General features: G+C 44.2%; 6 protein-coding genes and 1 pseudogene across 13 annotated transcripts in view; 5 read left to right on the forward strand and 2 right to left on the reverse strand.

The window, feature by feature from the left end:
* LOC139022917 (cadherin-related family member 5-like) overlaps positions 1-14,014 on the forward strand; it is a 23,064-nt gene extending 9,050 nt beyond the window's left edge. For both annotated transcript variants that reach the window (XM_070434626.1, XM_070434625.1), the window contains exons 7-15: positions 286-396; positions 2,107-2,280; positions 2,511-2,601; positions 2,788-2,894; positions 3,067-3,267; positions 3,394-3,525; positions 4,842-4,920; positions 6,586-6,776; positions 12,112-14,014. In XM_070434626.1, the coding sequence (XP_070290727.1) occupies positions 286-396; positions 2,107-2,280; positions 2,511-2,601; positions 2,788-2,894; positions 3,067-3,267; positions 3,394-3,525; positions 4,842-4,920; positions 6,586-6,776; positions 12,112-13,017 (1,992 nt within the window). In that variant the 3' untranslated portion in view covers positions 13,018-14,014. The remainder of the gene's footprint in view (positions 1-285; positions 397-2,106; positions 2,281-2,510; positions 2,602-2,787; positions 2,895-3,066; positions 3,268-3,393; positions 3,526-4,841; positions 4,921-6,585; positions 6,777-12,111) is intronic.
* A 20,586-nt stretch (positions 14,015-34,600) lies between these two features.
* On the forward strand, positions 34,601-35,315 carry LOC111956150 (glyoxalase domain-containing protein 4 pseudogene; annotated as a pseudogene).
* Positions 35,316-51,544: 16,229 nt separating this feature from the next.
* Positions 51,545-61,418, forward strand: LOC111950925 (interferon regulatory factor 5). Its single transcript, XM_023968869.2, has 9 exons — positions 51,545-51,872; positions 54,432-54,665; positions 58,284-58,470; positions 58,662-58,687; positions 58,835-58,862; positions 59,008-59,469; positions 60,012-60,401; positions 60,769-60,890; positions 60,992-61,418. Exons 2-9 carry the CDS (start codon positions 54,489-54,491, stop codon positions 61,160-61,162), a joined length of 1,563 nt encoding a protein of 520 aa, XP_023824637.1. The 5' UTR covers positions 51,545-51,872; positions 54,432-54,488; the 3' UTR covers positions 61,163-61,418.
* Positions 61,419-62,520: 1,102 nt separating this feature from the next.
* On the reverse strand, positions 62,521-82,353 carry LOC111950917 (transportin-3). Its single transcript, XM_023968856.2, has 23 exons — positions 82,093-82,353; positions 78,741-78,941; positions 78,304-78,377; positions 77,891-78,047; positions 77,206-77,349; positions 76,734-76,909; positions 76,376-76,514; positions 76,145-76,291; positions 75,834-75,941; positions 75,645-75,736; positions 75,314-75,453; positions 74,862-75,053; positions 70,708-70,799; positions 70,474-70,550; positions 70,257-70,317; positions 69,833-69,973; positions 65,158-65,274; positions 64,958-65,052; positions 64,581-64,737; positions 64,150-64,317; positions 63,758-63,870; positions 63,045-63,136; positions 62,521-62,892 (listed from the first exon to the last, which is right to left on the reverse strand). Exons 1-22 carry the CDS (start codon positions 82,204-82,206, stop codon positions 63,076-63,078), a joined length of 2,766 nt encoding a protein of 921 aa, XP_023824624.1. The 5' UTR covers positions 82,207-82,353; the 3' UTR covers positions 62,521-62,892; positions 63,045-63,075.
* Positions 82,354-88,768: 6,415 nt separating this feature from the next.
* LOC111950931 (putative violet-sensitive opsin) lies at positions 88,769-90,649 on the forward strand. The gene is given in 6 exon segments (XM_070434629.1): positions 88,769-89,108; positions 89,235-89,403; positions 89,733-89,898; positions 90,015-90,163; positions 90,165-90,252; positions 90,418-90,649. Coding segments are annotated over 6 exon segments (1,002 nt in total). The 3' UTR covers positions 90,508-90,649.
* Positions 90,650-91,946: 1,297 nt separating this feature from the next.
* Positions 91,947-100,233, reverse strand: LOC111950936 (calumenin-A). 2 transcript variants are annotated; one of them, XM_023968896.2, is made up of 7 exons: positions 100,124-100,233; positions 99,094-99,315; positions 93,740-93,933; positions 93,373-93,539; positions 93,188-93,248; positions 92,214-92,413; positions 91,947-92,077 (listed from the first exon to the last, which is right to left on the reverse strand). In XM_023968896.2, exons 2-7 carry the CDS (start codon positions 99,312-99,314, stop codon positions 91,973-91,975), a joined length of 948 nt encoding a protein of 315 aa, XP_023824664.1. In that variant the 5' UTR covers position 99,315; positions 100,124-100,233; the 3' UTR covers positions 91,947-91,972. The 2 variants fall into 2 exon arrangements, with proteins under 2 accessions (XP_023824664.1, XP_023824669.1); XM_023968901.2 differs by having other exon boundaries at positions 93,752-93,933; positions 100,124-100,225.
* Positions 100,234-120,501: 20,268 nt separating this feature from the next.
* On the forward strand, positions 120,502-142,432 carry LOC111950952 (regulator of nonsense transcripts 2). 6 transcript variants are annotated; one of them, XM_023968916.2, is made up of 23 exons: positions 120,502-120,588; positions 122,220-122,588; positions 122,726-123,505; positions 123,686-123,846; positions 124,046-124,234; positions 124,327-124,482; positions 124,969-125,072; positions 125,232-125,317; positions 125,606-125,714; positions 125,871-125,984; positions 126,779-126,895; positions 127,451-127,636; positions 129,049-129,252; positions 129,789-130,064; positions 130,228-130,411; positions 132,011-132,171; positions 132,541-132,645; positions 132,715-132,813; positions 132,946-133,119; positions 134,042-134,183; positions 140,819-140,939; positions 141,900-141,947; positions 142,108-142,432. In XM_023968916.2, exons 2-22 carry the CDS (start codon positions 122,221-122,223, stop codon positions 141,904-141,906), a joined length of 3,843 nt encoding a protein of 1,280 aa, XP_023824684.1. In that variant the 5' UTR covers positions 120,502-120,588; position 122,220; the 3' UTR covers positions 141,907-141,947; positions 142,108-142,432. The 6 variants fall into 6 exon arrangements, with proteins under 6 accessions (XP_023824684.1, XP_023824689.1, XP_023824675.1 ...); XM_023968921.2 differs by having other exon boundaries at positions 142,111-142,236; XM_023968907.2 differs by lacking the exon at positions 141,900-141,947 and having other exon boundaries at positions 142,108-142,223.
* Positions 142,433-144,179: the final 1,747 nt, after the last annotated feature.

The raw sequence follows: 144,179 nt of genomic DNA on the forward strand, positions 1-144,179 counted from the left end.
AGTTAATTGACAGCAGTCAAACTGTATTTTTACCAATAAAACTCCTCGCTCTCTAGTAGGCACTTCACCACAGTGTTGAATCCTGTTGTCATGTTCCTGTTTATTTCAAACAATGACCCAATATATACACTTATAGTGACAACCCAACATCTATTCAAATGAAATCTATTTTAAATGCTCCTGTACCTCCTAACCTTGCTGATTACACCTCTGTGTCAATCGCTCGGTAGACCATCTGTGCACTAAATTAATGAGCATTCATTTCCATGTTTCCTCTCATCCCAGCCTGATGCCAGTTACTTCAGGATAGACCTACCCAACAGTGGTAAAGTGATCCTGGACAAGCCATTGGACTATGAGACCAAAACCCAGCTGCAGCTAGTCATCTACGCTGTGGTAAGACCTGCTACTTATCAGAACTGGGTTCAAATAGTATGTGTTTTCTTTCAAATACTTTGACCGTCTGATTGAGCCTGTCTGAGGTACCAGACGGACGGGGTTGCACTTCTTGGACTATTTAAGTGAGCTCATTGAGTCAGACATGCTCAATCAAGCACAGCTGAAGAATTTGAAAGAAAACAAATACCATTTGAACCCATTTCTGCTACTAATCCCCTTTTTCATTAATTAACAAGAACACATTGAGGCCAGAGGCCAATAATTCTGAAAGCCAGAGGCTATTACTGTGTACTCCCTGCCTAGTCATATAATATAATTATAATCTGAAAATATGTAATCTATTACTACTCAACTATTTATGAGTAAAGCCATCCTCAAATACTCCGTGGAGAGCAACCGATCATAAATAGTTACAATGCAAAGCACATTGCATCTTACAGGCAGCATCATTCTCTAACTTTAAATCTCAAATGCTGTGGAAGGACATGGCTGGGCTGAATACTGGTCTCCCGACCATGTCTTTGTCTTCCCTTACAGAAAAAACACATGAATTTCATGTGATTTTGTGTGATCTCATGTGATCAAATGTAATTTCATGTGAAGTTAATGTAATAACATGTGACAACATAAAACTACATGTGACAACATGTGAGCACATGGAAGAATATTATCTCATGTGAAACGAATGTGAAATAAAATGTGACAACATGGGGAGGAAACATTCCGACATGCAATACCATGACACTACACATGTAGTGACTGTATTTTCTTGACTGTATTTTTAACAAGGTTGGGATTTAATTTTAAGTCCAAAGTGTAGCAATACAGTCGAAATCGGTTACTGACACAGACACTGTGGCATAGCAGGAAGATCGGAATGCTGTAAACCAAGAGGTTGTGAGTTCAAATCCCAGGTAAGACATGTTGAATAATAATTACTGTATAAATAAACATACACAATGTAGTATTGTTTGTTAAAGTACGTCAAATATGTAAGTTAAAAGTGTTGTGTGTATCACGACTCTGGATGTGGCCCAGATGCAGACACAGGAGGCGGATAGTTAGATTCTCCGAATATTTATTATAACAAAGGGGCAGCCAAAGGGCGGGTCGAGGACAGGCAGAGGATCGTAATCCAAGTCAGAGTCAATCAGGGACAGAACGGCAGGCAGGCTCAGGGTCAGGACAGACAGAAAGGTCAGCACCGGGTAGAATAGAAAACAAAAACTTGAGAACAGGAGAAACGGGAAACATGCTGGTAAGACCTGACAAGACGAACTGGGAACAGACAAAGAGATAACGCAGGTATAAATACACAGGGGATAATGGGGAATAATAGGAGACACCTGGTGGGGGGGTGGAGATAACCACAAGACAGATGAACAGATCAGGGTGACAGTGTGTGTATCATAACAACTCATTATTGTTCGCAGGGCATCACCTGTGAAATCTCATGTGATCATGTGAACATCCACATGAGAAACTTCATGTGAAATATCATCTCATGTGAAGTGTTCCAAAAACACATGGTTTCACATGTGCAAAACATGTAAAAATGTCAAATGTGAAATTGTGATTTTCCACATGTGAAATCAACGTGGTTTTTCTGTAAGGGTTTGCTCTCAGTCTTGCTAGGTGGAAGAGTTTTCCATTATATTGGGCATCATTACTGAAGCTTAGATAAAATAATAAAAATATCTACTCCAGGAAACCAACACCAAGGAGTGGTACAACACTTCCGCCTCTCTGACTGTGAACGTGAAGGACGGGGACGACCAGTACCCTCAGTTCCTACCGTGCACACCTATCTCCCAGGACAACAACCACGCGATTGTCTGCACCAATCCCATCTACGCAGTCAACATCACAGAAAAGGACCAGGTCATGACTACTGCGTAGTTCTTTCATTGTAGAATTTGAATTATATGGGATGTGCATACTGCATACACTATAGATTTTTTTTTAAATTAACCCTTAATATATTAAGCAGGAAAGACACTTGAAGTTAGAAATCTCTTTTGCGAGGGCAACCTGGCCGGAGTCAAGATCTAACAATTGATTGATTGAACAATCCATGTGGATTCTAAGATGCAGTAATTCTCTGGTTTCAGGACATGTTGCTGAATTTCTCTCCTGGTCCAATTCATGCCGAAGATGGAGACAGAAGTCTTGATACGCCTTTGCTCTACTCCATTCTCTCAGGTGTGGGCCTACCTAACAGTGTCTGCTTAATCCATAGTCGCCTATTGAGAGGCCAGCAGACTGCTCTAATGTTTCTTCTTTGAAAGGATTGCATTGCAGCCTTACACTTGACAGAAGTGAACTCATATGGTCATTCTGTGTGACATCCGGTGGCCTGTGTATTTACCTGTAACACATGTGCCTCAGGTGCTGACAAAAACAGGTTTCAGATTGACAACCAAACAGCAGAGATCACATTGACTAGACGGGTGGAAAACAGACACCTGACACCTACATTCCGACTACGCATCATGGTAAGAAAATCTTGAATGAAACAACGATAAAAGCACTAGTATCAAAAAGCCACAAATAAGACGATAAGCGCCGTACTAAGAGCCTTTTAAAATCTAATTTGGTAACCAAATAGACCTGAAATGGGATCTTCCTGGACTGTTTGACATTGAAAACACCATCAATCATCTACAGGCATCTCAGCTGAATGACCCAAAGAAGTACAGTGTGGCGACAGCGCTGGTCCGGGTGCTAGCAGAGAACCGGTTCCCTCCCCTCTTTAACAGAACCACGTACAAGGGCTTCATCRTCGAGAGCTCCAGYCCTGCCACGCTAGTCTCCACCTATGGGAACGAGGTGCTTCTCATCCAAGCCATAGACCAGGACTTTGTAGATGTAAGCGGTGGGATAATATGTGTGTCTGACTAAATTTAGTTCGTTTAAAGGGATAATAAACAAACGTTTTTTCATCCCATGGTTCTTGGTACATCCTGTCTTGCTTCACCTTCCCTCCATTTGCAGGGGGTGAATCCAAAAATGCATTACTCTCTCCCGCCCACATCAGCCACAACTGCACTGTACCACATCACCCAGGAAGGGGTTATCATCGCTAAGACCGACCGCCTACGACCCTTCGAGAGGCACATCCTAGAGGTACGATCATAGTCAGACAAATACATACTGAACAAAAATCAAAAATCAAATATAAAACGCAACATGCAATAAGTTACAGTTGATATGATGAAATCAGTCAATTGAAATAAATTAATTTGGCCCTAATCTATTTATTTCACATGACTGGGAATACAGCTATGCATCTGTTGGTCACAGAAACCTTAAAAAACGGTAGGGGCGTGGATCAGAAAACCARTCAGTATCTGGTGTGACCACCATCTGTCTCATGCAGTGCGACACAACTCCTTCACATACAGTTGACCAGGCTGTTGATTGGGGCCTGTGGATTGTTGTCGCACTCCTCTTCAATGGCTCTAAGAAGTTGCTGGATATTGGCAGGAACTGGAACTCGCTGTCGTACACGTCAATTCAGAGCATTCCAAACTTGCTCAATGGGTGACATGTCTGGTGAGTATACAGGCCACGGAAGAACTGGGACATTTTCAGCTTCCAGGAATTGTGTACAGATTCTTGCGACATGGGGCCGTGCATTGCCATCCTGAAACATAAGGTGATGGCGGCGGATGAATGGCACGACTATGGGCTTCAAGATCTCGTCACAATATCTCTTTGCATTCAAATTGCCATCAATAAAATGCAATCGTGTTCGTTGTCCATAGCATTTGCCTGCCCATTGCATAACCCCACTGCCACCATGGGGCACTCTGTTCACAACGTTGACATCAGCAAACCGCTGACCTCCACGACGCCATACACGTGGTCTGCGGTTGTGAGGCCGGTTGGATGTACTGCTAAATTCTCTAAAACGACGTTGGAGGCAGTTTATAGTTGAGAAATGAACATTCAATTCTCTGGCAACAGCTCTGGCGAACATTCCTGCAGTCAGCATGCCAATTGCACACTCCCTCAAAACTTGAGACATCTGTGGCATTGTGTTGTGTGACAAAACTGCAAATTTTAGAGTGGCCTTTTATTGTCCCCAGCACAAAGTGCACCTGTGTAACGATCATGCTGTTTAATCATCTTCTTGATATGCCAGACCTGTCAGGTGGATGGATTATCTTGGCAAAGGAAAAATGCTCTCTAACAGAGATGTTAACAAATTTGTGCACAACATTTGAGAGAAATAAGCTTTTTGTGCATTTTGAACATTTCTGGGATATTTTATTTCAACACATAAAACATGGGACCAACACTTTACATGTAGCGTTTATATCTTTTTTCTGTGTAAAAACCTGGATTTGTTAAACAGTTGGTTAGGGTTAGAAATACACATAGAAGCCTTTTGTGGCTCGAATCTACAGTTCTCTGTAATATCATTATTTATCCTATAGGTGGTCGCTATGGATGAGGAATCAGGTGAGGTTGCTAAAGCCTCAGTCGACATAGAGCTGCTACAAAGAGGCCAGCCAGGTAAGTACAACATTACTGACACGTCAAGGGGGAAGGGACGGGATAGGATACAGGAACCCCACATACAGACCACACCCATAAACACACAGTATCAGCTCTTTGACAGGTAGGGAAAGTCACAATGACAGTACTGTGCACACACAACATATGGATCTGATCAACACTGGTTAATCCACTAGGGCTCTCTGAATGTCAACAAAGAACAATACTATTTTCTTACAGTGTAGCCTGTAGATGCAGGAAAGACATCAATTGAACTCGACCAAAACAATGGAAATGCCATGGCATGCCAGGCAACTATACTCACGCGTCCCCCATGGGAGAAAGATCCAGAATCTCCTCATTGCCCCCCATCAAAAGTAGTCTACAGTTAGACTATGGTATTTCACACTATTTTGGGATAAAAATCAGAATATAGTGCTTGTATGGATGTCAACCCCAATACATGTCATTGTCACCAACCAACCCCATTACACTTAAGATGTCAATATGCCTAGCTATGCTACCAGCTTACACGAATGGCAGTTAACAGAAATCTTTTCTAACCCCGAAATTGACTATATCTAAATATTATGCAGCAAAAACAGGCAAACTGTTTAGTAACCACATTGTGGGCCTGTTAGAACACAAAAATCATGACGGATTTGACAAACATCCACTAAAATCAGTTTCTGGGATATGCGCAAAATGACGGCGTCCTTGTTCTTTCCCCCACGGTCTGCATTCCAAATTATTGACACCCTTGATAAAGATGAACAAAAATGACTGTATAAAATATATAATTGAAAAACGGAGTTAGAGTATATTGTATGTTCCAAAAAAAGGGAAATTATATTATTTTATACTAATACAATTGCTCAGAGAAAGAGATTTTGTTTAACAAGTAATATAATATATATATTTTAAGCTAGGGGTCAAAATTATTGATACCCTGTTTTCAATACCTTACCTTACGAGGATAACGGCACAGAGCCTTTCTAAAATGTCCTTTATATCCTTCCTATGCGCTTATGGACTGCCCTCTTCAATTCAAACCACAGGTTTTCAATGAGTTTTAAGTCCGAAAACTAAGATGGTCATTGCAAAATGTTGATTTTGTGGCCAATTAACTATTTCTTTGTGGCTTTTAATGTGTGGTTGATCTATTCATTAAATATTTGTGACCTTATTTCCATAAGAGGTGATAAGAAGCATAAGAATTTATCCATGCTGGACTACTTAGAACAAACCCGAATGACATAATGCATTTATTCTTTAGCTACACTTGTCATATTTAAGTGTGATGTTGAAGTTATTGTCTTGCTGGAAGATCCACTTATAATCTCCCAGTTCATCCCCTTCAATGCACGGTCAATCACGCCACTCCAGACAACATGAATACAATATGATGATGACCAGTCAACTGGTTGGACGTCAAGCTGCTCGAATTCCCCAGAATGTATTTTCTCCCCATTCAAAGAAGTGTAGACCGAGCGACTGCTTACAAAACAGACACAAACTTTCTCTTCATCTGGGCATCAGGCACAACGTTGGGATGAATGAGTAGGACTCCGCAGGGCTATGAGCACGAGCCGGTGCAAAGTGAAGATAATGGACCAGTTGTGCGGGCAGTTGGACTTCATACGCTAAACTGTCTCTCCTATCCTTCCATCCTTTCCTCCATAGTTCCACGGACACCTTTCGGAGAAGAGCGGTTGTTCAGAGACATGGATGTGAGGATGGCTGGAGGTATCATGGGTGGGATGCTGCTGCTGTTAGTGACCACCCTATTCCTGCTGATCCGATGGGCCAAGAGGAGACGGAGACGGGACCCGGCCAGACGAGGGGCTGTCGCCCTGGGGAAGCACCCCAATGTGGTAAGGGCTGCTCCATGTACACATAACACACACACTGTATCCACACACATGACTCTCACACCCACACAGGGGCAACTAAAGCACGCACACAAGTGAAAGAAAGATATTGATCCAGGTGTTGAAATATTGAATGACCATTTGCTGGCCAGTTGAGACTGAATGAATGCCCAGGAATGGCAAAGAAACAAAGTATAAGTTTGGAACAACATTTAAACCCACTGAGTATTACAGTCAAACACAATGAAGCAACTAAGTAGTTCGCTTATACAACCCTAATCTGAGCTAAATGTGTCATTAACCAGGTTTTCATCCAACCTATTTATGCAAGTAAAAAAAAAAAAACGTTGTTGGTGGACTTTCCAAATGTCGGCAAAACCAAATACGCTACATGAAGTGTGATCTTTTTGTGTCGTCAAATTAATTATGCGAGACATGCTGGAGGAAACACCTTTATGCGCAAATATTGATACAATAACCATCATGTTGAAGTAAACTTGGGAGTCACGCGTTGATATGCTGTGTGGTCCTCCCACTACGACTCGGGAAGCTATGCCGTTTATTAGGCTACTGATGAAATAAATGACGATGAACTTCACAGGGTGGTGAAAGTGCACGGGATCTTGATGCTCCTTTCCAATAAATATCAAAGTGGCTGATTCTGGTGACATGATGATCGATGCCTGACTGCCATTTGACAAATAAAAATATCCTCACTTCTTATCTATAATAATCTCATCACGTAGACTAGCCTACCCGCACTGTATCTGAGAGCTGTTGGCTAGAACGCACGTGACAATACCATAGTAGGCACATTTGCTATTTAACACAACAGTTTTTGTGAAAAAAACTACATCTGATTTTTATCCGCAACAAGTCCATTTGGTTGAAACGACACTGGTGGGAAAATGCACATATTTTCTATATATTTTCTATATGCAGATTTTAGAATACTGGTATGACAATCTGTCGCCAATTGGATGGAAACCTAGCTACTGTCAAATCTAAACTAATCAACCACTTATCTAAACTACAGAGTAATCCAAGGCAAAAAAACATTGGGACTAATATATATTTTTTTTAAACATGTCTGTAACGCCATATCAACTACAATCTTTGAGCTCTGACTCTGAAGTTAAAACTCAGCATATCAGACAGTCTTTCTTTCCTCCCGTCCTCACTCTCTCCCTCTATGCCCCTGATGTCTTTTTTTCACTAATGCTGTTTATGTAGAGCTTAAGGGGGTTCCAGATGGTGAGTTTTCATGAATGCATTGCTTTTACGTATGCACTAGAGTGATGTTGTGGTTGTGACAGTGAGATGGTGTCATGTGTGTTAAATGTTTACATGTGATGCACTTCCATTGCATAATTATGCAAATTAAAGTATGGCACCTGTGGTTGTACTCTGACGTCGTGGTTCTGCATTGTGTTTTGTTTTCCCAAGATGCAGGAACAAGAAAATGTAGTGCAACTTGAGAAAATGTATTGTGGTGAACTCTGTAAATGTCGGTGATGTGTAACAGTAACACATGAACCATAATAGTTACATGTACAGTACAGCTCCAAAAGTATTGTGACAGTGACATTTTTGTTGTTGTTTTGTCACTGTACTCCAGCACTTTGGATTTCAAATGATAGATCGACGGAGGTTAAAGTGCAGACTGTCAGCTTTAATTTTGCACCATTTTAGGGGACCAAAAGTATTGGGACAAATTCCCTTACGTGTATTAAAGTAGTAAAAAGTTAAGTGGTCCCATATTCATAGCACACAATGATTACAGAAAGCTTGTGACTCTACAAATTTGTGGGATGCATTTGCTGTTTATTTTGGTTGTAGTTCAGATTATTTTGTACCCAATAGAAATTAATGGTAAATAATGTATTGTGTCATTTTGGAGTCACTTTTATGTTTCTAAACATTTCTACATTAATGTGGATGCTACCATGATTATGGATCATTCTGAGTGAATCGTGAATAATGATGAGTGAGAAAGTTAGACGCACAAATATCATACCCCCAAGATATGCTAATACAATAACAGGGGAGGCTAGCATTTTTGGTGGGTATGATACTTATGCCTCTGTACCTTTTTCACTATCAGGTGACAGGAGACAAAGGGCTGTGATACATGGTTTTACATCTAGACACATGAAAAGTAGGAAGTATACGGAGGGTACGGGACAACAGAGGACGAACAGCAGAGGGGCTAATGATTTTGGAGCAGGGGGGAAAGGTCTCAGTTTCCGGGGGTGTAGCCGCGGGGCTATAGCGGCGTGCCAGCACATCCGGCTTGACTTTCTTGGATACCGGTTGGTGCTGCGGAAGCGAAGTGGACCGGTCCTTACTGAACCCCTCCCGGAGGTCCTGGTACTCCATGGGGTTGGCGAAGAGGTCCAGAGCAATTTCCAAGCCCCTAGGAAGATGTCCCGGGGAAGGCAGAGCTGACTTCAGGCAATGAGTGTGGCAGAACGGGCTCCAGCCCACGATGGCACCAGTAGGCCAGTCAATTGAGGGATTGTGTCGCTGAAGCCAAGAGAATCCAAATACCACAGGAACCTGCAGAGACTCAATTAGCAGGAATTGTATCATCTCGCTGTGGTTCCCCGACACTCGAAGATTGATAGGGGTGGTTTGGTGGGTGACCCGGCCTATAGAGTGCCTGTCCAGCACTCGAACACCCATGGAAATGGAGAGGGGTTGAGTGGGGATGCCCAGCTCGGACGCCAGGGTAACATCCATAAGACTCATATCGGCCCCCGAGTCGATGAGTATCTGGAGAAACTTGGACTGGTCGCCCCACAGCAGGGTGGCATGGAGAGGGGGGTGAGTAGGGGGAGAAGCAACATTATCCTTAAGACCCATCAGAGTACTCATTCCTACCAATGAGCTTGGTCTCTTGAAGGGACAGGTAGACACATAATGACTGGCAGTATCGCAATACAGACAACGCTGGGTGTTAAGTCTGTGTACGCATTCGGCTGGAGACAGCCTTGCCCTGCCGAGCTGCATCGGCTTGGGAAGGGGCAAATCAGCAGTCTTCGGAGGCTCTTGGAGGAACTCAGGTAAGCTCGAATCCTCTCGGAGACGAAGATGCCGGGGACTTCCAGAGTTCATCAGATGCAAGGTGGGATCCTTGAGTGAGCATTTGGGACCGCAATCAGACCTCTTCTCCCTCCTACGGACCCGTAGCCGACCATCGATCCAAATGGTTAAAGCGATGAGTGAGTCGAGATCCGTCGGAAGTTCCCAGGCTGCAAGCTCGCCCTTTACTTCCTCCGATAATCCGTGCAGGAACTTGTCGAACTGCGCTTCCGGGTTCCAGGCACCCTCCGCTGGTAGCGTGCGGAAATCCACCGCATAGTCTACCACACGGAGGGAGTCCTGCCGAAGCTGGAGTAACTTCCGGGGAGCCTCTCTCCCGGACACCGGAGCCTCGAAAACATCTCTCACCTCCGCCACGAATACCTCCAGACTGAGGCAGACGGCGGATTGTTGCTCCCACACCACCATGGCCCAGGCGAGTGCCCCCCTGACATCAGCATAATAATGTACTCTATCTTCGAGCGATCCGAGGGGAACGAAGAAGGCTGCAGCTAACAAATGAGGGAGCACTGGGAGAGAAAGGCCCGGCAGGTTCTGGAATCTCCATCGTAGTGCTCTGGGAGAGGTAAGCGGGGTTCCTGGGAATCCGGGGTGACGGGGCTTCTACCAGCCGGGTTACTGAGGGGCATGGAGGTTACCGTTGTGGTAGGCTGCCTAGTAGGCAAACCACGGAATTGCTCCCGCAAAGTGTCCAATGCTAGGACGTGACATTCGGCCACGTCCTGAAACCCTTCCATCAGACCACGAAGCAACTCCTCATGTCTACCAATGAGGGCTCCTAGGGAGGAGATGGCGTTGCGGAGCTGGTCCAAGTCTGCTGGGTCAGTCATGGCCAGTTCATACTATCAGGTTTCAGGTAAGGTGCAGACTGTGTTGAAGTAACAATGTGTACTGCAGCAACAGGGGCAGGCAAACGACAGGTCAAGGCAGGCAGGGGTCGATAATCCAGAGTAGTGTGGCCAAGGTACAGGACGGCAGGCAGGCTCAAAACCAGGAGGGCGAGAAAAAGAGAGACTGGGGAAAATCAGGAGCTGAGAGAAAACGCTGGTTGACTTGAACAAACAAGACGAACTGGCACAGACAGACAGAAAACACAGGTATAAGTACCCAGGGGATAATGGGGAAGATGGGCGACACCTGGAGGGGGGTGGAGACATCACAAGAACAGGTGAAACAGATCAGGGCGTGACACTCACTCATCCTTACTCATGATTCATTCAGGATTATCCGTAATCATGGTAGCATGGTAGCACAGAGCCAAAACAATAAAAAAAATGTGTCACTGTCCCAATACTTTTGGAGCTCACTGTATGTAATAGTATTGCATATGTAATTATTGTGAGTTTGGTGATGAGGTGAAATACTGACTTGCTTATGTTTTGCATCGTAGACTGTAGCCGATTTATGGTCAGTACCCAATCCCATGTGTAAGCGGAATATCATAGATTCAGTCATAGAATAGATCTAGTATCTATCTATATGGATTCAGTAAGCTAATGTGTGGTGTTTTAATATTTCGAAAACGGAGTGGCTGCGTGACCAGATTCTCTGGAAGCTTCTTCCCGATAGCTAAACAACCGTAACTTCTGCGTATGTGCTAGTTCGGCTGGCCAGAGCTGAACAGGCTACTCTGGCAAATTTCAATGATGTACTGTCTATCATATCGTTTGGTGTTAGGCTACATGTTATGTTGTCATGTAGCCTAAATGCATTTGGTTTCACACCACATTTAGGATAAGGATATTGCAAAAAAGGTTTGCGTACTGCTTATGTTTGTGCTACTGCAATATCCTTAGTTACAACAGACAGAGAAGGTTGTAGCTACATGTCAATCATGTCGTCTTAAATTAGCCTACAAAATAGATATTTTGGGGGGAACGCTCGTTCAAAGTGCTACAGGGTTTTTATTTCAGCTGTTAAAAAAATGTGTTGCTTAAAGTAACACATGAACAGAATGTGATACGGTTGTTCAGCTCTGTGGAAGAGGCATCCTGGGAGGCGGGGTATGGGCGTGGAGGGGCGGTTTGATCTGGTCGTACAGCCTCAGCTTTTCAAACGTGCTGAAATTGCTTGTCCATAATTGTCCAATGTACTTTTGAAATTCTGAACGAGACCAATGAGACTTTTGCGCGGACCAGGACAACGCTGCATCAGTTGGAACATAACAAGTCACAAAGCAACCATTTCAACTCAAAGCAACCCTCTAAATGCCCCTTCTTTCCATGATCGACAGGTGAACTCGGGCCGGCCCATGATCCCCCTGATCGAGGAGGTCTGCTACCAGAACAAAGGGTTCAGCATAGACTACGAGGCCTCGGGAGGTTCCGAAAGCCTCCATGGGAGACATGGGGTCTACACCAGGAAACAGTCACTGATCCCACCACAACCACGCTCCCACAGCAGCCATCCAGACTGCGGCTCCAGGACCGTAACAGGCGACATGCTGCCTATACTGGTGATGCCAGAGCCCTTGGTTAAAGACCTCACTCCCACCCTCATCTCCAATGGCAGGAAAGCTGACAGCACCATCAGCATGGGGGCTGTGACGAAAGACGAGAAGGAGAAGGAGAGGAATAAGCAGAGGGATATGGAGAAGAAGGAGGAGGAGGAGGAGGAGGAGGAGGAGGAGGAGGAGGGGGAATGGGAGAAGGAGTGGGAACAAGCCGTTGACACAAAAGAGAAGAGATATTCCGAGGGGGAAAGGACGGATAAGTCGAGAGATGTTTTGGGTGCTTCTAGTGGTACTTCTAGTGAGACCGCAGATGTAAGCGAGGCCTCTGAGGACCAAACAAACACAGAAAAGCCTCAGAGCCACAGGATGAAAACACACCAAATCAGAGATCCCAAAGACGGACACAAAAGCACTTCTGAAGAGGAGTCTGAGACAGAAAACCAATATAAGAATATGCACTCTGTGATCTGTCTTTCAGACGATTATGACATAGCCATGGAGGATGAAGCTGGCGCCAGGTCCCGTTGCTCCAGCATCAGGACGTCGGCGGGGGGATCGCAGCGCAAGGGCTCAACGAAACAAACCAGCGACCAAGCAAACAGACGACCAAGTAACCCACAGATGCACCATTCAGACTCACACTCTGGGCTTCAGACTCACATTGAGGAAGATGCAAAAGAACTCTAACCATTTATTCAAAAATAAAACTGACATTATGGAGCCAAACGAACACTGTACACAGACAAAAATGTTTATAAATTGTTTTGTTTTCTTAGTGTTTTTTCTCTCTCCAATTCCAAATGATTATTTTGGGCCTAAAAGAGCTCAACCACTTTTCAGGTCTTGATTGAGTAAATGGACGAATGTAAATCTGAAAACAGAAACGTGTGTTTTCTGTAAAACATTGTGGAACGAGACTTAATGTGAATGAAGTCATTCTGTATTACTTTCATTTGCAGTGTTGAAGAACTAGTATTTCAGAAATTAAAGTCATAATGTAAGCGCAATGCAATGTAACTACAGTGCTAGGGAAGTGACTCTGAAAATATAGTTTACCGAGCTACCAATTACTTCACACTGGAAGAAATTAAGCTACACTAAAGCTACTCTTAAGAAAAATAAAGTGAACTAAAGTTACTTTGAAAAAGTAGTTCATATCTAAATCTGAAATGCCACAGACTACATATTGCAAGAACAAATCACTCTGGAATCAGATGTTAACAGAGTGTGTAGTGAGAATTAGGCACACAAAATGTGTTTCAACTGAGAATTAGGCAGGTCTGATGCCAAAAAAGAAAGAAAATTCTCACCTACTTCACCTATATTTTATTTTCTCGTTGCAACAAAGTAGCGTGTAGTTCCAGTAGTTAGCTACACTGCTACCTGGCAAAAAAAAAGTTATTAACTACTGAAAACACTACCAAGATTACAATTTTGCTACTGCAAAATGTAATTATATTACTTGTTGTACTACACGTAGTTCACTACTCCCGAACACTGTGTAACTATAGTGTACAGTGATTATGTTGCGTCACTAGTGTTTGCTATAGAGTGTAAACCGATGTTTCATACTGTAGATGTCCACACACGAAGACATTAGTGTTGTTTCAAAAACAATGGTTCAACCCCGCTCGAATGATGTGTTCAGCACATTGCAAATAAACACATTTTGTGATTTCAGTAACTGTTTCTAAATTGTGTTTTCTTAGGAATAACTGGAAGGAACGGATGTATTCCATGTGCAGCTATGACAGAATGATATTGGGTGTATATGTAATTATGATATTTGTGTTAATGTATAATTGTAGCTAGTAATAACTAGCTAAAAACTACAACACTTGTCCTAAACATAAAGGCACACTTTCAATCACTGAGAAAAGTTAGGTTATATTAGGTTGATAGGCTTTTAATTGCCCTTGGGCTTCCTGAATCACTCGTCCTGTCTGCCACGAGGCTCAGCAGAAGCCATGTTGACTTCCACGAGCCTGAACGATTGAACGAGTAGCGCTACGTTCATAAAGACTTCCCTAACAATGGCCAATAGGGAGTGGAGAATGGCCCTGACAGCCCATGAGACGTTGACGAAACACCTGGCCATGGGCTGGAGGGTGTGGCTAAACAGTGCCCCGAACAGAGGTGTGATCACCTGTTCCCCTAGCACTACGACTAGTCCCACCACCAACACCTGTGTGCACACAGGTAAAGACAGGTGAACTAAAAGCAACCTAATATAATATCCTTTGAAATAAGTGAATTCTAGTTATTAATCTGAATATACCCATGCACATCATTATCCCTCGGAGAGCAACTTTACCTTGATGACATACTGTGTGATGAAGCTGATCAGCTCTATGATGAAGGCAGTAGCCAGGCTGAAGGGGAAGCTGATGGACTGGAAGATTCTGCGCCAACAGCTGTGGATCATCTTATTCCCCCTGCGGAGACAAAATTAAACCTCAGCAAGATGGTCAATTTAAACATGGATAATGAACAAAGTGTGGCAAGAAAGGTTGCCACTACCTGTGCAGGGAATGGTCACAGGCATCGTCATCCTCTAGGCTCATGCTCTCTCTGTGATGGGGTGACATATGGACAGGTCTGTGAAAAGGAAACAAAAATCTCAAATACTTTATTAATAATCAAACAATAACATTTACATTTACATTTAAGTCATTTAGCAGACGCTCTTATCCAGAGCGACTTACAAATTGGAAAGTTCATACATATTCATCCTGGTCCCCCCGTGGGGAATGAACCCACAACCCTGGAATTGCAAGCGCCATGCTCTACCAACTGAGCCAGACGGGACCAAATTGAATACTCAATGTGCACAACCAAACAACGCAGAACAGCCAAACAATGCCTGAGTCTACATCCTTTGCAAGGGGCTGTGAGCTGCTGTGTGCTTGCTTACCTATCCGCCATGTGGTTGTTGGCTGTCCTCTCACCTTCTGCCTCTCTCTGTCTGTCCCCAGGATTTGCATGAGCCCTGTCCTCCTCTCCAGGCTCCTTAGAGAGGGAGAACACACATCACTCACACCACTCTGGACATCAATCACACATCCACAGACTGGACTGCTTTTAATTGTGATTCATTTTCAGTTATTATGTCTGTATGACATGTACTGTATATACTGTAGTACTATCTCTTTAGAAGCACTGTTGCCTTTAGAGATGTGTCCCTTTTATAGAGGTTAAGGGGTGGAACATACATTAGTACTGCAAGACATTAGACATTAGTACTGTAAGTACACCCATTGGTTCGTCTCGCTCGCTGCTGTATTGCCATCTAGTGTCTTGCCCCGGGGGGCCCTTCATAGTGTCCAGTTTCAGGAGAAGATGCTGGAGTTTGTCCTTTTTCAGAGAGAGATCTGTCAGAGAAAATAAAAGAATACATTAACTTTAGCTAAACGCAAACCAAACATGAACTAGGCCTACATTTTGAAGAATAATTTTGCATCCTAGACAGTGAAAGGCCTAGTTCTTAGGGTCATGCTCTGATTACTACCACATGCTGTGAAAAACATGATTCAGGTACATTAGTATCAACAAATCCACCCAGTATATTTCCCCTTTGCCCTGTCAAAGACCTCTGACATTTCCCTCTGACCACTGACCTTTGACATGGCGTTCCTTCTGGGCCCTGAGAAGGGAACCGGCCTGCTGTTTGAGATGGAGTAGGTACTCGTGGCTGCTGGGGGGATTGTTGGAACTGTTGGGTCCTACATCATCATCTTCATCATTCCCTTTGGTGCTACAGCCCTCTATGAAAACACAAAGCTTGTGATGTTTTGTCTTGCCTCGAGAAAATCCTAGTTAGTGGTTTTTGATTGAACAGGGCCCTCAGTCAAGAGATACACTTCAATGCAATCTAGTGTTTGGAATATAAGGAGTGTCTCACCCTGATCAATGGACAGGAAGTTATCATCGATGACCTCATAATTCTCTGCCCTTTGGCTTTTGCTGTGACTGGTGGAGGTGACATTGACAGGTGTGCTTGGACCTATACTTGAGAGATGTAAAACCTGCCCTGAGACAAAGGCAATACCCAAAAGGTAATCACCTTTTGACAGTTGTTAGGCCTAACTTAACATGACGTAATCCATTCAATCATCAATCGCCTGCAGTATTTTTTGTACCAATCATTTGTCATACAAATTCAGTGCTCTCTTTTACCAGGGTTGAGATTGTTCTCCCTAGGCTGTGATGGGGGGATAACATGCCCTGACACCAGTTCTTTCTCCACGTACTGAGGAACATTGCTGATCACCCTCTCAGTGGAACATCTGAAAAAACACATTAAACCATAGTGTTGCGCTCATAAGCCAGGTATCCAATTGGTGGCAGAAGAAAAACAACAGATAAAATACAAAGCAAGTTAAGCCATGGCTGTGATGTTGGGTGTTGGTTGTAATAGAAGGCTACAAACTACAAAACAAATAAACAGTTGGCTATGATTTATTATTCTACTGTAGTCGGCATGTATATTGTGTCAGTAACTGCAATGCAGTTACATGGTAACAGGTACACTCAGCAAATACATGATCTCTGAAGGAACACTAATTTTGCCTCTACACTGTCTCCACAATTTCTTTCAAACATTCAGCAGGGGGTCTACTACCTTGAAGAATTCAAAGAGTTCTGCTCGGAGGCAGACACAAGGTCCTCTCTCCCCGTTTCGATCCAGTCCCCATGAAATGATGCCTAGATATGGGGGAAGTGTCAGAGAAAGAAATTAAAAAACAGCATGCTGGTGAAGTCAATGGATCACATTTAAATTATTTGACTCACCATAGTGAAAAGTAGGTCAACTCTAGTACACTATGGTATTACAGACTTGCATTCACAAAGTCAGGGCTGAGATGAGACATATGGACATTAGTGAGAGATGACAAACAAGAACACATAGAACACCATTTTAAAGTAGACGTATGGATCTATGCACATTGCACAATTGTTCGTTCACAATGGGCAGTTGCCATGGGGATAGAATATCAAAACATTCAAGGTGAAATCTAAAACTTCAGACCTGAAAAGATTTGGGGGTACAGAATGTTTCCTGCTATAATTATATGTGTATGGAACCACTTGTTGAAGTGGATGGATGAATAATGGCTACAATACCACCGATCGACTATATCAGAAACCATTTACTGTTCTCCTAGCAGCAGGATCATATGGAAGCACATTCCCGCCACTAAAGTGTCAATACTATCTAAAAATGTCTCCTTATTATAGACATTTTTAGATACCTAAGTAAACATTTCTAGATAATATCTAAACATGTATAGATACTGAGTCGAAGTTTAGCATGTCTTTGCAGGGAGACTGAATGTGTTGCCGGCATAATATCCTATGGAAGCCCATTCCCCCCATAATTTTTTAAAAATGTCAATACTATCTTATAGCATATGTTTCTTCATTTGTAACATTGTGTGATTACATTGGGACGGGAGGACGGGGTTCAACCTGTCAACTAACAACTAATCATGAGTCAACTTGTCAAATAAACATCAAGCCCTTGATTGGGTGAATCAGATGAACTAGTTCAGGGCTAAAACAAAATTGTGAAACATCTGGGCGTCCCCGAGGAGGTGTTTTAGAAGCACTGGGCTAACCTAATCAGGTTAAACTCCAGACCCTAGTTGGAGGGTATGACATAAAATGGTTTTATATGGGCTATGATGAGACCATATTTTTTCTAATTAGGTCATATGGTAAAAAATAAATAGACAACTGCAATTGGACAATAGAACCAACAGGGCTGCGTTTGCTTTATGCAGGGTTTGTCACGATCTTCGTCGGGCGAAAGAGAGGAGGACCAAAATGCAGCGTGGTACATATCCATAATGTCTTTTAATGAGAATGAATACAACAAAATACAAAACTAACAAAGTGAAACAAAATGAAAACCGAAACAGTCCCGAATGGTGAAAACACTGAAACGGAAAATAACCACCCACAAAACACAATAGAAAACAAGCTCCCTAAACATGGTTCCCAATCAGAGACAACGACTAACACCTGCCTCTGATTGAGAACCATATCAGGCCAAACGAAAAACCCAACATAGAAAAACAAAACATAGATAACCCACCCAACTCACGCCCTGACCACACTAAAACAAAGAAATAGCAAAAGAACTAGGGTCAGAACTTGACAGGGTTGCATCATGTAGGCCTTTGCATCTGTAATAAAAAAAGTTACTCACACAGAATGTCATCACTATTGTGTTAATTGATTAATTCCAGTCAATAATTGTGGATTGAAGGTCTAGGTAGACTAGCTGTCACGACTTCCGCCGAAGTCGGTCCCTCTCCTTGTTCGGGCGGCGTTCGGCGGTCGACGTCACCGGCCTTCTAGCCATCGCCGATCCACTTTTCATTTTCCATTTGTTTTGTCTTTGTCTTACACACCTGGTTTCAATCCCCCAATTACTTGTTCATTATTTAACCCTCTGTTCCCCTATGTTTGTTTGTGAGTGATTGTTATTTGTATTGTGGTCTGTATTTGTGGCCTTGGTTATATTGACGTGTTTTGTATTATTATTATTGAGTAAAATTGCGACTTTACTCTTATCTGCTGTCCTGCGCCTGACTCTTCTACACCAGCTACACACAGACGCATAACACTAGCCACCCGAAGTTTGAATATGAACCAAATTTGATCACATTCACATTTTCTCTTAACACAAATAAATAGGTCCATTTTAGGCTATAAATACATAGCTTAGATTACAAATACATGACGTTACTGATTCTTCTCCCCTGGCCAGAGGGGATCAGAGCTTAATAAGCTTCTCTACCTGCAGCTGTGGTTGTTATCAGTAGGCTACCGTTGATCAGATTGAAGTACAGATAAATTGTGCACGAGTTGACAAATCATGATGCAAATCAGTCTAAACAACTTCACCTTTCCCTATTTTCAATTTATTCCGTGTCAATATGTTTTATCAAACCGAATCAAAAGTGTTGGGGCATATGCCAGCTCGCCACACGTTTGCCAGCGGCCCTACTGTGCTGATCTCTGCAACATGGTTAGATTGAGATCGCCACATAATTTTGAGAGAGTATCTCAAACGTTTTAGATAGTGTTGACAAAAAAATATATATATGTGTGGCAGGGCTTCCATAGGATATTATGCGTTTTCTGTTTGTCTGTTGCCAGTTCGTCGTGTCCCGTCAAGTCCTACCAGCGTGTTCCCGTGTTTACTATGCTCTAGTTTTTTCTAGTCTTCCCAGTTCTAGTCTTCCCAGTCTGACCTTTCTGCCTGTCCTGATCCTGCTTGCCGTCCTGTACCTGCCTGACTCTGATTTGGATTACGACTCTTTGCCTGCCTTGACCTACCGATTGCCTGCCCCTTGTACTGTAATAAACCCAGAGTAGTCTGAGCCGTGATAGTACGAACTGGCCATAACTGACCCAGTAGACTCGGACCAGCTCCGCAACGCTGTCTCCTCTCAAGGACCCACCATTGGAAGACACGAGGAGTTACTGCAAAGGACTAGAAGCTGCATCCCTGCGCCTCCTTTCCCATTGTCTTAACCTCGCTGAGATGAACTATGACGTGGGAAATCGAGAATTACTCGCAGTTAAGATGGCGTTATGGGATACTTATTGGCTTGTAGAGAGAACTTTTCTACCTCTCTCAGCTAAAGTGGGGTGGGAAATACTCAGTAGGGTCTATACTAACCAAATATGGTTAGTTTTGGAGGGGGACTGCGTTGTACATACAGCACTTCATTCTCCAACCCTTCCATAGTCCCCAATGCAATACACTGTAATAGATTTTACATGGGATACATACTGTTTTGAAAAAATAACTTTTCTACTTGTCTCAGCTAAATTGGGGTTGGAAATACTCTGAGGGTCTCGACCAAACAAATATGTGTTGTTTCGTACATATCCAGCAACACAGCTTTAAATGACCTGGTAGCCTACTATCCATGGTCCTGAAATCAATACACAAGCAACAAACAACAAAAAATAAACACAAAAGCGAAAAAAATTTTTTTTTATCAAAACAAATGTTAAATGTAATGAATACTAACTAGATTATCAGGACACAGTATAATCACACTTTCTGAACAGCAATGGAGAATATTATTTACAAGTTGTAGGCCGATATGCGCTTCTTATCTATCAAGGTTTGCCTATTAACTAGTTAAAAATAAGAGAGACACGCTTATTTACAAGCTATATTGTCATGATTATCGATTAAGGTCAGCAAAGGCACTTTTTGTAGAGTTTAAAATGTTTTACATGAGACAAGGCTAACAGTACACATATAATCAAGCTTTCAGAACAACGATGGAGAACATTATTTACAAGGTATGGGCCTCTGTGTTGATTTCCTATCAATGTTAGCAGTATACTACTGTAAAGGCCTATTACCCAAGTTTTCAAAACCAATAGCCGAGACAAGTCTTAAGGGTCAAAAATGTCCCGCCGCTATGTTCAACAGCAGAGAAAACCCCCAGAGAAAATTATATTTTTGAAACTTGAAATGTGATGACTTTTCCTAGAGTGACCACAACATTAGAAAAAGTGAAACATCGCCTTTGTTCATACACTGCTCAAAAAAATAAAGGGTACACTTAAACAACACAATGTAACTCCAAGTCAATCACACTTCTGTGAAATCAAACTGTCCACTTAGGAAGCAACACTGATTGACAATAAATTTCACATGCTGTTGTGCAAATGGAATAGACAACAGGTGGAAATTATAGGCAATTAGCAAGACACCCCAATAAAGGAGTGGGTCTGCAGGTGGTGACCACAGACCACTTCTCAGTTCCTATGCTTACCTGGCTGATGTTTTGGTCACTTTTGAATGCTGGCGGTGCTTTCACTCTAGTGGTAGCATGAGACGGAGTCTACAACCCACACAAGTGGCTCAGGTAGTGCAGCTCATCCAGGATGGCACATCAATGCGACTGTGGCAAGAAGGTTTTGTCTGTCAGCGTAGTGTCCAGAGCATGGAGGCGCTACCAGGAGACAGGCCAGTACATCAGGAGACGTGGAGGAGGCCGTAGGAGGGCAACAACCCAGCAGCAGGACCGCTACCTCCGCCTTTGTGCAAGGAGGAGCAGGAGAGCACTGCCAGAGCCCTGCAAAATGACCTCCAGCAGGCCACAAATGTGCATGTGTCTGCTCAAACGGTCAGAAACAGACTCCATGAGGGTGGTATGAGGGCCCGACGTCCACAGGTGGGGGTTGTGCTTACAGCCCAACACCGTGCAGGACGTTTGGCATTTGCCAGAGAACACCAAGATTGGCAAATTTGCCACTGGCGCCCTGTGCTCTTCACAGATGAAAGCAGGTCACACTGAGCACAGTTGACAGACGTGACAGAGTCTGGAGACGCCGTGAGAACGTCTGCTGCCTGCAACATCCTCCAGCATAACCGGTTTGGCGGTGGGTCAGTCATGGTGTGGGGTGGCATTTCTTTGGGGGCGGCACAGCCCTCCATGTGCTCGCCAGAGGTAGCCTAACTGCCATTAGGTACCGAGATGAGATCCTCAGACCCCTTGTGAGACCATTTGCTGGTGCGGTTGGCCCTGGGTTCCTCCTAATGCAAGACAATGCTAGACCTCATGTGGCTGGAGTGTGTCAGCAGTTCCTGCAAGAGGAAGGCATTGATGCTATGGACTGGCCCGCCCGTTCCCCAGACCTGAATCCAATGAGCACATCTGGGACATCATGTCTCGCTCCATCCACCAACGCCACGTTGCACCACAGACTGTCCAGGAGTGGCGGATGCTTTAGTCCAGGTCTGGGAGGAGATCCCTCAGGAGACCATCCGCCACCTCATCAGGAGCATGCCGAGGCGTTGTAGGGAGGTCATACAGGCACGTGGAGGCCACACACACTACTGAGCCTCATTTTGACTTGTTTTAAGGACATTACATCAAAGTTGGATCAGCCTCTAGTGTGGTTTTCCACTTTAATTTTGAGTGTGACTCCAAATCCAGACCTCCATGGGTTGATAAATTTGATTTCCATTGATCATTTTTGTGTGATTTTGTTGTCAGCACATTCAACTATGTAAAGAAAAAAGTATTTAAAAATAATATTTCATTCATTCAGATCTAGGATGTGTTATTTTAGTGTTCCCTTTATTTTTTTGAGCAGTGTATTTCCATGAAAGCTGTACACCGCCAGGGTACAAAGATTGTCTTAGGGTCATTTTTGACCTGACAGTCATAAAATCATTTACACACCACAAAGACACACACACACAAACACACACACACACACAAAATGAGAACATGTGTGTGTCACGCCCTGATCTGTTTCACCTGTCCTTGAGATTGTCTCCACCCCCTTCCAGGTGTCGCCCATCTTCCCCATTATCCCCTGTGTATTTGTACCTGTGTTCTCTGTTTGTCTGTTGCCAGTTCGTCTTGTTTGTCAAGTCAACCAGCGTTTTTGTCTCAGCTCCTGCTTTTCCCCAGACTTCCTTTTTCTCGCCCTCCTGGTTTTGACCATTGCCTGTCCTGTCTCTGAGCCCGCCTGCCTGACCACTCTGCCTGCCCTGACCCTGAGCCTGCCTACCGTCCTGTACCTTTGCCCCACCTCTGGATTATCGACCCCTTCCTGCCTTGACCTGTCGTTTGCCTTCCCCTGTTTCTGTAATAAACATTGTTACTTCAACACAGTCTGCACTTGGTTCTTACCTGAAGTACGAACTGATAGTACAAACTGGCCATGACTGACCCAGCAGACTTGGACCAGCTCCGCAACGCCATCTCTTCCCACGTAGGCACGAGGAGTTGCTTCGCGGTCTGATGGAAGGGTTCCAGGACGTGGCCGAACGTCACGACCTAGCATTGGACCCATTGCGGGAGCAATTCCGTGGGGTGCCTACTAGGCAGCCTACCATGACGGTAACCTGCCAGCCCCTCAGTAACCCGGCTGGTTGCAGTGCCGTCATCCCGGTTTCCCTGGAACCCCGCTTACCTCCCCTGGAGCTCTACGATGGAGATTCCAGAACCTGCCGGGCCTTTCTCTCCCAGTGCTCCCTTTTTTTCGAGCTGCAGCCTTCTTCGTTCCCCTCGGACCGCTCGAGGATAGCGTACATCATTAAGCTGATGTCCAGGAGTGCACTCGCCTGGGCCATGGCGGTGTGGGAGTAACAATCCATTGTCTGCCTCAGTCTGGAGGTATTCGTTGTGGAGGTGAGAAAAGTTTGAGGCCCCAGTGCCTGGGAGAGAGGCTGCCCGGAGGTTACTCCAGCTTCGGCAGGACTCCCTCCGTGTGGCAGACTATGCAGTGGATTTCCACACGCTAGCAATGGAGGATGCCTGGAACCCAGAAGCGCTGTTCGACACATTTCTGCACGGATTATCGGAGGAAGTAAAGGACAAGCTTGCTGCCCGGGAACTTCCGACAGATCTCGACTCACTCATCGCTTTGACCATCCGGATCGATGGACGGCAACGGGAACGTAGGAGGGAGAAAAGGTCTGATCCCAATTGCAATCGCTCACTCTAGGATCACAACTTGCATACGTGTACACAGACTTAACACCCAGCGTTGTCTGTATTGCAGTACTGCAGGTCATTATGTGTCTACCTGTCCCTTCAAGAGACCTAGCTCGTTTGTAGGAATGAGTACTCTGGTGGGTCTTAAGGACAATGTAGCTTATCCCCCTACTCGCCCCCCTCTCCATGCCACCCTGCTGTGGGGTGACCAGTCCAAGTCTCTACAGATACTCATCGACTCGGGGGCCGATATGAGTCTTATGGACATACCCTGGTGTCCCAAATCCCCACTCAAGCATTCTATAGGCCGGGTCACCGGCCATACCACCCCCATCAACCTACGAGTGTCGGGAACCACAGCGAGATGATCCAATTCCTGCTAATTGAGTCTCCGCAGGTTCCTGTGGTATTGGGATTCTCTTGGCTCCTGTCGTTTGCCTGCCCCTGTTGCTGTAATAAATATTGTTACTTCAACACAGTCTGCATTTGGGTCTTACCTGAAACGTGATAGTGTGCTACTGATTGAACTCAGCCAAAACGAAAACGTTTTTGTGCATTTGCAGCACCTCCCCTCCACAACACCACACATGACTCAAGTTCACAGACAAAATAAAAACCATTTCAGACAAACTAAACAAAATTTCAGACAAAATAAAAATGCATTGAAGCATTGTTTACTAATGGGGAATGCAGTCAGAGGCTATAAAGGTCCTGCAGATGACAGTCCCCCCACAGTTGTCTCTTTGCTGAAGCCATGAGTGCACGTTTCAGTGCCCAACAGGTTGTAGATCAGCTTTTTTCAGATGTCCAGGAGGAACAAGAGAACAATGACTTAGAAGAGGAGGTATCTAAAGAAGATGATGGGGAAAAATACAACCCAGAGCACAATCCATCATCCTCAGATGAAGAAGAAATTCCCCAAGCTGAAAGAGAGACATTTTGTCAAAGAACAGCAAAACAACATGGTCCTTGTCACCATATGACAACCAGGGCAGGATGGCAGCACAGAATGTCATAAGGATGACCCCAGGGTCCACAAGAAATGCAGTTGCCCATGCCCAGGTCATCGTCTCGAAATACCACATGTTCATCACACCAACCATCAAAAAATCATCCTGGAGATGACAAATTTGGAGGGTTTCCGTAAATATGGAGACAACTGGAAAAGTATGGATGAGATTGACCTGCGTGCTTACATAGGGCTGATAATCTTAACTGGTGTGTACAGGTCCTGAGACGAGGCTACATGTACTCTCTTGGATGCAGAGAGTGGAAGGGCGATTTTCCGTACCACGATGCCACTGAAAGTCTTTCACACTTTCTCAAGAATGCTACGATTTGATAACAGTGAGTCAAGACTTGCAAGACATGTGAGAGACAAACTGGCGGCCATAAGAGAGGTCTGGGAAAAGTGGGTGGAGTGTCTGCCATACCTCTACAACCCTGGGCCTGAAGTACCAGTGGATGAGCAACTGGTTCCATTTAGAGGTACATTTTTATTTTCATATCCGTAATGTAAGTGATTTTCACTGTTCATTTTATTATGTATTGCTGTAATATCATTGATTTATGTGATTGTTTTATGTGACACTGATACTAATTAGTGATAGTAATCTCTTTTGTCAAAAAGTCGCTGTCCTTTCCAGCAGTATATGACCAGCAAGCCAGCAAAGTATGGCATCAAGATATGGGTGGCCTGTGACGCACAATCCAGCTATGCTTGGAAGATGCAAGTCTACACAGGGAAGCCGACCAGTGGAGGCCGGAGAAGAACCAGGGATTGTGGGTTGTGACAATTTCTTCACTTCTTATGAACTCAGCCAGCAGCTCCTGAAGAGGAAGATCACCATGGTTGGCACAGTTAGAAAGAACAAGCCTGAGCTCCCCCCAGCACTCCTCGCAACAAGGCGGAGAGAGGCCTTCTCATCAAAGTTTGCCTTTACCCTCACCACCACTATAGTTTCTTACCTCCCAAAGAGGAGGAAGAATGTGGTCCTCCTGAGCACACAATGGCTGAGATCAGTGATCATGAGGACAGGAAGCCAGCCATCATCCTGGACTACAACCACAACAAAGACAACATGGACAACCTGCACAAGGTGATTGGAACTTACAGCTGCAGGAGGATGACTGCCCACTGGCCCCTGGTCATGTTCCATAACATCATTGATGTGTCCTCATACAATGCCTTCATGATATGGAACAAGATCAACCCTACCTGGATGCCTGATAAGCGGAACAAGAGGGTGTTCCTGGAGCAGCTGGGAAAGGCACTTGTAACCCCACGCATTGAAAATAGGGATCGCCTCCCTCGCACAGCAGCCTCTGCAGTGCTTTTGAAAGCTGTTCAGAGGGCTGAATATTGTCCTGGTCCACCTGAGGCTGCAGCTGGGGCAGGCAAGAGGAGGATATGCCAATTCTGCCCCCCAAAGAAGAACTGTAAAACAAATACTATGTGCTGCACATGTGAGAAATACATCTGCAAAGTCCATGCAGACACACTTGCATACTGTCCTACATGTGCTAATTAGTGGATTGATTTATGTTCTTCATGTTTTTGTTTTGTATCTATTATCTTATTTTATTCTTATTTATTGTTGTTGTTTACTCACCTTGGGGGTGGGGGCAATGGTTTAAAAAAATGGAAGAAGACTAGTATTTTGTAGATTAATTCCTCATTGTACAGTATATAAGAATATATCACCATGATGCCAAAAAAATTCAAGACTGTTATTGTTTCCCTTCAATAAAATGCATTCAAAACTACTTTCTGCAGATTTCTACTACTTTCTTACGCTATAGAAGTGCTATCTCTTGCTAAAAAATGTATGTTTACACCTATGCAGTACCTTTAGCAATAATAATAATGAACCTCTACTTTAGTAAAGAAAACAATTATGACAGGTGTGTTAAAAACGAGGGGTGTTCACTGATTAAATGCAGTCTTTCTGCATTGTGAAGAGGGAAAACCCAGATATTTAAAGTTTGTGATGAATGACAGGTTGTTTCTTCATGCAAAATAGATTTGGGGTTTAAAATTCAATTAAGCTGCTTTATTTTAGGGGTTTAGTGAAGGCGGGTCATTTTTTACCCTTTGGACAAGGGGAGTATACAGAATGTTAAGACTACACAAGGGTTAAGCTATTCTCTGCTTCAATTTGGTCTCTGCGTCACACCATCCATACGTCTCCTCCGACCACATTTTCAGATCAAGCATAAATCACCTCTAATGCCATCATACTGTAGTCCAGTGGTTCCCAACTCCGGTCCTCGAGTACCCCCCCAACAGTAAAGTTTTATTGTAGCCGCAGACAAACACACTTGATTCAACTTGTCAACTAATCATCAGGCCCTCAATGCGTTTAATCAAGTATGTTTGTCCGGGGCTACAACAAAAGTGTAATGTTGGGGCTACTCAAGGACTGGCGTTGGGAACAACTGCTGTAGGCCTATGGCTGCATTGGCGTTGCATGCCATTATCAGCTGCATAATTGGTTCACATAGCTGAAAAAATTGTGACAATCAAATAAAACTAATTGGAGAGCTTATGACTTAACAAAAAGGTAATGTTCATTTGAGAATACAACACAGAAACAGACAAATTAGAGACAGATTCCCTTCTTTATTGCAGGATTGTCAAATCAAATCAAATTGTATTTGTCACATGCGCCGAATACAACAGGTGTGTAAGACCTTACAGTGAAATGCTTACTTACAAGCCCTTAACCAACAATGCTTTAAGTTTTAAGAAAAAAAGTGTTAAGTAAAAAATAAAAGTAACAAAAAATGTACAGCAGCAGTAAAATAACAATAGTGAGGCTATATACAGGGAGTACCAGTACAGAGTCAATGTGCGGGGGCACCGGTTAGTCGAGGTAATTGAGGTAATATGCACATACAGGTAGAGTTAAAGTGACTATGCAGTAGATAATAAACAGAGAGTAGGAGCAGCGTAAACGAGGGGTCTGGGTAGCCCTTTGATTAGCTGTTCAGGAGTCTTATGGCTTAAGAGTAGAAGCTGTTAAGAAGCCTTTTTGACCTAGACTTGTCACTCCGGTCCCGCTTGCCGTGCGGTAGCAGAGAGAACAGTCCATGACTAGGGTGGCTGGAATCTGACAATTTTTAGGGCCTTCCTCTGACACCGCCTAGTATAGAGGTCCTGGATGGCAGGAAGCTTGGCCCCGGTGATGTACTGGGTCGCACGCACTACCCTCTGTAGTGCCTTGCAGTCAGAGGCCGAGCAGTTGCCATACCAGGCAGTGATGCAACCCGTCAGGATGCTCTCGATGGTGCAGCTGTAAAACCTTTTGAGGATCTGAGGACCCATGCCAAATCTTTTCAGTCTCAGGGGGAATAGGTTTTGTCGTGCCTTCTTCACAACTGTCTTGGTGTGCTTGGACCATATTAGTTTGTTGGTGATCTGGACGCCAAGGAACTTGAAGCTCTCAACCTGCTCCACTACAGCCCCGTTGATGAGAATGGGGGCATGCTCGGTTCTCCTTTTCCTGTAGTCCACAATAATCTCCTTTGTCTTGATCACATTGAGGGAGAGGTTGCTGTCCTTGGAACACACGGTCAGGTCTCTGACTTCCTCCCTATAGGCTGTCTCGTCGTTGTCGGTGATCAGGCCTACCACTGTTGTGTCATGCAAACTTAATGATGGTGTTGGAGTTGTGCCTGGCTGTACAGTCATGAGTGAACAGGGGGTACAGGAGGGGACTGAGCACGTACCCCTGAGGGGCTCCCGTGTTGAGGATTAGCGTGGCGGATGTGTTGTTACCTTCCATTACCACCTGGGGGCGGCCCATCAGGTGGTACCGCCCTGGGGGCAGTCCCTCATTTAAGTTCAACCCTGTTCCATGAACTGAACTCTCATTTTAATATGGTGAAACTTCTTTTTAAAATATTTTTTTTCAAAAGAAACATTGAACATACTCAAATCATAGTGTAAAAAATGGTTCTACTCTTTTTGGCCATATGCTGGTGTTTTGTGGTGGAAAACTGAGCGGGTCGAGTATAACACGTCAACCCTGTTACTCATAAAACATTTTATGGGTGAAGCATGCATTCAATTGCCACTCTCGGTTGTTCACAAATAGCTGCCATTCCCCATGTCACAAGGGAATCTATGGTTGATGTAGTCAACCGGTCAACCCTATTACTTTATTTGGCACTTATACAACGGGTGGGTCTAATCCTGAATGGTGATTGTTTAAAACCGCATTCCAGCCGGTGTCTATTCCACAAGTTACAGCCGGCTAAATCTATGACGTTAAAATGCTATTTACTCTGTTCCATCTGACTGCACTGTCTCATCAGCCCAGCTAGGCACTTTATAAACTTGATCTCCACTATAAAGATCTAGACATTATTTTACATTTCTTTTAGACTAACATTCTGTTTTGAACAGCGGAGATTTGTATAAACCTTGCTGTCCGTCTCGCCGACATTTGCAACATAGTTTCGATATTCAAATTCGACCTCCAGCTGTCCCATAGTAGTCTAGTGGGGAGGCTTCTCTCGGGCCTAACACCCATGCCGATATATCCTCCAAACACGGGCTTCTCTGGCATTATCACTTAATTATAAGCACTTACTATAGTCTTTAAAAAAAGATGACTTCTTGAGATGTGAAAGAGTTTATTTTTATTTTTTATTCAAAAGGTATAAGTTTTCTTGTTTTTCAGTCAACAAAGAAAACACAATACACATTCACAGATGTGGCAGACATAAATATTAGAATAAAAAAAAATCGAATGAAACAAACAAATTTGCAGCAGCACTATCAGTAATCGTGTTAGATATTTCCATCTTAAGCTGAGATAACGAGAACATCATTAGTTTTATAGCCCCTTACACATCATGTATACAGACACATTTCCTTAATCACCACATTCACTCTGTCCAGTTTTAAATATAGTTTTGTAGTGGAGACCGACCCTGGGTGTTCTCTTAGAGGTCATAATTGAGCTTTTCAAGAGGAAGAAAGTCAACAATCTGGTCAATCCACATTTTAAACGTAGGAGAGGAATCAGACGCCCGCATTAGGAGAATACATTTGAAAACATGTTTTTTCACAAAATTGAACATGTGCTCTTTATGACAGAATGTTAAAATTAGTTAAAATCCCCCCCTAAAATTTACCAAGTTACACTTCTCAAAAGGCACAGAATTGGTAGAACAACCCGTTTGTAGTTGGACGTGACTTGTCTGAATGGATGGGGGGTGTTGATGAACACTTCTGAATTTGAACCTCTCTTTCTTAGGGATGGAGTGAGAGACCCTAACTTCAGTAAAATCCTCTACGCTCTCAAGCTGTCCAATAATGCCAAAGTCTATTCAGGAGTGGTGAACTTCAAACCAAAGGTAGACCTACAACACTAGCCTGGTACAGAGTTATATTAACATATGGCCCTGGCCTGGTTGCTTTAGACAGGGTGTAGGTTGGCCAACTTAACTAAACAGTGTGCCAGGGCGATTCCAGGGTGTACAGTGCCACTTTATGGTGTTGCCAGTTAGGTTTAGCAGAGCCCCACACACACACACTGTGGTCTATTGTGTCTGATGGTCACATGTTAGTGGGTGGAACTACTAACTCAAAAGGGTCATTGGGTTACTGTTGTGTTCCTCAACCCGTTCACAAGTTGTGCGTGTGTCCCGGTTCAAGATCAGCCAACACCCTCCCACACCCTCTCCAGCTCAGCTTTTACAACCTGTACCAACCTGGCAATCAATACCAACCGCATTCTGGTGTGTGTTTCCGTATGTTACAAAGTCAACATTTCCAAACCGAAATAAAAAAGAAGACCGAAGTCCAAATGACTCTGCTCTGATAGCAGATATAGACATGGCACTAGACTATGGAGGCGAAGGTTGAATTTGACCCCTGTGTGTGTTGGTCTGCAGGTGAGGGAGTTCTGTCAGGACCAGTGGCAAGGACCCCGGGGAAAAGGGCGTGGCCAGAAGCAGCAGGGGGCATCTAGCTCTTTTCCTGTTCAGAATGGAGGACAGGTTAACGAGGTGGGGCAGAAGAATGGTGTTTGTGTGAGTGGAGGGTGTGTGGCGCCCTCACCTGGCCCAACCCAGACATCACACACACCCCGGAGAGACTGGAGATTGGCCAATTACATCCTCAGGAAGTTCAACTCTGACAGGTGATTGGTCCAGACATGGAGCTGTTTGTTTTTACCTTTATTCTTCATTCGTCAGGTCCTTATGGATCCTCTGTAGCCCAATCCCAAATTCCCTATGGACTGACAGGATTTGATAGGTATATGCAATATGGTTAAACTTCCACCTAGCCTTTCAGTGAGCAAGTGGAGCTATTATCATATTGCTCACATTTTTTCAAATCCTCTCCGATCTCGACAAGTGCATAGGGTCTAGGGGTCTCTTTGGGATTGGGCCTCTGTAATGTGACTAACCTGAACCCTGACCCCTACCCCGTCAGAGCTAAGTTGATCTCAGACCGTGGCGGTGTAAGCATCACTTCTGACCACCTTGTTGTTGACAGCCTGATCAAGTTCACTCTGGAGAGTGAGACAGAGGTATGACCAGAACTTGAACCGTGACTCTGTCTGACCCCAATGTTGCGTTCATAACATCTCGTAAATTCGTAAATACCAGCATACGACTGGGAAAAATCCACTTGAACGCCCCTCCAACTGGTAATTACTAGTGGGAAACTCGTCTATCATTTCTGAACTCTGACTTCTTCTACATGCTTAACTCTGAAGTCACATACTAAGTAAATGACCTCGATAACAGCATTTTCTGCAGTTAAATGCAACAAAACCTTATTTACAAAAAATGATCTATTCATGTTTTTTGAACACTAATTAGTTTGCCTGCATAATATCGGTACTTTTAGTTTATGTTTGTCTCAGCAGCCAATTGGCGTTCTCGACGCAGACAACTCGTTCCTCCCAGTTTACAAGTAATATTTTACGAGTTTCCCACTTGCTGTGAATGCAGCATTACCCTAGCATTGTTTAAATTGGGGACACGGGGGAACGCCCAGCACCCAACATCAGAGTTTTTCCCCACAAAGCCGACATGGAATTTATACTGGTGTGTTAAGAAGTACGCCATGCTCAACCATCCGATCAACAAGACTCTCTTTCAGAAAAACCACCACCGCTTTATTCATCTGCGACGCATAAGTAACATTTTCATAGACTACCTTCTCTCCTACGGCGACCGGAAACTCCTCCACGGTGACAATAGCCGAAGTGACAGGGACAGCGTCCCCATGTGGGTAGCCATCGCCACTAAAGCGAAATAAATCCCAACCAGACATGAAATATACCTAGTTCTACCACAAAACATTTAAGTAATGATAACCTTAATCATGCCTAGAAAAATGAAAATCACCAAGAAAATGAAACAAAAAAGAAAACACAGGCGATCTAACTCCACACCAAACACTCAGACTCCCAAAAAACTCTCAGCATGCACTGAGCGGAAAAGGAGGGAGGAGTTTGTTAGTTTCTCCTGTAAAGTCATTGAAAGAAAACAGCTACTATTTTGTCACAGGTCTGGTCTTAGGGTGAAAGTAGATGTCGGATGCCTTTTATTCCCATTCTCCCAGATCTTGTCGCCTGCTATCACTTTAGATTTGCATGTGCCGCATCTGACCATTCAAAACTTCTTAGGGCTAGGCCCCTTTTTTCTCCATTTCCGCCTGAATGACGTGCCCAAAGTAAACTGCCTGTAGCTCAGGCCCAACAGCCAGGATATGCATATAATTGGTACCATTGGAAAGAAAACACTTTGACGTTTGTAGAAATTTTAAAATAATGTAGGAAAATATAACAGAATAGATATGGTAGGAGAAAATCCAAATAAGAACCAACCAGATTTTTTTTTTTGAGAGACCATCCTCTTAGAAAAGCAAGTAAAGGGTCATATTGAAAATTATCTCCCTGGATGCAATTCCTATGGCTTCCACAGCAGTCTATGTTCAAGGTTTCAGGCGTGTAACTTCAGAAACGAATAAGAAATATCCGTTTTAGTACAGGGACACAGTCTTAGAAATTTGTGTTTGCGCGTGCCATGAAGACAGTACGCACCTGCTAAAATCGGTTTCCTATTGAACATACTTCTTTCCGTAAGAAATATTATAGTTTGATTACATTTTAGGGTATCTGAGGAGTAAATAGAAACGTATTTTGACTTGTTGAAACAAAGTTTAGAAGGTAGATTTTCGGATTCCTTTCTCTGCATGTTGAACGAGTGGATTAATCTAATCGATGGCGGCAACTAAACTGACTTTTTGGGATATAAAGAAGGATTTTATCTAGCAAAACAACACTACATGTAATAGCTGTGACCCTTTGGATGACAAATCAGAGGAAGATTTTCAAAAAGTGAATATTGAATATTTAATCGTAATTTGTGAATGTATGAAACCTGTGCCGGTGGATATTTATATTTTGATGTGGGGCGCTGTTTTCAAACAATCGCATGGTATGTTTTCGCTGTAATAGCTACTGTAAATCGGACAGTGCAGTTAGATTAACAAGAATTTAAGCTTTCAGCCGATATAAGACACTTATATGTACCTAAATGTTTAATATCCATATTATTTATGATTATTTATTTGAATTGCGCACCCTCCAGTTTCACCGGAAGTTGTCCCGCTGGCAGGACGCCTATCCTTAATTAATTTTAAATGTATGTTTATTCAAGTTACGCCGCTTTTTTTCTCCATCAACAAGGGTAACGATTTCGGATGTGCCACCGTTTATTACCAATGAGCTATTGGAGCGCAAGTTATTGCGGTTCAATTAAGATTGTCCCGTTGGATTGCAAACACCCGGCTTTGAAACAGGTTATGTTGTTTTGGCGACAGGTGTTTATGTTTTTGGACTCACCGGAACAGACTTTGGAGGTATCGTTTAAAGTCAAGTATGACAACAGACTATATGGCTTATGCTAGTATGGATAGTCAACATTGTTTTGAGTGTGGGGATGTTGGCCATCAGCGACATGCCGAAAAGGAAGAAGGCGGAGGGAGGGGCGCAGGTGGTCCTCGTAACGCCTGGGCCCACTGACGTAGGGAGAGGTGGGTCGACAGTGGTATAGCGGCCACAAGCACCTGTTGCTGAGTAACAAGCTGTCTGTGTTGAGGGTACGGAGTTGCACCTTGTACCAGAGGGAAATATAGCGTCTGATGTGCAGCAGAAAAATATTGTTGTAGGAGGTAAGAATGGATCTGGGGAGCCAATTCCCCAGACTGGAGAGGAGATGCCCGGTACGAGTGGGGAGTGGGGAGTTTTGCAAGTGGGGTCTGTGGCCTCAGTTGAGGAGGATCAGTAGAAGGATATGGACGTCTCTGTTGATATGGTATCATCTGGTGACAACTCAATTTACAATCTAGAGGAGGTAAACTGGTTCCTGGATCAGACTTTTGGGAAATCTGTCAAATTGGCAGATTTTTTAAAATGTTGATACGTTTGTGAGGTCAGCTGTGGGGTTATAGAAGACGGTAGGGTTAGATCAGTTGAGTGTTAAGAAGCGTTTCCGCTTGAGGACATTTTTTACTGCTGTCACGGCAGCAAAAGGTAGTGAGAAACGTGGTACGGTTAAGAGAAAATGAAAATAATATGATGATCATGCCTCATAGAGTATTTTTCTCTCTGTCTGGGTTCTCTGTGGTTTCAGATGATTTTCCTTTCTCCTTTCTATATGGCAATCATTTGCAAGGATCCTCAATCAACGTAGACAAACTGAGCGTGATATATAATCGTATAGTACAGAACAAACTCACTTGGGTTATCATGGCTTTGAGGTGAGCCTTGCAGTTCGTTTTCAAAGTGAGTGACAGAAGCAAAACAGCCACCTTTTACCGAGATGTTCTCGGCATGAAGATTTTGTGTCACAAAGAGGTTGAAGAGGGATGTAAAGCAACATGTAATGGCCCTTATGATGGAAACTGGAGCAAGACAATGGTCAGCTTAGGGCCAGAGGATGGTAACTTTGTGGCTGAACTGATCTACGATTATGGAGTGGGAGAATATTGCCTAGGCAACTACTTCCTGGGTCTGACTCTACAGTCTAGCCAGGCTGTCAGCAATGCTAAGTAGCTTTGTTGGACCCTCACTGAGGTTGGAAAGGCCCTCTATCTGGCTGAGGCACCAGGAGGTTATCTCTTCTACCTGGTGGACAAAGAACAGCATCCCAATGATCCTGTACAGAAGGTGTGTCTGACAGGGTCTGACATGCCGGAATCAATAAACTACTGGTCCTCCCTTCTGGGGATGAAGGAGAAAGAGAGACATGAAGAGAAGAAGACTTTGCTGACGGGATTCGCATATCCTCAGTGTAAACTAGAGCTTCAGAACATTGTTGGGACAGCCTTTGGACGTATAGCATTCTCCTGATGACAAAAGGAAACCAAAAAAATTAATTAGCCTAGACCCCCCTGGGAAGGTTACAGTAGAAGTGGTCATTTGGGCTGATCCAGATGCCCATGATATCTGCTTTGTTGTTTGAGTGTTTGTTGTGCTGTGTGTAGGGTTGCAAAGGGTCTGAAACGTTCTGGTAAATGTTAGAATTTTGCTTAAATTCATCAAAAAAGTTAGCTTATAACAGTGAACCTTTTTTTGTGGGATACACATAAGGCAATTCTAGGTCTTGTGGCATATTTTGGTTAAACTATTCCCAATTCAATGGAATTGTAACCCTCTGCATGCACAGTGCATTCTTCCATCACATGTGCAGTACACTCTTCCATCACATGTACAGCTGATTCTCAAGATCTTGCACACTAATGAGATGCTATTGAGCCCACACTACTACACTGTCTGAGCACTGGACAACATGCTTTCTGGTAAGTTTTGATTACAATACTGGGTGGGGTGAATATATTTTATATGACATACATGATTTTTTGTTAACTAGTAAATAGTAGCCTACAGCAAAGTGTGTTTAAATCATTTCTAACTTGTTAATTTCTGCTACTTAGTTTGTGCTACCATGTGAGTTTTAGCTTGCTTGAGCCTGCTAACTGAGGAGTGTTAATTCACCTGTTTCCATACACGTTTCATTTTAAAACATTTATCTTACAAAGAAGTTGTTTAATCTAACTGCTTAACTATTTATCTGTACATGGAATTGTATTTGTTGTTTTTTTTACTCCTTTTTTTCTAATCTTTACAGGAAAATGCCACAGGCACTATCTGATGTGTGGAGACATTTCACTGCAGCTAATGCAGAAGGAAAAGCTGTGTACATTTGCAAATACTGTGCCAAATCATATGTGAAGAATGCAACAAAGATGTAGAATCATCTGGCCAAGTGCATAAAGTTTCCTCAGCGCTCACAACAAGCAACCTCAGACAAAAGTCCCTCTACTTCTATTCGAGGTGAAAATGATGAATCAGAAACCTTATCGATAGCAACAGCTCATGGTCCTCCTAGAATCAGAAGTTTTTTTGACTCAATGGAGGAACGTAGTCACAGAAATGCTGATGAATGTCTTGCTCGAGTTGTGTATGCAACTGGTTCACCTCTGATGCTCACAGGCAATGTGTATTGGAAGAGATTTCTGAATGTTCTTTGCCCAGCATACACCCCTCCGACCAGACATGCTTTATCTACTCATTTGCTGGATGCAGAGTTCAAGTGTCAAGGTCAAGCAAATCATAGAGAAAAAAGACTGTATTGCAATCCTCTCTGATGGGTGGTCAAGTTTGTGGGCAAGGAATAATTAACTACATCATCTCCACCCCTCAACCAGTATTCTACAAGAGCACAGACACGAGGGACAACAGACACACCGGTCTCTACATTGCAGATGAGCTGAAGGCAGTCATCAATGACCTTGGACCACAGAAGGCATTTGCACTGGTGACAGAAAATGCTGCGAACATGAAGGCTGCTTGGTCTAAAGTGGAGGAGTCCTACCTTCACATCACACCCATTGGCTGTGCTGCTCATTCATTGAATCTGCTCCTCAAGGACATCATGGCACTGAAAACAATGGATACACTCTACAGGAGAGCCAAGGAAATGGTTAGGTATGTGAAGCAACATCAAGTTATAGCAGCAATCTACCTCACCAAGCAAAGTGAGAAGAATAACAGCACCACATTGAAGCTGCCCAGCAACACCGATTGGGGTGGTGTTGTCATCATGATTGACAGTGTCCTGGAGGGGAAGGAGTCTCCAAGAAATGGCCATATCACAGTCTGCCGATATGGACAGCCCCATCAAGAGGCTCCTCCTGGATTATGCATTTTGGGAGAGAGTGGTAAGCAGCCTGAAACCTATAGCAGTAGCCATTGCACGGATTGAGTGAGACAATGCCATCCTGTCTGATGTTCAGACTCTGCTTGCAGATGTAAGAGGAGAAATCCATACTGCCCTGCCCACTTCACTGTTGCTCCAAGCAGAGGAAACTGCAGTTCTGAAATACATCAAAAGCGTGAAGACTTCTGCCTGAAGCCCATACACGCCACAGCGTACATGTTGGACCCCAAGTATGCTGGCAAGAGCATCCTGTCTGGTGCAGAGATCAACAAGGCCTATGGTGTCATCACTACCGTGTCTCGCCACCTTAGCCTGGATGAGGGCAAGGTTCTTGGCAGTCTGGCGAAGTACACTTCTAAGCAAGGGATGGAGATGCAATATGGCAGTTGTGCTTACATACCTCATCAGCCACCTGGTGGAAGGGACTGCCTGTATTTGAGGCTCTTTCCCCTGTTGCCTCCATCATCCTCCAAATCCCACCAACATCAGCTGCCTCAAAGTGCAACTGGTCCTTTGTTTGGGAACACACACCAAAGCACGCAACAGGCTAACCAATACAAGGGTTGAAAAATCGGTGGCCATCTGGGCAAATTTGACAATGAGCCATCCTCAACGAGCCATCCTGACAATGAGCCATCCTCAACAAGGTTGGAAAGTGACAGTGAAGATGAGGCCTCAGAGTCTGATGTTCAAGAGGTGGACATGGGGGAGTTTGAGGGAGAAGTCATGGAAGCCTGAGAGGAAGACAACCAAAGCTTTAGTTTCTAGACTATCATTTTACAGATAGATGTATGTTGAAAACGTTTTTGGGAGATGCGATGGATCATTGGGTATCATTCAATATTCCCTTTTGTTGTTCAGTGAAATCATCTCAAGTGAAGAGTCAACTCATTTAATTAAAGTTCAATTCGTAACAATTTATTTTTTATTATTCCTATTAGAAGGATTTAATCATTGGCAATTATGTCTACTTATGATAAGGTAAAATGTTTATGTTTCTGTCTGCATATGATATGGTAAATATATCCAATGCAAAAAACATCTACATTTAAATGGTATTAATATTAATATATATTTCTGTTAATTCCCATATATTCCACCTCTGAATATTACCCTAAATGTGCAACCCTAGGTGTGGGTTCCCAGACCCAATAAATGTTCTTTAAAACTCAAAAAAACTCTCTCTCTTCCCCCTCCCTCCGTCTTTCTCCCCATCAGTCTCTCAGCCAACAGCCTGAAGCCCATGGTGCTTTCCAGGACTACAAGGTTCCAGGATATGCCAAAGATCTGATCAAGTTCCTCAATGGATACTCCTCCTCCTCTACTCTTTTACTGGATGCTCAGTGAGTACCTCCTCTGTAATCCTAGACCACCCTGCCAGTGTACAATATGGGTGCTGTGAATGTCTCTTTCTCTCTCACCCTCCCTCCCCCTCTTCCCCCAGGTCTATCCTAGAGTCAGGTCTGAGTAGAGAATTACTCTAAACGGTTCCAGCTGCTGCTGTATCTAGAGGAGCTACAGATGGAGGTGGACATTAAAATATACAACAAGCCCAACACTCCCATGGTCAGAGACAATACACTACTGGTGCTAGAGGTACACACAAACACAGATGTACGCACACATGGTCAGAGACAAGACCAACAAGACACTACTGGTGCTGCAGGACACACACACACAAACAAACATTAGGAACGTATCTCCTCCTCTACTAGATGGTGCAGGGTTTATTTCCAGCCCAGTATGTTGTGTGCTCTTGCAGGTACCAGGTGTGTCAGAGAACCGTCCGTCTGTCCTGCGGGGCAACTCCATCCTGGTGACGAGGTCAGGTGACGCTAATAAGGGGGGCGTGGTCAAATACCATGGTTACGTCCACCGTGTGGAGCTAGACTCCGTCAAACTGGGATTTAACAGGAAGTAAGGACATGATTGGAGGAGGCTTCTTCCTGAAGGGATCTTATAAATCAAAGCTCTCTATCTTCATGGTTGTCTGGTTACATTCCGATTCTCTACTCTTTCTTCAAAAGTGTGCACTCATTCACTTAAAAGTACTGGATTAGGGAAAGCATGGCTGGAGGGAGTTTCCACCATATTCCTTATACTAGTTAATTTCTTTTAAATCCATGAGGTGGTGTGTACACTGCCACTCTGACCCCTCACACTAAATTCTTACGCTGCTCTATCATTTGTTAGACTTTAACCTGAATCTTCCATCATTGAAAGTTGTTTTGTGATGTCATTTGTGGTGAAAACCAATCACAGTATCAAAGCCAATTACATACTATGAAAACGCAGCTTCACCCAGGTGTGTTCTGGCTCTGGCCCAACACATTGGTTTCTGGAAGCAATCAGAGCCCAAAAGGGTCTCAAACAAACATCCGTGGGTGTGGCATTGTGTTTGAACAGATTAAGGAGTCAGAGTAGTAGTGGTGTAAAGCACTTAAGTAGTACTTTCAAGTAGTTTTTTGGGGTATCTGTACTTAACTATTTATATTTTTGTCAACTTTTACTTCACTGCATTCCTAAAGAAAAGAATGTACTTTTTACTCCTTACATTTTCCCTGACACCCAAAAGTACTCGTTACATTTTGAATGGTTAGCAGGACAGAAAATTGTCCAATTCACACACTTGTAAACAGAACCTCCCTGGTCATCCCTACTGCCTCTGATCTGGCGGACTCACTAAACACAAATGCATTGTTTGTAAATGATGTCTGACTGTTGGAGTGTGCTTAATATAAGGAATTTTAAATGATTCATACTATTACTTTTGATACTTAAGTTTATTTAAAACCAAATACTTTTAGATTTTTACACAAGGAGTAATTTACTGTAATTCTTCACTGGATCAGTCTGAAACTTTGCACACATACTGCTATCGAAAGTATGGCCTTTCTCTTGCATTTCAAAGATGGGGGGAAAAAATGTTTTTTTGTTTGTATTATCTTTTTCCAGATCTAATGTGTTACATTCTCCTACATTAATTTCACATTTCCACAAATTCAAAGTGTTTCCTTTCAAATTGTAACAGGAATATTAATATCCTTGCTTCAGGTCCTGAGCTATAGTTAGATTTGGGTATGTCATTTTAGGCAAAAATTTAAAAAAAGGGTACGATCCTTATTAAGCAAGTCAGCCATATCAGCTATGATTTTCAAAAGGCAGTAAATGAGGCTGAATAAACTGTTTCGCTGCAAGACAAGGCTCCGCTGATAGCCAGGTGTAGCACTGGTAAGCTGTTGGGACAGCTTTATGTAGGCCCTAACAGTTTGTGGGCACCGTTATAGTGCAATTCATGTTTAGTTTAGTGGCTTTGCTGGCATGAATCCCACTTCTTTTTTTTTTGCCCCACCACGGTTTGCATGCTAAAATCGCCACTGATTCAGACCCCTTGACTTTTTCCATTTTGTTNTCTCAATCTACATACAATATCCCATAATGACAAAGCAAAAACAGGTTTTAGCAAATGTATAAAAATAAATAAAAACTGAAATATTACATTTAAATAAGTATTCAGACCCTTTACTCAGTACTTTGTTGAAACACCTTTGGCAGGGATTACAGCCTCAAATATTCTTGGGGAGTTTCTCACATTCTTCTCTGCAGATCCTCTCAAGCTCTGTCAGTTTGGATGGGGAACGTTGCTGCACAGATATTTTCAGGTCTCCAGATATGTTCGATTGGGTTCAAGCTAGACTAGAATAGCTTGCTGGAAGAATTTATTTGTAGCATTTCTTATACTAACAGACTATTGTAAGAGGGATGCAAGCTGTTTGCTCAATGTTGGGGCGGCAGGGTAGCCTAGTGGTTAGAGCGTTGGACTAGTAACCGAAAGGTTGCAAGTTCAAATCCCCGAGCTGACAAGGTACAAATCTGTCGTTCTGCCCCTGAACAGGCAGTTAACCCACTGTTCCTAGGCCGTCATTGAAAATAAGAATTTGTTCTTAACTGACTTGCCTAGTTAAATAAAGGTAAAAAAAATGTTAAATGCAGCAGCTAATAGAACTCAGGGCCACAGGCCAGGGAGTTTGAAAGAGAGAATGAGGGATGGCAGTAGGCTATAGCAGTTATTTGTTCAGACCCGTAACTATTCAATCTTCATGAAGAGAAAAGCCATCTGCATCTTATTCTAGTCCTGTATTATTCAAGCATGTCATTACAATGATGATTAGGACAACAAAACGTATATCATTTAACTGTTGAGAGCGAGGAAGGAATGAAGCAACAATAGAGAAAGGAGGTAGGCTGATAAGCATGTTGCACAACATTAGGGGAAATATGAAAGGTATGCATGCATCAACCTACTAATGATGAAAATGTAAAGTAGGGCCTAATTGTAACTTCGTAGGAAGCATGTCCTGCACCAAGATACATGTTCTCTCCCTGGTTCATGGTTTGAAAGAGGTGCATATAGTACAGTATAATACAGTCCACACTAAAAAAATATTAGTTTACTGGAGCTTATTTAATTTACTTTCCCAACAGCATAGCTACATCGGGCTTTTATGTTTTTCTGTATTGCTTAAATGTTTTATTTTTTTATTTAACCAGGTAGGCTAGTTGTACAAGTTCTCATTTAACAACTGCGACCTGGCCAAGATAAAGCAAAGCACTGCGACACAACCAACAGAGATACACATGGGATAAACAAACATACAGTCAATAATACAATAGAAAAGGTCTATATACAGTGTGTGCAAATGAGGTAGGATAAGGGAGGTAAGGCAATAAATAGGCCATATTGGCGAAATAATTACAATATAGCAATTAAACCCTCGAGTGATAGATGTGCAGATGATGATGTGCAAGTAGAGATACTGGGGTGCAAAGGAGCAAAATTAATAAATAACAGTATGGGGTTGAGGTAGTTGGTTGGGCTAGTTACAGATGGGCTATGTGCAGTGATCTGTGAGCTGCTCTGACAGCTGGTGCTTAAAGTTAGTGAGGGAGATATGAGTCTCCAGCTTCAGTGATTATTGCAGTTCGTTCCAATCATTGGCAGCAGAGGACTGGAAGGAAAGGTGACCAAAGGAGGAACTGGCTTTGGGGGTGACCAGTGAAATATACCTGCTAGAGCGCGTGCTACTGCTGTGGTGACCAGTGAGCTGAGATAAGGCGGGGCTTTACCTAGCAAAGACTTGAATATGAAGCGAGGGCCAGCCAATGAGAGCATACAGGTCGCAGTGGTAGGTAGTATATGGGGCTTTGGTGACAAAACGGATGGCACTGTGAAAGACTGCATCCAATTTGCTGAGTAGAGTGTTGGAGGCTATTTTGTAAATGACACTGCCGAAGTCAAGGATAGGCAGGATAGGCAGTTTTACGAGGGTATGTTTGGAAGCATGAGCAAAGGATGCTTTGTTGCGAAATAGGAAGCCGATTCTAGATTTAATTTTGGGTTGGAGATGCTTAATGTGACTCTGGATTGAGAGATTACAGTCTAACCAGACACCTAGGTATTTGTAGTTGTCCACATATTCTAAGTCAGAACCGTCCAGAGTAGTGATGCTGGACGGGCGGGCAGGTGTGGGCAGCGATCGGTTGAAGAGCATGCATTTAGTTTTACTTGCTTTTAAGAGCAGTTGGAGGCCATGGAAGGAGAGATGTATGGCATTGAAGCTTGTCTGGAGGTTAGTTAACACAGTGTCCAAAGAAGGGCCAGAAGTATACAGAATGGTGTCGTCTGCGTAGAGGTGGATCAAAGAATCACCAGCAGCAAGAGAGACATCCTTGATGTATACAGAGAAAAGAGTCGGCCAGAGAATTGAACTCTGTGGCACCCCCATAGAGACTGCCACAGGTCCGGACAACAGGCCCTGCGATTTGACACACTGAACTCTGAGAAATAGTTGGTGAACCAGGCGAGGCAGTCATTTGAGAAACCACGGCTGTTGTCTGCCAATAAGAATGTGGTGATTGACAGAGTCGAAAGCCTTGGCCAGGTCGATGAATACAGCTGCACAGTATTGTCTCTTATCGATGGCGGTTACGATATCGTTTAGGACCTTGAGCGTGGCTGAGGTGCACCCATGACCAGCTCGGAAACCAGATTGCATAGCAGAGAAGGTGGGGATTCGAAATGGTCGGTGATCTGTTTGTTAACTTGGCTTTCGAAGACCTTAGCAAGGCAGGTAGGATAGATATAGGTCAGTAGCAGTTTGGGTCTAGAGCGTCTCCCCCTTTGAAGAGGGGGATGACCGCGGCAGTTTTCCAATCTTTGGGGATCTCAGACGATACAAAAGAGAGGTTGAACAGGATAGTAATAGGGGTTGCAACAATTTCGGCAGATCATTTTAGAAAGTTGCAGCTCTTTCAGAACATCAGCTATATGGATTTGGCTGAAGGAGAAATGGGGGAGGCATGGGCAAGTTGCTGTGGGGGGTGCAGGGCTGTTGACCGGGGTAGGGGTAGCCAGGTGGAAAGCATGGCCAGCCGTAGAGAAATGCTTTTTGAAATTCTCGATTATCGTGGATTTATCGGTGGTGACAGTGTTTTCTGGCCTCAGTGCAGTGGGCAGCTGGGAGGAGGTGCTCTTATTCTCCATGGACTTTAGTCACAGAACTTTTTGGAGTTTGTGCTACAGGATGCAAATTTCTGTTTGAAAAAGCTAGCCTTTGCTTTCCTAACTGCCTGTGTATATTGGTTCCTAACTTCCCTGAAAAGTTGCATATCGCGGGGGCTATTCGATGCTAATGCAGTACGCCACAGGATGTTTTTGTGCTGGTCAAGGGCAGACAGGTCTGGAGTGAACCAAGGGCTATATCTGTTCCTGGTTCTAATTTTTTTGAATGGGGCATGCTTATTTAAGATGGTGAGGGAAGCACTTTTAAAGAATAACCAGGCATCCTCTACTGACGGAATGAGGTCAATATCCTTCCAGGATACCCGGGCCAGGTCGATTAGAAAGGCCTGCTCGCTGAAGTGTTTCAGGGAGCGTTTGACGGTGATGAGGGGTGGTCGTTTGACTGCAGACCCATTACGGACGGAGGCAATGATCGCTGAGATCTTGGTTGAAGACAGCAGAGGTGTATTTGGAGGGCAGGTTGGTTAGGACGATATCTATGAGGGTGCCCGTGTTTACGGATTTGGGGTAGTGCCTATCATCGGCTATGTTTTAAAAAACAAAAGTAATTAATGTAGGGATTATAAAATGTATGACTCATTAGGCTCAGACCTGAATTTTCATGTCGATCAAAGCTCTAATCAAATCCAGGCATATGCTTTAGAATGACACATCCAGTTTGGTTGGGAAATACCGGGTTACCCAGGAGAAAAGTAATTATTCTTGGGATGGAACATTTGTAAAATACAGGGAAAATATTCAACCCTAATATGTAGCTTATTCTTTAGATGTTTGGGGCTGCTGGTGAACCATGATGTGCAGGCATAATCAAAGTGACACTGGACTAGCACACTTGCCACAGTCTTTAGGGTGTCTATAGCTATAGGTTTCGATCCATTGGTGACAGATTTTCATGCAAATATTCTAAAATCAGCATTTCAGGGTTTCCTTTAGGAAAATTTGGCGCCTGTCAACATGACTGAAGAAATTTTACCGAACATCCATATGCATTCAGATCCGACTTGGCGCAGCCACCGCGCCAATAAACAAGGGATATTGGCCAAATGACAAAAGCTGAAGAACATACGCACATCCAGGTACTTTCCGCAGGTGCTGGAGTTGTAGGGAAACTCATGGAAAACAGAAAGGAAAATCCAGCACACTGCTGTTCATGCTCCCAGGTTATTTGATTTATAACGTTTCAACCCTTAGGTCTTCATCAGGCATCCATATCCCAGATGGAAAGTCCTATATATAGGGGGAGTACTCAGTGACATCACTTCCTGAAACTGGAAGTTAAAAAAAATATATATAACATAAGTTCACAATATTAACATTCATTGTATCAAAATATATGATCATACACAAGGAATAGTGAGGGCTGCCATCATGTCACAAGAATAAGACATTTATTGAAAGGAGCATCAAACTCATCACTGTGCACGTTCACCACTGTGAAGTTCATCATAACTTTTTCATCTGTAGCCTAATAAACTGCGTGCTTTACCATGATGTCAATGACATTTTTTATCCGACATGTAGGCTACTTACCTGCATAAAAAGGGTGGATGGAAACCTGGTTAATGTCAAGCCATTTTGAGGATACTGGAATTATATTTTGGATGAAGGTGTGCATGCCTACAGGAGACTTTTGTAGTAGCCTAATCAGACTAAAACATTCTGACTGGTTGTGTTTATGCCACATATAAAAGGTAATACATTTTAAAAGTTAAATAAAAAAATATTTAGGCTATATTGAAGCGTTAGGTTCTAGGTTCGCAAGGATTAGCCGCTTGGATTGGAGAGGAGGCCGAGTGCGTGTTAAGCATTCCTGAATAACTGGGCCTGCTGGAAGGGAGCTTATGTGGCCACAGTATTATAGAACTACTTGGAAGAATGATGATCTGAAACAGACAATGCATTGGTGCAAAAATACAGGCAGACTGGCATGGTACTGTGGCTTTCTAGACCTTATAGGATCCAAATCGAATGAAACATTCAAATCACAGGGCTTTTGCGCCATTATTGACATCACATTTTCACTGCAGCCTAGGGTAGAATTTTGTACTCACTTGAAAACAATAATGCAATTATTCAGTGCATTGTGGTGTTGTATGCTACTATAGTCTAGGTAGGATAATTGTATCATCCCTAAACAAGATCAATGATGCATCTGGCCTGTCCACTGCCTATCAGCTATTCCTATTTGTTCGTGTCGATTCATATTGACAATTGATGCAGCTTTGAATACTTTTATATGTGGTATGATTGCTAGTTAGCCTTTTGGAGATCTGGACAAACCATCCACCTACCACTATTCTCACTACGAATGGTGGATAGAGGGAAGGATAGACCGTTCGACTGGTAGACTACTGACCTGCAGTAAAAGTAGCACAGGCTAAAGCGTAGCGCATAAGGGAAATACCAAAACACCTTGATATAGGGGAGGCGCATGCAAGCAGATGAGGAAATATGGCTAGGATGGAAGAAATTATATAGTAAAATCTACAAAAGAGCGATTGTTAACCAGAAGAAAAAACAATACCCTCCCCAAAGCAAAAAATGTTTGACAACCCTCCTCTATCTTGGACCACCCCTCCCCCCAGTAAATTGCAATCTGTCCCCTAGTTAGCTGTACAATTGTCTAAACAAACTACATGATAAATGTAGGAGTCTCATTCACGAGTTCAACTTGCAGTTGGTCTCTGCTACTGAGCTGTAAACAGGGTCTCTGCCCAGAGTGCTGTATCACATTTGTGGAAACCAAGCACCAAGAGCAGAGATGCTTTGCCACAGATACACAGGCTGCATTGCAAGATGGCACTTGAAGGATAAACTGAGTTGAATAATTTGGTACACTTTTTAGATTGAGCACATCAAAGCAAAATATATATTTTGTCATGACGATATAAATGGATGGATGTGTTCTAGTCAAGTATCTCCATACCATTTATTGGCTGATTTGGCGATCTGGGGTGCAGGTAATTGACAGGAGTTTCATGATTTTTATTTCTGGGGGTAGATGCTCTCATCTGGATTGTGTTTCTCCTGCATTCTGTGGTGGGAGACATCTGCACAGAGGTAAAGCATGACTGAAGACAGGTTATTGTTGAATCAGTGAATATATACTTTTTTATATTGGGACACAATTGAAGATAATACTACAGTGCATTCAGAAAGTATTCAGAACCCTTGACTTTTTCCACATTCTGTTATGTTACAGCCTTATTCTAAAATTGATCAAATTGTTTTTCCCTCATCAGTCTATACACACAAGCCCATAATGACAAAGCGAGAACAAGTTTTAAGAAATGTATAACAAAATTTACTTTAATATCACTTACATAAGTTCAGACCCTTTACTCAGTACTTTGTTGAAGCACCTTTGGCAGTGATTACAGCCTCGAGTCTTCTTGGGATTACGCTACAAGCTCGGCACACCTGTATTTGGGGAATTTCTCCCATTTTTCTCTAAAGATCCTCTCAAGCTCCGTCAGGTTGGATGGGGAGCATCACAGCACAGCTATTTTCAGGTCTCTCCAGAGATGTTCGATCAGGTTCAAGTCCGGGCTCCAGCTGGGCCACTCAAGGACATTCAGAGACTTGTCCTGAAGCCAATCTTGCGTTGTCTTGGCTGTGTGCTTAGGGTCGTTGTCCTGTTGGAAGGTGAACCTTCGCCCCAGTCTGAGGACCTGAGCGCTCTGGAGCAGGTTTTCATCAAGGATCTCTCTGTACTTTGCTCTGTTCATCTTTCCCTCGATCCTGACTAGTCTCCCAGTCCCTGCCGCTGAAAAACATCCCCACAGCATGATGCTGCCACCACCATGCTTCACCGTAGGGATAGTGTGAGGTTCCCACCAGATGTGACGCTTGGCATTTAGGCCAAAGAGTTCAATCTTGGTTTCATTAGACAATCTTGTTTCTCATGTTCTGAGTTTTTAGGTGCAAACTCCAAGTGGGCTGTCATGTGCCTTTTACTGAGGAGTGGCTTCCGTCTGGCCATGGAGTGCTGCAGAGATGGTTGTCTTCTGTAAGGTCCTCCCATCTCCACAGAGGAACTCTAGAGCTCTGTCAGTGACCATTGGGTTCTTGGTCACCTCCCTGACCGACCAAGACCCTTTTCCCCAGATTGCTTAGTTTGGCCGGGTGGCCAGCTCTAGGAAGAGTCTTGGTGGTTCTAAACTTATTCCATTTAAGAATGATGAAGACCACTGTGTTCTTGGGGACCTTCAATGCTGCAGAAATGTTTTGGTACCCTTCCCCAGTTCTGTGCCTCGACACAATCCTGTCTTGGAGTTCTATGGACAATTCCTTCGACCTCATGGCTTGGTTTTTGCTCTGACATGCACTGTCAACTGTGGGACCTTATATAGACAGGTGTGTGCCTTTCCAACTCTTGTCCAATCAATTTAATTTACCACAGGTGGATTCCAATCAAGTTGCAGAAACATCGAGTATGATCAATGGAAACAGGATGCACCTTAGCTGAATTTCGAGTCTCATAGCAAAGGGTGTTAATACTTATAAGGTATTTTTGTGTTTTATTTTGAATACATTTGCAAAAAATGTCTAAACCCGTTTTCGCTTTGTCATTATGGGGTATTGTGTGTTGATAGCTGATTATTTTCATTTAATACTGTAACGTAACTAAATGTGGAAAAAGTCAAGTGGTCTGAATACTTTCGAAGGCACTGTATATTAACCTAGCACACATACACACGTGTTTTACCTGTCCTAGGTGGTCCAAACACCAGGTAAGGAGCCGGACGGGAGGATCCATCTACGATGTTCTGGACTGCTGTGTACTGTTCTAGGTTCTGCTCTAGACCCCTGTGATAGAACCTAGGGAGAGGGGGATGGGTAGAGAGAGAAAGGGAGACAAAGAGAGAGGAAGGGGGGGGTTATGTATTGGGGATTTTGGATAAGGGTTAACATGTAAGGCTCAGTGGTCAAAGGTCAAAAAGGAAGTGTGGATCAGGCAGATGGGTGGTGTGCACTCATGTGAGAGGTTGTTTTTTTGGGTGGTTTGATAGTTTGGTCTCCAGAGGGGAACAGTACGTTCCCCAGGCTGCCAGCTCTGTTGCTCTCTGCTGAAGCCTAGTGGTCAGACTGTGAACTCCACATCAAACCTCAGACCATCCCCGAAGGAGGACAGCAACCTGGAGGGGGGAGGTAGGGGGGATAGAGGGAGAGGCTGAATTCCGATTCTCAACACTTCTCCCCCGAAGTGTACTTGCCTGGCTACTCAGCAGTGGTAGTAAAAGTAAAGATACCGTAAAAATGAGTCACAGTACAGTCGTGGCCAAAGGTTTTGAGAATGACACAAATATTAATTTCCACAGTTTGCTGCTTCAGTGTCTTTATATATTTTTGTCAGATGTTACTATGGAATATTGAAGTATAATTACAAGCATTTCATAAGTGTCAAAGGCTTTTATTGACAATAACATGAAGTTGATGCAAAGAGTCAATATTTGTAGTGTTGACCCTTCTTTTTTCAAGATCTCTGCAATCCGCCCTGGCATGCTGTGCCCTGAAGCCTTCTTCACAACAATTGAACCGCTCTCCTTGAAGTTCTTGATGATCCGATAAATGGTTGATTTAGGTGCAATCTTACTATCAGCAATATCCTTGCCTGTGAAGCCCTTGTTGTGCAAAGCAATGATGACGGCATGTGTTTCCTTCACAGGTAACCATGGTTAACAGAGGAAGAACAATGATTCCAAGCACCACCCTCCTTTTGAAGCTTCCAGTCTGTTATTCAAACTCAATCAGCATGACAAAGTGATCTCCAGCCTTGTCCTCGTCAACACTCACACCTGTGTTAACGAGAGAATCACAGACATGATGTCAGCTGGTCCTTTTGTGGCAGGGCTGAAATGCAGTGGAAATGTTTTTGGGGGATTCAGTTAATCTGCATGGCAAAGAGGGATTTTGCAATTAATTGCAATTCATCTGATCACTCTTCATAACATTCTGGAGTATATGCAAATTGCCATCATACAAACTGAGGCAGCAGACTTTGAAAATGTATATTTGTATCATTCTCAAAAGTTTTGGCCACGACTGTACATTACTGCACAAGATTTTGTATCAAGTTTGCCAGGAGTTTACCCAAATGTGCCAAATTGGTCAACCGATACATTTAACCCCTTCAGRGAGGAAAGAGGGTACAACACAGTCTGCCTCCTCACTTCCTACACACACACGCACGTGTTAGAGCCTTCAGATACATACCCTCTAACAGTTCCCATCAGGAAGCACTCACTCTACCACACCACACAAACACAGGTGCACACAAACACACACACACATCTCATAAGATTCTCAGTATAGACTTTAAGCCTTTCTATGTGGAAATGATTACCATGTGTATGTCTGTGTGTGCTCATCCATTCCTGTGTGTGTGTGTTATCTATAGGAAGTGGACTGGCTGGTATGTCTATGGATGTTCGTCTCCACTGAACATGTGTAGGATGTGAGGGATTGTAAGGGAGAATGAAGATTCTACACACAGCGAGTCAAATACAAAGTCAGTTTAGTTAATCTCATATTACAGTGTCCCTGTCCCTCTCGAAAAACCGAGGGAAATATGTCATACAGGTGTATTCAACTCTTAACCTATGAGGTCTAGAGCCTGCTGTTTTTCTGTTCTTCCTGATAATTCATTGCACCCACCTGGTGTCCCAGGTCTAAATCAGTCCCTGATTAGAGGGGAACAATGAAAAAATGTGGTGGAACTGGCTTCAAGGTCCAGAGTGTAGTTGATTGCTGTAATATATACAAAGCCCTACCATGCAAGGCAGGGGATGGCAGAAGTGTTGTACCTGCCTATATGTGTAGTGTCACTGTCAACGTTGCCAGCTTCAATCTCACCCAGTGGTGCAGGTGTGGTGGTGGCCATACGTGCACACCTAAAGTGCATTCGGAAAGTATTAAGGCCCTTTGACTTTTTCCACATTTTATTACACCCTTATTCTAAAATGGATTAACTTGTTTTTTTCCCTCATCAATCTACACACAATACCCCATAATGACAAAGCAAAAACAGGTTTTAGGACATTTTTGCAAATGTATTAAAAATAAAATACTGAGACATTAACATAAGTATTCAGACCCTTTGCTCAGTACTTTGTTGAAGCACCTTTGGCAGCGATTACAGCCTTGAGTCTTCTTGGGTATGACACTACAAGCTTGGCACACCTGTATTTGGGGAGTTTCTCCCATTCTTCTCGGCAAATCCTCTCAAGCTCTGTCAGGTTGGATGGGGAGTGTCACTGCACAGCTGTTTTCAGGTCTCTCCAGAGATGTAGGCATCAACATTGACAGTGGTGTAAAAATACGTTAAAGTACTACTTTAGTCATTTTTGGGGGTATTTGTACTTTATATTTTTGAAACTAAACTACATTCCTAAAGAAAATAAAGTACTTTTTACTCCAAACATTTTCCCTGAACCCCAAAAGTAGTCGTTAAATGTTCAATTTACACACTTATCAAGAGAACATCCCTGGTCATCCCTACTGCCTCTGATCTGGCGGACTCACTAAACAAACACACATGCTTAAATTTTTTATTATGTGCTCCTGGCAATCTGTAAATACAAATAAAATAAAAAAAATGCAATTCGGTTTGCCTACAATAAGGAATTTGAAATTATTTATAATTTTACTTTTGATACTTAAGTATATTAAAACCAAATACATTTAGACTTTTACTCAATAATATTTTACTGGGTGACTTTCACTTTTACTTGGGTCCTTTTCTATAAGGTATCTTTACGTTTACTCAAGTATGACAATTGGGTACTTTTTACACCACTGAAAATAGATACATCTTACAACCACTAGGCTAGTACTAGGAGCCTATCGAAAATGAAACAATGTGTGCATATTACTTCTGTCTACTTTAGAGCACTGTCTATCAACCGGTAGGGTGGCACCACGTTTGTTCATGTTTAACCTCAAATCATGTTTGGCCGCTGTTTGTGGAAAGTTTTCTGAATAAGCCTTGGACTTTCTGACTGTCATTCTCCCACACACTCATTGAACTTGTGACGGTGTTTGGCAAGGTTTTTGTCAGTTAGCCTACCTAGTAAAAAGCTTACCTGTGGCGGCGCGCATACTCTGCCTGGCCTGTTTCTGTTTGTGGAAGGAGGGATCCCTACAGTCAGCGTACTAGAACTCTTCGATACAAGGGAGCGAAATCATTTTGTGGAGAAGACCTATCGTTAAAAAAGGTGGGTGCCGCTTAAAGTTGTACTTGTTTCCTAAAACAACTATAGTAGCCGATTGAGATTGTTTTCAGACCGATTAACTCATCTTTTGAAGATTGTGTACATACTCATGTCGGTGTCAGGCGGCCTATTTTCAGCTTTTGTCGCTTTATTTTCATTTGTTTCTCTCAACCTGCCTCTTCTGCACACCCTGAATGAAACCTAGTAAACCTATTCCTGTTTTAAAACAATGTTCACTTAAACATACTATCTATGGAGTCTAGACAATAGAATCCAGACTTGTGCAATTATTAAGTTCTTGAAACTAATGGGAAGTCCCCTTTTTATCCCCACCTTGTCTCCACCAACATTGTGGTTACTCCACAATACTAACCTAAATGACAGAGTGAAAAGAAGGAAGCTTGTACAAAATAAAAAATGATCTGAAATGTGCATCCTGTTTGCAATAAAGCACTAAAGTAAAACTGCACAAACAAAATCGATGTCCTGAATATGTTTGGGGTAATGTTTGGGGCAAATACAACACATCACTGAGTACCACTCTTCATATTTTCAAGCACGGTGGTGGCTGGATTATGTTATGGGTATGCTTGTCATCGGCAAGGCCTAGGGAGTTTTTTGGGGTGTTATAAAAAGACCAGGAATAGAGCTAAGTACAGGCAAAATCCTAGAGGAAAACCTGCTTCAGTTTGCTCTCCAACAGACAGAAACAAATGCACCTTTCAGCAGCACAATAACCTAAAACACAAGGCCAAATATACACTGGAGTTGCTTATCAAGACAACATTGAATGTTCCTGAGAGACCTAGTTACAGTTTTGACTTAAATCGGCTTAAAAATCTATGGCAAGACTTGAAAATTACTGTCTAGCAATGATCAACAACAACTTGACAGAGCTTGAAGAATGAAAAGAATGTGTGCAAATATTGTACAATCCAGGTGTGCAAAGCTCTTAGAGACGTACCCAGAAAGACTCACAGCTGTAATCGCTGCCAAAGGTGATTCTAACATGTATTGACTCGGGGGTTGAATACTTATGTATTTGGATTTTGTCTTCATAAAAAATAAAACAAATGTTTGAATTTTTCTTCCACTTTGACATTACAGTATTTTTTGTAGATCGTTGAGAGAGAAAAAGACAATTAAATCCACAACAAAATGTGGAAAAAGTAAAGGGGCGTGAATAATTTCTGAAGGCACGGTACAATGTAAAGTGCTTTAAGCACCAGCAAAAAGTGCATAGGGTCCTACCGGTATAAAGGAAATTTATTATGTATTGCTGAAGTGCTTATAGTTGAATCCCATTGAGCTTTGACTCTGCCACCTGTTATTCACTCATTCCTTGTGAATTAAGTCCAACTCAATTTTCAATTTTTTTATTCTTAATTCTGTAAACATATATATATATATATATATATGCATGCATGCATGAATGATTCTGGGTAGAAGATTAAAAGGAATGTGAGTCTTATTCAATACATTTAGTTATTGCTTGCCTTTCTAAATTCTTAACAACCTTGCCAGCAGGCATGCCAGCTAAGCTAGATAGACAAGCTAGCTACTATAATTTGATTGATATCCTGAAATAACTTATTGGAAGCTAGTTATGAGGTTGTAAAATTGGGAACCTATCTGGACTATTTAAAGCCAAAAATAAACAGGACAAATCTGAGGGGGCACGTGCCCCTGTGCCCCCTATGGGCATGACGCCTCTGCACCCAGCTGTTGTTCTGTGTTACATACTCCTTAAAGTTACATTGCCTTTTTCAACTTGTGTGTGTGTGTGTTGGTACAAGGGCTCAGAAGGACATGTGTGGGAGCCTCGGGAAGAGGACATATTCTATCCAGATACATTAGTTTGTCTCAGCGCGTCCAGAGGAAAATGCAAGCTGGCCTTGTATTTGCCTCTGATGTGCTGCTTGAGACAGAAGTTGGTCTTTGGCTGTAAAAGAGTTACCTGCATTCCTCTGTGTTCATATGATCCTCTGTGATCTCATACAATACACTTGTGTGACAGTGGACTCTGCATCTGTGCCCGGAGGGCCTAGGCTTGTTGTCATAGTATCAAATCCAACATTTTAGGATGACAAAAGCAAATTTGGTACTGTCGTGAAATGGCGTAAAGGATTAAGGAATAGTCTACAACTGTTACATGATGTATGTTAATTCGCCAAACTCTATAATGTTGTTTTTTATTGCCTTGGAAGTGTTTTTGATCTGTATCCTTCAGCCACAGAGCACTTTTATTTTTTTCTCAGCAGATGATTTCCTAAACAGGCCTGTTGTCACTATAAATAAAAACAGAGTTGTTTACTACTCTCTCCACCCTCGTACCTCTCTTTTCCCCACCCATCCTCTCTCCATTTTCCCCAGCCCTCTTACTGCAAATGGTAGGGAGTATCTTCTTTCAACCCTCCCCACCTTACCCCCATTGCCTCATCACCCATCTGAACCATTACTCTCGTATCACGCTTCAAGACACTCCCTCAGTGCCCACTCTCTCCCCTACCCCCAGTGCCACATCACCCATCTTAACCATTACTTTTCCCTTCACCTTTCCAGCCTCTTCACGCACCCCCTCTGAAGCACCTTTCTCCTCCCTGTGTGGTGCTCTGCCCCATGATGAGTGCGCAGCCTCGGAGGATCCGCCTAAAGCCCTGGCTGTTAGCCCAGGTGAACAGCGGGAGGTACCCCGGCCTGCAGTGGCTCAGCCCGGACCACCGGATCTTCCAGATCCCCTGGAGACACGCCACAAGACACCTACCCACCTCTGAGGAAGAGAACACCATCTTCAAGGTGAGAGGGGGGTCCATGCTGAGAATGGCATGACAGATCTGAATACTTAAACTCTTTATGCCGTCATTTGGATATCAAACTGTAGTTAGATCAAAGTTTTGTCTTAGATCTACTTTTTCTTTGATCACTACTGGCAAGTCGAGGAACAGACATTTGTCAAAAGCTAAACCATTTTCAGAAGTGTTTAATCAAAACAGCACAGACATTATTCCCTGAACTTCAAGTAGCACATTTCAACTACGTTACTGAACACAGCAAAAAAATAAATGTCCTCTCACTGTCAACTGCGTTTATTTATAGCAAACTTAACATGTGTAAATATTTGTAGGAACATAACAAGATTCAACAACTAAGACATAAACTGAACAAGATCCACAGACATGTGACTAACAGAAATTGAATAATGTGTCCCTGAACAAAGGGGGGGTCAAAATCAAAAGTAACAGTCACTATCTGGTGTGGCCACCAGCTGCATTAAGGACTGCAGTGCATCTCCTCCTCATGGACTGCACCAGATTTGCCAGTTCTTGCTGTGAGATATTACCCCACTCTTCCACCAAGGCACCTGTAAGTTCCCAGACATTTCTGGTGGGAATGGCCCTAGCCCTCACTCTCCGATCCAACAGGCCCCAGACGTGCTCAATGGGATTGAGATCTGTGCTCTTCGCTGGCCATGGCAGAACACTGACATTCCTGTCTTGCAGGAAATCACGCACAGAACAAGCAGTATGGCTTGTGGCATTGTCATGCTGGATGAGCCTACAGGAAGGGTACCACATGAGGGAGGAGGATGTCTTCCCTGTAACGCACAGCGTTGAGATTCCCTGCAATGACAACAAGCACAGTCCGATGATGCTGTGACACACCGCCCCAGACCATGACGGACCCTCCACCTCCAAATCAATCCCGCTCCAGAGTACAGACCTCGGTGTAACGCTCATTCCTTTGACGATAAACGCGAATCCGACCATCACCCCTGGTGAGACAAAACTGCGACTCGTCAGTGAAGAGCACCTTTTTGTCAGTCCTGTCTGGTCCAGCGATGGTGGGTTTGTGCCCATAGGCGACGTTGTTGCCGGTGATGTCTGGTGAGGACCTGCCTAACAACAGGTCTACAAGCCCTCAGTCCAGCCTTTCTCAGCCTATTGCAGACAATCTAAGCACTGATGGAGGGATTGTGCGTTCCTGGTGTAACTCGGGCAGTTGTTGCCATCCTGTACCTGTCCCGCAGGTGTGATGTTCGGATGTACCGATCCTGTGCAGGTGTTGTTACACGTGGTCTGCCGCTACGAGGACTATCAGCTGTCCGTCCTGTCTCCCTGTAGTGCTGTCTTAGGAGTCTCACAGTATGGACATTGCAATTTATTGCCCTGGCCACATCTGCAGTCCTCATGCCTCCTTGCAGCATGCCTAAGGCACGTTTGTGCAGATGAGCAGGGACCCTGTGCATCTTTCTTTTGGTGTTTTCAGAGTCAGTAGAAAGGCCTCTTTTTAGTGTCCTAAGTTTTCATAACTGTGACCTTAATTGCCTACCGTCTGTACGCTGTTAGTGTCTTAACGACCGTTCCACAGGTGCATGTTCATTAATTGTTTATAGTTCATTGAACAAGCATGGGAATCAGTGTTTAAACCTTTTACAATGAAGGTCTGTGAACTTATTTGGATTTTTACAAATGATCTTTGAAAGACAGGGTCCTGAAAAAGGGACGTTTCTTTTTGTTTGTCACCCACACACTTCCTTATCCCATTCAGCGGAAAATGCATCAACTGTTTTAGTGAACTGAAAGAGCCTTAGTTTCATTTCCACTGCTTCTCTAGTGTCAAACCTCTCTGGGTGTTACTGACCTCGTGTATAAGGATGTCCGCATGATATCCACTGCACCAACAGCAGTAATCGCCTACTCCCTGCCTCAGACATGCTTTTGGCTGGAGTCATTTCCTCATTAGCCATTACCCTGTTCTCCATTTACAGTGCATTTGGAAAGTATTCAGACCCCTTTTTGCACATTTTATTACATTACAGCTTTATTCTAAAATGCATAAAATTATTTTTTTCCTTATCAATCTACACCAATACCCCATAATGACAAAGCAAAACATTTTTAGACATTTTTGCAAATGTATAAAAAAATTAAAAATAAACAGAAATACCTTATTTACATTAGTATTCAGACCCTTTGCTATGAGACTCGAAATTGAGCTCCGGTGTATCCTAGGAAGTGTACCAAAAAAATTCTGCAGCACAAGAACACAGTGGCCATCATTCTTAAATGTAAGAAGTTTGGAACCCCCAAGACTCTTCCTAGAGCTGCCCGCCCGGCAAAACAGAGCAATCGGGGGAGAACGGCCTTAGTTAGAGGTGTGACCAAGAACCCGATGATCACTCTGACAGAGCTCCAGAGAGTTCCTTTGTGGAAATGGGTGAACCTTCCAGAAGGACAACCATCACTGCAGCACTCCACCAATCTGGCCTTTATGGTAGAGTGGCCAGACGGAAGCCACTCCTCAGTAAAAGGCACATGGTAGCCCACTTGGAGTTTGCCAAAAGACACCTAAAGGACTCAGACCATGAGAAACAAGATTATCTGGCCTGAATGCCAAGCGTCACATCAGGAGGAAACCTGGCACTATTCCTGTGGTGAAGCATTGTGGTGGCAGCATCATGCTGTGGGGATGTTTTTCAGCGGCAGGGACTAGGAGACTAGTCAGGATCGAGGGAAGGATGAACGGAGCAAAGTACAGAGAGATCCTTGATGAAAACCAGCACCTCAGACTGGGGTGAAGGTTCAACTTCCAACAGGACAACAACCCTAAGCACACAGCCAAGACAACGCAGGAGTGGCTTCGGGACAAGTCTCTGAATGTCCTTGAGTGGCCCATCCAGAGCCCTGACTTGAACCCGATCGAACATCTCTGGAGAGACATGAAAATGGCTGTGCAGCGACGCTCCCCATCCAACCTGACAGAGCTTGAGAGGATCTGCAAGAAGAATGGGAGAAACTCCCCAAATACAAGTGTGCCAACCTTGTAGCGTCATACCCAAGGAGACTTGAGGCTGTAATCGCTGCCAAAGGTGCTTCAAAAAAGTACTGAGTGAAGGGTCTGAATACTTATGTAAATGTAATATTTCTGCTACAATTTCTAAACACCTGTTTTTGGGTTGTCATTATGGGGTATTGTGTGTAGATTGATGAGGGGGGGAAACTATTTAGTCCATTTTAGAATAAGGCTGTAACGTAACAAAGTGTGGAAAAAGTCAAGGCGTCTGAATACTTTCAGAATGCACCCTAGTTGTGACTAATGTGGTTGGTTAATGGCAGTGCAGTAACCCAACCATGACCCCTGTAAGCTTATGAAACAACAGAGTTAAAAGCTCGGCAGTGGCCAACTTTTTACAGGCACATAATGCCGAAATTAAATTGTTTATTCATAATTTGTTCCATGGCACTTCAATTGGCACTGCTACCCTTAATAATTGCCCCTTGGGGATGAATAAAATATATTGATTTGAATTGAATTTAACCCTCACCCATTTGATTCCATCCAGATGTGACCCCTTCTCCCATTCATTAAAATGTAAACTCATTCTCCTCCTTGCCTACCCCTCTCTTCCCCCAGGCCTGGGCTCTGGAGACAGGGAAGTACCAGGAGGGTCTGGATGAGCCTGACCCTGCCAAGTGGAAGGCCAACCTGCGCTGTGCCCTCAACAAGAGCCGGGAGTTCAAACTGAAATACGACGGCACCAAGGAGACACCCGTCCAGCCCTACAAGATCTACGAGGTCTGTGACCAGCCCTGCAACGGAGGTAAGAGTGTGTGTAAGCATGCAGGCTCATTGGCAGCTTTGTAACTCCTATCGGATTGTCTGTCTGAATTTAAATTAGTTCTTTTAGAATAACTTTGTTGAACTTGTCTAACCTCAGATATTAATGTTTTGTGAAATTAATGAGATTTTCTCCCCCATGTTGATGGCATATTCCTTTTGATTTGGTTTCAGACACAGTTGATGAAGATGAGGAGGAGGTAAGGTGTAGACAATTACTTTTCCATTATTTCAGAACAATGTGTTACCACATTTTTTAGGTTGTTCTGAGATATCTCAAAACAATCTGAGAACAATACCCATATATCAGTTTTTTTTACATAAACATTAAAACGTGTCTTTTTCAGATGCCGAATATAGTTGGTCTCTCCATTGGTAAGTGTATACTGTCAATACACCTTTGCTACTGAGCCATGGGTGAATTAGGCAGAAATCACTTGAAAGGTTAACCGTTTGAAATGTGTCACTATTGAAATTATGCAATGTCTTAAGTGTGTGTTTGTCCTCCTGTCTCTCTCAGACCCCAGAATTAGTGACCCACACAGTTTTCAGGCATACCCTACTGCACATAGGATAGACGTTCCCTTCAGCTCCCCTCTCAATGACAGATATGGCACCCCCCACCACACCCCTATGTACTCCAATCCCAACGGGAGCATTACCATGGCAGCGCATCTCCCTCAGCTAACCATGGCTCCCCCGGAGTTTTCTGCCGACGTTCCATTGGTGGTGAAGTTGGAACATGGGGTCTTTGTGCACCCTGGACCCGTAGGACCCTCCAACAGCCTGGGGATGGGTGGAGGGAGCATGCAGCCTCCTGTGGTCACTGAGATGTCCCCCATGGTTCCTTCTGCTGCGTCTGTGGCTCTGGTTGCCCCTAACCCAGGTGCCGCCCCCATGGAGGCCATGTCAGGAGTCCAGAACCAGGAAGAAGGGCAGGCGGTGCCACCCTACAAATATGACCTGCTGAACAGCCTGCCATGTGAGTGGAATAGAACCTATAGGTCCATGCTGTGTTGAGAAGAATACTGCTTTATGTACAATGGCTTTACTTTGGCAGTCAGGCACTAATGCAATAGTTCCTTGCATGTTATCCAAAAAATCATTCATTGTAATTCCCCTACCATAAAAACAGGGTGTCAACTTTATTTGGTATTGCAATACATTCACTCAGAACAGTTGCCTCCAATAGCCTATAATTCATCGAATGAGTCAATCGGGCATTAGTGTAGTAGTCTGGAATACGTGCCTGTCACACCCATCAAATGGAGCACACTGCCAGCTGTCTGAAAGTGTGGGGGATGGTAAGACGGGTTCAGTAGTTAATTGGAATAGGCAAAATCGAGTTTTGCCCTTTTAATAGCTAAAGCGGTAATGTGTTATTCATTGATTCTCAACCCTTTTCAGTCTTATAACTTGGTATCAGAATACTATTGGGCATGATTAGAAAGAGCTTTATTCAATGATGACTTTTTGAAGTGCCCACAATTAATCTAACACTACATTATTTGACTCTGGTTTCAGTGACTGACCTAGACATGAAGTTCCTGTACCGGGGTCGCAAGATGGGCTCCCTGACGGTGAGTAACCACCAGGGCTGCCGGCTGTACTACGGCCACCTGGAGCCCACTCCGGAGCAGGTGGACCTGTTCGGCCCTGTCACCCTCAACCAAGTTCTCTTCCCTGGCTCGGCCGACATCCAGAACGAGAAGCAGCGGTTCTACACAGAGCACCTGCTGGATGTGATGGACCGAGGCCTGATCCTTGAGATCTGGGAGCAGGATATATACGCTATCAGGTTGTGTCAGTGCAAGGTGTATTGGTCTGGGCCGGGCATTGACGAGCAGGGGCCACCCAACCCTATGGAGAGGGAGAGGAAGTACAAAGTGTTCAGCCTCAATAACTTCCTGCACGGTGAGTCAGTCAATCTGTTTTATTGCTGGGTATTTTAGTCATCTAAGGCACAAGTTTCATAGTGTTTGAATCCCCATCTGATCCCTCAAAACATCCTATTTTTCGTTTGAGATTCAATAACAACAATGCTGGACACCGTTGCCATGATTTTTCAGTTAACTTGAGGCTCTCTGAGTTTAAATTTATCCCTGAATATTTCAGTCACATGCCCATCCATTCTGTGAGTAAGCTCTTGAGTAGACCTTATTGCTTGTACTGCTATTGTTGCACAGCCCAGGCATCCACATGGATTAGCTGTAGAACAGATATCGCATTACAGGAGATAATCTTTATTTCTCCCTCTCATGCACACACATACCAACAACAGGGCTCATCTTGTTCCAGAAGGGTGAAACTCCCACCCCACCACCGTTTGAGCTCTACTTCTGCTTCGGGGAGGACTGGCCAGACCAACGGAAACCCAAGGAGAAGAAGCTCATCGTTGTGCAGGTGAGCAGAACGAATTGACCCCATACCCTTGTTGATCATTGACAGATACAGTACACACACATGAAATGATAACAGGGACCCTCCATCCATTTCATGTCTAGGTGGTCCCAGTGGTGGCGCGGATCCTAACAGAGATGTTTTCTGGAGATATGTCCTGGTCCACAGACAGCATCCGGCTGCAGATCTCCAACCCAGACCTGAAGGACCAGACGGTGGAGCAGTTCAAGGAACTCCAGAGGCTTCTCCAGAGTCAGCATGGCCTGGGATCCTGAGTCAGGGGCCTCTTGCTGGGTCTTAAACAGGGCCTGTCCTGGATCAAGGCCTCGACAACCTTATTCAACTGCCTTTAATGTTTTGTGTGTTGGGATATTAGCCTTCTTTCAACCCTGAGCCTCCCTCAATGGAATCTTCATCCAGCCTAGAGCCCTGTATCTTGGGCAGAACTACTTCTATATCAAAACCCAGACTGCTGTATCCTCAATGTGTCTTAAATTATTTTTTTGAATTTCAATAAATACCATTGCAGTATTTTTTTTAATAGTTGTGGCAGATATTACTCCCTCAAGTGTCACTCATTTCTATCCATTTTCCTTTTGCAACACTAACTGGCTCTTTCAAGAATGGACATGGATGCTACGAAGCCATACAATGTAATGTTATTTTTAAATGAATATGGTAATTTATTCCTTGACCAAAACAACTGTCAGAGGGTGTTTAGGTCAAGGCTTTGTGAGAATGGGTGAAAGTATCCACTTGTACTGTCTCTTCACACAGGCTCATCACCCTCTGATTCCATAGGTGATCTGGTCGTACATTGTGGACGTGAGGGTGAACCGGTCAGCAAATTACTCACCACCTTCTATGGAGTTCTACATGCATTAAATGGAAATTTGATTAGTGTGAATGGGATCGAGGAAAAGTAGGGGCTTGTGTGGAAGTGTCTCCGGATATATTTCCGAGTTGCAGCTACACAGTAAGCTACTTAAATGTCCAGACGAATGCATGTCGGCATCTAAGTAGAAAACACCTATAGCACAATATCAATGTGTGTATGTGTTGTCTGACAGACTAGTGGCTCTGCAACAAAGAACACCTTGACCAACTGGTTACTTTTAGGGGTTGAGGGATCTGATATGAACAAACATGATACAGACAAGGGCACGTTTGTTCCTCACGGTCGTTTTTATTGTTGTTCACAACATGGCTACAACGCCGACGGTGGTGTCTACCTCCAAGAATGGACGATGCCAGAGGTGGAAGAACAAAAAAAAAATATATATACTATTTGCCAGAGTCCCACTCGACCTGTCACAACTCTCCTTCCCTGGTAATAGAGAACAGTAAAACTCCAGCCAACATGTTTAAAAAGGTCAAAGGTGACGCCAAATCTCCCAGCATTCCCTTCAACCATTTCCTAAATGCCTCCACAAAGCAGTGGTGACCATTTTGTGAAGGGCCTCGTGGGTTTGCTATTTATTTTTCTATATGGCACCGACAGCAAGACCATGTTAAAGTTCTAAAGACACATCCATGAAAATAAATCATTTCTCAATTTAAAAACGTACAAGTCTTTTTTTGATGCATTATGATTAGCAACCAGGCACATCCTTTGTTTTTTTTCCCCCTTCCCTTGTTCTTTTTGAAGATGGATCCTGTAGAAATCCAACTGACGCAGAACTAATCCCATTTCTTTGAGTCGGTGAATTCTCCCTCCTCGGACATGCCGCCCTGCCCCGCCCCCTTTCAACCCTCGTGCCACCTGTTACTGTGGCGACAGTGAGGCAGGGGAGCAGAAGGGGGGGGCGTCTCTTCTCACACAGCCGAAGGCGCATTTAGTTTACGGGTTCACCCTGTCACTCCAATCCTTGCGATGCGTCTTGATTGGCTTTCCACAGTGCCAAATCCCGCCCACCTGTCCAGTAGGAGATCCCTTTAGATTCTCGTCTGCTGCGGTCTTCAGCCTTTTTGCCGTCACCTCTGAATGTTCGCCAAAATATTTAACCTGAGGAAGAAAAACAATGGAGATGTTACTGACACTTGCCAACCTAAATTCGATCAGATATTTTTTTGGAACCATCTAAAAGACATGAGGTGAGATGAGTCTGCAAATCCCAGTGGGGGGGGGCTGTTTGGGTTTCTGTGTTGATGCCTAACCTGGTGTTCTGGCAGAGCTCTTTGGGCGTGGCTATCGGAACAATCTGGTGAACTCCCGGATAGCCCAGCACACCTGCTTACACTCCTCCGCACTGGAGAGATGGAGAAAGAGGGGGTGGCAGGAAGAGAGGGGGAGAGCGAGAAAAGGGCAACGTTATTAATGTGGTGCATTTACATGGTAAAGGTTATTTCAAATGAAATAGGAAAATAAAGTAATTTATGCTCGCCATTTATTCAAGTTCACTTTAAATTAATCTGAACTGAAATGAACCCATGTCGAGCATGCGGTTTGTCTCACAAGACTCCTGTGAACTCAAGGTGCTCCCTGAGAAATACTATCTAGCGGTCATCTGTCTGAAGCTCCCATTCCCTCAGAGACTATGTGAGGGAGGGTGGAGCGCTGGAAAACTGGGGAAGGGATGCTTCTAGGCGAGCCTGAACATGTGGCAGGGAATCCATGAGGTTTCCCTACTCTGGTTTTCCAGCGTTCCACTGCTGCAGGAGCAGCTTGTTTGAGCATGCCCAGTGACACAAGCTCTTCCCATAAACAGCTAGGGAGTCGACAGGGAGTCGGCTACTACCCAGAGTTTCACCTGACATAACTCTTGAACCTATGAGGACAACACGTGGCTAGTTAGATCATTTCTGGGAGAAAAGAATGCACCAGATTACACTTGAGAAGCATGGAAGGGGCGTGGTTGTGATATGCTCACCTGGTGACCTGCTTGTGGAAGTCTGTGAGCTGTTTGTGTGTGACGGTCAACGCCCCGCCTGACGTCTCCTTAGGAAGCCCCTTCAGCGCGTTCTCCAGCCAGCGGCAGAACGTCTAGAAGACATATCCGCAACGTTAAACATCAAACACACATCAGGAGGTAATGCAATTGTAGTACTACAACACTTTCTCACAAAGGAAAGTGCTGTCATGCTTATGTCATTGGAAGTGTGTGTGAATATGAATTGTGGTCCCTGTTGAAAGATATTCTCTTAGCGCCATCTTGTGGTATGACAGTGAGCACCTGTCAAAGACAGTATGTGTACTTTCAACTGAATATGTATTGTACAAGTACTGTCAGGAGTGGTAGAGCTAAGAGCGTGTGTGACTCACCGGCCTGTCGAACACCATGATCTCCCAGAGCACCTCAGCCACATCGGGGAGTGTGTAAGGTGGCAGACAGAAGCAGCATGTGTGCATGAGCTGGGTGACCAACTGCTGCCCGTGCTGCCCCATGGCCTGGCCTATTAGCTGCTTTCGCAGCTCAAAGTCATCCTCGTGCTGCAACGGAGAAAACAAGAAAAAAAACACATGACAATCTGACTGACAGATTGTTGTTATTCAGAGGAGACTTTTGGTTGATCGTCAGACAGTGAATCCCCATGTTTAAGGGGGTCAGTTTGAGCAAGGCGAGGCACAGATTTGCTAATCTGATGACATAAGGAACAATTTGGGATACAAATGTATTTGTAGATCAGTGATTCTGCAACAGAGAAACAAACATTGACTGTTGAAATAGATTGACTTTGTTGGGGCTGACTCACGTCGTTGCTGACGCCCGTGTGGATGAGGTCTCTGACGAACTTCATGACGCTGCAGTTAGCGTCCCGGTGGTCCAGTGTGGTGGCCGCRATAGCACACTGGATGATGTGGACGATGATGCCACTGCTGAGCAGGGTGACGGGACTACGCTGGACAAACCTGCAGAGAGAAGACGCGAGAGAGAAGGGAAGAAAGAGGGAGAATCTTCTTTATAACCTGAATGCTGCTGTAAAACAACTATGCCTGTGTCAGGTCCCCAGCAATGGTTAGTTTTCATTCTTGCCACTCAGACAAGGCCCATTGAGTTGACATTTAAAAGTGAACTTATTATTTAGAGGGAACGGAGCAACGGTTTGAACTGTGTTCCAGTTGATCATACCTGGTGGCGAGTCTGAAGAGGTCATCTACTGTGTCTGGGTGGTTACGGAGACCGTTGGTCTGCTCCAACAGCTGGAAGGTGGGCATACACAGAGCCTACGGGGAGCGAGAAGGGACAAAGTCAGCTCAAAACCAATAGAACAACCAGAGTTCCACTGCCACTCCAGTGAACTATGAGTACCTATGAAAGTGGTGTCCTACCTGTAGCATGTCTAGTAGACCTTGTCTGCAGCCTTCCTCCATGCCGTACTCATCCACAAGGATGCTGCCCAGATAAAGGAAGCAGGAGTGGGGATACACCTGATACACACTGACCATCTGAAACACCACACATTGAACATCTTTACACCTGGTACACACTGACCATCTGGAACACCACACATTTAACATCTTTACACACTGACCATCTGGAACACCACACATTGAACATCTTTACACCTGGTACACAGACCATCTGGAACACCACACATTTAACATCTTTACACCTGGTACACACACGGACAAGGGCCTGACATTATCTTTTGGGACTGAATTTTTACCTGTCCGAAAGCTCAAGTCTGAAAATTGGTGACTGAAAATTGTGTTGTATGATGCAAGGAACCACTTTACCAATAACATTCATTATTATCACTGGTATTGACAATGGAATGGTGCTGGTCTCTGATCCCATGTATTATATATCCTGCCGTTGTGCCTTGAGCAATGTGGTGTGTTAGAGTAGGGCTGGAGCAAAATCCTGCACACCCAGTTGCTCTCCTGGACGAGGATTGGCCACCCTGCAACATTACAACTAGGGAAGCACGATATTAAAAATAAAATAAAAATCGGTGAACATATCGGAAGATATTAGCTAAAAATACTAACATTGGTATCAGCCCGATGTCTAGTTTAAAGCCGGTGTGCAAAACCGATGTCAAAGCTGACGTGCATACCTATATAATGTAGGTACATGACGTAATGACGCCACGTAAAATTTTGCGCTACACGTGCAACACTGCAATCCTAACCTAGCCCACAATGTCTGCTGTGTGGATCGAACAGTCAACAAGTCAAGCAATCATTTGAAAGAGTAAGAAAATTTCAGCGAGACAACTAAAATGCTAAATCAATTAACGGCAAGATAATAGAATTCATTGCCCTTGACAATCAACCGTTCTCTGTCGTGGGTGATGGCTTTCGTCGAGTACCGGTACACGTTGCCATACCGGAGTTACACAGTAATAGTGTCACTGCTATTAGCTTCACGACATACTATGGAACGCCATTTGGGTCTTTGCATGTCAAAAAAGATACACGTCAACGCTATTTGACACGTAAAATAATACTTCTTGACCCGTAAAATAAGCGTTAATTTGACACGTCAAATTAGTAATAAAGAATTATTTGTTCTACCGCAACTTCTGGGGTAGTTAGCTTTAGCTTGGTACCTAGCTAGCACCAAAACAACCAGCCTGAAAACAATGACCAGTAGAAACTGCAGTCATTTTCATTATTCTTAGTAATGATTTAGGAATCCTTGTAAGTATTAGCTAGGTTGCCACTTTTTCACCTATTGAAATTGAACTTCAGTTCATGAAAATAAATAGCTAGCCAGCTACTTAACCCTGTTGCCCAAAGCTAACGTTATAAGCAGCCAGCTAGCTTCATCTGGCTAGTGAGGCTCGACCGGACCGGGTTGTGAAGCTAGCCACAATAAGGATTAGGCACAAGGGTGGAATTTGCAGTTTGCCATATTTAGACTAGATAATGCTAAACAAGGTTGGAATGTGAAGCAATGAAATGGGGTATCAGTCTACTCAATACCCAAGATAGTTTCCCCCAACGTCCTCCTCAGAGTTATCAGACTCCAAAACATCCACACAGTATTATTTTTAATAGTGTTCAATACACATAGGTTGACAGTAAATGTGGCTCAATTCACAGTAGTTTCAGAGTCCCACAATAAGAGCTACGACGCTAATGTTCTCTCGGTGTCAATTAGTAGACTGATACCTATGGATTGTGGATCAATTACATGGGGTAAGGCTGTACAGTGAAATAAGTATGCCCCCAACGCAATTCTAAAGTCTAATACATCCAGTGTGATTTCAGATGTCAAATTAACAAATTGTATTTCGTTGATTTTATATAACATTCCAACCTCGTTTAGCATGATCTATTCAATAATGGCATAATTCTACTATTAATTTATCACTGTCAATGTCATACTTTTATTTTGAAAGCTAACTGCAAAGTCCACTATTGTGGCTAGCTTCACAAAGATGGGTCCGACCCCCATTAATCAAATAATAACGGTTTTATAAATTAGGGTTATTTTAGATGACACCTAGCTAGATAGTTAGCTAACTAACTATCGCTACTGAAACAGATGCTATGTTTTTGGGGAAGAACATTGTTTGCCTCCATCAGCTAGCTAGCACTGTAGGTAAGTTACGTATCGATGAATCGTTGTGACATAAAATACAAGTGGTAGAGTAATCAATGTGTAATAACTACGTTAAATTATGAACGTGTTAAATGTGATGCAGTCATATTCGGGTCCTGACTGGTCAAAATCATGTTATTTGACGTGTATCTTTTATGACACGCAAAGATAAAAAATGGCGTTCCATAGAAATCCTGGTTGAGAATGAAACGACTGAACGAAACAGCACAGCAAGTAAGTGAGAGAAATAGGTTTTGATTATGTTTTACTGGTAATGGGGACATATGTAAATGCCAACTAAATAACTTTTTTGGTCAGTGTGGTGTGTGAGTAACCTTTATTTAACCAGGCAAGGCAGTTAGAACAAATTCTTATTTACAATGACGGCCAAACCTGGACAATGCTGGGCCAATTATGTGCCGCCCTACGGGACTCCCAATTACAGCCGGATGTGATACAGCCTGGATTTGAACCAGTGACTGTAGTGTCGCCTCTTGCACTGAGATGCAGTGCCTTAGACCGCTGTGTCCAAGTGTGTGTGTGCAAACTATTTAACTGTACTAGAATGCATAAAAGGCCCCTAAAATGTAAAAATATCTATCTTTTGGGCAAGGAAAATATCGTAATCAGACAAAAATGCCATTTTGGTGTATCACTAATTACAACCAAATACTTATCTTTATAAAATAATTCACTCATTTAATGAACCAGGGATTAAAATGATTAAGGTGGGCAAGGTAGCCTACTAAAAAGTTTATTTGTAAGATTAAAATATTCAGTGTTCAGGGGAGATCTTTACAGCAAAGGAGTTACTTGTCAATTGAGCTATTCTAAGAATATTTGTTACCTTTGTCAGAATTACATGGCCAGTATTGAATAGAGGAGAATCCTAGCCAATTGAGCGCTGTAGAGATGGTTTTACAACCGGAGTATGAAGTATCGGTTCCATCAACTGCGCACCCATATCAAAATGTGTGCTGGCCATTTGCGGTAATACATGAGTGCCGGTGGAAAGTTATTTTAGTGCGTCAGACATGACATTTAATGCATACTAACAGTCAACTAGCGAGATTAAAATTCAAAGCAGTGTAGTTTGGCTGGTTATCTAGTTAGTCTTTTGCATATCATTATTTTATCTGCTGTGCAAATATACCTCAGTCTCGCTCTCCCTCCCTCCGGAAACTGGCACACAGCTGATGCACACCATGACTTTTCCAGGATTCTTATTGTTGACCAAAAATGTGGGAAATAGCTTACTAGCAATTATCATCAACAAATGTGCAAACGCAGATCCCTTTGACCTCAAAAACACATCTCGTGACTGCATGATTGAAAGACCACTTTGCCTGTGTGATAGAAAAATTACACATTTACCTGATTTGTTTGATATTAATAGTTAACGATGATATACTTAACTATAGTAAGACATTTGTTCTTTTAAATGTTGTGTTTCTGTAAAGGGATGCTTTCCACTAACTTCCTGCAGTTAATATGGGCGTATGGTCAGGGAAATGGGTTCTGCTAGAGGTTGCTTGAGCTGACAATGACTTGGTGATAAAAACCTAAAGCCGGCATTCCATAGACAAGATGTGGTGTGTGTAACCCAGATAGAGATAGCCTGGAAGAGTTTATATCAATCACTCATTGTCTTATCTTCCGGGCATCTGGGAAACTAAGCCGGGTTGGGGGTTAAAATAACACCCCCCGTGCAGATGACCACAGGATAAATCCAAAGTGGCTAATGGTGCCCCCAACCTTTTTTGGGGAGGGGTGGAACCAGCCATGACTAAGCATCTTTAGTGTCAGCTATATAAAAACTCTGCATTGTCTGTAAAGTTTAGGCTGCTCGGCCCAACAGTCAAGAGTAATTCAACTAAATTAAATAAAGATGATTGTTTGAAGAAATGACAAAGTCTCTCTCAGTATGAATTTCCACGACACCTGTCAGTGCAGGCCTACAATAATTATACTGTACTCCGATGCGCTCTGCAGAGATTGGGAGGGCAGTGAGCAAAACATCGCATCCGGAGGACACTGATCCAATTATGATCGAAGTAACCTAAATATATATCTTTCAAAAATGACTTGCCCGGGCAAGCAAACAAGCGTTAATGTTATGTTCTGCTGACCATCTGAAACACACACAGTTAAAGACCTATACTAGGGTCAACAAATTCCAGTAACTTTTCACAGATTCCCAGAAATCTAGATTCAAGAGGGAATAATCAGGAAGCAAGGGAATCTATCAACCCTGGAGTTTTGAAAAGTTAACGGAATTTTGCAACCCTATACTGTACATTCAGCCTCACTTTGCCCTCAGTAAACAGCAGCCCTAGGCTCAACAAGCACCCGGTGGCGATGGAGATTGTATACACAAATAACAGACACGCCAACAAAGAGTAACCCATCTGTATATGGGGCTTATTGTGACCCAAACACAGGAACACGCACCTGTGTGACGAGTGGCTGTAGTAGAGAGGCAGAGCCCTTGCCCACGCAGCGCACAGCGAACCGCAGGCAGCGACAGCAGCGTTCCACAATGCGGTTATCAGCCTGGTGTGTGTTTAGAGTCTGTGACAGGACCGGCCAGATCTACAGAGAACCAAGGAAACATCAAATATAGGTTTAGCATGAGAAACTGTGGGAATGACTGTACGCAATCATGGCCTCAAATTTAAATTACAATCTGAAAAGGAGAAAAGCACCAGGGTAGTTGAGCACCAGAATAGTCAAATTAAAACAACTCAGTCCAATTCATGTGTTGAACAACGCAAGTTGTATGCAATGGTAGCTTCGTCCAAATAAATTTTTTTTTTAAAGGCAATAAAAATGTAGAGGGTGAAAAAAAATGGAAAAACACTGCCAGTTGCTTTACCTCCTGGATGACTTTCTGACATGGGTGTGTCTGTCCATTCTCTACGATGGGGTTTGTGTGTCTGGGGGGGAAGAAAAAAAAACATTAAGCCAAACATTTCTGCTTAAAATATTAATCAGCCCAAATCATATCAATATAGCTACATTAGACAGTTTGTGATCTGTGCAACCAGGATATGTATATATAGCATAATGTGTTATAAATGAGTTGAGTGTACCGGAAGATGACTGCTAGTCTGTCCAGCCAGACAGTGGGGTCAGCGGCTTTCCCATTGCTGGGGTCCTGAGAGAGAAGCTGAAGATAGGAGACAAATAAGCAAACCTGTTGGTATCACAAATACCCAATCGACAAAACTATTACACTATTGTAGTGGGTTACACACTTCTGAGGTACCTCATACACACAGCCTACAACCAAAAGTGCACACAAACAAAATGGCAGAATAACACACCTTTTTGAGGGCCATGACCTGCACAGCACACAGGTCACTCAAACACTCAGCAATCTTCTCCAGGGGCAGACGAGCCAGGACCAGGGCTGTACCTGCATTGCAACACAACCAGCGTTACCATGGTGACAGAACAACACCACTCTGTTTAACACAAATCAAACTCATTAGGCAATCAAATAAAAACTGGACCCACAGTCCAGAGAGAACAAGTTGCTGAAAGAAATGGACGAGCAAGTGAGACAGAAATTAATAAAACAAGAGATAGAAAGTGAGAGATATAGGAATAGAATAGAGAATGAGTGGAGCAGAGAAAGACCGACAGACCAAAGTAGTGGAAAGGGTGGCATAGTATAAATGCATGGACTATATTCATTTTGGAGAATCTCTTATACAATGGGTTAAAGTTATGTATAATAGTAAATAATGGCCACTTCTCAGAAAGTATTAAAATTGTCAAAAGGAGTTAAAACACTGTTGTCCACTATTGCCTTATCTATTTATGGCCATTGAAATGTTAGCTATTAAAATCAGATCCAGTCGCAGCCAGCCGCGACCGGGAGGTCCGTGGGGCGACGCACAATTGGCATAGCGTCGTCCGGGTTAGAGAGGGTATGGCCGGTAGGGATATCCTTGTCTCATCACGCTCCAGCGACTCCTGTGGCGGGCCGGGCGCAGTGCGCGCTAACCAAGGGGGCCAGGTACACGGTGTTTCCTCCGACACATTGGTGCGGCTGGCTTCCGTGTTAAGAAGCAGTGCGGCTTGGTTGGGTTGTGCTTCGGAGGACGCATGGCTTTCGACCTTCGTCTCTCCCGAGCCCGTACGGGAGTTGTAGCGATGAGACAAGATAGTAATTACTAGCGATTGGATACCACGAAAATTGGGGAGAAAATGGGATAAAATTTATAAAAATAAAAAAATAAATCAGATCCAACAATAATATCAAGGGGCTAGAAATCCAGGGCTTAAAAACAAAAGGTGTCATTGTACACTGACGATGCATGTTGTTATCTTTTAAATCTGCAATTTGGATCCCTGCACAGCCTTGGAAGATATACATTTCTCAAACCTCTGGATAACAGAATTATGATAAATTCACCATATTTCGCATTTAAAAAAAACACAACTTCTACATTACTGTGTAGTTTACCAATAAAACGGTCTGACAGTGAAGTGGAAATACTCATAGCCCAAAAGAAAAAAAAATCTCACTACAATACTAGTAATAGAAAGTTAGCCAAATTAGATAAGATCTTGCTACCATGGAAAATGACAACCTGTCTATTTGTGGAAAGAAAAATGGGGGGGGGGGGGGAATTTGCCCAGATTAATTATTTTGTCATATACCAGTTTACTTATGGCCCTGCCTACACTCAACTTTTTAACAATGTTTTATTCTACTTTATATAATGAATATGAATTGAGGGCAGAAATGACTAAATATTAAAGCATTAGACCTCTCACTAAATGCTTCAATCATACAAAAACTATACTTATATCCAAACAGGTTCTCTAGCAGATTAGTAAGAATGGCTCACCTAGTATTCAAGAATGGCCTTTCTCTTCATTCAGATTACAACCTCTCACTTTTGGTTATTTTTAAACACAAGACATAGAAAACTGTTGGCAATTTCTGTTTAATCCACCAGAAGAGACAGAACAAATATTATCGTTAAACTCCAATACACTAATTGATTAAAAAAGTGTTTTTGGAGAAGAAGAAAAAAAATCAACTGTATAATCTTTGTAAATGATATAAATATGACTGGTGGAGTTGTCACACTGGCAAGTAACAAAAACATATGGAAATGTCTGCTCTAACCAAAATCACAATCAACGGATTGCAGCATTACTGCACAAACGGAGGAGTCAAGTGGAAGGGGGAGAAGGTAAGGAACTTGTCTGTTGTCCCTACATGAAAACCAAAATAATTTACAGCTGCGCCATACAGGTTGACAAAATAGTCAGGAGATTTGCGATGCACCGATTCCCTGGCACATGGGTTTATGAACTGATAGACAAAACATCAGATTAAAAACTTAGAATTTAAATTATACAAAATTCTTGCGATAGATAGATATACATACACACAGTACCAGTCAAGTTTACACCTACTCATTCCAGGGTTATTTTTACTATTTTCTACACAGTGTAGAATAACAGTGAAGACATCAAAACTATGAAATGACATATGTTGTAACCAAGAAAGTGTTAAACCAAAATATATTTTATATTTGAGAATCTTCAAAGTAGCCAACCTTTGCCTTGATGACAGCTTTGCACACTTGAAATTCTCTCAACCAGCTTCATGAGTCATCCGGAATGCATTTCAATTAACAGGTGTGCCTTAAAAGTGAATGTGGAATTTCTTTCCTTCTTAATGCGTTTGAGCCAATCAGTTGTGTTGTGACAAGGTTGGGGTGGTATACAGAAGATAGCCCTATTTGGTAAAAGACCAAGTCCATATTATGGCAAGAACAGCTCAAATTAGCAAAGAGAAACAGTCCATCATTACTTTAAGACATGAAGGTCAGTCAATCCAGAACATTATGAACTTTTAAATGTTTCTTCAAGTGCAGTCGCAAAAACCATCAAGCACTATGATGAAACTTGCTCTCGTGAGGACCACCACAGGAAAGGAAGACCCAGAGTTACCTCTACTGTAGAGGTTAAGTTCATTAGAGTTACCAGCATCAGAAATTGCAGCCTATATAAATGCTTCAGAGTTCAGAAAATAAAAAAGGTTCAGAGAAGACTGCATGAATCAGGCCTTCACGGTCAAAAATTGCTGCAAAGAAACCACTACCAAAGGACACCAAAAATAATAAGAGACTTGCTTGGGCCAAAATACACAAGCAACAGACAATAGACCGGTGGAAAACTGTCCTTTGGTCTGATGAGACCAGATGATCTCTGCATGTGTAGTTCCCACCGTAAAGCATGGAGGAGGTGTGATGGTGCTTTGCTGGTGACACTGTCAGTGATTTATTAAGAATTGAAGGCACACAACCAGCATGGCTACCAAAGTATTTTGCAGCGATAAGCCATCCCATCTGGTTTGCACTTAGTGGGACTATCAATCGTCTTTCCACAGGACAATGACCCAATACACACAGCCTGGATGTAAGGGTTATTTGACCAAGAAGGAGAGTGATGGAGTGCTGCATCAGATGACCTGGCCTCCACAATAACCCAACCTCAACCCAATTGAGATGGTTTGGGATGAGTTGGACTGCAGAGTGAAAGAAAAGCAGCCAACAAGTGCTCAGCATGTGGGAACTCCTTCAAGACTGTTGGAAATGCCTTCCAGGTGAAGCTGGTTGAGAGAATGCCAAGAGTGTGCAAAACTGCCCAGGCAAAGGGTGGCTACTTTGAAGAAACTCAAATATAAAATATATTTTTATGTGTTTAACACTTTTGGTTACTACAGGATTCCATGTGTTATTTCATAGTTTTGATATTTTCACTATCATTCTACAACGTAGAAAAAATTACAAATAAAGAAAAATGCGTGAATAAATAGTTGTCCAAACTTTGACTGGTACTCGGCGTGTAAAAACAAAAAAAAACACGATACAACCATTCCAGCTCTGCAGACTTTACTGTGAAGAAACAGAATCATTAGATCACTTGTTTTGGTACTGTACATATGTACTGTAGCTTGTTTTTAGTCACAGGGTCAGGAATGGCTGAAAGATTCCAACATTTACCTGGAGCTAACTCAACAAATTTTATAAGTCATAGTCAAATCGATCAATAATACTGTTAGCAAAGGTGTTTAACTTTAATTTACAATCTGTAGAAACTATGAAACTATACATGGCAGCTAGAAATCAAAACTGGATGGTCTTCAGAGATAGATGGGAGGGGTTGAGAGTAGTTGAAGGATGGGACAAGTCATGTAAAGTATTTTGTGTCCGTAAAATGTATATAGTATTTATGAGCTGGAAGTAGAAGCATAAGTATTTTTGTCCATTAGTCTACTCCAATTAGGGGAGAGGTGGTAGGGTTATGGGGAAAATAATATACATCTACAAAATAAAAAAAGTGGGATTGAAAATGCAGACAACTACACTGATAGAAGCCACAATCTGCAATATTAAAACTGATCTACCCCATAAAAATAGTGTAAAAAATAAGGGTGGCATAACGTTACCTTTGAGGAGGCCTACGGCGGCTTCGGTGGTCAGGGCAAAGGAGTCGAGGGCACGGGCGATGTCCAGCAGGCCCTGGAAGTGCTGGGCCATGTGGTCCCGGCACACAGAGCAGATGTTATGGATCGCCTTGGCCGCCACGGAAGCCAGGGTCTTCTCCCTCAGGCCCTTCATCAGGTAGTTCAGCACAGGGTCTGTGACAGAGCGGGGCTAAGGTCATACACACATCCAGAGTATACAACCAAGAGAGGCACAGGCAGCGGTGTAACAAAACAGAGTGACACAGGCATTTGACACAGGAAGGAACAAGGAATGGAGAACAAAGAAAAATGACGTGCTCAAAACTAGCGTTATACACACTAACACACAGATGAAGATGAACCTCCAAATTGATTAACTCAATCACTCAGGTCCCGAGCTAAGCAATTGACCGTAACGTGACCACTGAACCTACCTAGGAACCGCGGGTTGCGGTCAACGACCTCGCTCATCTCCCCTACCAGCTCAATGCTGGTGAAGCGCACGGCGATATGGACAGTCTCTGGCAGCAGCACCACCTGCTCTAACACCTCTGTCAGGGTGGGGTTGTTCTCACTGACAGGGAGAAAGCATTAACACGTTACACACAGGATTTATACATTACGCACAAATTAAAGATTGAAACGTTACACAAACACCCTGGGGGGGATATACAACTCTACAGTAGTTGTACACATTCTACACAGTGGGGAAGGGATTTAGTCATTCATTCTATTAATGAGTAATAATGTGCAGAGGACACTCACGGGTCTACACTCTTGGCGATGGCGGCCATGATGAAGAGAACAGCCTCGGTCACCTCCCAGGGAGGGTTCCCCTCTTTTAGAGTGGAGTACAACTGAGAGAGGGAGAAAGAGAAAAACAGGAGAAGGCCATCTGTATATTTTGTCATCTTAATGACATCATTTGAACTTGCAATTTACGAAGGTAGCTACCTGGGAGAAACATTCCATGGAGCCCACAAGGAAAATGACATCCTTCACAAGATCAGACACCCTCATCCTGAACTCCCCAAAGTCATCTGTATCTTCTGGGATGCCCTCCTGTGGATCAACACAAAAGTGGACACCGTGAGTGAATGATACTATACTACCAAAGCTAAATGATGTACTGAACTACTTCGTAATACGTGCACATGGTTAAGGGATTCTACAATCAGATACGACATAAGCAGAGTATTGGGGAGTATGCTTGGCATCACTGGAATTGGTTAAGGACTCCTTGTCATGTGTTGGGTGGTCCTTACGTGGTCGGAGTCTAGTTGGCAATGGCGGGCCAGGCCGTGCAGCAGTCTCTGGATATAGGGTCTGAAGATGCCGTGGAGGGCAGGGTCGTTGGTCTTATACAGGTTCTCTCCCAGACGATACCAGAAGTTAAAGGAGATCTCCACGACCTGAGATTCACCAGAAGAGAACACACACACTTGAAATCCACCCAAAACAACAGTGTGTGTGTGTGCATATCTTGTGTTGTGTACCTCATATTGGGGGTGTCCTGCACAGATGAGCAGTAGCTCAAGCGTTCGGAGGTCTCCCATGCCCTGGCCTGGACTCTTGACTGTGGTCTCCAGAAACGTCTCACACAACTCAGTGAAGATCCTACAGTAATTCAACACTCTGACAGAACAAAGGAGAAGGAGAGAGAGTTAAGGAAGGAGAGAGCTGTGGATAAAAGTTATCGTTCTTTTCTTCCACCCAGAGGACAGTGGAGAAGAGTCAGACGAGTTCAACATCAAGAGCAACGGAAAGGAAGGATAGGTTTGGGGCAGGAAGGAGTGTGGTGATTGGATAGGTGATCTTGGTGTATGTATGCAAAGGGGAGTAGTGTGTTCATACTTGTCGAGGTCCTCCCGTGCCACGGCCATATGGTAGGCCGTCTCCAGCGTGAGGACGCCCTGGAAAAGCTGCAGGGCCAGGGGCATGTGTGTGTCCACGTTCTCGATGGCGTACAGCGCTGAACACACGCAGTCGGACGCAGCCTCGTGCAGGTTAGTGGACGTCTCGTCTCTTTGCTGCCAAACAGACAAAAAATAACAGTATGTCAAAGAGAGATGTTCCGTGGCTGAAACCCATGCATTATGCACACAAGCGATTAGCATTCTAAACCGGCATAAATTATTGCCCTGCCCCCCCATGGTTGTTGCACAAATAAGGGTTTGGAACGAATGCTGCTCTAATATTTCGAGAGACTTTGGGAGTGTTTGTCACTAGCACAGTTTATTTGTGCTTCCAAAATGCGATGAGAGAGAGAGAAAGAGAGACAAACAAAGAGCGAGAGAGACAAAGAGAGCGAGAGAAAGAGACATACCAGCACTTGGAAAAGGACCATGAGGAGCTGGTTGTTGGCCATAAAGTTGCTGTCCAGGACTCCCAGGTTGAACCAGCTTCCCAGACAGCGGAACACCTTGATCAGCATCTTCTCATTGCTGCCAGACTTCTCCACACATGTCATCTGGAGACAACACACATGCGCTAACACTGATCCTTATCAAAACCACAACGCTGTGTCTGAAGCCAAACGCATGAGGAAGTTCACCCAACAAAACAGGAGTCACGACAGGTGTTATTGACTCAAGGCAAATTGTTGATTGTATGTTGAGGTAACCCCCAACACAAACAGTATAGTCCTGTCTCTTTTCTGTTGGTTTTGGGAGGACAACTCCTACATTCTTACGCTTAATCCTCAAAAACATCTACAGTCAAACTTAAACATTCTGCAGAGAAAAATATACTACAAAGTGAGTGGTTCAGTTTGTCCCTCTAAGGTAATGGTAGTTGCTGAATAGCTTTGTGATAATGATGGCTGTACATCACAGGGTTTTATAATGCGAGGATGAACCCATGGGAGGTCTGCTTAACCAGTAAGGGGGAGTGGTGACATGTGCTCTAGCTGACCAGCTGAAATCAGGTGGGTAAAATAGGCTAGTATGTGAGTGTTGGCGAGAGAAAGATGAATGGATAGTGTGCGTGTCGGCCAGAGGGAGAACTCTCACCAGTAGGGTGACCACAGTACTGGAGTAATAGGCCAGGTCCTCAATGATCTCTGTCCTGCGATTGGCTCCGATGCGTAGGGAGCGGCTGTGGACCTCCTCGGGGAGCACTGTAAGGATCTCTATCAGAAACGTCATGGAGCTGACATCATTGCTATACCTGAGAGAGAGAGAGAGAGAGGCAAGGAGAGTGGAGGAGAGACGGCAGCAGTCAGTAATGACAAAATTAACACGAAGGAGATGTATTTGAAGCTTAATTAATGTCACCTCAAAAATACCAACTGACCAACTATTTACAATGGCTTTCGACTTTATAGAACCACCTACAACAGTCTAATATCCTGTCACTCTTGCATTCTGTTGCCCACAGGTGTGATCTGAGATGAGTGGTTGAGCGGCAATGGGAGGGGTATTACTTTTCAATGAGGGTGTGGACACAGCCCTTCCAGGAGGCCATCTGTAGGGCGAGGTCTGCAATGGCCAGAGCAAGCTGAGAGAGGAAGGAGAGAAATTAGACAAGAAACCAGGAAGAGCTGGTAAGGATTAGAGTATCTTAATGCCACGTAATACTGTACTTGTTCAATTGTACCACAGCTACACCCCTGTAGTGGTACATTCGGGTAAATGCTAGAGTTCTATTGCTACTGTGCCATGTGCATTGCTAAGCCTTTGGGTCATTTCGACGGTCAGTGGGACATTCCTTGAGAGCATTCTAGGAGCATAAAGGCTAAGACAGAAATCCAAGTCATCCGAGAGTTTTAGTTGTCACTGACAGAGGGTGATACCGGATGGACAATAATTGGATGGAAGGAGCGTTACCCTAGATTACATCAATGTGCGAGGAGGCCATTACCTGAGTGACGATGATGGGGGAGAGGTCTTTGAGGCTCTGTATGTGTGAGAGCAGGGAGTCTCGGAGGGCGATGTGGGTCTCTGGGGGGAGCTCAAAGAACGACGTCTGGATCTTCATCTTCATGGTCTGGGCGGCAAAGTAACAAGACTCCACGTCCTGTTTCAGCTGGAGGAGCTGGTCTGCCATCTCCCACGCGTACATCTGCGGGGAGGGGATACGTGGAGAACAGTTAGCGCCACCTTTAACTTTATACAGACAGGAAGATTACGGAAACAAGGAAGTCAAAAACAGGGATACTGGTGCGGAAACGCCCTGAATGAGAGATGTGCCCCCCTAAATGCAGCAAAAGTAAAATTCTAAAAGCATGCCAATTTAACCATTTTCTTATTTGTTAAAATGAATGTAACTGCTACAGTGGTAAATATGAAAATCAAAGCCCATTCCAAATGAAGCAAATAAACCCACCTCCGTGTCATGGTTTAAACCATTTTTCCCATGTGGCTGCACTTGTCATCCCGGGACAGTGCCGTATTTCAGGCCCTTTTCAAGTGTCACGACATTTCTTTCTACAAAAAAGGACCTTTTGTCAGCGAGACGCAGCAATTAATTCAGGCTACAAGAATGTAGACCTAACGACAATCACCGAATGTCATTACACTGTTTGGTGTTTAACAAATGTCTCTTTCCATATATATCAAATGGGTGCACAGTGCACGGTTTTAGATTTACTTTGGAGTGGACAAACATGCACAGATAGCCTACTTTTTCATGTGATTTGTTTGACAATCAGATTAAATCATGACTGGTTGTATTCATGCCACATTAAAGGGTAATACATTTTTGGCATTAAAATGGCATTTAACTATTAGGCCCCTAAAATAGTCAGACATGTTAAGCCGATTGTCAAAAAAATTCGCTACAAAAAGTTGTCTGCCTGTCCATGTTCGTTCACTCCATTAGCCTAGGCTATAACTCCTTAAACAGACTGGATCCACACTGAAAATACACAAACATTAGTTTGATAAAGACCTACTTATCCATTTAGAAAATTCCAAAGAAAAGGAAGAATAAACTAAATCAAACATCCGTATATCAAAAGGACAGATTTTGGTCTGTAACCCTGAAAAAAATATATTTCAAGGAGGCAAATAGAGCCCAGTTTCAAATGATCACTGAGGATAACTGTTGCAGACTTGAGATGCGCATCACTTTGCACTGGCAACTTCTTATTTTATTCTGTTATATTACATAATGGGGGTATTTTTACTATAAAAATATGGGGCCTTGACTGTGATAAGGGCTCGGGGAAAAAAGCGTCTTGTCTGCTAAATTAACAAAGCAAGGCTATGCAATTGCACAGCCATAGGCTTCTACAAGTAAGCGCCACTGCCCTTTTGAAGATTGTGTTCCACAATATAATCAGTTGATATTAAGGTTTCAATAACTTCACTTGCTTTTAAAATTTGGATTTGTTATCTGTAATGGTTATGATAAATTAGGCATTGTTGGCATAATCCTACAGAAAAATCTAAACTTTAAAGATTTTTTCCCCATTTGAGAACTCAGGAAAAAAATAAGGTGAGAACTCAAACAGTAAAAATTAAAATTAAAAAAAACATCCCAGTAAATGGATTACTATGCTAACATTCTCAGGTCTGGGTTCAAATCTACTCAAATGATTTCAAAAACACACTAATGGGAGTAGGTCCATTTTTATTTATTTAAATGCAGTAGGTCAAATCTGATATCCTTCCTATGCAACACCATCAGGTGTCTGTAGCTAGCTGCCTTCATAGAGGGCTTGTTGCCTTAACCAACAGTTGGTCAGCTGTTAGATGTTCTGGAGTTTGGTATAAGGACTGTAAAGTAAAACCTGGTAAAAATGTGTATGAGAATTTATATTGCAAAGTGAAACAGCCAAGCCCCTTCCCCATGTGTCCATCAGTGTCCAGTATGTCCTGGCAGCCTGGGTGAAAAAGCTGCTGACAGCACAGAGCACACACAGAGTGCTCATCACTCAGATGGCTCCTACTCTCCCAAATTAGACTGTTCAGATCCCCAAGTGCCAGCAAACTCAGGAAGTTGCTTGTGTCACAGTCTAAAGTGTTTTAAAACGTGTTATGTGACATTTCATTTTTTCTTAGGGAATCAAAACATGGCTTTGTGAGGCCTTTCTGTGGGAACGGCATGATAGTGGGGAGAAATAGCTGTTTTGAATCCAGTTACCCTGAGGCTGTGTCTCTCAATGCAACCTACAGGAAGGTCATCTATTATAGAAGTTACCACAATAATAAGTTAAAGTTGGTAGGAATACGTAGCGGCAACATGTAGGTGGGCCGTATTTCAAATCATTGATTGTCCGATGACAGACAATGATTACATTTCCTGCAGTAGTTAAGGCAGTAACCAATGAATATGCGGAAACCAGACCGACGCAGCACCAATGGAGGAAAAAAACAAAACAAATGCGGAAATAAGACGGCTAACGTTAACCAACAGCAAACAACTTTAAGTGGCACACCATTTACCCAACATAATCAACACAAATGGAAGTTGTTAGTGTAGCTAGCCAAGTTAACGTTTGCTGACTAACTCAAAGCAAAAGCCTCCCTGGCAATATCGTTAGCCCGCTAGCTAACATTATCTAGCGAGGCAATACGCCCCATCTACTAAGCAATTTAGCCATATGTGGCTAAAACGGCAAGTTTGCTAACAAGTAATGGACGCTAGCATGGTGGCCACCCTCGCCTCGCGCTCTTCCTGTGCTATGACTGGCTAACGTAACTGTCATTAGCGCGAGCTACTAATTATGTCAAGATAACCCTAGCCAACTACAGAAGCTAACTAAACAACTAGCTAGCAATACCTAGCAATAACTGGATGTTAACTAGTTACTGTATCTGCTGTGTGGCTAACTAGCTAGCATTTTCAAACACCATGGATTGTTTAAGGACTAACGTTACACGCGAAAGAAAGCTATCTTATGTTTGCCTTCATTATCTTCGTTGCATAGGAATTCCCATAGATCTATCCCCGTTTCCATTTGACAGTTACTAGCAGGCTAGTAGTAGAAAAAGCAACTGTGCGGCTAATGCTAAGTAGTTAGTTAGCCATCTACCAAACTAGCTTAACTAAGCTAACTAGATAATGCTATGCAGTTTGTTGCTAGCTAGCGTGTGAATATATGCTCATTCATTCGTTGTTGGGTTAGCATATACAAATACATGTTTTTATATCACTATGGTATTTCGCATTCTGATGCAATGTTTTGTTTTCGGCCTCACACGACCTGCCTAGCCATGTCTTGTTCTAGGCCCATTCCAAGTCCCCCCCATCTCTCGAGTTTACTTACCGATCTCTGTAGTTCCCCCAGCCACACCGACGCTCGCTCTTTACCGGCGGGGTCCGGATCATGATAAAGAGCCTGCACAGCTTGATACACAAGTGCGACTGTCGGTTTCTCCATAGCGCTGTGCTACGTTCCGGGTTACAGTTTAGGGTAAATGTGAAGGCGCTACAAGTTCCACAGTTTATGTTTAGACGGGGAAATATTTATTCGTTCCTTGTGCTCGCTGTTCCGACCGCCATCTCAATCGAACACAGGTTCCCCGTGTGTGTCGCCGATAAACGCCCCCGTCTAGAAATACAGATACAGGAACTAAAAGCTGTACTTCACATATTCGAGAGACACAATGGGCGGGTCTCTTTTACTGTTATTGTAAAAACAAGAAACACCATATCAATTGAATTGAATTAATGGTTACAATGTATAACTATGTTGCTAGGCGGTATGTAATATTTTTTTGTAAGAGAACACCAATATACACTGAAAGACCGTTAGATGTCAGCAAAGCGCATGATTTACAACAGTTGTTCTCAAACTGGGGTACTAGTACCAAAGATGCCTATTAATCTGTGCTAGAAGTACCCCTGAGGGTACCTACCTGGCCTATCCACAGGGGGTATTTGGGAATATGCATAATAACATTTGCTTAACTATCAGATGGACATGAGGGGGTACTTCAGTTCAGACTGAGCGAAATGTGATTATAGTAACCAAAAAAGGTTCAAAACCACTTACAACAATCAAACCAGATAGTGTGTCATTACAGGTTTGCGTCCTCAAAGCAGTTGTCATTAGTTTCCCTGCAGGAGAGTAACCTGATGCAAAGGAGACATTGGACCCCAAATTTTTCCTGGTCAAGTCACATGGTTAGAAAAACTCCTGGCACTATTGGCATGTTTCATGGGTGTAATAAGTAAGTAAGTACAAGTACTACATGGCCAAAAGTATGTGGCTGCATGTCGAACATCTCATTCCAAAATCATGGGCATTAATATGGAGATGGTCCTCAGCCTCAACTCTTCTGGGAAGGCTTTCCACTAGATGTTGGAAAATTGCTGCGGGGACTTGCTTCCATTCAGCCACAAGAGCATTAGTGAGGTCGGGCACGGATGTTGGGTGATTAGGCCTGGCTCGCACTCAGCGTTCCAATTCATCCTGAAGGTGTTCGATGAGGTTGAGGTCAGGGCTCTGTGCAGGCCAGTTAAGTTCTCGACAAACCATTTCTGTATGGACCTCGCTTTGTGCACAAGGTAATTGTCATGCTGAAACAGGAAATGGCTTTCCCCAAACTGTTGTCACAAAGTTGGAAGTACAGAATTATCTAAAATGTCATAGAATGCTATAGTGTTAAGATTTCCCTTCACTGGAACTAAGGGGCCTGGTGTGAACCATGAAAAACAGCCCCAGACCATTATTCCTCCTGCACCAAACTTTACAGTTGGCATTCGGGCAGGTAGTGTTCTCCTGGCATCAGCCAAACCCAGATCGTCCGTCTGACCGCCAGATGGTGAAGCGTGATTCATCACTCCAGAGAATGCGTTTCAACTGCTCCAGATGCTTGGCATTACGCATGGTGATCTACCACTTTGCGGCTGAGCCGTTGTTGCTCCTAGACGTTTCCACTTCACAATAACAAGCACTTACAGTTGACCGGGGCAGCTCTAGCAGGGCAGAAATTTGACGAACTGTCTTGTTGAAAAGGTGGCGTCCTATGACGGTGCCACGTTGAAAGTCAATGAGCTCGTCAGTAAGGCCATTCTACTGACAATGTTTGTCTATGGAGATTGCAAAGCTGTGTGCTCGATTTTATACACCTGTCAGCAACGGGTCGGCTGAAATAGCTGAATCCTCTAATTTGAAGGGGTGTCCACATACTTTTGTATATATAGAGTATCTCAAGTTTGATAATTGTTGCTTGCTTTATAAGGAGTGTTGTTTTACATTTACTATGGATGTTTAGAAGCCTGTGTGTGAAAGATTTGATTAAACATCACTATATTTTAAGAGCAACTCTTAGGTGCACTTGACTTAGCTTGCCTGGCGCATCAAGAGGGTGTGGTTTACCCCTTTAGGATCATTATGATGTTACTCCATCCTCACAAGATTACATTTATTTCATAAATCCCTTTTTAAATCAGCAGTTGTCAAAAAAGGGCTTTACAGATATCCAGGCTAAAACCCAAAAGAGCAAGCAATGCCGAGGAAGAAGCACAGTGGCTCGGAAAAACTCCCTAGAAAGCAGGAACCTATAAAGAAACCTAGAGAGGAACCAGACTCCGAGGGGGGGCCAGTCCTCTTCTGGCTGTAGATCCCACTGGTGTCACCAACCCCCACAACTGCTAATCTAAGGGTTTTCAAATGGATGCTTTTCTATTGGCCATGATCTCACAAGAGCAGAGTGGACCGAAGTACAAGGTTCGTTCTATTCAGTTTATTTTGTGGATCACTATTTAGAGAATACTTTTGTCACAAAACACAAAACGCAAAATGCAAAAGTCAAGAGTGTCATTTTAAGCAATTTTACAGCTGTTCCAATTCCTTTTAGGCTGCTATTACATTCTTATCTTGGCAAAATGGAAAGGAAAAGTAAAAGGGAAGAAAATACATGCAAAATACTCAGTTATAGAGAGCCATTGGTGTTAGCATCCTCTGTTTGAAGGCAGCAGCAGACCACCGTCAAACCCAGGTCGTATCATACCCATACGTCTAACCCATACAGCTTGGTTATGATACAACCCTGAGTCTGGGGATGATATTTATCTTGCACCCGTTCTTTCACTCGCTCTCCATCTTTTCTTCACCATGTATCTTGAAGGACTGCAGTGGTCCTTCATCTTCACCTAGTTTGAGGAAAAAATCTTCAAAATAAGGGTCATCACAATGCATGCATTTCGGTTTGCTGTGCAGTACAAACACAGTTTTGTTGTCATTAGTGTCAAACTATATCAAATCCTTTTTAATGCTAAAAGTTATATACACTTTACCAAATATCCAATCTCAGTCAAATAAGCATTGTCGACTGACATTTCTCCTTAAAGCTAAAATCTTAAACTGATCAATATACCTCAAATTAAACAACCGACCCAAATGCTAAGCTGAAATATAGACTGTTAAACAAGCCTACTCACCCATACAAAAATACTGGAAATGAAAAAAGCATACCTTTATTGCTGATGGTAAATTGGGAGAAGCTCTGGTTTTCAAGCAAAAACTAGATCAAAACCCTACTGCCTTAAATTTAACTAGAGTAGCACTGATCTGAAAAGACACGAGAGCCAGACAGAGGAGGACAGAGGAGAAGGACGGAAGAGGAAACGGTTCCTTGGAGAGGTTCCAAGGAAAAGAGGATAGGCTGACTGTGTGCAGGTGTATAAAAAGGAGGACGGGGGGCACGGTGAGGAGGAGTAGGGACATTTACCAATAAACCCAACCCTGATCCTTCCTCAAATTAGTAATTTGACCCCACAATCTGTGGCTAAAGGGATAATCTTGTAGTTTGATCCTTATCCCATGTTACATCCCTGCAGTTTGCAGAGATTGGAAGGATTGGCCAGGTACATCTCAGGTAAATCTTGTTTCCGGATTAAGGCTCATCCCTGTATTGTGGCAGTTTAAGACACCAATGTCAAGCGATCTAGTATACATGGTAGGCAACAGGCTGGATGGCAGAAAGGTTTCACATGTGATGAAGCTCAGGGAAAGGGCCGTTGACAAACAAAACTAAGCATCTTATGTAGCTAACATTAGCTGTACCTGTTAGCCATAACCATGTATGAGTTTAAAAAATAACTCCAACTACTATAGCATACAGTTTTTAAGAAAATCAATAAGATGGGGAAAACTTTTCCATGTTTACATAGTGGGGTGGTGTCATGAGAGTATATTTTCCTATTGGTGTGTCTGCATGAGTTATTGGTAAAAAAACAGTAACTGAAAAAAGTAGCTGAGACACTTTGCAGATCCAATGTCAGCAGCTGCCATCCCTGAGAATTGACAATATATGCAACAGTATCGTGAAGAGGAAAAATAGACAAGACATTCTGAAAATCCATTTCCTGCACAGAGAATAATTCTTTGTTAGTGAGGTATGTTGATCAGAATTCACCTGATTTCAACTCTCAGAAACGTAGACACCCTTTCCAGGGCGAGAGGGAGGGAGGAATGGACGAAGGGGTGGGGTATATTGGGGGCTGATTGTGCTCTAATTGGCTTGCTGCCCGGATAGTCGTAAGCTTTCTGTTTTCACCCAATCAAGGTTATCTATAACTCTAAACCGTAATCTCTGTCCCACGTCAAAGGTCATCATTGAAATAGTGTAATCCAAGGAGCAGTTTAAAGGTCAAATGCCTTGCTCAAGGGCCAGAGGTTTTGGTAAAGAATTGGGGATTCAAACTGGCAACCCTCAAGTTGCTGGCCCACCTATCTAACCTACCTGCCGTTCATTATATGGCACACATTTTTTGTTCCATTCAAGCTACATCTTGATACCAGTAGGTTAATAATTTAAACCTGAATGTGCACTGTTAAAAATAAGTGCTTTGTAATACCCAAAATAGTGGCAACTGAGCTGCCACCAACTTGAAGGAGACAAAACATCTGCATTGCTTGCTGTTTGGGGTTTTAGGCTGGGTTTCTGGACAGCACTGTGACATCGGCTGATGTAAAAAGGGCTTTATAAATACATTTGATTTGATTGAAAACTTTAACTTTGCTGGATTATTGAAACATATCATCCTAAGATGTTTTGAAACATAACATGGTGTATTGTAACATCACTTAATCAAGAGTAGTGCAACACCTTGCGAGGGACTGAGAGCCCTACCGAAAAAAGTTGAAAGCATAATTGTTGTGTTTTGAGTCCTGTTCAGTGCAGAATTAGATACCTTCTCTTTTGGTGTAATTTCCTCTCTCTAAAGCTTCTAAAAACTATTATGGTGTTTCAATCCTGTCTAGTGCAGAATTAGAGCACTTCATCTGGAGAATTTTAATGGTTAACATTGTTTCATGCATTTAATCATTTGCCATTTTGGCAGGCATTGTCATGCACAGTGTTCAAATCACCATCAGTAACTGGAGGTTGAACTACATGAATTGAGAATTCTGCACTTGCCTCTTCCATGAACAATTATGAGTTTGGGAATGGGTGCTGTGCTCAATGAACGTCAATTTGTCTGACTGTTTTGATATCCGTTCATCAGGATCCATTACACCTCATGGCACAACAAGCTTAATACTAATATAAAAATGTACTTTTCTTTCTTCAAACATGTATACAACATTGTGTGAAATAATTATGAAGTCTAAAAATGTTGAATTACCCACAATCAGAGTCAAGCAGGAAGATAGAAAATACAAGTTGATTAAAACCACTTCCAACGAGTTCAATCACTAAATGTTGTCTCACTTTGGTTATCCTCATGAAAGATACTTACATTTTGAGCAACACATTAAGTTGTATTTAATCTTACATTTTTTGGTAAAATTAAATTAACAAATCATTTAAACTTGCATAATTAGAATATATATATTTTGGGGGTATTTTCACACTTTATTGAAATGACAGAGGGGATACAGATAGGTGTTGGAGCGGGGGAATTTACGACAGTCTTCGGTGGGGAGAGGGGTGTTTTAGTGTGTTACCGCTAGACCACAGGCTCCGCATGACTTGCATTCATTTTTTATTAAGTATACCTTTTTGTTTGTTGTCAATTTCAATAACCCCAGTGTTTGCAACACTCTCTTAAAAACACCAATATTCAGGTTGAATAACCACTTTAGGTGTTTCAGAGTACTTAATTTATGTTTCAAACACACTCTGTGAACTACAACACTTACATTGGGTTAACATTCAAACACCCTCTAAACACCAGATCTCAGTTTAGGTGCACTACTTTTCATGGTTTCACTAAACAATCATGGTGTTTTGAGACATTCTATTTTTACATTGTGACTTGTATCTTTCACAGTGCTCAGTGTGCTAGAGCTTCCCTGTAGAAAGGTAGACAACAAGAGCAAGGCTCTCTATGTTTGCTTAGAATCTGTAATGAATTAATTCATTGGTTGATGGATTAGCACTTAACAATAATGAATTGTTAAAGTGGAGTTCCCAAACATTGTTGATGTGATTGCCACTGCCCAGTCAGCTTGTTCTTTTTACCCCTGTTCACACTACATCCCCTTCCCCCTCCCCTTAGGTTACGTTCTTGGAAGGTTAATGTCTATCAAAGATTAGTCCCTCAGAGATTAATGGGAATTGGATAAGGCAGTTACCACCTCATAAGAACAGCCTACACAGCTTAGCTTGAATCAGTGATATACATTACAAACTCCAAAAGTATGGCAATGCTTTCTATCTTAACACTGTCCGCACCAACAAAAACAACGTGTCTCTGCTATGAGTTCAATTCTTCTTCTAAATTGTATTCTTTCTCACTGGCTCTTTAAGATGGATTACTGCACCCAACAAAGTAAGGTCTCTTCTTACGGGTCATGGTGGCAGCTTAATCCTAAAGTTTATTCTTCCATCTACAAGATCACGAAGATCTGCAGGAGAAGCTTGTTCCAGACATAATTTAAAGAGGTTTATAAGTGGTTTGTGGTCATATAAAAGGGAGCCTTTCAACATCACAGTGCACATCTAAGGGACGGACGGGTAGGGGTACTGAGTCAGAGAGGAGCCAAGATGGGAAAGAACTTCCATCTGTACGAGAACATCTCTAAGGTCAGCCCATTTGAGGGGCCACAGTATCACCTGGCCCCAATATGGGCTTTCTACCTCCAGGCTGCTTTCATGGGCTTTGTGTTCTTTGCTGGAACACCCCTAAACTTTATAATTCTCGTGGTGACAGGGAAGTACAAGAAACTGAGACAACCGCTGAACTACATCCTGGTCAATGTCTCGTTAGCAGGTTTCATCTTTGTGACGTTCTCTGTGAGTCAAGTGTTCGTTTCTAGTGCGAGAGGATACTACTTCCTGGGTTACACCTTGTGTGCAATGGAAGCTTGCATGGGTTCAATAGCAGGTTAACATCATAACAAAAATCAACAACTTTAGCGATTCATTTTACTCTTCTGATTATTTTACATGCAAACTAGTTATTGTGTTCGATATCTCCTAACCTGTTGATAGCTTCTTCTCTCTTACTCAGGGTTGGTGTCAGCTTGGTCTCTGGCTGTCCTTGCCTTTGAGAGATACGTGGTCATCTGCAAACCCTTCGGCACCTTCAAATTTGACAACAACCAGGCTCTGGCGGCTGTTGCCTTCACCTGGGTCATGGGGATCAGATGTGCAACCCCACCATTCTTCGGCTGGAGCAGGTATTCATCCCCAGCCTCTCACAAACACTTTGATCTTGTCTGGATTAATAAATACTCTTTGTATTTGGCTACTATTAGGCTATTTGGTTCATATTGCACACACAGGGGATGGGGAAAATGGTAAATATCCTAAAATGAGTTCAAATGATATGTTTTGCCGTACATGTAAGGTTCTGAGCAGCAATTCATGTCACTAATTGGCTTCAATGTTTGCGTCGCTCGCTGCTTTTCAAGTTAGATAAGTCACTGATTTATATAGGCATGGAGGAAACCCTGCAGAGAGACAATGTGTGGGGCCTGAGTTACAGTAACTTGGGTTTGTTTTACAGGTATATCCCTGAGGGTCTGGGCTGCTCCTGTGGACCTGACTGGTATACAAACAACGAGGAGTACCACTGTGCCAGCTACACCAAATTCCTTATTGTTACCTGTTTCCTCATGCCCATGTCCATCATCTTTTTCTCCTACTCCCAGCTACTGGGAGCACTACGGGCTGTGAGTACAATGCTTTCTGGGTTAAAAAAACAAAACAAAGTACAGTATAGTATATTTTTGGAACCCAGATGTGACCAGCTTGTCCTGTGTGTGTGTGTGTGTGTGTGTGTGTGTAGGTGGCAGCTGCACAGGCTGAGTCAGCTTCCACCCAGAAGGCAGAAAAGGAAGTATCCAGGATGGTGATTGTGATGGTGTGCTCCTTCATTCTGTGTTACGGCCCCTACGCCTTGGCAGGCTTGTACTTCGCCTATACAACAAGCGAGAACAGACTACCGCCTGGTCACCATCCCTGCTTTCTTCTCTAAAAGCTCCTGTGTATACAACCCTCTCATTTACGCCTTCATGAACAAACAGGTGATTCTATAAGCCCCAAATACATAGAAATCGACTGACATAGTGGCACACATACACTCATTGACATAGTCAGAAATGAAGCACATGAATTAAAACGTGAGTCTGAACAAGACACACAACCATATCATGTTCATTCTCTGTCATATAAATCTACGTCTCCCTCAGTTCAATGCCTGCATCATGGAGACTGTGTTTGGAAAGCAGATTGAGGAGACTTCAGTTTCAGCCTCCAAGACTGAGGTCTCCACAGCCTAATCTGTGACTCTAGTCTCAGTCCATCAGATGCCCATCCCCAACAGCCAACAGTCTTGGGGTGGATTCAATAAACCATCTAAGGTTCCCTAACACTTGATTGAAATTGTGAGTTCAGGGGAAATGGGGTTTATTGAATCTACTCCTTAATGAAACACTCATGTTGAATTATTTTAAGATATAAGGTAAATAAAGATTTATATTGTATTACGATGCACTTTTCAAAACAGTGGTGGACAGTGTTTTATTTCAACCACGCTCTCCATTTCCTGGATATCTTAATGAAATCCTTAACACAAACAACCAGACATACAAAAGAAGTGCACTGAGGCTCAAACTTGAACAAATAAGTTAACTCAATTTGTTTTTTTATTGAGAAATGGGCTGTGGAATCCAAAGTACAGCATTTAATCCAAAACATGAATATCCATACATTCTATGTATAAACTCAGAAAATAAACACTTGCCAAGTATGTAAATACTTCAATATAATCTTAATTTAGAGCAAGCGGAATTCAGTAACAACGCTGCAATGCACCAACCTTTCAGTTCAGCATGCCCCATAGGAAGGAAGTACAACCGCTTTTATTTCTAACCAATAGAACAACAGATGCATTCTCACATGTGTGCTGGTTCTCAATAGTCTAAAATGGTTTACTTTTCTTGTTTCACATTGGTCATCCAACATATTTCTTTCACCTATCATTTGTTTCTCGAGCAGTGCAGATGGAGGCAAGGAGAGGAAGCCACTGTAGACTATTGAGAGGCAGTGATTGACAGGAGAAAAGGCTACAGAAGCAGTGATGAACTTGGCAACATTGTAATAACAACCCTAGTCATGATAGACAAATACAGTACATATGAAGAAGAGGGGGTCAAAGTGAGTGTTTATGGAGAAACAGAGCAGGGTGAGGGATGATTTCACTGTAGTGGACTCACGTTCCCATGACCCTCTGATATTTAGTGTCGGTTTCATTGGTTGAGCTCCCAAAAGACTACTCAGAGAAGGCACACACTGTGTAAAAGGATACGTATGAGGCTAACGTTGGGTAGCATCTCTCATCTACTAACTATACTAAGAAATTATGGGCTATCATTACAATCAGTGTCATTCAAAACATGACTGTAAAAAAACACCAAATAATTCCCACATATGAAGGGTTTGGTGGAAGAATTATAAATTATTACAACTCCAAATGGAATATTCAGTGCTTGTGAGTATAGCATCATATTTTAAACCAAGGCAAAAATAATGACCAAACTAAACTACCTATGTATGTAACAGAACAATAAAATGAAGTGTTGGGATGGGTAGTCAGTAAATAAAACACCCACCCAACTATTGGGTGCTATCAACCACAAACTAATTGGAGACAATGTAGTGTATGAATAGGTTTCGTACAAAATACATTTGATAATTTATCAAATCATGTTTAAAACTGTTTTTATCTAGCTAGGACCAAATAACCTAAAACTCATCATGCCGTACTAGCGCCTCACCAAAGTCAGTTGCTTGACTTCCTACAAACAGGTCGTACTTGTTCAGGATTTCTTCCTTGCTGAGCTTTCCATCCTGAAATCAAAACAAAAAGGATATTTAGTCAATAGAATGCTTAAACAGACACAGCCATTGTGAGTGAAAGAAAGGGAAAGGGGGAGAAAGAGAGAATGAAAACCAATAGACACAAGAGAGAGAGCGATTGTCTCACCTTGTTCAAGTCAGACTCGTAGACGAGGTGTTTGGCCTCGGCCTCTGCATGGTCGTAATCTGAAGGAAGGATCCAGTCCAAAGTCTCCTCCCGATCCATCTTCCCGTCTTTGTTCTTGTCTCGGAACTCTGAGAACTGCTCACGCTCCGTAGCAACCCAGTCTGGCTCCTCCATCTCATCTTCATGGTTGTACATGTCACCTAGGAAATGAGGGGGGTGAAAGTGTGTCTGAGGGTAGAAACATCAATATAGTACATCTATTGAATGGGGACCTCAGAATAAAGTGACTATACACTGAGTATACCAAACATTAGGAACACCTTCTGCAGTGCTTCCCACAGTTGTGTCAAGTTGGCTGGATGTCCTTTGGGTGGTGGACCACTCTTGATACACACGGGAAACTGTTGTGTGGAAAACCCAGCAGCGTTGCAGTTCTTGAAACAAACCGGTGCGCTTGGCACCTACTACCATAACCCGTTCAAAGGCATATAAACCTTTTGTCTTACCCAGTCACCATCAACATGGCACACATACACAATCCATATCTCAGTTTTATCAACGCTTAAAAATCCTTCTTTAACCTGTCTCCTCTGCTTCATCTACACTGATTGAAGTTGATTTAAACAAGTGACATCAATAAGACCTAGTCACTTTACCCTGCCTTCATGTACATATCTACCTCAAGTTCCTTGTACACATTGATCTGGTACTAGTACTCCCTGTATATAGCTCCATTCTTGTGCATTTTATTTTATTCCTCGTGTTACTTTTTTTTCTTTGCATCATTGGGAAAGGTTCGTAAGCAAGCATTTCACTGTAAAGTCTACACCAGTTGTATTCAGTGCATGTGATAAATAAATTAGATTTCATTTGATTTAAGGGATCATAGCTTCACCTGGTCAGTCTATGTCATGGAAAGAGCAGGTGTTAATAATGTTTTGTATACTCAAGAGTATGTCCACTTCAGTCCTTACCTATGTATTCATTCAGGTCAATGAAACCGTCACCATTCTTATCAATGTCCTCCATGGTTTCCTGTGGGGTAAACAAGGAGAAAGAGGAGGATGGTCAGAGAGCCGACCGGTGAACACTGGTCCCGTGTTTCATTTTTTCCAAATACCTTTTAATCTAATGAACACAGCGAATGAAACACACATACCAGCACCACTATGTCCTTCATGTGGTCGTATTCCTCTGGGTGTAGGAAGGCGGTGAACTCCTCTTTGTTGGCGATCTGGTCTCCGTTCTGGTCGGCCATTTTGAAACGCCTCTCGTCCCTAGCCATCATGTGCTGGTAGTTGTAACCATCATCTGGTTCCGGGTCATCTGTGGGGTCAAAGGGAAGTGGCTATGATCTCTAGTTAATCACACGTGACACACCCCAACCTGAATTGATACGGTAAATCAACCAATCAGTGAAACTAATAAAAGGCCCTGCAAATATTGAATCAATCATAACCAACACATTTGTTTTGGACATATTGCATTTCCCGGGCTTATGCATGCTCATGTCATGCCCTTCTTACCCAGATAGGTACCATAAGTTACATTCCTGTATTCCTCCCAAGAGATCATGCCGTCATTGTTGACATCAAAGTCCTTCCATTGGCGGTCCACGTTCTCATAGATGTACTTCTTCTGAGACTTCTTAATCCAAGCTCTCAGCTCCACCTCAGTGACAAAACCATCACTGTCCCCATCAATCTTCTCTACAATCACACTGTATCAGAAAGGGGAAGAGCGAGAACAGAGAGGAGACTGTTAACTAAAAATGTAGTTCAAAAGAGGTCAAACTATATTTACTACAATCCAATGTATAACAGTCAACACCAAGATCTAGTACAGTCTACGTGAAAGTGATAGCCCTGTTCTTTGAATCTGATGATGGGAAAGGGGGAATTCTACCCTCCTCTCCATTTACTGGTGATGGGTTCAGAATTTCAAAACTTTAAATATTGTTAATCATTCAGTTATAACTAGAGACATGAGGGTGCCATATGTCTAGGGTTTTACACCAGAAGTTAGTGGTTTATCTGTAGGAGGAATGTATATGGTGGAAGCAATTAAGCTTGGAATGTAGTGAGTGCAGGGAAGACGATCATATTTGGCAGGCACTGATAAGGGTGGAGAGCTGTGGATTAGTGAGGAAGGGAGTCGAGGTCAGGTCCTATTAGGGGAGAAGGAACAGTTTATTGCCCGTATCACTTTTAAGTTCCTGCCTAGAAATAAAGATGTAATGTTTAGAGAGAAGGAGACTCCACCCAAATTGGGGTGGGTATAAACAGTCGTGGCCAAAGTTGAGAATTAAAATGGTATATTGTGTCACAAACTCTGCTCCTCAGTTTGTATGATGGCAATTTGCATATACTCCAGAATGTTATAAGAGTGATCAGAAGAATTGCAAGTAATTGCAAAGTCCCTTCTTTGCCATGCAAGTGAACTGAATACCAAAAAAACATGTCCACTGCATTTCAGCCCTGCACAAAAGGACCAGCTGACATCATGTCAGTGATTCTCTTCGTTAACACAGGTGTGAGTGTTGACGAGGACAAGGCTGGAGATCACTTTGTCATGCTGATTGATTCGAATAAACAGACTGGAAGCTTCAAAAGGAGAGTGTGCTTGGAATCATTGTTCTTCCTCTGTCAACCATGGTTACCTGCAGGAACACGTGCCGTCATCATTGCTTTGCACAAAAAAGGCTTCACAGGCAAGGATATTGCTGCCAGTAAAGATTGCACCTAAATCAACCATTTATCGGATCATCAAGAACTTCAGGAGAGCGGTTCAATTGTTGTGAAGAAGGCTTCAGGGCACCCAAGAAGTCCAGCAAGCACCAGGACCGTCTTCCTAAAGTTGATTCAGCTGCGGGATCGGGGCACCACCAGTACAGAGCTTGCTCAGGAATGGCAGCAGGCAGGTGTGAGTGCATCTGGCGAAGACTTTTGGGCGAGACTTTTGGAGTGGCCTGGTGTCAAGGGGCAGCAGAAGGCCACTTCTCTCCAGGAAAAAATCAGGACAGACTGATATTCTGCAAAAGGTACAGGGATTGGACTGCTGGGACTGGGGTAAAGTCATTTTTCTCTGATGAATCCCCTTTCCGATTGTTTTGGGGCATCCGGAAAAAAAAGGGAGACCGGAGAAGACAAGGTGAGCACTACCATCAGTCCTGTGTCATGCCAACAGTAAAGCATCCTGAGACCATTCATGTGTGGGGTTGCTTCTCAGCCAAGGGAGTGGGTTCACTCACAATTTGCCTAAGAACACAACCATGAATAAAGAATGGTACCAACATCCCCTGAGAGCAACTTCTCCCCAACCATCCAGGAACAGTTTGTGACGAACAATGCCTTTCTAGCATGATGGAGCACCTTGCCAATAGGCAAAAGTGATAACTAAGTGGCTCGGGGAAACAAACAACGATTTTTGGGTCCATGACCAGGAAACTCCCCAGACCTTAATCCCCATTGAGAACTTTGGTCAATCCTCAAGAGCGGGTGGACAACAAAACCCAATGAAATCAAATTTATCAACCCATGGAGGTCTGGATTTGGAGTCAACTCAAATTAAAGTGGAAACCACACTACAGGCTGATGTAATGTCCTTAAAACAAGTCAAAATGAGGCTCAGTAGTGTGTGTGGCCTCCACGTGCCTGTATGACCTCCCTACAACGCCTGGGCATGCTCCTGATGAGGTGGCGGATGGTCTCCTGAGGGATCTCCCTCCACAGACCTGGACTAAAGTATCCGCCAACTCCTGGACAGTCTGTGGTGGAACGTGGCGTTGTGGATGGAGCGAGACATGTCCCAGATGTACTCATTGGATTCAGGTCTGGGGAACGGGCGGGCCAGTCCATAGCATCAATGCCTTCCTCTTGCAGAACTGCTGCACACACTCCAGCCACATGAGGTCTTGCATTAGGAGGAACCAGGGCCAACCGCCACAGCATATGGTCTCACAGGGGTCTGGGATCTCATCTCGGTACTAATGGCGTCAGGCTACCTCTGGCGAGCACATGGAGGGCTGTGCGGCCCCCAAAGAAATGCCACCCCACACCAATGACTGACCCACCGCCAACCGGTCATGCTGGAGGATGTTGCAGGCAGCAGAACGTTCTCCACGGCGTCTCCAGACTCTGTCACGTCTGTCACATTGTGCTCATGTGCTCAGTGTGAACCTGCTTTCATTCTGTGAAGAGCACAGGGCGCCAGTGGCAATTTGCCAATCTTGGTGTTCTCTGGCAAATGCCAAACGTACTGCACGGTGTTGGGCTGTAAGCACAACCCCCCCTGTGGACGTCGGGCCCTCATACCACCCTCATGGAGTCTGTTTCTGACCGTTTGAGCAGACACATGCACATTTGTGGCCTGCTGGGGTCATTTTGCGGGCTCTGGCAAGTGCTCCACCTGCTCCTCCTTGCACAAAGGCGGAGGTAGCGGTCCTGCTCCCTGGGTTGTTGCCCTCCTACGGCCTCTTCCACGTCTCCTGATGTACTGGCTGTCTCCTGGTAGCGCCTCCATGCTCTGGACACTACGCTGACAGACACAGCAACCTTCTTGCCACCAGCTCGCATTGATGTGCCATCCTGGATGAGCTGCACTACCTGAGCCACTGTGTGGGTTGTAGACTCCGTCTCATGCTACCACTAGAGTGAAAGCACCGCCAGCATTCAAAAAGTGACCAACACATCAGCCAGGAAGCATAGGAACTGAAGAGTGGCTGTGGTCACCACCTGCAGAACCACTCCTTTATTGGGGGTGTCTTGCTAATTGCCTATAATTTCCACCTTTTGTGCTTTTCATTTTTGCACAACAGCATGTGAAATTTATTGTCAATCAGTGTTGCTTCCTAAGTGGACAGTTTGATTTCACAGAAGTGTGATTGACTTGGAGTTACATTGTGTTGTTTAAGTGTTCCCTTTATTTTTTTGAGCAGTGTATTTTATTCAGCTTTGTTCAAAATGTATTCTTCATACTGTAAAAGAATGCCACGGAATTCTAAGCAAATCTTGTCTGCTAAATTAACTAGTGTGGCCCACAGCCATTTGGCATAGCCAGAACAGGACAACTCAGAGTATGCTAGTCTGTTCTTCTAAAATAGACTACATTTTCTTCATATCATGTTTCTTTAGACCTGTCTAAAATAAATAAAAGTATTTATTGTGAAGGTGTAGGCCATTTTACATGGATTTATTAGTCTTTTTAAAATATAGATGTTCCAAAGGTCTGCATCAATGGCTTGTAGGCATTGTGTGGAATCCAGGAGATGTTAAATGTGTTTATGTTATCTACTGTGAGACCGACAGTTATTTGCTTGACAATCACTGGCTAACGAAATTTCGTGACCGTCACAGCCCTAGTTCAGACAGGGTACTTTTGGAAAACTTCTGAATGGACATTTAGGCCTATAGAGAGAATCAGCGAACTGACACACGCACACCTCCGTAAAAGCACCCATCAATCAAAACCACCAGTGTACGGTCAGACACAAGAGCAAATATTTATTATTTCACTAAAACATAATTTAAAAAACCTTGGCCTATGTTAGGCCTTCTCTGAGAATTGGATGCAAGATAATTAACAGTATGAAGGGGACAGCTATGCCATAGTATGAATATGAAATTGACCGTCATTAAAATAGAAACAAATACACGCAACATGTCCATAGCCTATTTATCAGCGATATTGATTATCTAGGGGTTGGAAAGATTTTTCAAATACTGTGAGGAACTATTATAATGGACTTTGTTGACGTTCAGTGTGAGGTGAAGAAAATATGACTTAGAATCCCAGCAGGGCACTTTCCTACTTTTGACATTTGCGATAAGCAGGCCAGGTACTTCTATGCGTGTTCAGGAGCATGCGCTCCGTCAACATTAACAGGTCAGAGAAACCAGACACATGCTCATATGGCGCGCGTAAATTATGGTATGAAATAAATCGAAACATGTTTGTCACAAGTGTAGCAGGTTTTGAACTGTGCACACAACGTTTCCACTCAGAGAATGAGAACAGTAAATTACCGTAATTAATACATGCATTTACAGAAATGTATGTAACCAGATTACAGGAATTAATGGTAAATTACCTGTTTTACAAACAGTAGCTTACCACATGGGAATTCCTAAAAGTGCATTGCGGGCCTAGGCTACTACTATACTTTGCGGGGATAGGAGGACAGCAATTTTTGGGGTCTAGTTCAGGGCAGCATATAGGCCAGAACCGGGCCTGATTAGCGTTGATTAGTCTATAATTTAAGAAAAGATTCTGTATCAAATTATACCATGCCTGGTTGGAGAGGCTTGGCAAATTGTCCATTTGACACAACAGAGCATTATAGGCCTCAGAGCCAGAACAACCTTGTCGACTGCTGTTGAATAATTAATGAAGTCAGAAACATCCAAACTTTTTTTTAAAGAAGACCGATTGATTTATTTACTAGCAAGCAATGAAAATGTGCATTGTATAAAAAAAAGTCCAGACATCAAACAATGTTTTAACTGAAGTGCCCTAGCCTACAGCACTTTACATCTCGCTCATCAAGCAATTAGCTGCTCAAGCAAAGGTAAGTTGTAAAGAGGAGATGTAGAAAGTTTAATAGACAAACTATGTTAACAAAACATTTGCAAACACTCCCGCTATTAGGTACAGTTTATCTACATGAAAATATATATTTTTTAAATCCTAAAATGAATGTAGGCCTATTTAAACAGTTTTATTTTCATGACGCTCTTCATCCGTAATCATCAGTTACACAGTTATTCAATTACCATCACAGCCCTACCCTCAACTTGATACTATTGATACACAGCCGACCCGAGGAAAGGTGGCCACATTGGACTATTGAGACGCAACCAGGCAGAGACTTGAGCCTACTCACCCTAGCCTGCGCTTGCTCTCCTCTGGGCTGAGGTCGTCAAAAGACTTGGCCTCCTTTTGTCCTAGGAAGGCCTCGTGGTCGTAGTCAAAGCCCTGAGCATCGTCGTGCTCGCGGCTGCTGAGAGGTGCATCGTGGTGAATGCGTTCCTTTTTCTCTGTGGGTTTACTGGTGGCATAGACCACGCAGAGGGCAAAGCACATGAGCAATGGCCTGATCTCCATCCTATGAGAGAGAGCAAGAGAGATATTAAAGACACCTCTTCCGGAGTGTTAACATCAAAGCCTGTGAATAGCAGGCACAGGCAGCATCTGCATTTGCTGCTCATTAGGGCTGTTCCAAGTCTTACAGAATCTAAACATTTCTAGCTTTGCTTCTTTGGCAGGCTCTTTGACATTAAGGCGTTACAGGACTTGTTTCACATGATCAACTGTTGGTTGTTTATTAAACTGGCTGGCAGCATGTCAGCATAGACTTGTGATAGGACATTTAAAACGGAAGAAAATAGATAGTCCTGTAGACACGACAGATGAGTCAGGCAGGAAAGCCAAAAACATGTCTGCATGGCAGTGCATTCATGATGTGGTATTTGTAACATTGACGTTTTTAAATAGTTTACAGTAATTGAATATAGATCAGGGGAACGCAATAACAAAATTGCTCACTATAACGGTAAAGTGGAAAGAATGTCGCTTTTGGCTGTCTGAACACAAATGAAGGCACAGATTGTAACACTGTGTAAACATATACACCATTCACACACGGACTACACTGTTTATGTAACATTTTCCCTTTCGCTACATTACCAAATGTGGAACAACAAACCAGAAATCAGTTGTTGACAGTAATGTAAGATATTATGAATTCAGTCTCTTCATCATAAGATCGGCTGCTAGCCGCTAGCTCTCGTCAGACTACTGGAATGCGCCTGAATTGCAAATCCTACCATTTAGGGTTAGCTGATCATACAAAGTAACACTATCAACGCATCAATATTCGCTTGTAAGTGAAGTAATATCATTGTATTACATACCTGGCTGATGATTCCAGACACAATATGTACACTATGTCTGTTTCACAAGCCAACAGCTTAATAAACACACCCCAGCATCGGCCCTTTTCCTTCTTAAAGGAGATCCAATGAGATTATAGATATGAGCCTCCACGAGCTTTGATTGGTCCACTTCAGCAAAAAGGCACATTTGGCCGATGATCTCATGTTCCATAATAAAACGTTTATTCATCGCATTCACGTTTAATTGGATTACACGAAAGTTTGTAGTGTTTGAACCAATCGTGTTTTAGAGAATGTATTTACGTTGGGTAAAATCTTCGCTGCTGTCCCTTTGCACGAAACCTCATCCTGGGCACCTGATTGGCTACTTGGCTATTGCCACGTCCCCAAATTTGAGTAATTCTTTCTAGAACTGTCATCATCCACTGAAGTTTACAAGGACATGTGTTTCAGTTGCTGTTGAACATTGGATAAAATAGAAATACATATAAAGTTAAAATGTTCTTCTCGCCAAACTGTATTTCAGTCTCTCAGTCATCTGTCTTGAATGGACCTGACAACTTTAACTTGCTGGCTTCATTCAGTATCTTGTACAAGACCAACATGTATGCTGTTGATTAAGTACTACGTTTATGGGGAGATGGGTATGGTAGAGGGTTAATTAATTAACAGCATAATACATTTTGTTTAACATTTCAGTTTGAACCTTTGTGAGATTAGATGTCGTCCTACCATGAATTGCTAAGAATGATAAAGTATGTACAGCAGTAGATATATTAGAGTGAGCTATGTCAAGAATCAGCATATTAACACATTTGCGGTGTGTATAAACAGTGTAACAAACATGCAACGTCCAGTAGTAGAAATAATAGAATAAGCTGTCGAGAATACAGTATTTAAAAACACAGCAAAAAAGAAAAAAAAAAGTCCGGAATATAAGTATATATGTATGTGAATGGTATGTACACTGAGTATACCAAACATTAGAAACACCTTCATAATATTGAGTTTTTATGACTGTTTTGGATGTTATTTTGGCGTTAATACGCATCACATATCATTTGGCAAACAGTCCACAAAAAAATCTTTGAGTTAATAAAGCCACATACAAACATGGTCTCTTTTTGCTTCCTTGAGCAAGGTAGCTCCAAAATGCAGTTGTTTTTTCAGCCTAGCTCTGTGCTTTCTGTGGTGGTGGGGCAGCAAGTGGAAAATACAGTGCATAGGGGTTGGTAATGTTCTCTAGTTGCGCTATGATTGCCTCAGTGTTATGTCACTCATGGGTACACTACAACACCGCAAAGTCTACGGGGAGAGCTCGAATATTCAAGCCCCTTGGGTGCTACCATAGAGTTACATTAGAAGTGCCCATCCAAGCAGGCTCAAGGTCATTGGCCACAGATAAAATGAGTCAAATCACATGATTCTGGAGTAGAAAGAAACACACATCTGTTTAGGCGAGGTACTGGTTAGCGGAGTAGAACACTTGAAAAAGAAAAGGAGAGCCGCACACTCTAGGAGCTCAGATGCAATAATTGAATAACTGTCACGACTCCCGCCGAAGTTGGCTCCCCTGCCTGTTCGGGCGGTGCTCGGCGGTCGTCGTCACCGGCCTACTAGCCGCCACCGATCCCTTTTTCCTTTTCTGTTAGTTTAGTTTTATTAGTTGCACCTGTTCCTATTTGTGTTTTCTTGATTTTCTAGCCTATTTAAGCTTGTTAGGCCCACTCTAGTTTGTGCGAGATTATTTTGTGTTCACGTTTAGTGTTGGCTGTGGTTTTGTGCTCCGGACCGTTTTTACCCTGTGTTTTGGGTTGGTCAGTGTTTTCCACCCTGTGTTTGGGCATGACCGTTTGTGCCGGAATAAAAGTGCCTATTTTTCTTGAACCCTCTGCTCTCTGCACCTGACTCCTACCTTCCACTCCTATTCATCCGTGACAGAATCCCGCACCTTAATACTATGGAGTCAGCAGGAGCAGTCGCACCTCCTCTCCCATCGATGGAGGAGAGGGTCCTCCATCACACCAACATTCTTCACCGGATTGGGTCGGCTATGGATCAGATGATGGAGAGGATGGACCGATGGGAGAGGAGTGGCCTTCCCACCTCTCCTTCAGCACCCCTTCCACCAGCACCAACTAACCCTGCTTCAGCGTCCGGCTCCGGTGCCCTGCGTCTGGCGTTCCCCAGGGAGTACGATGGGACGGCGGCTGGGTGTCAGGGATTTCTCCTACAACTGGAGTTGTACCTAGCTACCGTTCGTCCAACTCCCTCAGGGGAGGAGAGCGTGAGCGTCCTCGTCTCCTGTCTGACGGGGCGAGCCCTGGAGTGGGCCAACGCAGTGTGGAATGGCCTAGACTCGGCGAGGGATCACTACCCCGAGTTCACCGGTGAACGGCTGTTCCACCTGCGTCAGGAGACGAGGAGCGCGCATGACTTTGCACTGGAGTTCCGGACATTGGCCGCAGGGGCGGGGTGGAACGACAGGGCTTTGATGGAGCCTCAGGGAGGACGTCCGCAGGGAGCTAGCGTGTCGGGACACCACCATCTCCCTGGATGAACTGATTGACATGTCCATTTGTCTGGACAACCTGCTGGCTGCCCGCGGGCGTCCAGAACGGGCCCTGTCGATTCCACCTCCAGGCCCTCCTACTCCCATCCCCATGGAGTTAGGGGGGGCTGCATTGAGGGGGACCGGAGGAGGAGTTTCCTCCTGCACCAGTTGTGGTCGGCGGGGACACACTGCCGATCGGTGCTGGAGGAGCTCGTCTGGGAGGTGGGAAGGCAGGCGGAGCACTACTCGTTCACCCCAGTCAGCACCAGACTCACCCAGAGCTTCCTGTCGGCCATATGTTTTTGCTAACTTCTTTACCTGGGTTTTCTTCCTATCTACAGCATAAGGCGCTAGTCGATTCAGGCGCAGCTGGGAACTTTATGGATCGTGGGCTCGCGCTAAGGCTAGGGATTCCCCTGGTGTCGTTAGACCAACCTTTCCCGTGCACGCCTTAGATAGCCGACCATTAGGGTCAGGGCTGGTCAGGGAGGCCACGGTTCCACTGGACATGGTAATGCAGGGGGATCATAAGGAGCGGATTAGTCTCTTCCTTATCGAGTCACCTGCGTTTCCAGTGGTGCTGGGAATTCCCTGGCTAGCTCATCACAATCCGGTGATTTCATGGAGACAGGGGGCTCTTCGAGGGTGGTCAGAGGAGTGTTCAGGCAGGTGTATAGGAGTTTCCGTAGGTGCGACTACGGTGGAGAGTCCAGACCAGGTTTCCACTGTGCGCATTCCCTCTGAATATGCCGATTTGGCTATCGCCTTCTGTAAGAAGAAGGCGACCCAATTACCACCCCATCGACGAGGGGACTGCGTGATAAACCTCCTGGAGAACGCTGCACTTCCTAGGAGTAACGTGTACCCGTTGTCCCAGGAGGAGACAGTGGCTATGGAAACATACATCACTGAATCTCTGGGACAGGGGTACATTCGGTCCTCCACGTCACCCGTCTCATCGAGCTTCTTTTTTGTGAAGAAGAAGGAGGGAGGTCTGCGTCCGTGTATTGATTATAGAGGTCTAAATTCAATCACAGTGGGGTTTAGTTACCCACTACCTCTCATCGCCTTGGCGGTGGAATCATTTCATGGGGCGCGTTTCTTCACAAAGCTGGACCTTAGGAGTGCGTATAACCTGGTGCGTATCCGGGGGGGAGATGAGTAGAAGACCGCATTTAGTACTACATCTGGCCATTATGAGTACCTCGTCATGCCATATGGGTTGAAGACTGCTCCAGCCGTTTTCCAATCTTTCGTAGATGAGATTCTCCGAGACCTGCACGGGCAGGGAGTGVTAGTGTACATCGATGACATACTGATCTATTCTGCCACACGCGCCGCGCACGTGTCTCTGGTGCGTAAGGTACTTGGGCGACTGCTGGAGCATGACCTGTACGTCAAGGCTGAGAAATGTGTGTTCTCCAAACAAGCCGTTTCCTTCCTGGGTTATCGCATTTCCACCTCTGGGGTGGTGATGGAGTTTGACCGCGTTACAGCCGTGCGTAATTGGCCGACTCCGACCACGGTAAAAGAGGTGCAGCGGTTTTTAGGGTTTGCCAATTACTACCGGAGGTTTATCCGGAGTTTTGGTCAGGTGGCTGGTCCCATTACCTCACTGCTGAAGGGAGGACCGGCACGCTTGCGCTGGTCTGCAGAGGCGGGCAGAGCTTTCAGTCGTCTGAAGGAGCTGTTCACCAATGTGCCCGTGTTGGCGCATCCGGACCCCTCTAGCGTTCATAGTGGAGGTGGACGAGTCCGAGGCTGGGGTAGGGGCTGTGCTGTCACAGCGCTCGGGCGCGCCACCAAAGCTCCGCCCTTGCGCTTTTTTTTGAAGGAGCTCGGTCCGGCGGAACGAAACTATGACGTGGGGGGTCGGGAGTTGTTAGCTGTAGTCAAGGCTCTGAAGGTGTGGAGACATTGGCTTGAGGGGGCTAAGCACCCTTTCCTCATCTGGACTGACCATCGTAATCTCGAGTACATCCCGGCAGCGAGGAGACTGAATCCGCGTCAGGCTAGATGGGCCATGTTCTTTACCCGGTTCCGTTTCACCATCTCATACCGGCCAGGCTCCCAAAACACGAAGGCCGACGCGCTGTCCCGCCTATATGATACCGAGGAGCGGTCCATCGAGCCGACCCCCATCTTTCCACCTTCATGTCTCATGGCACCGGTGGTATGGGAGGTGGACGCGGAGATCGAGAGGGCATCACGGTTGGAGCCTGCACACCCTCAGTGTCCAGCAGGGGCTCGGTACGTGCCGCGGGGTGTCCATGATAGGTTAATTCGTTGGGCCCATATTCTACCCTCCTCGGGTCATCCTGGCATCGAGAGGACAGTGCGGAGTCTTAGGGGGAGGTACTGGTGGCCCACGTTGGCGAAGGACGTGAGGTTTTATGTCTCCTCCTGCACGGTGTGCGCTCAGAGCAAGGCTCCCCGACACCTGCCTAGAGGGAAGTTACAGCCCCGCCCCGTTCCGCAACGGCCGTGGTCACACTTGTCGGTGGACTTCCTCACCGACCTTCCCCCGTCCCAGGGAAGTACTACGATCCTGGTCGTTGTGGATCGGTTTTCTAAGTCCTGCCGTCTCATCCCATTGCCCGGTCTCCCTACGGCCCTGCAGACTGCAGAGGCTCTGTTTACCCATGTCTTCCGGCACTACGGGGTGCCTGAGGACATCGTTTCTGATCGGGGTCCCCAGTTCACGTCCAGAGTTTGGAGGGCGTTTATGGAGAGGCTGGGGGTCTCGGTCAGCCTGACCTCGAGTTTCCACCCCGAGAGTAATGGGCAGGTGGAGCGAGTAAACCAGGATGTGGATAGGTTTCTGCGGTCGTATTGCCGGGACCGGCCTGGTGAGTGGGGGAGGTATGTTCCATGGGCAGAGCTCGCTCAGAACTCCCTTCGCCACTCCTCGACTAACATGTCTCCCTTCCAGTGTGTGTTGGGCCACCAGCCGGTCCTGGCCCCATGGCATCAGAGCCAGACCGAAGCTCCTGCGGTGGAGGAATGGGTGCAGCGCTCAAGGGACACCTGGAGAGCCGTCCAGGAATCGTTGAGACTGGCTGGTGGACGACAGAAGAGCGCTGACCAGCACCGCAGTGAGGCCCCCGTGTTCGCACCGGGGGACCGGCTCTGGCTCTCGACCCGAAACCTGGCTCTCGACCTGAAACCTGCCCCTCCGCCTACCCTGCCGGAAGCTGGGGCCGCAGTGTGTGGGGCCATTTAAAGTCCTGAGGAAGATAAACGAGGTGTGTTATAGGTTACAACTTCCTACTTATTATCGTATTAACCCCTCGTTCCATGTGTCTCTCCTCAGGCCGGTGGTGGCTGGTCCCCTGCAAGAGGGTGAGGTGCCTGAGGTCCCTCCACCCCCTCTGGACATCGGGGGTCCCCGGCGTACACAGTACGTGCCATTCTGGACTCGAGACGCCGGGTGGAGGGCCTACAGTACCTCGTGGACTGGGAGGGGTACGGTCCGGAGGAGAGGTGCCTGGTACCGGTGGGGTACATTTTGGACCCTTCACTTCTGAGGGACTTCCACCGCCTCCACCCGGATCGCCCGGCACCTCGCCCCCTGGGTCGCCCTCGAGACCGGTGTTCTTTTTTTGAGAAAGTATTTTTCTCAAATAAATTATTATTGATTAAAATCACACAATTTAGCTTTGTCCCTCAGTCTACACTCAACCCAGTCATACCAACCAAACTCCGCCCCCAAAAATTGTCAGTCCACCCTTATGTGCAGCAGAAAGACAAAAGCAGTGTCGAGCACATCAAAATGCTGACCCAGAAAAAAGGGAACAATACCTTGAGAAAAAACATTAGAGATGGAAAAGAAATGTTGAGGCAGGAGAAAAATAAAAAGATCAGTGATTTAAGTGAGAGAGACCAGCGTCAGAAGTGTAAACAGTGGAGAACAGCGTAGAAAAGAAGCAAGGAGAGTAAAAGAGCACTGAGGAACTGGTACTTTTTTAAGTCAAGCCATGGAAAAGGGGCTCCTGATGGTGTGGGAGGAATGTTGAAGAGAACGAAGGACAGGTTGGTAGCTAAGGGCTGTGATCTCAGTGATGCACAGGAGCTTTACTAAGCCCCCCGTGAGATAAACACGTCAGTGAAGCTGTTCTTTGTGAAGAGTGCCGATGTTGAACGTGCAATGGAGATGATGCCAAGCCCGATAAAAGCGGTGCCCTCCACCATGACAATACACCAGGTCATCAGCCCTGCTCCTGGTGAGCTGACGTCTCATGATGTCAGCTGCATTTGTTCAACAAAGAAAGACCTAAACTGTACATGCTTTAACACACATCACTTCAGTTTCAGGCAGAAGGTCCCGGCTGCTCCAGAACAGCCAGCCAATGAGGAAAATCCACAACCTGTGTACCAAATCCAGTGGGGAAATGCAGGTCTTCTTGGGCAGTGGTGTGTAGTGGAATATGATGATGACCTTTATCCAGGCATCATCCTCGRCACGGATGAAATGAGTGTACAAGTGAAATGTATGCATTGTGTAGGACCAAACAGATTTTTCTGGCCTTCTCGAGACGACATCCACTGGTATCAGTTTGATGAAGTCCTTGAGATGATTCCACCCCCACAGAGTGTGACATCCTGCCACGTAGAGGTTGAGAGAGATGTGTGGGCCAGACTCTCAGGAAGAAAACCATGAATGAATGAATATGGTGCTCCTGAGAAGAAGGATGCTGACACTAGTGCTGTAGTTACAGCTGTTCTAGCATTCTAAATGCCCTTGGAAAATGTTCCTACAGTTTGATGACACGTTGAACTTTTCTGATGAAACCTGTTGAATGTTATTAATTACCCTAATGCCTGATGTGTTTTTATAGGTTTGATATTTACTGCAGTTTGGTTAATAAAACCCAGATTATTCTAAATATCTCTAATGTCCTTATTACATGGTTGCATACAATGAAATGCAATGTTTTGGGGTAAATCTTGGAGGGATTTTGATAGTAAAGTAAACTAGTTTATATTGAAACCAATGTGTCTCTTCAACCCCGTTACAGTATTAAACCCTGTCACCCTAGTCTCAACCCTGTCACAAGACAATATTTGTTAAATAAAATGGAAAAGATGAATAAATATGAATTTAATGTTTTCTGAGCTCAGTCTGAAATGTTAAAGACAATCCCAAGATTAGATTTATGTTAAAATTCTGAAATGATGAGACCACTGACACGTCAATTTCAGGGTTTAATACAGCAAAATTCTGAGATTTTACATAAATGTTATATTTATAATAATTGAATTGGTTTGGGGGACACATGAGCATTAGGTAAATGTTGATTTTATAACAAATATATTTTATAATCATATTCAGATAACTTCCATATTGTCTGTGATGGGGTTGAAGATAAATGGTGTCCATATCAGACAAAAATTGACAATATGCCTGAGGTGGGAAAATATGTTTTCTTGAAGGTTTAATATGTACTTAATGTTGTGGGGTGTTCAGAAAATGCATTTATTCTAGTAAAAAAAATATTTATATATTTTTAAATATTACCGCAGCCCAAGAATGAGCCATATATCCAGAGAATTACAGATTTTTATGATAAAGTTTTCTTGTGTGTTTTGCTTGTTTTAGTGTTGGTCAGGACGTGAGCTGGGTGGGCATTCTATGTTGTGTGTCTAGTTTGTCTGTTTCTATGTTTGGCCTAATATGGTTCTCAATCAGAGGCAGGTGTTTTGTGTTGTCTCTGATTGGGAATCATATATAGGTGGCTTGTTTTGTGTTGGGGTTTGTGGGTGGTTGTTTCCTGTCTTTGTGTTTTCTCTGCACCAGATAGGGCTGTATTGGTTTGCCACATTTTGTTATTTTGTATTGTTGTAAGTGTTCACGTTATTTGTAATTAAACATGTTGAGCACTGGCTACGCTGCGTGTTGGTCCGATCCCTGCTACACCTTCTCTTCTCTTGAAGAGGAGGAAGGCTGCCGTTACACTGGAGTCCAATCAATCAGACGAGATTGGAGATGTTGGTTTGAGCTGCCCTGCCCTATAAAAAACAACATTTGAGTTTGCTATTCACAAGAAGCATTGCCTGATGTGAACCATGCGTCGAACAGTCCATGGTAAGACAAATTGTCTATAAATGGAGAAAGTTCCCCACTGTTGCTACTCTCCCTAGGAGTGGCAGTCCTGAAAAGATGACTGCAAGAGCACAGTGCAGAATGCTCAATGAGGTTAAGAAGAATCCTAGTGTCAGCTAAAGACTTCCAAAAATCATTGGAACATGCTAACATCTCTGTTGACGAGTCTATGGTACATAAAACATGAAACAAGAATGGTGTTCATGGGAGGAGACCACGGAAGAAGCCACTGCTGTCCAAAAAAAACATTGCTGCACGTCTGAAGTTCACAAAAGAGTACCTGGATGTTCCACAGCGCTTCTGGCAAAATATTCTGTGGACAGATTAAACTAAAGTTGAGTTGTTTGGAAGGAACACACAACACGATGTGTGGTGAGAAAAAAGGCACAGCACACCAACATCAGAATCTCATCCCAACTGTAAAGTATGGTGGAGGGAGCCTCATGGTTTGGGGCTGCTTTGCTGACTCAGGGCCTGGACAGCTTGCTATCATCGACAGAAAAATTTAAGTTTATCAAGACATTTTGCAGGAGAATGTAAGGCTATCTGTCCGCCAATTGACGCGCAACAGAAGTTGGGTGATGCAACAGGACAACAACCCAAAACACAGAAGTAAATCAACAACAGAATGGCTTCAACAGAAGAAAATACACCTTCTGGAGTGGCCCAGTCAGAGTCCTGACCTCAACCTGATTTAAAATGCTGTGGCATGACCTCGAGAGCGGATCAAATCAAAGTTTATTTGTCACGTGCGCCGAATACAACCTTACAGTGAAATTCTTACTTACTGTAAGAACTAACCAATAGTGCAAAAAAGGTATTAGGTGAATAATAGGTAAGTAAAGAAATAAAACCACAGTAAAAAGACAGTGAAAAATAACAGTAGCGAGGCTATATACAGTCGTGGCCAAAAGTTTTGACAATGACACAAATATTAATTTCCACAAAGTCTGCTGCCTCAGTTTGTATGATGGCAATTTCCATATACTCCAGAATGTTATGAAAAGTGATCAGATGAATTGCAATTAATTGCAAAGTCCCTCTTTGCCATGCAAATGAACTGAACCCCCCCAAAACATTTCCACTGCATTTCAGCCCTGCCACAAAAGGACCAGCTGACATCATGTCAGTGATTCTCTCGTTAACACAGGTGTGAGTGTTGATGAGGACAAGGATGGAGATCACTCTGTCAAGCTGATTGAGTTCGAATAACAGACTGGAAGCTTCAAAAGGAGGGTGGTGCTTGGAATCATTGTTCTTCCTCTGTCAACATGGTTACCTGCAAGGAAACACGTGCCTTTATCATTGCTTTGCACAAGGGCTTCACAGGCAAGGATATTGCTGCCAGTAAGATTGCACCTAAATCAACCATTTATCGGATCGTCAAGAACTTCAAGGAGAGCGGTTCAATTGTTGTGAAGAAGGCTTCAGGGCGCCCAAGAAAGTCCAGAAAGCGCCAGGAACGTCTCCTAAAGTTGATTCAGCTGCGGGATCGGGGCACCACCAGTACAGAGCTTGCTCAAGAATGACAGCAGGCAGGTGTGAGTGCATCTGCACGCACAGTGAGGCGAAGACTTTTGGAGGATGGCCTGGTGTCAAGAAGGGCAGCAAAGAAGCCACTTCTCTCCAGGAAAAACATCAAGTTTGGTGCGAACAATGCCTTTTCCAGCATGATGGAGCACCTTGCCATAAGGCAAGTGATAACTAAGTGGCTCGGGGAACAAAACATCGATATTTTGGGTCCATGGCCAGGAAACTCCCCAGACCTTATCCCATTGAGACTTGTGGTCAATCCTCAAGAGGCGGGTGGACAAACAAAAACCCACAAATTCTGACAAACTCCAAGCATTGATTATGCAAGATGGGCTGCCATCAGTCAGGATGTGGCCCAGAAGTTAATTGACAGCATGCCAGTGCGGATTGCGGAGGTCTTGAAAGAAGGGTCAACACGGCAAATATTGACTCTTTGCATCAACTTCATGTAATTGTCAATAAAAGCCTTTTACACTTATGAAATGCTTGTAATTATACTTCAGTATTCCATAGTAACATCTGACAAAAATATCTAGACACTGAAGCAGCAAACTTTGTGGAAATTAATATTTGTGTCACTCTCAAAACTTTTGGCCACGACTGTACAGTAGCGAGGCTATAAAAGTAGCGAGGCTACATGCCGACACCGTCAGGCTGATTGAGGTAGTATGTACATGTAGATATGGTTAAAGTGACTATGCATATATGATGATCAGAGAGTAGCAGTAGCAGTAAAAGAGGGGTTGGCGGGTGGTGGGTGGCGGGACACAATGCAGATAGCCCGGTTAGCCAATGTGCGGCATCACTGGTTGGTCGGCCCAATTGAGGTAGTATGTACATGAATGTATAGTTAAAGTGACTATGCATATATGATAAACAGAGAGTAGCAACAGCGTAAAAGAGCGGTTGGGGGGAGGGGGGGCACACAATACAAATAGTCCAGGTAGCCATTTGATTACCTGTTCAGGAGTCTTATGGCTTGGGGGTAAAAACTGTTGAGAAGCCTTTTTGTCCTAGACTTGGCACTCCGGTACCGCTTGCCATTAGGTAGTAGAGAGAACAGTCTATGACTGGAGTGGCTGGGGTCTTTGACAATTTTTAGGGCCTTCCTCTAAACACCCTGGTGTAGAGGTCCTGGATGGCAGGCAGCTTTGCCCCAGTGATGTACTGGGCCATAAACACTACCCTCTGAAGTGCCTTGAAGTTTGAGGCCGAGCAATTGCCGTACCAGGCAGTGATGCAACCGGTCAGGATGCTCTCGATGTTGCAGCTGTAGAACCTTTTGAGGATCTCAGGACCCATGCCCAATCTTTTTAGTTTCCTGAGGGGGGAATAGGCTTTGTCGTGCCCTCTTCACGACTGTCTTGGTGTGTTTGGACCATTCTAGTTTGTAGTTGATGTGGACACCAAGGAACTTGAAGCTCTCAACCTGCTCCACTACAGCCCTGTCGATGAGAATGGGGGCGTGCTCAGTACTCCTTTTCCTGTAGTCAACAATCATCTGCTTAGTCTTGGTTACGTTGAGGGATAGGTTGTTATTCTGGCACCACCCGGCCAGGTCTCTGACCTCCTCCCTATAGGCTGTCTCGTCGTTGTCGGTGATCAGGCCTACCAGTGTTGTGTCATCTGCAAACTTAATGGTGTTGGAGTCGTGCCTTGCCATGCAGTCGTGGGTGAACAGGGAGTACAGGAAGGGACTGAGCACGCACCCCTGGGGAGCTCCAGTGTTGAGGATCAGCGTGGCAGATGTGTTGCTACCTACCCTCACCACCTGGGCGCGGCCCATCAGGAAGTCCAGGATCCAGTTGCAGAGGGAGGTGTTTAGTCCCAGGATCCTTAGCTTAGTGATGAGCATTGAGGGTACTATGGTGTTGAACGCTGAGCTGTAGTCAATGAATAGCATTCTCACGTGTTCCTTTTGTCCAGGTTGGAAAGTCTGGAGTGTGCAGTGCAATAGAGATTGCATCATCTGTGGATCTATTTGGGCGGTATGCAAATTGGAGTGGGTCTAGGGTTTCTGGGATAATGGTGTTGATGTGAGCCATTACCAGCCTTTCAAAGCATTTCATGTGAGTGCTACAGGTCTGTAGTCATTTAGGCAGGTTGCATTTGTGTTCTTGGGCACAGGGACTATGGTGGTCTGCTTGAAACATGTTGGTATTACAGACTCAATCAGTGACATGTTAAAAATGTCAGTGAAGACACCTGCCAGTTGGTCAGCACATGCCCGGAGCACACGTCCTGGTAATCCGTCTAGCCCCGCAGCCTTGTGTATGTAGACCTGTTTAAAGGTCTTACTCACGTCGGCTACGGAGAGCGGAACAGCTGATGCTCTCATGCGAGCATAGAAGTGATTTAGCTAGTCTGGTAGGCTCATGTCACTGGACAGCTCGCGGCTGTGCTTCACTTGTAGTCTGTAATAGTTTGCAAGCCCTGCCACATAAAATGAACGTCGGAGCCTATGTAGTATGATTCAATCTTAGCCCTGTATTGACGCTTAGCCTGTTTGATGGTTCGTCGCAGGGCATAGCAGGATTTCTTGTAAGCTTCCGGGTTAGAGTCCCGCACCTTGAAAGTGGCAGCTCTACCCTTTAGCTCAGTGCAATGGTGCCTGTAATCCATGGCTTCTGGTTGGGGTATGTACATATAGTCACTGAGGGGGGACGTCCTTGATCACGGTGTGTCAATAAAGACATGAAAACGTATAATTGTTTGTGTTATTAGTTTAAGCAGACTGTTTGTCTATTGTTGTGACAGATGAAGATCAGATCAAATTTTATGACCAAATTATGCAGAAATCCAGGTAATTCCAAAAGGTTCACTTACTTTGTCCTTGCCCTATTTATTTATATTCTGGTTCTGATTTGGTGTACAGGGAGAATACTGTAAGAACGGGCCATGTTCCAAATTCTGTCGCTGTACATTTAAAAATTGTCTGCACGTCATATTGACTATGTTCATTCTAGCTCGCTCATTAATGTCTTAATCAAAATTACTGATGCCCTCTTATCCACTCGTCATCCCCTTATGCCATAGTTTGTACATCTCAATTGTCAGTAGAAACCACATTCATTTAAGCAAGTGGCAGGTAGCCTAGTGGTTAGTGCATTGGGCCAGTAACCAAAAGATTGGTGAATTGAATCCCTGAGCTGACAAGGTACAAATCTGTCGTTCTGCCCCTGAACAAGGTATTTAACCCACTGTTCCTAGGCCGTCATTGTAAATACGTTTTTTTTTAAACTGACTTGCCTAGTTAAAATAAAAATCTGGCGTCTCAACTATGTTTTTTGTTAAAGGAAGTAAATTATGCTTTGTCCCACCAAGATTTACATGCTAAAATCACCACTGTGGACCGGTAAAACAAATCCCCTGACAGTTCTCTCCAAAGAATTTGTTCTCTTATCAGTAATAGATGAGGGAAAACTAACAAAATAGAATGGAAACTTTTAGACTATTGAAACCATAATACATTTCTATAAATGTATATAATAGATAATGATTTAATATTTCGTACCATTAGTTATGTTTTCTATTATGCATGCAGACATCTGACAGTAAACGAAATATAAAACGTGATAACCGAATATTTATCAGTGAAGACTGTTAGTTCTTTACCCACAGCGGTTAAGAGTGCTAGGACAATAACCGAAAGATCGCTGGTTTGAATCCCCGAGCTGACCAGGTGAAAAATCTGTAGATGTGCCCTTGAGCAAGGCACTTAACCATAATTGCTCCTGTAAATCTGCTAAATGACTAATGTATTAATAATTGACTGGAACTCTCTGCTACAACTGTTGCTCCAGCAGACACAACAGAGCGACCCGCACAGACAGCCTGGTTATGTAGTAGGCATCGAATGGTGGCTTGTTGGGTACGATTTAGACTGATCCAGTACCCAGTGTTCGCGGGGTCCGACATGTCAATCAACCGTGCTATCTGCCAATCACGGGAATGCCTGGAATGTTCTGATGCCGGGCATCCTGGTGGTTGGCGGAGTGGCGTGTGAGGGGGGTTGGGCAGGGGGATGAGCATTGGAAGTTAAGACAGACGGTTCAGCCTTTGTTCTCTCTCTCTTACGTCTGGTCTTCACAAGAAAGGTCACGATTGGCTTGTGGGTTATCTGTCATCTATTTGGCGTGTGCTACGGCCCAAACAGTAGCCTGTTAAAGTTGGTTTAATAAACCGTCAATTCGCAAACTCAAGCCTCTGTCTGGACAATTGTTCATTTATGATCTAGTCAGGTCATTACATTTGTTCAGAAGTTAAAAACGTTGATACAAGTTAGCCAGCTAGCTATGCTGATATGTGGCTAGCTACCGTAGGTGAGAACGGGGATTGAAAATGCTTCGAGGGAATCCGAAAGTGAAGGTGGAGTAGACGATTATGGCCAAGGAGGTGCGGTGTGAATGGACGTCGGGGTTTCTGCTTGAGGAGATCGCCAGGGCGTCGGAGCGCAGAGGCCGCTTGAGGGAGACGTTGAGAGCGATGGCGGCTGAAGCGGGCATGAGTGCTTCGTCGACTGTATTTCGCCGGATTCTGGTGGCGGACCGAAGTGGTGACGTCGACGCGCGTGACGAGGATTCGGGGCTCAGGATGTAAAACAACATGGCGGCGCCCAGTTCCCGGCTGCGTCCGTATCTGTTAAGACCCCAAAGTATTCCGGTAAGGCGGATTGGGAAGCTTTTCATTGCTCAGTTTGAACTGTTAGCTCATTTTAGGGGGTGGTCGGATGAAGAAAGGGCACTGCAGTTGGCTTTATGCTCACGGATGAAGCTCTGGCCTGTTGATATTGGTTAGCCCCGAGGACAGACATGATTATGGTGCTTAGTGGGAGCACTGAGGAGGCGCTATGGACAGTGTGTACAGCCCGGGCTACTGCGCTCCGAACTGAAGTAATAGACGCAGGCAGCCTGGAGAGCCTCTACGGGTGCTAGCTAATGACATTGAGAGCCTCTCTCGGCGGGCATATGCTCACATGCCCCCCTCCGTGCAGAGCGAGCTAGCACGGACCAGTTCATACAGGCGCTCTCTCCTACGGAGCTGCGCATACAGACCCAGCTGGCTCATCCTGAGTCATTACAGACAGCCTTGAGAGATGGCTTTGGAGAGGGAGCTGGTGTGGGCTGGGTTCAGCTGGCGTTTGGTGGGGTGCAGGGAGACACACCCTCTTGTGCGAGCTGGGGGCAGAGCAGCCCGGAGCCGGAAAAGCCTGCATGGGTGGCCGAAATGACAGAACTCATTCGTGCCTGTGTCGCTACAGGCGGCACGAAACACACGCCCTGGTCCCAGGGTCTGCTGGGGTTGTGGCCAGCCAGGCCATCTGCGCCGAGATTGCCCCATCCCCCAGAGCTCAGGGAAACGGCTCGGGTCCGCATAGACCGGGTAGTGCGGACCCCTGGCTTTCTATCCCAACCACCATCATCTTCAGAGGAGCCCACCGGCACAGACGGGGAAGCAAGGCTCCACTTCCCCCAGAAGCAGACGAGGGCAAGCGGTTGGAGCCTGTTGTTGTGGTGGGCCGGACCTGTTGGGGACTTTGTCATGTCCCTGTCACTGTGGAGGGGGTGCCCTGCTCCGCCCTGGTGGACACTGGGTCCACAGTAACCCTGGTGAGCCAGATATTGTGCCAGGTTGGACTCAGTGTGAGACTACAACTGTGCAGCTCCGCACAGTCACAGGTGAGCTGGCACCCATAAAGGGAAGGGAATAATGACTCTGACAGTAGGGGGCAGGACTGTGCGTCATCCGTGTGGGTGGCGGCTGTGCAGGACCCTTGTATCCTGGGGTTGGACTTCTTAGAGCACAGGCTGCAGTTAGACCTAAATAGGGCACACTGAGCTTCCAGAGGGCCGGAAGTCACCTGGCCCCCCCTAATGTCACATTACTCAACCCAACAAACCCTTTACTCCAACAGTTAAAGCAGCAGAGACTCATGGCTGCCCCCCCTCCCCCCCAGCTGTGTGGACTTTTTCCCCAGTCCCCCTGTCACCTACGGCGCGCGTTTGATGTGTTACATTCACCCCCAGCTACCTCATACACAGCCCTCTGTGAGCCCGCCGCACACCCCCCAGCCCATACCCCAGATGGGAGAGGAGAGGACACTGTCTGGCAGTGAGGGAGATATGGGAGAGAACTGTGTGTTGTCTGACCCGAGCACAGACGGTTGTGGCAGTTGCTGTTGAGATTCAGAGCAGCTTTGCGTTGAGTGAGGAAGAGGTGTCAGATCATCTGTGCAGCATGAGATCGAACAGGTGATGCGCCGACCATCAAGATGGTCCCCGCGCTATCCCGCTGCACCCAGGAGCGGCAGACAAGGCTGTGTTGGAGATGCAGCGGGCAGACTTCATTGAGCCCTCAGACAGCCCTGGGCGGCGCCAGTCGTCATGGTTCCGAAGAAGGGGGCAAGCTGAGGTTCTGTGCGGAACTACGCGGCTGAATGAGTAACTAGGAAGACTCATACCCCATACCACGTATCGATGAGTCGCTGGACCTGGTTAGGGTCTCCTGTGGCTCGCTCATGAGACCTCCGCATGGCTACTTGCAGGTGCCCTCTCCCCAGAGGCCAGAGCCAAAACTGCGTCTTCCCACTAACGAGGACACTGGCAAGTTCAAGTCCTGTGCATTGTCTGCCTGGCAACTCACGCTACTTTTGAGCGTTGTGATGACAGGGTGCCTGGGATGGCATCCCCCACAGCAGTTCTGGTATAGATACCTCGACGACATCCTGGCCCATGGCAGCTCCTTCTCAGTCAGCCTGGGCGCTACGGCGGTGCTAGAGGGTGGCTGCCGAGGTCTGAAGCTCCACCCGAGAAGTGCCACTTCATGAGGAAGAGGTGTCCTTCTGGGCCACCGAGTGGGGAAGGAGGGATCAGCACATGGGAACAAGGTAGGGGCTGTCAGAGACTGTGCCCACCCCCACGAGCCAGCGTCAGCTGAAGAGCTTCCGGGACTGGGACTCGTTACTACAGGAGTTTGTACGGGGTTCTCAAGCGTGTTGCTGCTCCACTGAACCGCTGCTGCCGAAGACAAGGCTTTCACTTGGACAGTTGGAGTGTGAGGAGGCGTTCAACACCCTCAAACGTGCACTGATCGAGGCCCCCGGCTCGCCCCCCTGACCTCACCTTGCCCTTTTCCTGGGACACAGACGCGAGCATGTGGGCAATGGGTGGGGTGCTGGCCAGGTGGGGCCAGAGGGGGAGAGAGTGGTGGCGTACTTCAGCAAAACATTCGACAAACATGAGCGCCGCTTACTGTGTCACCCGGCGGAGCTCTTGGCTGTTGTGGGCTTCCGTCAAACACTTCAAGTACTACCTGGGTGGTCTGCCCTTACTGTAAGGACTGACCACTCTGCTCTCCAGTGGGCTCATGTCTTTCAGAGAGCAGAGGGCAGGTGGCACGCTGGTTGGAGGAGCTTCAGCGTATGACTTCACGGTGGTGCACAGGGCAGGGCACGCCACTCCAACGCCGACGCCATGTCCCGTCGGCCCTGTACTGCAGACGGCTGCCGCCACTGTGAATGGAGAGAGGAGACGGGAGAGAGAGCTGCGTGCAGAGGAGGTGTCTGTGCCACAGTGTGGTCGGGCGAGGCCTGTCTGCTGTGAGCTGCAGACTGTCGACATGGCTGAATGGCGGCGCAGCAGGGACGACACAACTACAGCCAGTGCTACAGTGGTAGAGCGCAGGTGAGGCCACCATGGGAAGAGGTGACAGCGCTCTCACTCGCCGACCAAAGGGTTCGTGGTCGAAGTTGAGAGACTGCGGCTGGCTAGTGCGGTGCTACAGCGGGCATGGAAGGAGTCAGCTACGGGAAGAGGAGAAGGTGGCAGTGGTGGTCCCAAAAGCATTGCGGGAGGCTGTGCTCCAGAGTACTCATGGGGGGGTGGGACTGGACACTTTGGGTCACAAAAACACTGCGCCGTCTCCGTCAGGCTTCTACTGGGGCAGCACAAGAGGGATGTGGAGGACTTTTGTCGCCGCTGTGACACTGCACAGCGAGAGAAGGGCCCCCAGGCCGCTCTCATGCTCAGCTCCAACAGTTCCCAAGTGGGGCTCCCATGAGAGGGTGGAGTGGATGTAGTTGGCCGTTCCCCACCACAGACAGTGGAAACCGCGGGTGCCCACGCCATGGACTATTTCACAAAATGGCCGAGGCCTATTCTCTGCCTGACCAGGAGTGCAGAGACCATCGTCGACGCCCTGACAGCGGGATGTTCAGCAGGTTTGGAGCTGCAGAGTCCATCCACACGACCAAGGCAGAAACTTTGAGTCCCGTGTGTTCGCCACCATGTGTGAGAGGCTGGGTATGCCACAAGACCCGCACTACTCCTCTCCATCCTCAAAGTGATGGCCTTGTGAGCGCTTCAACAAAACGCTTGGACAGGCCGCCATCGTCTCTTTCCAAACACCAGCGTGACTGGGACAAGCACCTGCCTATGGTCCTCATGGCATGCCGCTTCGCTGTCCAAGACTCCACCTCCTGCACGCCTGCCCTCCTCATGCTGGAGAGAAGATCCGCACCCCTGCGGAGATGGCGTTTGGTCGGCCCTGGATAGCCCTCATGTTCCCCCGGGCCGGAGTATGCGGAGACTCCAGGACCGGCTGGAGACAGCCCACACCTTCGCCAGAGAGCAGCTGGTGAATGCAGGTATGAAGCAGAAAAGGAACTATGAACGTGCACACCCGGGAGAGAGCACTTTGTGGTGGGAGCTGTCTGGGTCTACAGCCCCCTAAGGAAAAAAGGCAGATGCCCCAAGTTGGACAGTCACTGGGTTGGACCCTGCAGTGTCCTGGAGAGGGTAGGGGAGAGTTGTGTACCGGGGCAGCTTCCTCCCAGGGGAGAAAGGTGGCACTGCACCGGGACAGGTTAGCCCCATACAGAGGGCCTCTTCTCCCCAAACCCCAGGAACCCCCACAATTCCCCTCTCTGGCAATGACATTCTCCAGGCACCACCCCCAGTGTCCGCAGACAAGGCTCCAGACAGCCCACTCCCCCTGTCTCCCCCCCTGTGTCACCGCGTGGTTCCCCAGAGCCACGGACTGTATAACCTTCCCGCTCCTTGTCCCCCATATCCCTGCCTTCATCCCCTGGTCCCAGAGGTGCACTCTGCGACCATCACGGCCACGCAGGCAAAGGAGACCTCCGGGTCGCTTCAGAGACTTGTTTGCTTTGTTCCGCTCGGGACGAGGGATTTTGTTGGTGGGGGGGCTGAGTAGCGACCCGCACAACGCTGCAGACATGTTGATGTGTTATGTGTTAGCGGTAGGAGGTGTGTTGTACTGACCAGTACCCAGTGTTCGCGGGTCCGACATGTCAATCAACCTCTGCTATCTGCCAATCACGGGAATGCCTGGAATGTTCTGATGCCGGCATCCTGGTGGTTGTGCGGGAGTGGCGTGGAGGGGGTTGGGCAGGGATGGAGCATTGAAGTTAAGACCAGGTCAGCCTTTGTTCTCTCTCTCTTACGTCTGGTTCTACACAAGAGAAGGTCACGATTGGCTTGTGGTTATCTGTCATCTATTTGGCGTGTGCTACGGCCCAAACAGTAGCCTGTGTAAAGTTGGTATTAATAATACCGTCAATTCGCAACCAAAGCCTCTGTCTGGACAATTGTTCATTTATGATCTAGTCAGGTCATTTACAGAAACCATAATAACATTTCTATAAATTGTATTAATAGATAATGATTTAATATTTCCGTACCATATAGTATGTATATGTCTTTCATTATGCATGCAGACATCTGACAGTATACGACAATTATAAAACGTGATAACCGAATATTTATCAGTGAAGACTGTTAGTTCTTTACCCACCAGCGGTTAAGAGATGCTAGGACAATAACCGAAAGATCGCTGTTTGAATCCCCGAGCTGACCAGGTGAAAACTGTAGATGTGCCCTTGAGCAAGGCACTACCATAATTGCTCCTGTAAATCTGCTAAATGACTAATGTATTAATAATTGACTGGAACTCTCTGCTACAACTGTTGCTCCAGCAGACACAACAGAGACCCACTCCCTAATGTAATCTGCAACATTGCTTGTCTGAATTAATGTACCATGAATACATAACTAAATTATATAATTGGTGTAGATCAATTTATCTACTGATAAAATACTACTATAATAAAAGATTTTCGATCTGCTTATCGATTCAATAAACAAAGTAGATTAGAACCTACATTTCCTTTGAGGCAGATTGTTTGGTGCCTAATCCAAGGGGTCCTGTACCGCACAAGGAAATCATTTTTACTTATTAACACAAGTCAGATGTTTATTTTGAGAGAAATCGAAGGTAATAATTTGGTTTTAGACTATATTCTATAATGAACGATATGCAATTATTACTAATATATGTTGACACTTATTTTTGGTTTATGCAGACGATTGACATCGACGATCTTATTGCTCGCGGGCTACCAAGGCGTTTGTTTACCTCTCGAGTCGAGACTCAAGCCGAAGCGGCCTAACAACAGTTAGCTAGCTAACGCGTTAGCAACGTAACTTTGGCTTAATGTGTGCCGTTTTGTCAACACTGGTGGTAACATTTTCACTTTATTTCATTGTTATAAAATAATTGCACATAGTAGTCGTACAAATGCTAATTTACGACGAACGGTTCTTACCTAACCGTTGTGTGTTCAGCAAGTTAGCATAGCATGAACTAGGCTATCTATACGTGCGTCGTAGGGAAGACAATGTCAACATAGCTAACGTTACCTAAACTGCACGATCACAACTGCAATTTAAGAGTAAAAAGACTCATAACGCACGTTGATAAACATGTAATTGGCGTGTAGTCAACTTGGAGGTTTTATGCATTTTATGACGTTACCTAGATATGGTAGTTGGCGGAGATTATAAAAAATAACTAGCTAGCTAACGTTAACTGTTGAAATAATCGATCACTGACATTTAATCTTGTGACGCTTTCACCAACGGCTGGCTAAAACTTTTAGCAATTCGGCCAGTCACAAATCAAATCAAAGTTTGTCACGTGCGCCGAATACAACAGGTGTAGACTTTACAGTTTAATGCTTACTTACAGGCTCTAACCAACAGTGCTAGTACTGTTATATCGACATTTTGTGATACATGTGTAGCTAGCAATGTGAATTAGCCAATGATCTGATCAGCGAATATTAACGTTAAATCAAAGTTGATATTTTTTTTATTTAGATAAATAAAACATGAGTTTGCGCACACCCAGAATAATAGTTTGTGTGGATGTGCTGACTAACAGCGATTAAACTATCAAAAAAAAGACAGTCGTAAACGCCCAGCAGTTTAATGGGTATTTACCAACGTTTCGGCGTCACTGTGCCATCTTCAGGGTAATATTATGACTACTTGAACCGGGTTATGTAGACAAACAGTGCAATTAGTGTAACCAATGACAATAGTAAGGGGTGTGTCATAATGATTAAGATAATTAAAATTAATTAGTGAAACTGTTAAGAAATAGTATATGGAATATTAAATATATTACGCTTTTATCATATAGAAACATAATGGAATATTGTACATCATATTAGCATGAACATACAATATTGTTTCATTCAATTTCACATAATTTTGTATTTAATTTCATTTTTATTACATGTAATCATTTGGTTCAACCTTAATATATAATGAGCATCATCAACAGGGGGAACATATTAGGTGAACGCTAATAAGCTGTAAAAATTTTTTTTCTATTTTTTCTTTACAATGACTGCCTAGGAACAGTGGGTTAACTTCCTTGTTCAGGGGCAGAACAGCATATTTTTACCTTGTCAGCTCGGGGATTCGATCTAGCAACCTTTCGGTTACTGGCCCAACGCTCTAACCACTAGGCTACCAAGCGCCCAACGTTATTAACTAGGCTTGCCTAGCACGGATATATGTAACACTGCTAATGTGAATGATTCAACTTTGTTTTTCTAGAATGCTTGCTGAGGGCAAGAGATCATTAAACATGGATGAGAAAGAGGTGAGCTCCTTTAGTAACAAGGAGAAAGACAGAGAGGGTGATAGACGGCCCGCCTCCTCCCGGGATAAAGTGAAGGATGAGTCAAAGATGAGTGGCAAGAAAGATATCGGTAAGGCCGCAGAGGAAAAGAGGAGGAGACTTGAGGAGGACAAAAGAAAGAAGGAAGAAAAGGAGCGGAAACGGAAAGAGGAGGAGAAACAGAAGGCAGAGGAGGAGCAGAGGAAGAAGGAGGAAGAGGAGAAGAAGCAGCAGGAGGAGGAGGAGAGGAAAGTTCAGGAGGAGGAGGCCAAGAGACAGCGTGAAGAGGAGGCAGCTCAACTCAAGTAAGAGCTCAGGGGAGGAACCACCATAATAATATATCTACTGTAGGTGCTCTCAACATCGTAAACTTTGTGTACGGTTAGTATTTGTGAACTCAGATAATTGCTAACTTGATTCTCCATCTTTCTTCCCACTCCAGGGAGAAGGAGGAGGGTCACCAGCTCCACCAGGAGGCCTGGGAGCGCCACCAGTGCCGGAAGGAGCTGCGCATCCGCAACCAGAACGCCCACGAGGGCCGTCCCGAGGAGACCTTCTTTAGCCGCCTTGACTCCAGCTTGAAGAAGAACACGGCCTTTGTCAAGAAGCTGCGCACGCTCACTGAGCAGCAGCGCGAAGCCCTTTCCAATGACTTCGGCTCGCTCAACCTCAGCAAGTACATCGGCGAGGCGGTGGGCTCGGTGGTGGAGGCCAAGCTGAAGATCTCTGATGTGGGCTGCGCCGTGCACCTGTGCTCCCTCTTTCACCAGCGCTACGCTGAATTCGCCCCACTGCTCCTCCAGGCCTGGAAGAGGCACTTTGAGGCGCGCAAGGAGGAGAAGGCGCCCAACGTGAGCAAGCTGCGCACCGACCTGCGCTTCATCGCAGAGCTTACCATCGTGGGCCTGTTTACGGACAAGGAGGGCCTTTCGCTCATCTACGAGCAGCTGAAGAGCATCATCGGGACAGACCGCGAGACACACACGCATGTGTCGGTGGTCATCAGCTTCTGTAAGCACTGCGGGGACGACATCGCGGGCCTGGTGCCTCGCAAAGTGAAGGCTGCACGGGAGAAATTTGACCTGGCCTTCCCTCCCAGTGAGATCATCAACACGGAGAAGCAGCAGCCCTTCCAGAACCTTCTGAGGGAGTACTTCACCTCGCTCACCAAGCACCTGAAGAAGGACCACCGCGAGTTGCAGAACATCGAGAGGCAGAACAGGTGATGGGGCCTAGGCTTCCTGGAGAATTTTTTTAAACATGACCCATCTCACAACTTCTCCTGTACTATTGATTTCAGTGTATACTCCTGCCACAGTACATGACGCATAGCCATTTTGAGTAACATGCTAAATGTCTTTTAGTGTACATACTGACACCTCCATGTTTTTTCTTCCTCCAGGCGTATCCTCCACTCCAAAGGGGAGCTGAGTGAGGACAGACACAAGCAGTATGAGGAGTTTGCTACGTCCTACCAGAAGTTGCTGGCTAACACCCAGTCTCTGGCTGACTTTCTGGATGAGAACATGCCAGAACTTCCACTGGACAAGACTGTGCAGGAAGGTAAAGAGTAACAACCCTTGTATACTGTTTATTACCTTGTTATAGGAACAATATAAAGACTGTGCATTTTGTTGTAATTTTGGGTGATTTTTGTTATAAAGCCACATTGTTATCATGTTTTATTGCTGTTGGTTATATGTAGCCTACAGTCTTTGGTGTCTGTGTGTATCTAACCGTTCCTCTCCTCTCTGTGTGATAGAGCACGGCCCTGGCATTGACATCTTCACCCCTGGGAAGCCCGGGGAGTATGACCTGGAGGGGGGCATCTGGGAGGACGAGGATGCCAGGAACTTCTACGAGAACATGGTGGACCTGAAGGCCTTCGTCCCCGCCATCCTGTTCAAAGATAACGAGAAGGGCAAGGACAAAGAGGAGGCTGCTGGTAAAGGTACAGCCGCATACACACTTGCACGCATGCACACACACACAGACTCACACTGTCTGAATGACCCTTCTCTTGTTGCTGTATCCTTTCCTCAGAGGCTAAAGATGCTGCGGCCACCACAGAGGAGTTGGAGTTGGAGCTCGAGGCTCTAGACATCGCTGATGACCCTCTGGAGCTGGATGGACCTGATGAGGCAGAGAACGAGGCAGAGCTTGCCAAAAAACTGTTGGACGAGCAAGGTAAAGATGAAGGTATTCTCTACCCACCAGCCTGCCAGCCACCAAGCAGCACACACCACCCAGCGCTTTGCACTGCCAGCTTTCCATTTTGACAATTACAACAAGAGGGCGGCAATAATCGAATATCTACAACCTCTGGATAGAGGAGGCGTGTTGGTTATTGACATGGACAGTGTCTTGGTGTTTGTGTGTCTTTTCCAGGGCTCAAGTTAGGGTATGAGAGAGCTCAGGGAAACAGAGCTAGGGCCCACTCATGGGTGCTCAGGGCCAATCAAGTAAACAGAGGTGTGTTGCTGAGCATGTGGAAACCAGACAGTCATTCACAAGGTTTCTAATATTCCACATGTATCAACCCAATTCTTAGGTCTATACCTATGCTATGGCTTTGCTATTTCTGTTTATGTCGCTGAGTGACTCTTTAAGTTCGCTAAGGAGATATTTGGAGCATGACTTTGTTGTATTCATGTTTGACTGTGTCCTCCCTGTTTCTGTGTGAAGAACAAGAGGATGAGGAGGCAAGCACCGGGTCCCACCTGAAGCTCATCGTGGACGCCTTCATCCAGCAGCTTCCCAATTGTGTCAACAGAGACCTCATAGACAAGGCAAGGAGAGAACACAACACACCTTCAGCATACCAGAAGGATGTATTCCATGCTTTACAATTTGAGTTTAGCCACAAAGGCAATGATTCATAGGCAATGTGGTACTAAGTACACAGTTGTGCAGTGAATTAGTCTGACTTTGTGTGTGTTTGTTCACAGGCTGCCATGGATTTCTGCATGAACATGAACACCAAGTCAAACAGGAGGAAGCTGGTCCGGGCTCTCTTCACCGTTCCCAGACAAAGGTACCAGACTCACTATAAAGCAGATAGTTAATTTGAAAGGATTTGATCAGGAAGCTGGTGCAGACTCTCTTCGCCGTTCCCTGACAAAGCACACGCGCACACACACACACACGCAGATAGTTCATTTGGAAGGATTTGATCATGGATTGATTTGTGTGGGAACGTTTTTTGTTGTTGTCCCTTTTACCCACTAGGTGGTGCGGTTGCTCATTTAATTTGAAATGGCATAAAGGAAGTCAATGGTACTTATACCATTGTAAAGCTCATGGTTGAGTTGTGTTCTTCCAGGTTGGATCTGCTGCCCTTTTACTCCCGTCTGGTGGCCACCCTTCACCCCTGCATGTCAGATGTGGCCGATGACCTGTGCTCCATACTCAAAGGAGACTTCAGGTTCCATGTAGGTCCCAAGACTTTACAACAACTATTAACACCTTCGTCTTTGTTGTGTCTTTCATACAGAACCACTGTCTCATTAAAATAGAACCTATACTGAAGGAAACAAACAGTTTTGAAGGAGATTTCAATACAGAATGCTTGCTGTGTTTCCTTGTAGATCCGGAAGAAGGACCAGATCAACATCGAAACAAAAAATAAAACTGTAAGGTTTATCGGGGAGCTGGCAAAGTTCAAGCTGTTCTCTAAAACGGACACTCTGCATTGTCTGAAGGTAGGGGATGCTTCTCTTTCACCAGGAAGCTGTGCTATCATTAGCTAGGTTTCCATCCAATTGGCGACAGATTTTCTTACAACTTTTCTAAAATCTGCAAAAAAAAACAATTTTCAAATATTCCCACAAGAGGTGTGTTTCCATCAAACTGATAAAATGCTGTGTGTGATTTTTTTAAATTAAGATTTTTTGGCCTTCGTTTTTCATGTACTAAATAAAAAGCAGAAGTTCAATGTTTCCATTTCATTTTTAACTCTACCAATGGTTTTGTCACCAAAACTGTTGCGATAAATAGGTAACTTGCCAAATCTGGTTTTGGCACATGCTCTCTAGACAACAGTTCGCTGATAAAGTGGACAGGGTAGGTTATAACTTATATGATGAGATATGGATAAGAGCAATATCATTTGTATTTGATAATTGGCAGCCTTGCATCAATCATCATGTCACTAGCATTCAAATGACACCTTCAAAGCTCATCACCGTCCATCACTTAACCACCATGAAGTTCATCAGAACTTATTTCATCTGCCTATAAACTCTTAATACTTTTCCATGCCGTAGTGGTAGTACAACTTCATATCAAGCATTCCTCGTGACTCCAAGTTTACATCAACATGATGGTTTTATTATATCAATATTTGCGCATAAAGGAGTTTTCACATAATTCATTTTACCGACACAAAATGATCCCACCATGTCGAACGAACAAATTGTTTGTCGACATTTATGAAATTGTACTGACACTTCCTGTTTCCAACACTTGACACTTTCCTGTGTGTGTTGCTCTACAGATGCTGCTGTCAGACTTCTCCCACCACCACATAGAGATGGCCTGCACCCTGCTGGAGACCAGTGGACGCTTCCTCTTCAGATCCCCCGACTCCCACCTCCGGACCAGCGTCCTTCTGGTACAAACACACACACGCACACACGGCAATGCACGCACGTACGTATACAGCACAGGAGGTTGGCGAACCTTAATTAGGGAAAACGAGCTCGTGGTAATGACTGGAGCGGAATCAGTGGAATTTGTTTCAAAAAGATTGAACACATGGTTTCCAGGTGTTTTATGCCGTTCCATTTGCTCCGTTCCGGCTATTATTAGGAGCCGTTCTCCCCTCAGCACTAATGTACCACTAATGTACAAGCACACACACCTATCAAACACTGTACTGGAATTCCCCAAAGGTTTTGGAGTGCATCCAAAGTCCCGGGGAGAGACCTGTCTTGGCCTTCCTAACTGGTGCCGAAATCCAGGGTTCAATCTGATTCATAAAGCGCTATTAATCCAGCTTTAATGTGCCTAAATTGCATTTGGACGAGGTTATTCATGTCGCGTGCACAGCTGCCATATTTTCTAGGTTACGTTTAGCAAGATAATAAGATAACACACCTTCTTGAGAGCTTTTAGTTGGGTTCTATATTGAATGGCTCACTTGTTTTTGTATACTTGCGTGTCTCAGGAGCAAATGATGCGTAAGAAGCAGGCACAGCACCTGGATGCTCGCTACGTGACCATGGTGGAGAATGCCTACTACTACTGCAACCCCCCGCCCATGGAGAAGACTGTCAGGAAGAAGAGGCCCCCGCTGCAGGAGTACATCCGCAAACTGCTCTACAAGGACCTCTCCAAGGTCACCACGGAGAAGGTATGAAGATTTTACATTTGAGTCATTTAGCAGACGCTCGTATCCAGAGCAACTTACTGTTAGTGCATTCATCTTAAGATACAGTGAGCTCCAAAAGTATTGGGACAGTGACACGTTTGTTTGTTGTTTTGCCTTGGTACTCCAGCACTTTGCAGTTTAAATTATACTATGAGGTTAAAGTGCAGACTGTCAGCTTTAATTTGAAGGTATTTTTTATCCATATCGGGTGAACCGTTTATGAAATTACATACATTTTTTTACATACATTTTTGTCCTTAGTTCCGGCATTTTAGGGGACCAAAGGTATTGGGTCAAATTCACTTATGTGTATTAAAATAGTAAAACGTATTTGGTCACATATTCCGAGCACGCAAAGACTTTACAAACTTGTTGGATGCATCTGCTGTGTTTCAGATAATTTTGTGCCCAATAGAATGAATGGTACATAATGTATTGTAAATATGAATAGAATGTGTTTCTAAACACTTCTATATTAATGTGGATGCTACATTGATGCTACGGATAATCCTGAATGAATCGTTATGAGTGAGAAAGTTGGAAGCACAAATGTCATAACCCCCATGACATGCTAACCTCTCACGATTACAGTAACAGTGGAGGTTGGTATTTTTTGGGGGGTGGTATCATATTTAGGCCTCTGTAACTTTCACTGGAATGGTTCGACACCTTGTAGAGTCCATGCCTTGACAAATTGAGGCTGTTTTGAAGGCTAAAGGGGAGCATCTCAATATTAGGAAGGTTTTACTAATATTTTGTACACTCATGCTACACACACATCACAGCTGCTGCGACCAGACTCTTATTATACTGCTCTATTTATACCCTTGCGCCCCATCCTCCCCTTCCCCAGTACAAATGTAAATATTGAACTATAAATTGTGCCTTCCTGTATTATACTTATGCTAAAATGTCTTATTCTATTCTACTGCCATTTACTTTATGTTTGTATTCTTATCTTTTATTATTTCTTATTGTTGTTGCATTGTCGAGAAGGAACCTGCAAGTAAGCATTTAGTTGGACGGTGTATACCATGTGTATCCCGTACATATACGACTAATTCAACTTGAAGTCAGTAAGGGGGAAAAAAGTCACGTGCAAGTGTTAGTTCACGAAAGGCTTTACATTTTATTTTTATGGTGCCTCATTTATACAGTCACTGGCTTATGCATATTCATCAAAACACTATAGAGAGATTTGAGGGGGGGAAAGGGTCATGACCCCCCCCCCCCCCCCCCCAGATTATTCTGTAATTTCTTTAACATACCAAAAATCTAAACCACAACAGAAGTATCAAACACCTGCCGATTATCATCTTTCCTCTCCCTTCTCGTTCTCCGCTTCCTTGTCTCCCTCCTCTTCATCCCCTTCTCTCCTCCCTCCCCTACCCAAGGTGTTGAGGCAGATGCGTAAACTCCCCTGGCAGGACCCAGAGTCTAAAGGCTACCTGATCTGTTGCATGGTCAACATCTGGAACATCAAGTACAACAGCATCCACTGTGTGGCCAACCTGCTGGCCGGCCTTGTGGCCTACCAGGAGGATGTGGGCATCCACGTGGTGGATGGGGTCCTGGAGGACATCCGCCTGGGAATGGAGGTGAGCACCATGGGAGGGGGAGGGCAAGGCAAGCCCAGGGTGGTGAGCTGTTTCTGGGATTGGAGGTGAGGATGAGGGAGGAGGAGCTGGTTGGAGTCAGGCCCAGATTCAAGAGTTCATTCCTGGATGTAAGGGCCATGTGAAGAGCCCTAGCAGGAGAGATTGATGGTATGTTTTTTTATGACTTGAATGAGGGATTGTTGAGGCTACGTGTTGTATACCATGTGAACAGGCTGTCGAACTGCATGTTTCTGGTTCAGATATGTGGTTTGCGTGACACACAGTAACAAATTGAGTGATACATCTGAGGTTCATGTGGGTAAAATCTTCCAGGGGACTTCATATTTATGGTGTTTCTGAGCACAGATGCACTCAACTTCAACACCTCTCTGCCATTCCATCTCACCTGCTTTCTCTCTCCCTTTCTCCCCCATCTCTCCCTTTCCTCTCCATGTCTATCCATCTCACCCCCTTTTCTCCTCTATCTCCCTTTCTCTCCCCCCCCATCGTCGCTCCTTCTCCCCTCTCCTTTGCAGGTGAACCAGCCCAAGTTCAACCAGCGTCGGATCAGCAGTGCCAAGTTTCTGGGGGAGCTCTACAACTACCGCATGGTGGAGTCAGCGGTCATCTTCCGCACCCTCTTCTCCTTCATCTCGTTCGGGGTGAACCCGGACGGCAGCCCCAGCCCCCTGGACCCCCCCGAGCACCTGTTCCGCATCCGCATGGTCTGCACCCTGCTTGACACCTGCGGACAGTACTTTGACCGCGGCTCCAGCAAGAGGAAGCTGGACTGCTTCCTCATCTACTTCCAGGTCAGTCGGTATGAACGTTTAACCTCCCCTTCTTTCACTCCTCTCAGCCTCTCTCTCTCTCTCGCCTGAATGGTTTTGATACTGTTGTGACATAATGTCAATTACATTCATTCCTTACAAGACTGTCCCTAAATTCGGATGTGTTGTTGTCTGTCCTCTCCAGAGGTATATCTGGTGGAAGAAGAGTGTGGAGGTGTGGAGTGCGGAGCACCAGTTCCCCATCGACATTGACTACATGATCAGTGACACCCTGGAGCTCCTCCGGCCCAAGATGAAGCTCTGCATCTCCCTGGAAGACTCCACACGACAGGTCACCGAGTTGGAGAGGGAGTTCCTCGTTAAACTGGGTAAGAGACAGAGAGAAAGAGATTGACACACACACACACACACAGGAATGTATGCATAAGGGCACACGCACACGCACACCACAAGAGTTGTGTAAGATATTTTTCTCATTTGTGCGCCCCCCCTGTGTTGTGTGTGTGTGTGTGTGTGTGTGTGTGTGTGTGTGTGTGTGTGTGTGTGTGTGTGTGTGTGTGTGTGTGTGTGTGTGTGTGTGTGTGTGTGTGTGTGTGTGTGTGCCTGCAGGCCTCGGAAATGTGTTGCTGTAGCAGCTAGCTCCTCAGGTTGGCCCACTCCTGCTCTCTGTCCTCCCTGCTGAGCAACATTCCCCCGTGTGTAGGAGGCTGCTTCAGCTCCTGCCACTCTCTGTCTTGTCAGACAGGTCAAATTCCCTCATAGTAACACACATACCTGGCCCTTTCACACACATACCACAAACACACAGCAGTCAGACCTGCCTGCACTGTAGACTGCCACTTAAAGCGCACACTCTTAAGTCTGCACAAACAAAAACATATTTACTCAAGTAAGTGTTCACTTCAGGGTTAAAGGGGAATATTAATAAATACCTGAGTGACATCCCAATGACACGATATGTCAATATATTGTCAAATATAACGTTGCCCTATTGCACCTGCTGTTCTAAAGTGGCACAATACTGAAAGTGTTTCTTTAGGTGAAACTATCTGATGGGGAGGAAAGTAAAGAGATGCACAGATATAGAGAAACAATCAAGAGACAGACAGGATGTAGATAATGAAATACCCTGTGGGACACAGAGGAGGAAGCAGGAAGCATTCATTTAGCAGGTGTAATGCATTCTGAGTCACAGAACAAGTAGTCCGCTGTATTAACCCAGGCACAGAACATTGTTTCAAGGTGTTGACGTGGAATGCGAGAGAACGCTTTTGAAAAACCTGTGCGTGTCTGTCCGTCTGTACTGTGAGTGTTCTGAGTGATTGATGAGGGTGATGTAAGCCACATGCTGTACAGTGGCCTCATTGTTTCGCCATTCATCCTTTAACCAAGATAAGGCAACGGAGGCCTTCCTCTGCTGAACCCTCCCTTAACGAAGTTCTACTGCTTAGTAGCGTCTCTTAACTATACATCTATCTGCTCCTCTACTGCTCTCTGCTCATCAGGCTTCTGAAGTTATATTCATGGTCTCTCCAAGCTATGTGTTGAAGCACCTGTTTAGTTTCACAATGAATGTCGCTATGACTTGTATTTCTTGCAATGACTTGACTCTCCTGCAGTTCCAGCCCAACAAAGTGTTATGTTTCTAAATGGGCTTGTTGTTTGCGTTCGTCTGTCCTCACTCCTGGACATAGTTCAAGGAGTTTAGGATATAATCTGTGGTAAATGTCTATGCTTTGTGTCTGATTTGATTTCTTATGTAAAGAGCCAGGGAAAAGCCTGTTCAGAGCACGGAGCGATGGCTCACGAGAGGAGCTTTTTTACGAATGATTGTAATCAATGACTATGATGCAAATGGTTTAGCGTTTTCTCTCTCGAAGTCTCTTGCTTCAAGACTTCGCCTTGCAACCTGACGCTGCGCCATTCGAATGAAGGTGTGTGTGTGCGCGTATGTTTGTGTCCTGCAGGACTGGCCATGGATGGACAGAAGGACGGCCGGCCCTCGAGTGCCATGGGGAGTGAAGGCGAGGCTCTAGACGAGGATGATGACGATGACGACGAAGAGGGAGGGGCGGACACAGAGGAACAGTCTGGCAATGAGAGCGAGATGAACGAGCCAGAGGAAGAAGTGATTCTGTCAATCTTTAATTCATCCATTCACTCATTGCATGTCTAAGACACAAGTCTCTCATAATAGGTGGATACTAGATCTCTCACTCGTTCACTCATCTATCATCCATTCATTCATTCATTTGGCCCTCACCCCTAGATTTGTAGGGGGGGGGGTCGCAAACTGAGGACAGAAGCCCAGTCCTAAGCAAGATACTGTATAAGGAAGCGGGTCATCTTGTTGTGCTGCTAGATTGATGTGTTGACTCATCTCTTATCATGCCAGACCGACAACATAGCTCTCCAGGTTTAGTGCTTTGTTTTTCTACCTTACAGAAGCTAGCACACAATCACACCCCCCCATCTAAGAACCTGCTGTGTGTTCCAGGAAGGGTCTGAGAATGAGGAAGAGGAGCGGGAGGAAGAGGAGGAGGAGAACACTGACTATCTGACCGACTCCAACAAGGAGAACGAGACGGACGAGGAGAACAATGTAAGAAGATGGCAAGGAGAGGGAGAGAGGGAGAGAGGTTATTGTGTTGCTGACGGTCTTGTCCTGTAGGAGGTGACCATCCGTGGTGGCGGTCTGAAGCATGTGGCATGTGCTGAGGATGAGGACTTCATCCAGGCTCTGGACAAGATGATGCTGGAGAACTTGCAGGTACAGTATCTCTCCTATTCTCTCTAATCTGTGTGCCACAGTCACTATGTCCGTAGTACTGTACTACTTTTGTACCCGTTTTAATAAACGGGTATTAACAGGAGTTGTGTGTGTGTGTGCGTGCGCGTGTAGCAGCGGAGCGGGGAGGCGGTGAAGGTGCACCAGTTGGACGTGGCCATCCCCCTGCAGCTGAAGAGCCAGCTGAAGAAAGGCCCTGGCGGACCCGTCTGCTCTGGGGAGGGGGACGCAGACATCTCAGACACCATGCAGTTTGTCATGCTCACGCGCAAGGGCAACAAGCAGCAGGTACACACACACACACACACACACACACACACACACACACACACACACACACAACACACACACCATAAAAGCTTGTTGAAGTCTCACTCGCTGTTAGTTCAGTCAGATCCCTCCACAGAATCAGCACTGTTAGACAGACCCAGCGATAATATTGACTCTGAGCTGTGTGTGTGTGTATTTAGGCCCAGTTCGCGGGTGGAATGAATGGTGGTGGGGTAGAGACGACAAGCTCTTTTACTGTTGTAGGTTCAGAGTGTGTACACATTCTCTGTCCAGAAAAATCAAGACGTTAAAGTAAAGCTCACTAAACTCAGTCCACTACACTTCCAGCAACTGCTTTTAAAGGACATTTACCAGATTATAAACACTATGTAAACATTGTGTTTTGACCAATTAACAGTACCGGCTATAGACGTTTTTTGTTGATGTAAAATGAAGCTATATAAATTGCTTAATGCATTATAGATGACGTGTCTCTAAACACACTAACCTCTCCTGTAGTGCGTTTCCTGAGGCGAGGATAAAGCGGTTCAGTGTGTGTCAGTAAGCGTCACAGCTTCTCTCTGTGACGTATCTGGACCTCTCCCTGTCAGACACATTCACTGCATTCCTCTGTCAGCTCCACACCATGGGGGTGGCCCTCCCTCACTTTCTCTGCTGCCTGGGCCTCCGTCCGGGAAACACATTCGAGTTTTAGCACAGCCAGAGAGAAAAAACATCACGGGGCATGTTGTAAAAGGTTGAATAGTGAGCCAGGAGAGCATGTTTCTGCAGTGTGAATACTGAGCACTTGTCCCATTGTCTGCCTACAGCATGAGATGTAACTCTTGCTCCTTCTCAATGCTTCATGTGCCTGTTTGAGCTCTCCTAGCTGTAGTTAAAGTTCTTGAATGTGTCTCTGTTTTGTCTCTTTTGTTTCTAGTTTAAGATCCTGAACGTGCCTTTATCCTCCCACCTGGCTGCCAACCACTTCAACCAGCAGCAGGCAGAGCAGGAGGAGAGGATGAGGATGAAGAAGCTCACTCTGGACATCAACGAGAGACAGGAGCAAGAAGACTACCAAGGTATTAAATAGGGTGTTCCACTCACTCTGCCTAGAGTGGGTGAAAACGCGCTTCGGTGATAAAATGTAACTTCCTTATGTTATAAAATACATTTTACCAAGACAAATATGATTATTCATGTTCTGAATCATTCAGTGTGGTCTTTCTCTAACATATCATTAACTTTATATCCAAAATGTCGGATTTCATAACCTAATGCAGCCGATAAAAAAACAAACAGTCACCACCAGACGGCCTCCGCCCAGTACCCTGCCCTGAACCTTAGTCACTGTTACCGGCTACCACCGGTACTCTACCCTGCACCTTAGAGACTGCTGCCATATGTACATAGTCATTGAACACTGGTCACTTTAATAATGTTTGCATACTGTTTTACCAACTTTATATGTACAGTGCATTCGGAAAGTGTTCAGACCCCTTTACTTTTTCAAAATTTTGTTACGTTACTGCCTTATTCTAAAATTGATGAGGGAAAAAACAATTTAATCCATCTACACACAGTACCCCAAAATGACAAAGCAAAAAAATATATACCACATTTACATAAGTATTCAGACCCTTTACTCAGTACTTTGTTGAAGCACCTTTGGCAGCGATTACAGCCTCGAGTTTTCTTGGGTATGACGCTACAAGCTTGGCACACCTGTATTTGGGGAGTTTCTCCCATTCTTCTCTGCAGATCCTCTCAAGCTCTGTCAGTCGCTGCACAGAGCTATTTTCAGGTCTCTCCAGAGATGTTCGATCAGGTTCAAGTCCGGGCTTTGGCTGGGCCACTCAAGGACATTCAGAGACTTGTCCCGAAGCCACTCCTGCGTTGTCTTGGCTGTGTGCTTAGGGTCGTTTGTCCTGTTGGAAGGTGAACCTTCGCCCCAGTCTGAGGTGCTGAGCACTCTGGAGCAGGTTTTCACCAAGGATCTCTCTGTACTTTGCTCTGTTCTACTTTCCCTCGATCCTGACTAGTCTCCCTGTCCCTGCCGCTGAAAAATATCCCCACAGCATGATGCTGCCACCATCATGCTCCACCGTAGAGATGGTGCAAGGTTTCCTCCAGATGTAACGCTTGGCATTCAGGCCAAAGAGTTCAATCTTGGTTTCATCAGACCATAGAGTCTTATTTCTCATGGTCTGAGAGTTTTTAAGTGCCTTTTGGGAAACTCCAAGTGGGCTGTCATGTGCCTTTTATTGAGGAGTGACTTCCGTCTGGCCACTCTACCATAAAGTCCTGATTGGTGGAGTGCTGCAAAAATGGTTGTTCTTCTGGAAGGTTCTCCCATCTCCACAAAGGAACTCTTGGTCACCTCCCTGACCAAGGCCCTTCTCTCCAGATTGCTCAGTTTGGCCGGGCGGCAAGCTCTAGGAAGAGTCTTGGTGGTCCCAAACTTCTTCCATTTAAGAATGATGGAGGCCACTGTGTTCTTGGGGACCTTCAAGGCTGTACCTATCCCCAGATCTGTGCGTTGACACAATCCTGTCTCGGAGCTCTACGGACAATTCCTTTGACCTCATGGCTTGGTTTTTGCTTTGCCATGCACTGTCAACTGTGGGACCTTATATAGACAGGTGTGTCCAAACTTTTGAATGGCTCTGTATGTGTGTATATATATATATTCTGACATTGCTCGTTCTGATATTTCTTCATCTCTTTACTTTTTACTTTATGCATTATGTGTGTGTTACTGCACTGTTGGAGCTAGAAATACAAGCATTTCGCTGCACCTGCAATAACATCTACAAATCTGTGTACGCGACCAATAAACGTTAATTTGATTTGAATAAGCACCGTGCTCTGTTGACATAGCGACGCAGGTTTCTTGTAGCATCTTTTGAAGATTTGACATTTTGTGGCTGTCGTCTTTAAAGTTGTTTCTGCAGGTCGCAAAAAAAGCTAAATTAGCATGACACGAGCTGAATTAAATGTAAAAGGCTTTGAAAATAATAAACTTGGTATACGCTCAGTGCTCCGTTGACATTTCACAGAGATATGCTTGTTTTTGTGTGAGATCTTCTAACTGAAAAAGCGTATAATATGGCATGCGTATACTAAAATATGAAAATACTGTGTGTCATGTCTCAAAACCGATATCCATCTTACCTCTATTGTTTTATGTACTGCCGATTTCAAAGAAAGATGACGAGTTCAATGGGAAAGTGAGCCTGTCAGGTAGCAGTAGCCTTAATTCTTGCACAGAATCCTCCTAGCTGACGCGATGCAATTGTCCTGACTTTTGCCAACTTTTCTTCTCGCGCCTCCATTGATTTAGTTCTGGCCATCCTACAAGAGTTAAAACTCCAATAAGTTTTGTAACGGATTATGATAGACATGAGGTTTGGAAGAGACATGAGGTTTTCTTAGAGGAGTATCTACACATTTTATTTTATTTTATTTGGATCTCTTTTAGTCCCCATTTGGACTAATATTCCAAGAGTCCTTAAACATTAAAATACAATTTATAATACGAACACATTTTCACATATAACACACTATTACAAACATGCATAATGACGCAATAAATACTCAATCAAAAAAATATTGATTCTTCATCTACTATAGTCCCACAACATTTCTATGTATTATATTTAAATCGTTTTAAAATAATGTTTACATTTATATATTGAAAGTTTTCTAGTTTGCTCAGTTAATTTATTCAATTGCTCTAAATCGAAATGTTCTTTTGCCTATTTCTCTTTCCTGTCTGGATAACGCATAGATGGTGGACAATCTATTCCTAGTATTTACGGAATGTCTGTCTCTTACCAACTGAATACCGTTGTGAATAGAACTTGGCCGTTTTAAATTATGTATATTATGAAATAAAATAAGCATGTTTTTTTCAATTATCTTGTCGATTGATGACCAACCAAGAACACTGCGCATGACTGCAACAGAAGAACCATATCTCCACCTTAAAACAATCCTTGCTGCWTTGTTCTGTGCATTCTGCAGCCTCCTAACTTCACTTGATRATGCATTTCCCCAGACCACWGAACAGTAGTTCACCTGACTCAATTAATGCTTGTGTTATTTGCTGAATAATTTTTCCTGGTAAATATTTAGCTATCCTTCTGATTATGCATGCTGTTTTAATATTTTCTTTTTTACATAGATTAGTTATTTGAGACGACCATGATAAGCAGTTGTCTAGCTGCACTCCCAATAGTTTGGTTTCTGCCACTTCTTCAATTTGTACTCCTCCCATACTTAATTGTATCCCATCCTGTTTTGGCCTTTTCCTAGTTGAACAGACCAACATAACTTTGGTTTGGTTCTTGGTGTTTAAAACAAGTTTGTTTTGGCAAACCCACTCCCTGATATTCTCCAAATCTCCTTGTAAAGCCTGCTGTACCTGTTGAACCGATTGTCTTGCTGCATAAATCATAAATTGTAGTATCATCTGCAAATATAGTAGCTTGAGTTTCAACTAAGGCATTAGGGAAGATCGTTGGTATATATGAAATAAAGAAGTGGCCCAAGGCAGCTGTCCTGCGGTATTCCACAATTTAACACATGAGGGGAAGAAAATGAACCATTGATATAGGTGGACTGTTTCCTGTCAGTTAGATATGACTGTACCCAATTCAATGCTACCTCCTTAAAACCATAATGCATTAATTTTGTCAATTATTTCATGATCCACTAAATCAAATGTTGCACTGAAATGTAAAAATAGTACACCCACAAACTTGCCATTATCCATAGCATTGAGCCACTGGTCAGTCATGTCAACCAATGCAGTGGTAGTGGAATGGTTTTTGCGATAAGCATGCTGATTGGCTGTAATCAGATCATTCTTTTCCATGTACTCCCACATTTTTCTACTCACAATACCCTCCAATATCTTACTGAGTGTAGGGAGTAGGCTAATTGGTCGACTATTGGCGGGAGTAAGGGGTTCTTTGCAGTCTTTCAGAATAGGACACAGTTTTGCATGCTTCCATACATTTGCAAACATCCCCTTTTCCAGTGACCAATTAAATATGTATCACAGTGGAACTGCAATCTGGGGAGCAGCACAGCGAAGCAAAAAATTGTCCATAAGATCATAACCTGTAGATTTACCATCAGGTAATGACTTCAATAGGTTTAACACCTCCTCCACTGACACCGTTTGCAGACTAAAAGAGCAGATCTTGCTGCTCATAATATGATCATCAATCCATTGGACAATAGCTTGTTTGGAAGAATGTATGTTTACATTGTTGCTCAGTAATTTAATTTTCTTCGTAAAAAAAATCTGCAAAATGATTGGCAATATCAACTGGTTTTGTTATTATTCTCCCGTCAACCTCCACACTAGATGGGCATGATGAGATAGATGTACCAAGTAAGCCCTTAACTGTGTTCCATACCTTTTTAGAATCATTTTTACAATCAATAAAAGCATTGTTGTAAAATATATATATATTTTTTGATTCAATTTAACTGCATAATTACGTAATGTTCTATAATTCTGTTCATCAATTTCTAATTTTGACTTGGCTGCTAAGACTTTTGCCATATTTCTTTGAGAAAAAGCCTCACCCAGTTCATCATCAATCCATGGAGATGGACGGGCACCAACTGTACTCTTTCTTATAGGGGCATGATGGTCCATTACCTCAGTGAGCAAATCAATAAAACATTCTGTAGCGTGATTTAAATCATCCTCTAGATAAATCAGCTCTCAGGGTACAGCAGCCAAATCATTTAGAAATAGCTCATGATTAAATGTTTTAAAATTTATTTTGACCACAATCCTAGGGGGTTTCTTTGGAACCTTGGTGTTCATGGTTATGGTCACAATATTATGGTCTGTCCAGCCCACTGGCATTGATCTGGCTTTTAAGCATTGCAATGGTATATTACAGAAAATCAGATCAATGCATGTGTCTGAACGATGACCCAACTTAATTGAAGATCTAGTAGTATCATTAACCATTTGTTTCAAACCACAGTTCTTGGCATATCTCATCAATTTTGTTCTATTCAAATTATAGTGATCCTTCCAATTTATATTAAAATCACCCAAGATAAATACATCTATGTTGCTATCTGTGGCCTGGTCAGACCCAGTGCATAAGTCATCCAGATAGGACACCTTTGAGCTAGGAGGTCTCTACACACATCCTACCAATATGGGTGCCTGGTGAGGTAGATGTACTTGAGCCCATACTGCCTCTATTTGACATACATTAAGGTCATCCCTCCTCTTAAAAGGTATATGATTCTGAATGTACAGTGCTACACCCCCACCATTCCTATTCCTGTCCCTTCTCAGTAGACTATATCCTTGAATGTTAATTTGCCCATCATTTACAGATGCATCTAAATGCGTTTCGGTCAAAGCCAAAATATGAATATTATTTATGTTGACCAAGTTAAAAACCTCATGTATTTTGTTAGGAAGGCTACATACATTAACCTGAGCTATATGCAGCCCTTTCATTATCAAGTGGAGATCAATAGAGCATGTATTCATTATAGTTGAAGTTGTCATGATACACTACAACACACAAACTCAGATTTGAACATTAAATTAAAATAGCCAGGGAGTTACTCTAGAGTCCCGATACAATTGCCCGTTGATATAAAGTTTATCCATCACCATGGAGACTCGTTGATTCAGGTAACGCTTTTCCTTCATGATGGGATATCGTTTTTTTTCTCCTTTCATTGATCTCGGTGGGGAAGTGATCATTCATTCCAAAATCAGTGTTTCTGAGTTCTCTCCCCATGTTCTTCGTCATTTCCTTTTGCTTAAATTTGTCAAAACGTGCAATAATAGCCCGTGGCCTATTTCCAGAGGCCTTACCTATTCTATGGACTCTGGAGAAAGTGGCATTACGCACAACATCAGTGGGCAGTTTTAGTTGAGTTGACATAAAGTCTCGGACCGTTGCTGTTGTCATTCTCCAGGTATCCCTGAGAATATTAGATTGTTCCACATTGATCGACACTGTACGTCAAGCAAGGTTTCTTTAAGTTGTTTGTTCTCTGCACCACCTCCACCTCCAGAGAGTCTACAGTACCTTACAGCGCCGTGTTCTCTCTCCTTAGATCATCAATCTGACGTTGGCTGAATTCTAGACTGGCACATAATGCATTGATGTCCTCTCGTAATATATCCAAGATATCAAGTTTGGCAAGCCTTTCATTGATGGATTTTAACAAGTCAACATCCATATCAGTAAACCTCTCCCCACTCGCCACACTCGCCCTCTTACTAGGGGATGGTTTGGTTCCATCGTTGATACCTATTGGACAACCTGGTTTTGTTTTGTTTTGTTGATTGGGTTGGTGGTCCTTAACAATGCTTGAATCCTCCGAAACCAGCGACATGTTTCTTTTACACATTACTTTACTCGTTTGTCAAAAGATGCATCTTTGATTGGACACCCTTTATTATACAGTACTGATAAGAAGAGGGACAGATGGAGAATGAGGCATGCATTAGGAAAATAAATGGGGAGGGTTTTTTGAGAGATGACGAGAGAAAGCAGCAGGAGTACTACCACAATTCAACATGCCTACATTTTGTTGGTTTGTGTAGCGTTGTTTTAACATTGTTGGTTTGTTTTGCATTTGTTTCTGTAGCGTTGTCTTAAACTCGCTTGGTTTGTGTAGCATTGTGTTAACCTTCTTGGTTTTTGCTATGTAGAAATGATGGCGTCTCTGGCCCAGCGGCCCGCTCCGGCCAACACCAACCGGGAGCGGCGCCCGCGCTACCAACACCCCAAAGGGGCACCCAACGCCGACCTCATCTTCAAGACCGGAGGAAGGTGAGACTCGCTCCTCAACTTACCTACCCACTACACACACACACCACCAGGGCCTGGAATCAACAGCAGACCACCAGCCAAATGCTGGTAGAAAGTCTGAGTGACTGGTGAACTTTCTTTAATGCAGCAGTCACAGTGGCTGGGACAGTGGTGGAATGAAAAGTTTGTTTTGTGTCCTAATCACCACCACACCTAAATACAAGCACACATAGCCTGTATTCACTGCGGGGGGAATAGGGTTGGCATGAGAATGGGATCCTGTCAAAGGACGTGGTGTTAGTCAACTCACTGACTCTCCCTCCTTGTTCTCTGCACCTGAACAGAAAGCAGGAAACAAAGCAGGAGAGAAATGAAAGGCACGAAAAGCGTGACAGACAAGAAAGGCAAGAAAAACACGAGAGAAACAACAGATATGAGGGCCAGGAGGCTAGGGCCAGCCAGCTCAGTCGGACACGCTACTGACAGACTGCATTCTGCACTTAGGCCCTGCTTATGTTAAAACCGGAAAGGGTTCATGTCTCCCAACTGTCAAACAATATTTTGTTTTGAGTATTCTGATCAGATACAGACTTGTCCCCCTTTATTTTTGCACTGTTAAAGAAAATATATCTGTTCTGCTTTGCAGGCACTAAAGTGCATTTTCATATTATTCTTCCTTAAAAGCTGTGAAGATTCCTTTCTATTTTTGGAAATAAAGATTGCCCTAACTTTCTATTTTCATCAGAACAGAAATAGCTTGTGGTTCTTTGTCCTTTCCTCATATTTGTCTTGGAAAAGTGACAAAATAATTCAGAAAGGAGATATTTAGATCCACGTCAACATAACGCATCATATTCATGCCTAACATACATTTGACAGATGCTTACATGATACTGATGGCAAAGTACACAATTATGTTTTTGATGAATAACACAACTTTATTTTGGATTGTCACTCACAATTACATTTTCTCACGAACAGACGCTAGACCATTGCAACCTATGGATGGAAGGAGATGCAGTAATGATGGTACTGAAGGAGTGAATGGGGACGGATATTGGGGCAGGAGGTTGAGGGAAGGATGGGTGGGGAAAAGGTGGTGGATCTTGGATGGATGTTTTGGGGATAAATACTCCAGTGAGTGTTCTGGAAGACAGCTACTACAGTAAAGCCCTGCTCTGTCCCCTAGGAGATGCTGATTGGAGTCTGGCCCGAGGGAGCAAGCAAATGAGAGAGCAAGACAGGGCGAGCGGACCATCGGTCTCGCCTGAGCAGGGAGTGAGTCCGCCAGCCGCCCACTGACGCAAGCGCAGACCCCCACATCTAACCCCGCCGCCGGAGGAAGAGAAGGAGAAAGGGCATCAACGAGGGGTGGGGAAGAGGGGGGCACCCCCTTCACCCAGCTAAGGCGTTCCAGAGAACACCCCTTCCTTTCTGTGCGTCGCCCGGGACGACACCAGCACAGCAGCACAAACACCCACCCCGCCTGCACAAAAGAACGAATCAAAGATGAATGAAAGAACGATCGACCAGCTGACGGACGTATGTACGGACAGACATGGACGCAGACAAACAGACGCACGTACAGCTGGGCTGCAGGAGAAGGGACTACAGTCGTCTTCTCTTCGCTCCCGTGCAGGATGAGGATATGGTGTACAAGGGCTCACAAGAGGAGGAGAATACAAGAGGAGGACAATGGACAGAATGTGTCAAAGAAAAGGGGACGGGTGAGGGTGTAACATCTTTGGAGATGGACTGTGCTTCTCTTACTGGGAACAGATCTGTTGTTCAGTCTTTTTTTTCTCTTCATCTAGCTAAATCACACACTGTTCAAAGGCAGCTAGATGGAGGAGGAGGAGGAGAGGGAGCACAGATGGCGTCACCACTACTAAATGACTCGATAAACAAGGGAACAAGGAGGACAGGAGGATGTACAGAAAGGCGTGGTTGCTTGTGTGAGCAAGGGTTACAGATGTAGGATCTTCATTTGAGTCAGTTTGCTACAGCAGGACAATAATTCTGCAGCAACAGGAAATGTGAATTATTATGATTAACGGACAATTTTTGGTTGATACATTTTTGTAAAGTTGAAATAAAAAACTTCAGAAGCCTTTTTTAACCTCATACACTACAAGTTTTAAAATGTCCTGCATTCATTGCAGGAAAGTAAATTATCATGCAGCAGGGTGATCAAATTAAGATCCTACATCTGTACCATAGAGATGGTTTGCTCCTCCTAACCCTGTTGGAAGTGGAACACCTTGTCACGGTGACGACCCTGACCCCGAGGCGGGTACGAGACCAGTGTTAACTGACCAGCGTTTCATCATCAGAAATAAAAAATTAAATATAAGTGATGAATATAATACATATACTTTATTTTTTCAGCATTTTTGCTTTCTAGATGTTTCCTTTATTTTCATGAAAAATCTATACTTTTTTGGGGTGAAATACAGTTTGTTGTTTTGGAAATTGTGTGATGTATTGTAGTCTTTGACAAATGGATAAGATACTTATCTGTGCCCCTAGCCTCCTGAGTCATACTCAGTGATGATCATTTCTGTTTGATTATTTCTGTCTGTTGAATATATAGACAGATAATCTGTACTGTACTGCATGGGCTTTTCTGCACCAGCTCTGTAAGCCAATTTCTGCCTGTGTTTCAGTAAAAGTATCAGTTTGTGACTCACTCCTCTGGCTTGACTTCTTTACTGTGTCCATGATCTGTGTCCCACCCAGGGTTGGGTAGGTTACTTTCTAAATACAGTTACTAGTCACCTGTCAAATTGTTATCAGTAATGTAACTTTTGGATTACCCAAACTCAGTAACGTAATCTGATTACATTTAGTTACTTTTAGATGTATTTCCCCTTAAGAGGCATTAGAAGAATACAAAAATGTATGTTAACAATTGAACCACATTTATTGCAGGATAAATAAATGTTAACGTTTACATAGGTGGCCTTATAAAGTAAAATGTAACATCCATATGAGTTGGTTATGTAGGCTTCTTCTAACCCATCACTTTCTACTACATATAATAAAACGATTAAATTATATATTTACATTAAAAAACAAAGTCTATCAGAATTCCAGTCATTCCAATAAATGTTATACCCATTAATCTTCAAGAATAGGACTTGGAAATATATAAGTATAGATTAGCCAAGTTGTTTTACCTGAGCATAACCCCAAAACTAAGGACTTATTAGTCAGCCTTACCCTGTTGTTTAGTTTGTTGTCATGGAGGACTGATTGGGC

Source organism: Salvelinus sp. IW2-2015, linkage group LG3 (genome assembly GCF_002910315.2).
Source record: "Salvelinus sp. IW2-2015 linkage group LG3, ASM291031v2, whole genome shotgun sequence".
NCBI classification, from domain to species: domain Eukaryota; kingdom Metazoa; phylum Chordata; class Actinopteri; order Salmoniformes; family Salmonidae; genus Salvelinus; species Salvelinus sp. IW2-2015.

Bases quoted from the DNA above. Each gene is read 5' to 3' on its own strand.
- LOC111950925 (XM_023968869.2), top strand. From the start codon at position 54,489: ATGATGAGTGCGCAGCCTCGGAGGATCCGCCTAAAGCCCTGGCTGTTA. The intron at 58,471-58,661 runs GTAAGAGTGTGT...ATTTGGTTTCAG, and splicing joins TGACCAGCCCTGCAACGGAG to ACACAGTTGATGAAGATGAG. The intron at 59,470-60,011 runs GTGAGTGGAATA...CTCTGGTTTCAG, and splicing joins CCTGCTGAACAGCCTGCCAT to TGACTGACCTAGACATGAAG.
- LOC111950936 (XM_023968896.2), bottom strand. From the start codon at position 99,314: ATGGAGATCAGGCCATTGCTCATGTGCTTTGCCCTCTGCGTGGTCTAT. The intron at 93,540-93,739 runs GTAAGAAGGGCA...TTGACCCCACAG, and splicing joins AACTTATGGTACCTATCTGG to ATGACCCGGAACCAGATGAT. The intron at 92,078-92,213 runs GTGAGACAATCG...TTTTGATTTCAG, and splicing joins ACGAGTCTGACTTGAACAAG to GATGGAAAGCTCAGCAAGGA.
- LOC111950952 (XM_070434676.1), top strand. From the start codon at position 122,221: ATGCTTGCTGAGGGCAAGAGATCATTAAACATGGATGAGAAAGAGGTG. The intron at 125,318-125,605 runs GTACCAGACTCA...GTGTTCTTCCAG, and splicing joins TTCACCGTTCCCAGACAAAG to GTTGGATCTGCTGCCCTTTT. The intron at 125,985-126,778 runs GTAGGGGATGCT...GTTGCTCTACAG, and splicing joins ACACTCTGCATTGTCTGAAG to ATGCTGCTGTCAGACTTCTC.